The sequence below is a fragment of the Odontesthes bonariensis genome, chromosome 16 (genome assembly GCF_027942865.1).
Source record: "Odontesthes bonariensis isolate fOdoBon6 chromosome 16, fOdoBon6.hap1, whole genome shotgun sequence".
In the NCBI taxonomy this organism is placed as follows: Eukaryota; Metazoa; Chordata; class Actinopteri; order Atheriniformes; family Atherinopsidae; genus Odontesthes; species Odontesthes bonariensis.
In genome coordinates, this window is record NC_134521.1 from 2,706,337 (window position 1) to 2,850,515 (window position 144,179).

At 38.2% G+C, this 144,179-nt stretch overlaps 3 protein-coding genes across 4 annotated transcripts; 2 read left to right on the forward strand and 1 right to left on the reverse strand.

Annotated features, from left to right (window-relative positions):
- The first annotated feature begins 13,893 nt into the window (after positions 1–13,893).
- On the forward strand, positions 13,894–31,363 carry LOC142401683 (rho GTPase-activating protein 24-like). The gene is made up of 9 exons (XM_075487147.1): positions 13,894–14,189; positions 20,477–20,590; positions 21,633–21,840; positions 21,929–22,061; positions 25,959–26,032; positions 26,126–26,247; positions 26,849–27,083; positions 28,595–29,539; positions 30,963–31,363. Exons 1-9 carry the CDS (start codon positions 14,138–14,140, stop codon positions 31,198–31,200), a joined length of 2,121 nt encoding a protein of 706 aa, XP_075343262.1. The 5' UTR covers positions 13,894–14,137; the 3' UTR covers positions 31,201–31,363.
- A 1,556-nt stretch (positions 31,364–32,919) lies between these two features.
- LOC142401870 (putative monooxygenase p33MONOX) lies at positions 32,920–56,770 on the reverse strand. Of its 2 annotated transcripts, none has more exons than XM_075487332.1 (9): positions 56,610–56,770; positions 53,851–53,979; positions 48,574–48,636; positions 44,778–44,953; positions 44,553–44,667; positions 43,421–43,548; positions 39,299–39,399; positions 39,024–39,199; positions 32,920–35,379 (listed from the first exon to the last, which is right to left on the reverse strand). In XM_075487332.1, exons 3-9 carry the CDS (start codon positions 48,596–48,598, stop codon positions 35,174–35,176), a joined length of 927 nt encoding a protein of 308 aa, XP_075343447.1. In that variant the 5' UTR covers positions 48,599–48,636; positions 53,851–53,979; positions 56,610–56,770; the 3' UTR covers positions 32,920–35,173. The 2 variants fall into 2 exon arrangements, with proteins under 2 accessions (XP_075343447.1, XP_075343446.1); XM_075487331.1 differs by having other exon boundaries at positions 32,920–35,382.
- Positions 56,771–59,598: 2,828 nt separating this feature from the next.
- On the forward strand, positions 59,599–101,417 carry pof1b (POF1B actin binding protein). The gene is made up of 13 exons (XM_075487345.1): positions 59,599–60,342; positions 66,219–66,299; positions 79,821–80,089; positions 85,146–85,179; positions 86,611–86,691; positions 88,141–88,233; positions 89,203–89,316; positions 90,814–90,966; positions 91,137–91,256; positions 93,090–93,224; positions 93,900–93,970; positions 95,557–95,671; positions 98,218–101,417. Exons 1-13 carry the CDS (start codon positions 59,662–59,664, stop codon positions 98,224–98,226), a joined length of 1,956 nt encoding a protein of 651 aa, XP_075343460.1. The 5' UTR covers positions 59,599–59,661; the 3' UTR covers positions 98,227–101,417.
- The last annotated feature ends 42,762 nt before the right edge of the window (positions 101,418–144,179 follow it).

The following is a 144,179-nucleotide window of genomic DNA, read 5'->3' on the forward strand; positions in this document are numbered from 1 at the left end:
TTGTGTTTCCCCTCAATTTAAATAAAACTTACATTACATTCACTTCACTCTCATATTGTTTTTATGTTAGGCTTTTCAGAACACAACCATATGTGTCACTTTTGCATAGATGTTTACAGTTAGTTGAAATACTTGAAAATGTCAAGGTGGTGACAACTGCCTCAAAGTCTCTGAAAAGGCCTTAGACTCCAGGGGGTTAAAGTTAAAATCTGTGGATTATTTGAATAGCTCAGTGTTGTATGCAAGATGTTTGTTTATAGATGGCAGTGGCACGGCCACCCTGTACCTTGCACATGTTTAAAATAAAAACATGAATATATTAACCTGTGTATTATTTGAATAGCTTAGTATTGAATGTACAATAACAGAGTAGCTATGTTTATACACGGCACTAGGCCCCGTTAAATAGAAAACACAATTGTATGCCATATAAATAGTAGGGGGGTCCCTGCTCCAACTCTCCATCAGTTTGGGGGTCCCTGGCCTGTAAAACGTTGAAGACCCCTGGTCTATGCTTTAAACTCCCAGGGCTCCGTCCAATCCTGTTTGAGTTGTTTCTGATAGTTTTCGAGGTGAAATTAGCGATTCACAACATGGATGGATTATTACAGAAGAGTATTAGGGCCAGGCATAAGAAAAAATATTTATATTTTGCCTGTCGAGAATAAAGTCAAAATGTCAAAAATAAAGTAATTAGATGATGGACCAGAGGAGTTGACTTTTTTCTGGAAAATTGGACTTTATTCTCAGCATGTCGACTTTAATCTCGACAGGCAAAATATAAATATTTTTTCTTATGCCTGGCCCTAATACTCTTCCGTAGATTATAGACGAGACAACTATGCCGAAGAGGAAAGTAGTCACACCTGACACAACAGAAAGAGGAAAAACGTTCCTGCACGTACTTTAACAAGATGGAAAAAAGTGTGCACGCGACATGTCACCTAACGCAGCTCATAAGTAACGTTAACCTAGCTACTGTCCATTGTTTTCGTCAGGAAAATCAACAGAATTTTGAAAGACATCGGAGAGCACACAACATGTAAGTGCAAACATTTTTTTACTCTCCGTCTTATCAGCTAATATTGTGATATTGGCTGATAATATTTTTGTAAGATACAGCGAATCAAATCAAATCAAATTTATTTATATAGCACATTTAATGTACAAACAATTCAAAGTGCTTTACATAAATGAGCGACTCCCAAAAATATAAAGTTTAGATTTTTTCATGTCGTCGACTGGCAGGTGGTGCTCGCAAAATTTCAAGAGTTTTCGAGCACCTTTTGCAAAGAATCAGAAAGAAAGAAAGAAAGAATAATCCTTACAGATACAATGGCCTAATAATTACACAGCTCTCTCTCAGTCTCTCACCTCACTGTCAAACTATAGCTACTATTTCTCTATCTCTCCCCTTCATTCTTATCTTTTTAATAAATAATGGACTTTTATTTCTCTCAGAACCATGAAGATGCCACCCAAAGAGCAGAGCAGAGCACAGAGCCTTTCACATTAGCACAGGTGAGAAGAAACTCTCTCTCTCACTCTGTCTGTTAAACCGGTGAGACAAAACTACAGTATTATACAGTATTATTCTCCCTCTCTTCCTCTGTAATGAGCTGTTGATTTGTATCCTCCTCAGGAAAACAACGATGACACCAGCCAAGAGCAAAGAGCAGAACCTTTCACCATGGTACAGGTGAGGCAAACTACAGCATTAGCATATGAGCTGAATTACATTTTTGAACATTAAATTTAGTTCCATTCGTCCTCTTTTTTTTCCTCGTGTTGTTGCTCGTGTTTGTTTTTTATGCTAAGTACAGTCAACCGAAAATAAGGCTATGAGTAAAAGCAATTGAAACCTGATAAGATTTAATACAGTTCTGCTTTTTAAAATAATTTTAGAACAGTGTCCCTCGAGAAGCAGACGTCCACTCCCATGGACTAACGGAAGGGCTAATTAAGCTAATTTCAAGATCACTTTCATCTCAAAAGTCCTAAATATCACATTTTATTTCAAGAAATCTTGACAAGCCGATTTTCACTAGTTCCATTGGCAGACTTTTTGCTTATTTCAAGCAAAAACGTCTTTTATTTGTTGTTTTTTTAACTTATTTTTGGAGGGGCATTTTTTCCAGAGTGTCAGGTTCCTCATGCACAACAGTAGAAGCCAGTTTACAGGATTTACATTTTTTTATTCGTATTCCATTAAAGGATCAGCTAAAATATATTCTTGAGAACTAGGGCATGCATGATCTCTGTTTTTCGTGCTGACGACAGTAGTGGGGATTTAATAAAGGACATATGTGGTGGCACTTTACATCAGACCTTAAAATCCAACAGTGAAGGTGATTTCCTGTGATGGTGTACCAGTCTTCCAGTCCTCTAAATTCAGTGTTTTGTTAATGAGATACCCTCTGAGAGTGGAGATAAACATGTACTTTTATGTGCTTTATGGTTTGGATCCAAAAAGCCAGACATGTTGTGCTTCTTCAAACCATTTGTGGAGGAGTGTGTCAGTCTTTCCCAAGCTGGTTTGGAATGGCAGCATCCTAGTGATCAGTCTTTTTTTAAATTTATTTATTTATTTTTATTTATTTATCAAATGCAAGACAAAAAGTGTATACAGGAATACAAGTAATTTTCTTTTTTCTTTACCCAAACAACTTAAGAACTTGTGTACAAATCCACCCTCCCCTCCCCAAGGTCTTTTACATGTTGTAGGATTTCACAGATAAGTAAATAGTTAAATGAAGACAAAAACAACAACAATTAAGAGCGCTAAGGATAATTCAAATGAATAAATAAATAAATAATAAAAAGGTGGTAGAAAAATAAATACTATAATAATAATAACAATACATAATAATAATAATAATAATAATAATAATAATAATAATAATACATAGAAATAACACTAATAATAATAACAAACAAATACAAACGACTAAATGAATGATACAACGTGCTAGTACTGATCTTTACATATACAACGTGAGTATTATTGGCTGCTTACTCCCCCATCACCGGGACAAACCAACTGTCACTGCTGCCATGAGGGGAAGATCTCCGATATAAACCCAGAGTGGGGCTTCATCCCGCTACCTCCTGAGCCGGCAACCTATCTAAATAAGTAAGCAATGGTTTCCAATGTACATAAAACCTGTCAGATGAAAGTGATCAGTCTTTGAGATACATCAAAGTGCCCACATTGTGATGTGTGTGTGTGATACAGTAGCATGGCTATTGCTGCAGAATTTTAAGCAGTTTAATGGTGAATGTGGGCGTGGAGTCTGCCTTCACCCTGGGTTGCAAACAAGGAAAGGAAAAGGGAAAAACAAGGGTTTACACATGTCCTGATGAAGAGCCAAGAGACAGAAATCATAAAACGGCAGTAAAAATAGGACAAATTGCTGAATGAAAATGGAAGACCATATTGGGCAAATTTGCGATTTACCAATGTTTGATCTAATCAACGGGATGGTCCCTGACTACATGCACTGTGTGTTGCTTGGTGTGTGCAGATACATGGCGACTTTATGGATGACTTCTAAGAGCATTTCTGAACCATTGGTGCACAAGCAGCACATTGGAAAAAATGTCCCTCCAAAAATAAGTAAGAAAAACAACAAATAAAAGACGTTTTTGCTTGAAATAAGCAAAGAAATCTGCCAGTGGAACTAGTGAAAATCGGCTTGTCAAGATTTCTTGAAATAAGATGTGATATTTAGGACTTTTGAGATAAAAGAGATCTTGAAATTAGCTTCAAAACTTCTTCAAATGAAAAAAAAGGCTTGTTTCATGTGAAAAATGACTCAAAACAATTTGTTTTCAAGACTTTTTCACTTAACAAGATATTCCAGATGTATTGTATTAAAACAAGTCCCTATATCTGGCTGAAATAGAACTTGTTAGGCAGTTGTGTCTCATATTAAGTGTAATGAGATACTCAATGAGACAAATATACTTGGTAAGATTTAGATTTTTTCCAGTGCAGTCATGGACAGACACCTCTTGTCAATAAAAGCTCCAGGTATCGTTGCTTGAGTTCCAAGATCTCTAACAGAACGCAGATTCTGGAAAGCCCACGAGTGGCAACATTGGCTTTTGTACTGTAGTCTGCCAGTTCTGAAAGGCAACGCTGAAATGTTGGAGGTGTGCAGTCCCTGTGTGGGGAAGAGCACATGACACGTAATGTTCATTCACTTCTGCATTTAAGCAAAAGTGTTGTGCACTGGGGTCCTTTGTGGGCTCACTCAGCCTTTATGTTTGGAGATTTCCATTGGTACCACCTGAAACAAGTCAAAAGTAGTCGAGCTAAAGAGTAGAAAGCAGCGTGTGAAGTTTAAAAAGTTTACTGAGGTGCCTGCCCTTGGTCCACCAAATGTAAGCTGGGTGGTCGAGCTGCTCTCCACTCAGTGAGAGAGGTTCCCACAAACGCTGTGCTGAGTTACTACAGGATAATTGCTGTAAATGGAGAAGTGATTCATGGTCCTACCAACAGCAAAATGAACCAAAGAAACAACTCTGTGGTGCTTTTAAAGGATGGGAGTATTTTTAGAGTCTCACACTTTATTGACACGGGTGACCGTGTTTATATGCCATAGGAAACTATGGAAATTGCACAGTGCAGAAGTTAGCCAGAGGTTCTTATAGTAGAAGAACTCAAGTGAGCTACATGTCAACTGTCCACTTTCCCACCTTTGCAAAATCTTAATATTCCAATGTCATTATGTGTTAAAACCCTGTTTTTTTGTGTTTTTTTTAGTCATCTTGTGCTTTTCCATGAATTTGCATTTTAAGATTATGTTGTTTTTTTATTTGTATGTCTTATTTAGTTTCACTGATAGTTGTCCAGGTCATATAAATTGGATATTCCACATAGGATATTGTGTGTTTAATTACTTATAACTTAATATACAGTTCTTATAAGTTCCCAAATCATATAAGTTTCATATTGTACAACTTTACTAAGGATTTTTATCTGATTTGACTGTCTTATGCATAACTTACAAGTTTCAGATAAAAGAGACAAACATTTTATAAAATGTATCTATATCTTTTTCCATATGGGTAACTATAGCTGCCCACAGCTCCTGGTGTGTGTTCACAAAAAGGTTAAACACACTGGTCAAAGTGTCTTACCTCTCAAACAGCATATTTAGAGCAGACGTGAGATATGTTATAGTCATAAATAATGGGTGTTTATCTACTCTGGCTTGGCACTGCATCTATGAGAAAACAGCAGTCAGGTGTGAGGGTGCTTTGCTTCCAGAGTTGGTAAAGCTCACTTTTCTTTCTAGAAACATGCATTTACTAACCATAACATCAGACGTGCAGGCACTGATACTGCTATCAGGAACACACAGACAAAAAGAAGCTGATCAAGGTTGGAAATATTGATCAATTTTACCATCTGAATATCAGCAGCTCATTCTCAGTCTAAAGTCTATGGTCCAGTCAAAGTAAAGTTAATCCAAACATCACAGAGAGCTCCAATTATCAGGAACAGTGGTCAACCACAGATGGCAGGATACAGTGTAATGCAGTGATACTCACTATTTATTTCACAAGAGCCACATTGGCAGCAAAATCAAGGGAAGAGACACTTTTACCACAACATACTAAGTTTGCAAATATGCATTTCTACATATAAAACATCCCACAAAAAAAAAGAAACAACACAGCCAATACATTTTCAATTAAGACCACATGTACCTTAATGCTGGGATGAGTGGAAGCTGGCGTGCATGTGCTCGACTTTCTTCATGTTGTATTTGTAGTTTGTTGTTGTAATCATAGTGAGACATTCAGGATGAGCATGGTTTTTGTGCTGGTTTTTGCCCTTTTTTAATTAAAAACCGATCCATTGTGCCTGCATCTCGCGCTGGCTAAAGGAGCTAGCATGCTCTGCGGTTTAAGCGGGCTGCGTTGCCAGGTTTAACAGTTCCCCCTTTAGGAAACACCATTAAGCCTTAAATAATAATTAATAAAAATACTTAATACTACAAAAATGCAAACTTAATACAAATACTTAATACTGTGCAGTATTCGCTGTATGTTATTTGAAGAAAACTATTGTTATTGTTACCATATTGTTATAAGCTACTATGCGAGTGCGAGCCGCCAATTAAATTTGAGGAGCCGCTCAATGAGTAGCTCTGGTGTAATGTTATCCCTTCATGCTGTTCTAGTTACAGTTTAGTCTTGTCCCCTGGACTGGTTCTTAAAACCAGTGAAACCTGTGAAAACATCGCTACTTTTTGTTTAAAAAGGGCAATACGGATACCTGGCCGGACACTGTTTTGGTTGCCTCTCTGTTGGCCCTGAAATGGACTGCTGGCTTTGTCCAGTTGGCAAATTGATCGAGCTATTTGATGAGGGTTGCATCATAGCTGGGCATTGAAAAGCACCACTATTATTGCAGAAAGCCTCTTAGTTCTTTATGTAATTACAGCTATGATAACTGTGTCACCTGACATATGACCTGACAACTATGACTTTGTTAAAAAACAAAGTCATGAACTTTTGACCAATCGTACCTGTCACATGTTTACTTTGCCTCATGACCAATATGTACTAGGATAGGCTGTCAACATATGGATTCCTCCAAAGACTACTCTTCCAAAACTTCTTGTTAAATGTATTGAAGGTAAAAGTTTGGATGGCCTTCTTTGTTGACGATGTTTTGTACTTTGGTACAAAAATAGTCATTGAACAACCAAAGGAAAATCTGTCCCGCTTTAACGACAAAGCGTCAGCATCTAAAGGTCAAAGGTCCTTCACTCGAAAACATTCGAATAAACTATCTTTAGCTTTACAACCTGTAACGGAGCTAAAACTAACAACAACACTCAGACTGAATGAAAGCCCGCAGCAGAAGTGTCGAGCAGACACGCAGGCAGCCAGAAACCCCACGGATCCTCACACAGGATATGTTGTGGAACTTTGATTGAGCTGCCAAAGTTCAAAGTTTATGCAGCGACACCAGAGCTCGATGTGGCCAAAACTGCTGCAGTTTATTAGCTCATGTGTCTCAAGTGCGGATAAATTCTTTAAATGAACTAAAGTCACCCCCGCAGCAGCTGCAGGTGATGAACGACCGGTTTTAACCGCCCGTACCGTACGTCCAGTTTCGTGCTGCGTGGCTGTACTTTACAACTTTTATGTAACACAGGATGTATTTTGAACATCACGTTTAAATTTTATCGCCAGTCTTGTTTACTAGACTTGTTTAAGGTCAAAAGGTTATGAAGGAATGATGGTGAACAATGTAAACAATTATAATATCAAAGACCAGGATGGCAATTTTTAAGAAAAAAAAATGTACTGACGATCTTGTGGAAGATCTTGCCATTGTCAATGATCATTTTTTAAGTCTTTATTTTTTAGACTAATCTTTAAATGGATTAAATTAGTGTTTTATCATCTCTGAACAATTCTTCTGAAAGAAAAAAAATGAAATTGGCCACTTTGTTAATTGGACAAATATGGAAAAGTGAAATATCCTATTCCTGTATTTAGAATACTTCATTAAGTATTCGGCAACCATGGATGTCTCATATCTTCTTGAGAGTAACTCTTCAAGTTTTCTCCTCATCCTCATTACAGAAATATTCAGGACTGTGGCTGGAGTGTTGCAATCAGCTGCTCTCTGGTTTCCACACTAACACGCTAACAACTGGCCAAATAGCTGTTTCTTATTTCAGTTTACCTTTTTCAAGGCGCCTTTTAGCAAACTCCCAACTGGCTGCTCTAGTATAAAGAAACAAGAGGCGGTGTGGTGTGTTGATGGTCGTTCTTGTGTGAATTCTGGGCCACTTTCCATCATTAAAATAGTTTCGTTGACTTTGTGTTTTTGAGTCATATAAATGGACATTTTTCATGCATTTTTCAGGTCTCCCTCTTCCATCACAGTCATATCTGTAAGCTTACACAGGAAGATTTTTCCTCTTTATTATGTCCAAAATGTTCAGGCACAGGTGGAATGCAGCCAGACTGAAGAAACATCTCAAGAACAGTAAATGCACCTGAACTTAGTTGTGCATTTTTACAATAAAATATTTAAATACTTAGCTAAATTAAACAAATGATCTTACTTTTATACAATTAATTATTCCAGCTCTGTAATTAAAGAAAACATTTTTTTGCAAATGATTGAAAATCCCCTTTAAGATGGGTCTCATCTTAAAGTATAGCAAAACATAAACATGATAAATCATCCGGAAACTTTCTGTCTGCACCGTATACCAGGGAGACAGTTGATTGAAAAAGCAGGAAAATTGCCTTTAAATTTCAGCTTTCATTCCCAATCGTCTCACCTCTGCATGAATTCATGAGGACTGAAAACCAAACTGTAACCAAAATACTTGCAATGTATCTATTGTTCTTATTTCTTTCTTTTTTGTTTAAAATTTAAATCGTGCTTTTTATTTCTACTGTTTTAATGTCTCTGCAAAGCACTTTGAATCGCCCTGTAGTTGAATTGTGCCGTACAGATAAACCTGCCTGGAACAGCTGGTTAAACAACAGGTGTCCACGACAATCTATAACTCTGTAAATTAGATGTTTGAAATCGATTTGACACACAGACATGAAAGGTGACAAATGACGTTTTCCCTGTGGCTTTGACGCAGCCACTGCAGGCTTGTGTTTCTTTCATAAACGTAAAGAATAAAAATACCCCCATCTTTAACAACTCGCATAACTTGAATTCTTGAACTTGAACATGACTCCATGGTGAGTACAAGTGGTCCTCTCCTTTGAAACAGTCATTATGTCTTTATATGTGATCTATCATTGTATTCAATACATCCAGCATTGTTGAGATGAATTAATTTAAACCTCACATATGAATAAAACATATGTAGTTTCAGGGAAGTTCATATCATATTAGGCTGCCTTGAATGGACATTCTTAGTTTGCAAAAAAAAATTATCTTTTGAATAAAGAATTGTAAAACATGGCCTTGAAAAAAGATTTATTTTTAGCCACTCTCTTTTTTAAAAATTCCTAAATTTCACCAAACAGGAGGGTTAACTGATCATGTTTTAAGAGTTTCATCTTCAAATTCAGAATTTTTCCAAATGTGGCCTCTCTATCTGAAGCTGAATAAACCAGGTGGACAGTTTGAATGACTTAAATTGTACATGTCGTGTTTTATCACTTGGGGGTGCTGCTGTTGGACTTTTGAGGTTTTCTCTGGAACGTTCAAACGGCGGGGATCATTTTTCCCAGACGGCCGGGTTAGAAATACTTCCACAAATTTGATTCGCCTCAAACATGCGATGCCATCGAGGAGACGAACAGGTGACAGATTTAATTTAGTGGAGAGCAGTGAGCACATGCACGCCTTCATGCAGCACTTTGAGCATGCTGTCTATTCGTATCAACAGATGTGAAAGCTCTCAGCGAAGATTAGATTTCAGTCAATCAAAGGCACAAACCTGCAGATGTTAAGTGGAGCTTTGATATATATTTTGGGGTGAATGGCAACAAAAACCTTTGGGCTGTTTGGGAGAGACAGGGATGCAAATGGTTTGGCATTGCTGTAAAATCTTTAAATGAGGAGGTGGAGATGGATTGTTGGCCCAAGTGTTGGACTTGAATTCTTCTTGCTTACTACAAGCTGTCAACACTTCTTTCTTGTGAATGTAACCATAATGTTTTCTCATTACAAGTTAAGTTTGCCATTAAGTTCAATTAAGTTTGTCATGTTTATTGCAGGTCCTTTTTTTAGCCGCCTGGATTTTCTTTTGCTAAGGCCATCTTAGTGCAAGTCCAAGAAGTTTATAGAAGCTCCAAGAAGATTCTACAATATAATAATAACTATACAATGAAAACAATAAATGGCCCTCAAGGATTCTTTTCTTGTGATTGTTTTATAGTTTCTTTGGTATGTCTGTGTAATTGGTGTTTATAGCAGAAAGAGCTGATGGTGGTCAGTCATGTGGTCAACATGCCACATCAAGCTTATTAAAAAAGTTTTTGGTGAAATTTAGGAATTTTCTTTCTTATAATTTCTTATAATATATAATAATAATTTTCCTAAATCTGTTCTTTCAATTTTTTTTAAAAAGAGAATGGTTTTAGACACTAAAAATAAAAACAATTTCAAGGCCATGTTTTACAATTTTGTAAACAAAAGATAATTTTTTTTGCAAACTAAGAATGTCCATTCAGGGCAGCCTAATATGAAATGAACTTCCCTGAAATTACACATGTTTTATTCATATGTGAGGTTTAATAAACTGTAGCCTGACACTCTCCAAAGCACAGAACATGCATCTTGTTGCTGTTTTCCTATTCCTATAACTCATATTTCAACTCAGTGCTTATGGTGTAAATCTGAGAAAATGTTGTTGTCGTAAGAATGATTAGTCAGAGAATTTGAGAGGTTTATCTCGTTTCAAGGCTCATAGCTGAAATTCTGTAAATGTGAGCTCTTTAGTAGTTACATTGGCTGAAAGAGGACACATTATTCCTACATTTTAAGGTATAATTTGCTTCTCTAAGTTAAACTGTATGAAAGTTAGATGAATTTTGCTCATTCATAAGAATCAAGAAGGAGCAAAGATGTTCATGTTTTTGAAACTGTCATATTTCAAAATTGGCTGAAGATTTGAAAAAGCTGAAACAATTGGATAATGGCTGAATGTCTTGTGACCCATTTAAAGTTTGAATGACGTCTCTAGCTGAAAGCATGCAGAAGTAGTTAGGTTGGAAAGAGGGAGATAAGTTGGAAGAGCTGAAAGAAGTTTCCATTCATTTGAATGACGGGAAAATTTGAATAAAAGTTAAATATCTTAAAAAGTGTAAAAGTTAAAAACACCAAAAATGATAGCAGGAATCTGCTGAAAGAGCTGAACGTTTTCATACCAAAACTGTAGAAAGAGCTGAAAGTATGCAGGAGTAGTTAGGTGCCGAAAACTGGCGGAATAATAATAATAAAGAGAAACAGGAATGCTTTAAATCATTCTCACTATTAAAGGAAGGACAGACGTATCAAGCAGTATATTATCGTGCCATGTATAACTCCTAATGAGCACATTTGTCCTTGTTTCACCCAGTGTCCATGAAGCTAGGCCATCAAGACATTTAAAAATCTTTTTAAAAGATTTAAAAAGATTTTCAAAGCTTGTTAGCATAATGACAGAAGAGGTGTCAGAGCTGATGAACCCCAAACTGTTTCACAATATGAGATAGAATGATTGTGTGCTTGTATAACTGAGCAGCATTTCAAGGCAAACATGCTCATATCAGACAGAAACAGTTTTAATGAGTTTTTTTAATGGTTTTGGACACTTTCTAATACAAGCCTATTTACTTTTGTAATGCTCTTTGTAAAATAAACAGAAATAAATGTAGTTATTTATTGCCTAATGCCTAAATCTCGTGAAATTTGCAAGACACCTAAACAAAACACATGAGAAAAAAAATATGGACTGTAAAGTTAAACTTGGATTTGGAATTCCACCGACGTTGCAACCACCACCCTTCCTGCTTCCAAATACACACTAGTACTCTGGTTCATAAGGCTGGTGCAAGATAAGATGTGTACTAGTGCAGAAGAATATACATGAAAAGGCTCTTGAGCAGAGGTGTGAGCAGAATGGCATGTGTGGCGGGGCAGTTAGCTCATCTGGGGGGGCAGAAAACAATACCTGAAAAAAAATCGGTGGTTTATTTGATTGAATAGGGACAATGCACATTAATTTTATTCTTTTAAATTTCTGTGTTTTTATTTTTTGTACAGCACTTTGGTCAACTGAGGTTGTTGTAAAGTGCTTTATAAATAAAATTGGATTGGATAATGAACATAAGTATTAAAAACAAATGTAAATATGCCCGATTATAGCTACAAAGCTAGTTTTCATCCGTAGTCCCCAGGCAGGCACATACAGAAGAAAGAAAATACATAAGAAAGAAAATATAATATACAATAGAAGCGTCACAGGGAACTTTTAGAGTCTAATGGTCACATGACTGGTTTACTTTCAGCCACAGTTCGAGCTCTAAAACTGATCGGGGCTTACATACTTAAAATTAATACAATTTTCAACATTTAAAAGATTGTACTTGTTTAAAACATTACATACGTGTAAAGAATTGGGTTTTCGGACAAAAACTTTTAAGAGATTTTTTGTACAGTGATTCAATTAATTTCAGAGTGCTTGCTGTGGTGAGAGACCAACCTGTGATGCAGTTTTCAATGTGAGATAAAACCATCGAATGGAGAAACATTCTGGCAGCTGCAGTGATATGATATATGTTTAACCTCTTAGCCAAAACACGGGTACTATTTGATGGCTCATATTGATTACCAACAAGTCTTTTGTAATACCCTGTACACCGTATGTGTTCTTTGGGCCAACGAGGCTTATTGAATTGGACTGTATTGAAGCAAAGAGGTTTCTCATACTTTAATTGAGTTCAAAAGTTGACCGGTCCAACCGGCCTCTCTCTCGCTTTTATGTCCACTTGAATAATGGTGACAGTGAGTGTGTGTGTGCGTGAGAAAGGCTGTGCATTAGGAAAATTGGTTCTCTGCGACGCAGAGCTGTTTTACCAAAGTAATCACAGCTGATGGGGAGAGAGGGAGAGGGATGATCTGGCTCAAATTCTGCTGCTCCTGAAGTATGGCCCACTGCAGCACACACACGGAGACAGCCGGGTTATTGATGAGGTAAATGGGGAGGGGGACATCTGGGGGTGCACACACTGCTGGGAAATGAAATGAAATGAGATGAGAGAGAGAGAGAGGGGATAGTGGGAAGGAGACAGAAGCACAAGCCAGGCGTGGACAAAGAGAGGGACACCGGGACAGAGAAGCAGGAGAGCATGACGAGGGACAGGCATGGTGAAGAACCGGACTTTCAAACCAGTAGACTGTGTTCTGGAAATGCTGCAGTGACGTCCAAGTTGTAGAGCTAATAAAGCAGAGGACATATGGACGAAGACAAGGGAGGAGGGAGGATGCAGGAGGGAAGAGTTTGTGTCCATAAGGAGGATGGAGTAGTCTGAGTCCATAAACGGGAGGAGGAGACCAGACGAGAAGTTAAAACATTCCTTCAGGATGGCTTTACGTTTCATCGGCTGGTGTGAGAGAACATAAAGTTCAAGGAAAAAAAATACAGAAGCGAGATACTCCAAAGATATGAAGTGAAGTTAGACGTCTCACTCCTGCTGCTCTTTGGACTGGAGACAGTTTTTGGAAACCTGCAACCTCCACATGGCTGTCCAAAGGATGAAGACTGGGTCTCTGGGTTCGGGGGTTTAAAATCCGTTGTGATAAAGATTGACTTTGATGTTTTAAAATCCTGTCGAGAGAAGCTCGAAGCAACCTTGAAGCAGGAAATTTTGCTCGCTTGCTGAGCAGAATTTCTCGTAATTTCTCTCACCATCTGTAAGGACTTTTGTTCAGAAACAGGTGGGATATGCACTGCTGTAAAGAGGTGTCTCATAAAGAGGATGCTAAAAAAAAATCATTTTCAAAGGAGATTTCAAAATCAAAAATATGCTGATAAAACTTTGAAGGGCGTTGTATCTTTGCAGAGTTGTGCAACAACCTGCAACTTTTGTCCACGTTTGACTAAAGACTGAAAAAGATTTTTTTCTCTCCTGGATACTGTTCCCTATGAATGAGTCCTGGTATCGCCTCAGAATTTCTCATCCAGAGCACTTTACGGTGAAATCCTTTTTCCTTCTTTTGACTTTGTAACTTTCATTTAAAGTTAAAAGTTTACCCCTACAACTAAAAGATTTACAAGATTTATATCAAAGAAGAGCTTCTTTTTAATGACTCTAACCCTTACATACCCACCAGAAAATCATCCACCGGATTTCTTCTGTTCATTCCGGTTTAATTTTCCAACTGGAATTCTGATTGAGAAAAAGTTCTCACTGTAAACCTCCTCATAAACTTTGACATTCATTCATTTTTTTTAATTTCAATCTTTTTAAACATTGCTAATTTTTTTAAGACCACATTGGGAATCTCTAGCAGAACCTTTCTTTGGTTTTTATTATTCTGCGAGAACATATTTGCGAACCCATCCACCCAGAGGCTCTCCATCCATCCATCCCTTATGGTGAAACACCCACTCAGCAAGCCCAACCAGACCAGGAGCACTGCAGCATGGGACTCAGCTGCTTCAAGTCCTGGAAACATGACAGTGCAGGCCGCAAAGGTAAGACACAAACACTCATGAACAAGCTATTTGCATATTACTTCCTAATTCTTCTAGAACTCTTGATTTGTGTGCTTCTGTGTGCTCACTGGAAAAAAAATCAAAGTCTTACCAAGTATATTTGTCTCATTTCTAGTCAAAATATCTCATTACACTTAATATAAGACACAACTGCCTAACAAGTACTATTTCAGCCAGATATAGGGACTTGTTTGAAGACAATACATCTGGAATATCTTGTTAAATGAAAAAGTCTTGAAAACAAATTGTTTTGAGTCATATTTCACATGAAACAAGCTTTTTTTTTTACATTTGAAGAGGTTTTTAAGCTAATTTCAAGATCACTAAAGGTCCTAAATATCACATCTTATATCAAGAAATCTTGATAAGCAAATTTTTAGTTCCACTGGCAGATTTTTTTGCTTATTTCAAGCAAAAACATCTTTTATTTGCTGTTTTTTTACTTATTTTTGGAGGGGCATTTTTTCCAGTGCTGTTCTTGAGTGACCTCTTTTACAGGCTGAATCTGAGTGTTCTTGCTTCTCTTTGAAGTGACAGTGTGTGTGTGTGTGTGTGTGTGTGCTTGCATACGTGTCTTCTTGTGTTTAATATGACATTGAGGAGGACAGAAAGCAGAGCATCATGGGAAATGAGGAGAAAGAGGCTGACGTGAACAGGTGGAGACTTTATGTATGGTGTACATATGTGTCTGTTAGGTGATAAATGTTGTTTAATATTTATTGGACAATGTATTCTATTGTGCTATCATTTATTTCTCTAGATTAAATTTCGTTAAGCACCATTTAGGTTTAACATTCGAGAGTGAACCTAGCGGTAAAATATTACATAACACATCAGAACATTTACGTTTACTTAACAAGCTGAGTTAATGTGAATAATGATTTATTTTCTTTTTAAACATGACCATACTCTTCTTCTAAACAAAAATAGTAAGTTGAGAAGGAGTATATAAGTAAATTATATGCCAAAGTCCGATCAAACGCTGTGGGTTTATCAATGTTTAGGGAAAATTTAGGGCATCTGTAGGAAAAGTAGTAAAATGTTTTCTGTGGCTGGAGAAAAAACAGAATGGGAACTTTAGTAGCCCCCATAGTGGGTGTGACTCTACAAACACATCCAATATGTCGAAATGAACTTTTAGTTCGTTTGCATCTTGGCAGAGGCCGACTTGTCAACAGGTAAAACAGGCAACTGCTTGGAGCCCCGAGCCACTAGGGGGCCCCCGAGAGCTGAGGTGCATTCAATCAAAGATTATCTAGTTACTTTATAAACTGTCTCAAACAGTGGCGAACGTTCCTGATGAACATGTTTTCTTTGAACAGTTAAATTTAAATGATTCAGTCAAAGATTGTCTAGTTAACATGCCATTCTATAATTCCATAATCGCATTGTTGACTTCGTCAAACTCACGTCGAGTTCCACTGTAGGCTATGTTCGCGGAGAACTAGCCCCTCAGAGTGTTTGCAATTGTTGGCAACGTTCGCCGGAAATTCAAGGCTAGTGGAAAATAAAAACCATACTTATGAAATCGATATCATGAACAGCTTTACTTGTCACAAAGAATCTTTAAATGAACATAATAATTATTGTATGGCCAGCTACACCCGGTAGCTAAATAGCAACAGGCGAATATCAAGTGCCAACGTAGACAACGTAGTCTTTTTTTAGTTATTTATTTATTCTTTACATGTATATTTTAAAAATAACAATGTTTTTCATGTTTGGAATAAAAAGAGGTTTTATTTCATACATTTTTCGTTGGTGTCAGATGTTTTGGTGACGAACACTGGTCGGTGGGGCCCCCTAAGATATTTTGCTTGGGGCCCCCACAGACTCTAGAATCGCCACTGCATCTTGGGACTCTCGTTCTTTTAAATGAAGTTCAGGTTTATGGTTCAAATCCAGATCCAGTAACGGAGCCAGCATATCTCATTGTTAGCATTTTTCATTTGTACAACTTGTTTGAGCATCAATCGACTCCCAGGGGGCTGGTTGTCAGGTTGAATTTGTGGGTGCTTTTACCAACTTAATTGAATTTTAAATCCAAAATCTATTTTGTATGATGAAACCACCTGTTATTTATCTATTCAACTCAATTCAATACATTTTTTATCAAGTATTTTTTGTTACACAATACAAAAAGACAATTACGGAGCCCCTAAAGGGATATGGAGGGATTTTTTTTTTGCGAGATCTCGCAAAAGTTTTTTTCCCACGTCAGTGAACCGGAAGTAAAACAGACAGATGTCTCTCACTTATGTTTACGTGCAAGAACGGATTTGATGTCTTTATATGTTAGGCCAATACTAAAATAGAAATCAATAAACTTCTCCCACGGATGATGGGTAGGCTGCTCCATCGCTGTGTCTGTTTTACTTCCGGTTCACTGACGTGGGAAAAAAACTTTTGCGAGATTTCGCAAAAAAATAAATAAATCCCTCCATGTCCCTTTAGGGGCTCCGTAGACAATCACCAGTTTTCAGGATTACACTTTTTATTTTTATTTTTTTACCACAAACCAACTGTCAGTTGGACCAACAGTTTTCTTGTTTTCTCAGTTTTCTTTTACATAATAAAGGTTAATTATTGCTATTATATAAATGTGAAGTAATTACTTCTGAATTAATTATATTGAAAGGGAAAAAAACAGTGAACTTTTTTCTGCTGTTTAAATGTTTTTATAATTCACGGGTCAAAAATGACCCATAAGACAATCTTTGTACCCTAGTGGTGAACAGCCCACATGGAGACATAAACAAAAATAAAGTGTGACTTTTTCTAATGATGAGGGTTAAATACTAATCGTGCTAAGGAAGGATGATGAGGATTGTATTTCTGATTATGGACACTTTGAAGGGCATTAATCTACTTGTATCTTATTCACTCGTGAAAAATAAATATTAAAACCTTTATTTATATTTTCATACATTGTTAAATCAAAAGCTGGGTCTTAATTCAGTCTCTTAATTCAGGATGAGCTGTTCAAATTCTTCATATTCACTTTTCCAACCATCTTTCCCTAACTCCATGACAGAAAAAGAGCTCAGGAAAAGATTATATGACATAATTTATTTCTCCCTCAGTATTTTTACACCATATTTTCCATAGTTTTTTTGCCAGATACTTGTAATGTTTTACTAAAGTTCTGCCTTGCTTTCAGCATCAGTTTTTTTTTTGTCAAGCTAATTATGTGTTTTTTCGGAATTTATGATTTATGTTTTTCTATGTTTTTATTTTGCCTTATCTGCCTTTCTCCTGCATGCAAGCCTGTATTTGGGTCCTCTTCACCTGGCCACTGTGTGGCAGAAGGATCAGATCCAGGAGACAAATACATCACACGGTTTGGATTGTTGTAGCTGGGTTGCTCGCAGCCCTGAATCGGATGAAGCTGGTTGTGATGGATGGATTGTTGGGAGGCTTCTAAGACAGCACTCTACTATATTGAAAAAGACTTATCGGTTCTCAAGCCTTTAGCTGGAAAGTCTTCAGCTGGGAGTCTGTTAAGGGCCAGATGTAACTAAATGCAATGTAAAATAAATGTAACTACTCCTTAATGTTAAATAACTCTTAATTTATGACTTATTCAAGTTACAAATATTACATATATATTTGCATAGATGTAAAAAAAATAGGTTTGCTTGTTGCTCTGTTATTATATGATATATCCTTTTCATTTGTCAGGTTATGAAACCCACATCAACTCCATCAATCAACGATCAAACTATCCAAGTGAATAAAGAAAAATAACATCAGACACAAGTTATGACATTTACTTTGTTAAAAACTTGAAATATAAAACAAAGCTAGCTTTTACTGCCGCGTTGTTTTCTGTTTGTGGCTTTCGCCAACACACACCAACACGTACCGTTTTTTCTCCTTTAAGCACAAACACGTATTCGCCCTCCAATCTTTCTTGAAACAGAAAAACTGATGCAGATGCCCTTCCATCTGCATCAGTTTTTCTCTTCCTGAACATTTTGGGATCATTATTTGTATTTCTCAATTCCACTTGTTGGGAAAATCGCATCGATTTGGTAACATTGCAGTCCAGTGGCGGGATGCCATAGCATAATCGGCATGCATTGTGGGAAATGTAGTTTTTGGTCACTGCATCAGACCTTTTAAGCTCTCGCGGGCCACATAAAATGACGTGGCGGGCCACATTTGGCCCGCGGGCCTTGAGTTTGACACATATGAGACTTAGAAGAAAGACTTTGAGTTTCTGGGGACCTGTTGTCAGTTTTTGACAGGAAGCCTTGGCTAGTGGATGAGGCAGAGGAGGAGCACTGCTTTGCACAAGAATCACAAGACCATTATGATCTCATGAAATCTTGCAGTGTGGTTTCATCCTCTCTAGACCTTCCTTTAATCAGCAACCTGTTCATATGTGGCATGACATGAGGCATGTTATCAGACATGTCTGATACGAATGTACAGCACTGAGCCCCGATAATAAGACATCCGTAGATGTTGAAACCGAATAAAAAGCCATTTTATGTTGTACAGGGGCGTAATTTGGGGCCCCAGGAACAACCACTACCATGGACCCCAGTGTTTCTCAACCTTTTTAAGTCAAGGCACCCTGAAACGTAGGCCTGCTTAAGATTACATTAGCTACAATAGGCTCACCTTCTCCCAAGTTGACCCCACTTGCAGCTGCTGCGGCAGGGGCATCATCACATTCTGTGACATTTTCTGAAACTGAGTGGGATTCATTTTACAAATTAGCTTTGCTAACATTTGGACAAATATTTGAACCAACATCGACCCTATGTTAGGCTTTTGGGACACTTGTATAGGCTAATAGTTATTATGAAAATAAATACATTTAAGACAAATATGGCTTCTATATCACAATTATGTGGTAGCCAACAAAATGAGAGATTGTTTTTTAATTATTTGACTTCGGCTGCTATCACAGTGGTATGCAACGGAATGGGATAATCAGTTACTGTAGGCTGTAATTTTGACATTTGGGCTCACCTTTCCTGGGAAAGAAATCAGTCAGCAGTTGCTTTCCTTCATTTTGTCTCTCTTGCCTTTCTTTTCTTTTCTGAAAGCCTGATTTTTTATTTTTTTTTGGATGACATCTTTCATGTGCTGGCTGCTGCATTTAATGCCTAATAATGAAGTGAGTGAAATTTATTGCGCATGTAATCAAACCAATGCGCACTGATAATGGGGGTGTCTGATATAGATTATAGCCTGTTTGCAGGCTGTGATATACATTTCAACAGATGTATTTCCAGAGAACATTGGATTTGCATAAATTACCAACATATATTGACATTATCCATTTTTAAAAAACGTAAGAAGAAGAAAATTTCCCTTAGGGCCCCCCCTGTAGGCTGGACCCTGTGAATCAGTCTGACTTTTCCCCCCCTGTTCGACGCCGCTGGTGTTGTAGAGCTATGGTGTGGTGAGCCTGTAATTTTGGTGGTACTGAATAAAACCCCACTGTCATAAGAACTGTTAAAATTACATTTCTTCATCTAAAAAGCGGGAAAGAGACTGAAGGAAACTGCAGCTTCATTCTGTAATAACACGGAGAAGTTTTACACCGAAACTCTGCCGACAACAGGATGGATCTCTTGCTGCGAACAGTGACTTGTTAATCAGTATAAAGTGTATGATAGTTTGTCATTTTACATATTATCTTGTTGGAGAACGTTTTCTAGTCAAAGAAAAACTATATTTGGTAGGCTACAAATAGAGTAGAGTGAGATGATAAGTGGTAAGTATAGCTTCTGCCACTATTGCAATGACAGTGTCTTCAGGGAACAAGGTACTGGAGGATGATACTTGATGTTATAAATTAGACATGTAGTCTTTTACATTTACATTACATTATATTTGTAATGTCAAGGTGTCCAAAATTTAAAAAAAAAACTGTTTCCCTGGAGTTTTGTAGGTATCCTTCGTCAGGAATCCATAGTCACCACACAATAAATCAGAAATAAGTATTCCTTTATACTTCCCCGCTGTCTTTAGAAGTGCAATACAGCACTAAACTGGCAGAGCGATCATTTTGTGGTGTGGCAAAGTAAAAAAAAAAGTCATATGGTCAGGATGGATGAGTTTGATTTGCTGATTCGCATTGGTAATATTTGATTTTCAGGTCTTTGAGTCATGTTCTTTTGATATTCTCAGCCAATCCCAGTTAAGAGGACTTCATTTATAGCAACGATCATCAATGACAGAAGTGTTTGCATTGTTATTTGACCTGAGCAAGTTGCCTAAAAACTTCCATGATTGTACATCTGTAGGTAACAGAGATGTGCTGGCAAGTCCAGGCTCCTACTTCTTCCTATCCAACAGCGCTGGTCAGGGTGATGAGTGGTTGAAGAGTCTCAACAAGGGAGTCTGGATCCCTTTCACAGGTACAATCACAATTTATTTTTCTACATACATTGGATTTTTTTCACTGATGTAATGGATTCCCAATACCACTTACACTCTTTAACATCCAAATACAGTACCTAACCCTACCCCTGACCCAAACCGTGTTCTAACTGCTTAATGTTCACCTCTTTCTTTGTTTAAAGAAAAAGAGTGGTTTATACTTTTTGCTGTAACCTTGTAGCAGCCAAGCATATGAATAATCATTGAAAAAAATCATTTTGGCTCTTCTTGCATCTTTTTGGGTGGGAATAAACCAATATATTTGGAATTGGGCTATTTCTGATCATTTTAGGCAATGTTGCATATTTGCATCTGTGGGCTTTCCTGATTAATTTTGTTCACAAAACCAAGTCATTCTCTGCAGATCGTTTGGCAAAAAAGGTAAAGTGAAAGTTCACCAGTAAATGCTGCTACCACAATAAAATGTATATAATAAACCTTTATTGAACATTCTTAATACAAAGTGCGGAACGCAACCATCATAAACTTTCCATTCAACAACAAATCAAACAGATTTCACAGATCTTTGTTGTGAAAAAGTGAAGCACATATAAAATGCAAAAAATGTAATGTAAATAAAAAATGTGCACATGAAGCTAATAAAAAAATGCAAAAAAATAATCATAATAATTCAATTTGGAGACCTGACCTCCCATTACTGCTGTGAAAGGTGGACAAAGCAGACCACACCAAACGAGACCAGAACCAACTAGAACAGACCACCGCAAAGCAGAGTGTAATTCACTGAGCCGAGAAAATGATGCTGTGACAAATATAATGTAAAAAAATATTACACATGAATGTAAATAATGTATGTAAATTTAAAAAAGTCAAATAATGTAATGTAAATAAGAATATAATGTAAATAAATAATGTAAATAAATAAAAAGCTTCTTGCATATCTGCAACTGTGGGTGCTACAAGGTTAAAATATAGTATAGTATAAAATGGGTAAATTCTATTCCCAGTACATTGGTGGAAAGAGTTAATACTTATCTTCGAAATCTTCCCTTCTTGTAGGGGTTTTTGGTCAGCGTCTGGAGGAAACGGTGTTATATGAGCGGCGTTACGGAATGCGTTTGGTTCCTTTGGTAGTGGAGCAGTGTGTGGCCTTCATCCGGGAACGTGGCCTGTGTGAAGTGGGCTTGTTTCGCCAGCCCGGACAAACCAGTTTGGTCAAAGAGCTGCAGGAGGCGTTTGATTCAGGGGAGAGACCAACCTTTGACAGGTACAATCCTTCTTTTTTTTCTACTGTACAGTTTTCTCATCACAATTTCTCACAGAGAAATGGTTCGCTGTGTACTTTTTGATTGTAGTAGTACTGACGTTCACACAGTAGCATCACTACTGAAGCTCTACCTCAGACAGCTGCCTGAGCCTCTGGTCCCTTACAGCAGCTACCAGCACTTCCTGCTCTGCGGACAGAAGCTGTCCAATGACCGCACATTGGTGAGTGCAGCTCTATTCATTAACCAAATAACCCAATTAATATGTTAAAAAGCCACTTAATCTCTCCTGGAAATCTTGTCTTTACTCGCCTCCTGTGGCGTACAACCCCGGGCAAAAGATGATGGAATCACCGGCCTCGGAGGATGTTCATTCAGTTGTTTCATTTTGTAGAAAAAAAGCAGATCACAGACATATATTTGTCTCATTTCTAGTCAAAATATCTCATTACACTTGATATAAGACACAACTGCCTAACAAGTACCATTTCAGCCAGATATAGGAACTTGTTTGAAGACAATACATCTGGAATATCTTGTTAAATGAAAAAGTCTTGAAAACAAATTGTTTTGAGTCATATTTCATATAAAACAAGCTTTTTTAAGCTAATTTCAAGATCACTTTTATCTCAAAAGTCCTAAATATCACATTTTATTTCAAGAAATCTGGACAAGCCGATTTTCACTAGTTCCATTGGCAGATTTTTTTGCTTATTTCAAGCAAAAACGTCTTTTATTTGTTGTTTTTTTACTTATTTTTGGAGGGGCATTTTTTCCAGTGTATTTGTTGAGTTTTACCGCAGCATTTCAAGATGATAAAGTTGTGTTCAAAAGAATTCTACAACCCCTGGCAAAAATGATGGAATCACCGGCCTCGGAGGATGTTCATTCAGTCGTTTAATTAGGTAGAAAAAAAAAAAGCAGATCACAGACATGACACAAAACTAAAGTCATTTCAAACGGCAACTTTCTGGCTTTAAGAAACGCTAAAAGAAATCAAGAAAAAAAAATTGTGGCAGTCCGTAACGGTTACTTTTTTTAGACCAAGCAGAGGGAAAAAAATATGGAATCACCCTTTAAACACCCTGTAGACATCAAAGCGTCAAGACAGAAAACTTAAAGCAATATGTCTCAAGAACCAAAAATGCACAACAAAACAAATGAGGAACGAATGGGAGGAAACTGGAGTCAGCGTCTGTGAGCGAACTGTAAGAAAGCGCCTAAAGGAAATGGGATTTACATACAGAAAAGCTAAACTAAAGCCATCATTAACACCAAAACAGGAAAAAACAGGTTCCAACGGGCTGAGGAAAAGCAATGGTGGACTGTGGATGACTGGATGAAAGTCATATTCAGTGATGAATCTCCAATCTGCATTGGGCAAAGTGAGGATGCTGGAACTTTAGTGTGGTGCCGTTCCCATGAGATTCATAAAGATGGCTGCCTGAAGAGAACGTGCACATTTCCACAGTCATCGATGATATGGGGCTGCATGTCAGGTAAAGGCCCGGGGGAGATGGCTGTCATTACACTTAATGGACTTAATGAGTGACAAACAGTACTCTTCATCAATCTGGCTCCAACTTTCTCTGATTGCTGTTGCCAGATCAGCTTTGCAGGTTGGAGCCTCGTCATGGACCATTTTCTTCAACTTCCACCAAAGATTTAGCCTGGCTGACGCGTCCACATCTGGATGAGATGGTGGTCTGGGAACTAGGTGTGCATTTTCTCGTATTTGAGGCGTGGTTTACGAATGCCTAGAGCCGTTTATTGGGCGCTACGAATGTCTATCAAATGGCGTCTGGTTCTTCCCATGCTGCTTTGCGCGCGATTCATAGCCAATTGTATCACTTATACCAGATGACGTATGTAGAGCGACAGAAATTTGACGAGGAAGAAGGCAATGAAATCTTTCAACGCCAAACGTTGCTCTTTTTTAAAAGTAAACTTCCGTTCTAAGCTACTTAAAACACTTTCTAAGGCTGCATCGAACGGTAACGTTGTGTCCGCTGCCATGTTGGATTAACACTCTACAAGCTTCGGTGTCGCGCATAGACGTCGTCATCGTCTTGCTGCCCCCCACAGTCCACCATTGCTTTTCCTTAGCCCGTTGGAACCTGTTTTTTCCTGTTTTGGTGTTAATGATGGCTTTAGTTTAGCTTTTCTGTATGTAAATCCCATTTCCTTTAGGCGCTTTCTTACAGTTCGCTCACAGACGCTGACTCCAGTTTCCTCCCATTCGTTCCTCATTTGTTTTGTTGTGCATTTTTGGTTCTTGAGACATATTGCTTTAAGTTTTCTGTCTTGACGCTTTGATGTCTACAGGGTGTTTAAAGGGTGATTCCATATTTTTTTCCCTCTGCTTGGTCTAAAAAAGTAACCGTTACTGACTGCCACAATTTTTTTTCTTGATTTCTTTTAGCGTTTAGTGCAAATTTTTATTGAGTTTTTGTTTTCCATACAGGCGAAAAAACCACAATTCCACATTTTTCACAATATCCTTCCCGTATTCAACAAACTATTGTGCCCACATTCCGTATCTGTATTGAAGCATTATAACCTTTCTTTCCTTTATGTACTTCAAACCTGCCCGAACACTTTCAATACCTGGCATTTGCTGTTTGTTCTTCCAACCTGTCTCCTAATTTTCCCATCTTCTCATTTAAATTTACCTGCAAATTAACTATATACAATCTGTAGCTATATAAGAGTTCCTCCTATCCCCAGGGTTTTATTCAACAACAAAATCTGACCTCAAAAATGAAACAAAGTCCAACCAATTTTTCCAGTATTTCTTAAATTTGCCAGATTCTAATCTGATGGAGAATGTCAACCTTTCCATCATATAAATATTGTGCATTATGTCAACCCGATCTTCCCTTTTAGGCTCCTCTGCCTTCATCCATTTCCTAGTAATGGCTTTTTCGCTAGCCACCGTCATGATCCCAAACATATATTTATCAGCTGATCTTGACAACCTTTCCGTCCCTCTTCCCATGTAAAGAGCATCATATGTGAATAGCATGCTCGTCCCCAAAACTATATCCATCCCGTTCTTTACCTCCTGCCAGTATGGTTCGATATGTGAGCGGTCCCAAAACACATGGAAGTGAGCAGCTTCTCCGCATCCCCTCCAACATCCTGTTTCTTGGTATTTTCTTTGTGTTGGTAATAAAATATCTTACAATATTCTTCCAGCCAAACTCTCTCCACGTGAGGGAACAAGTTATTTTCCAATTCAATTCAATTCAATTGAATTTTTATTTATATAGCGCCAAATACAACAAATGTCATCTCAAGGCACTTAGATAATAAACTCCAATTCAAGCCAATTGGAGTTCAATTAATTGTAATCATAATTATTCATAAAATAATCCACTGTTGCCTACATATTTCCTCCCATTTCTCCTCTGAAAGCCTCCAACTTGCCTCTTCTTCCCATTTCCCTTTTATATACGCGGTATTATTCCCCTTCAAATTTTCCAATCTTGTGTATAATTTAGATATTAATTATTTCCCCACATTTGATTAATTTGCTAAAATAAACATCTTGATTATCCCCGATTCCAACTCATCTATTTTTATCTTTTTTTTTATTCCTCTGTATAATTCCTCTGTTGCAAGTTTCTGAAAAAATCCTTATTATTCAGTCCGTAATTGCTCTTTATATCCTCAAAACTTCGTATAGTATTTTTCTTTACTAACTTCCAAAATATCTTCGGACCCTTTTCCCAGTTACTAAAATATTTGTCCATTACATTAGGCTTAAAATCTGAATCAAATACAATCCGCCTTGCTTCAGATTCCTGAAGTATAACATTGTTCCCTGAAAGCATTCAACTTCATTTTTTTCCAGTAATTGCTAAATTTGCCAGATTATAATCTGATGGAAAATGTCAACCTTTCCATCTTATAAATATTGTTCTTTTAGTGTTTCTTAAAGCCAGAAAGTTTCCATTTGAAATGACTTTAGTTTTGTGTCATGTCTGTGACACATGAAACAACTGAATGAACATCCTCCGAGGCCGGTGATTCCATCATTTTTTACCCGGGGTTGCACATGTAACACCAACAAACTTACCACCTTCCTCACACTGTTTCCCATATCTTCCTTTCTCAGGGTCTGGGGGAGCTTAGGAACCTTCTTCATGAGTTACCAGTTGCAAACTTCAACCTGCTCAACTTTATCTGCCAGTAAGATCTCCGTAGACTTTTTGAAGAATGAACTGGGTTCTTTATCAATCCTTTTTTTGATTAGCAGATATGTGTGTGTGGGTATGTGTTCAGGTTTCTGAATGAGGTCCAGAGTTACTCCAACAGCAACAAGATGAGCGTCCACAACTTGGCTACCGTGTTTGGGCCAAATATTCTTCGAGCCAAAGCAGAGGACCCGCAAAGCATCGTGGGAGGTAGAAAAGCAAACGGGCATATTAATGTTTTCTTTCAAAATTAACCCTTTAACGCCTATTGTCGCATATATGCTACAAACCGTTTCAACCAGCTGAGATAGCATCTTTATTCCCCCAATGCCGATTAGTTCATATTCACTACGGACCTAGGAACCTTTATATAAATAAATATGTAAAAACAAAAGGGTGAATAAAAAACGTTGTTTTTTCACTGTTATATTACTGTGTTGTTGTTATCTTATTATTGACCATTATGCCTGTTGTCACAAATTTGCAACATACCAAAATTTAATTTTATTTTTAAGTGAAATTAATAATCTCAGCATTATTTACCATCTACTAAAAGGCTAAAACACACACAAAACATTTTATATACAGCTATATAAATTCAGGCGTTTAAGTGGTTAAAATCATCTGAAAAATGCTAACGGAGCACCTGTGATGCCGCATATAGGCAAAGGGCTGTTTAGGAATCCTAATACTTAGGATTTAATCAATCTAAAAACCTAACATATGTTATCGGAATATTTTGAAACTACTTAAGTATAAAGTGTAACATTAAGTGTTGGTAAAGCTGTTCATCACAGTTTCTGTTTTGTAGGTGCAGCACTGGTCCAAGTGCTGATGTTAGAGCTGATTAGAGAACATGAGTCTCTTTTTGCCAAAGTCCCGTCTGCCATCTTTGCCCGTCCGCTGGGAGGTTTGCATGCATCACTGAGTGCTCTGAAGCAGCCTCATCTCCAGCCATCTCCCTGTCTGCGCCAGCTATCTCTGCCAATCATTGCAGACTGCTCCGGTGAGCCAGGACAGCCAGCTACACATGAGGACAACCCCAGGTAAAACACGCCTGCCACACCTTCAATCGGCTCCCACAAACATCTCTTATGTCCTTTACAAATCAAATCAAATTTATTTGTAGCACATTTCATGTACAAAACAATTCAAAGTGCTTTACATAAAATAAAAGCATTGCAGCAGGGAGTGGAAGAAGCATTAAAAATACATAAAAGAATATAAAGAGAAACAAATAAAATAATTTAAATTACTTTAAAAACAAGCAACAGTCCAGATAAATTAAAAGATAGCGTGCAGATTTCATGCATAGACACATGAGAACAGAAATGTCTTTAACCTGGATTTAAAAATGTCTCCATTTGGTGAAAGTTTAATCTCCACTGGCAGTTTGTTCCACTTGTTAGCAGCATAACAGCTAAATGCTGCTTCTCCATGTTTAGTCTGGACTCTGGACTGGACCAGCTGACCTGAGTCCTTGGATCTAAGAGCTCTGCTGGCTTTATATTCTCTGATCTCACGACAAAAAAATTCTGGATTCCTCCAAACCCTGACACTTGTTTTAGGGATGACAAATATGAAGGTGCGATATATGCAACCTTAGAAAACCACAAGAGTGGCATAAAATTTGTCAAAAAAAACTGAAGCCAAATTCAGTCTTGTGGAGCCCTTCAGCAAATCCACTGTGAGAAAACCAGAGCAATGACCATTCTGGTGTCATGCCTGTCTCTGACCTTATCCATCTCTATATGTTATATACAATGTGTCACAGTACAGACAGTACAATCACCTTCTCATGATGTTGTTTACGTTGCTCACCATTAGGGTTGCAAAGGGGCGGAAAGTTTCCGGTAAATTTCCATGGGAAGTTAAGCTTGGGAATTTTGGATATATTCCATATTGGAAACTTTCCATGGGAATAATGGGAACTAATGGGAATTTAGGAGAACTAACTGGGAATATATTATATCCAAGCATAAATATAAACAGAAGTCATAAGAAAACATCCATACAAAATGTTTTCAACAGATATTTCGACAGATTTATTTGTAAGTACACTGAAAAAAACAACTCATAAGATTTACTTAAAAAACCCTCTGTAAGTATTTGCACTCAAATGATTAATAAGTAATATTTAATGCTGCAATATTAAGTAACACTCACTTGCCAGAATCAAGTAAACTTTGCTTACTATAAAACATAACAGTTTTGAAGATATTAAGTTGGTAAGGAGACTTTCACACTATAACCGTGCTGAACATTTTGCAAACCATAATTAGTTGTCAACATGATCTGTGTTTATTTCTGTTAGAGAGTTATCAGAATGGATGTTGATGCCTACCCGAGCCTCTTTGGAGACAGAGAAGACATGTTGTCTATGTCCAGTACGACACATTAATATGTCTTCCCACACTATTGTTTTTATGAAAAACATCATTAGATTCTACTAAAATCTAATTAGAATAAACAGTATAAATGAATGAATAAGTCAATGAACTATCAATGAAAACTGACAGCCTTTAAAATCTAACCTTCCTCACTGTGTTTTCTTCAGCTGCATCTTCTCTGTCGCTGCCAGATCAGACTTGTCGTACAGCCAGAAGAGACATCTTGGCCATCGCTACACCTCCTCCCACCCAGAAAACTGCCTCTACCCCCTGCCCTCCTCCAGTCAGTCTGTTCAGCACCGCTCTGACAGACTCAATGCAGATTATTACGAGCATCATGCAGCCCATGGACCATCTCCCACAGATGCTGAGGCCTCCACCGCCCGGCTGCAGCTACACAACCAACAGCCAGATGGCTCAAAGCCAATGATGCTTATGGGTTGGGCAAAAGCTTGGCCAGGCCCAGAGGAGGCAGCTTCTAGTTTCTGGAGCTCCGATGGTGCGGTTGAAAGTAATGTTGTACCAGGAACAGCCAGTGGGGGCAGCAGTGAGACTCAGGAGGATAGCCCCCCTTCTGCTTATGACAACCTTGACAAAGCATCTCTGTGCCAGACAATGGAGAATGCCGCTGGAAGACATTTTGAAAGCAACCCCCAAGAAGGCCTCATTGGGTCCTCTGAAGTAAAGGTGGTGCAAGAGGAGGTGGGGCAGACAAGACGCTCCTTGTCTTCGTGGTCGTCCTGCTGGGTTCTACCATTGGATGAGAGCAATAAGGATGTTGCAGACATATCAAGTCCTGATATGTTACCAAAGAGACCTAAAAGGTTATCTTCAAGTCAGAAAGCAGGAGAGGAAAACGGTGTCCGTCGTGGGGGACGAAATAAAAACATTGATGAGGACAGTTTGAACCATCCAAATTCCCCAACCTCGTGTTCTGCACTCAGTGACAGCTCTCTAAGCACAGGCAGTTCAGAAGTCTTCCTCCCCTCTGGTCCACCGGACCTCCAGGAGCAAGAACTTCAAATAGAGCTCGGCGACACTCGCTCACTGATGGCCAAGCTGCGGCAGCAAATGGCCCAACAGAAGGCCGAGTACCAGACCAGGATACAGAGGTGAGACGCAGGCACATGGAGAAACAAGGCGTTCTTTATCATTCATTACTCTTGTATATGTATTATTCATCTATATACATTTGTAAATTTATATAAATCATATAAATTTAATCTATATAAAAGTTGATAATTATGTTTCAGTTCAATTGGCATCAGTCAACTTGCTGTTTTAGAGGTGATACATAGCTTGTGTAGTGAAGTGAAATTTATTTATATAGCACATTTCAGCAACAAGGCGATCAAAAGTGCTTTACAACACAAAAACATACAGAACATCAATCAGGTCATTTTAGCTAAAGGTAAGATTGGTATAACTATAACAAAGCAAAAGTAAAGTTAGCTAATAGTAGGATTGGTATAACTATAACAAAGCAAAAGTAAATTTAGCTAACAGTAAGATTGGTATAACTATAACAGAGCAAAAGTAAATTTAGCTAGTAGTAGGATTGGTATAACTATAACAGAGCAAAAGTAAATTTAGCTAACAGTAAGATTGGTATAACTATAACAGAGCAAAAGTAAATTTAGCTAGTAGTAGGATTGGTATAGCTATAACAGAGCAAAAGTAAATTTAGCTAACAGTAAGATTGGTATAGCTATAACAGAGCAAAAGTAAATTTAGCTAACAGTAAGATTGGTATAACTATAACAGAGCAAAAGTAAATTTAGCTAATAGTAAGATTGGTATAGCTATAACAGAGCAAAAGTAAATTTAGCTAATAGTAAGATTGGTATAGCTATAACAGAGCAAAAGTAAATTTAGCTAATAGTAGGATTGATATAACTATAACAGAGCATAAGTAAATTTAGCTAACAGTAGGATTGGTATAACTATAACAGAGCAAAAGTAAATTTAGCTAATAGTATGATTGATATAACTATAACGGAGCAAAAATCCGATGTTTTTGTATCAAGTGACGCTGAAGTTTCGAAGGTTTTGAACTCTCATTTGAGAGGGTCTCCAGACAGAGGACGCATTTCGGGCAATCGTGGCCATTTTTCTGTACGGCTGTAAAGCCAAACTTAATGTATGCTGCCTCGTACTTTCTGATTTTAGTCGGCCAGTTCTTTCAGTCTCTTCCAAGTCAAAAATCCGTCCATTTTGGCTAAGCTAGCTACACGCTAGCTTGAGGAGCAGAGCAGCTTCAGAACAGGCGCAAACCGCCAGGTCTACGATGTTTTGACTGGCAGCCAATCAGAAAGACAAGGATGGCAAATAACATTTCGATATGATATATTATTATAAATTGTATTTTACAATACTGATTAAAAAAATGTGATTCTATTTTTTAAAAAAATGTGACAATTTTTTAATTTTTTAAATTTTTTTCTTATCTTCACTCCAATTTTCTGAGGCCCCCCTAGCGCCCCTTGGCGGCCCCCACTTTGAAAACCACTGTCATATGGTATGTGTGTGCTGCAGGCTCGAGCGCTGTAATGACCTCCTCGAGCGGCAGGTTGCAGTTCTACGTCTCAGTCTGGAGCAGCAGAGGCGGAGCGAGAGCGTTGCTGAGATCAAGATTCGTAACATGGAGAGAGCCAAAGCTGACGCTGACCGCCGAAACACCTCCCTGCAGAGAGAGATGGAGTCGTTCTTCCAAATGTACGGAGAGATCAGAAGAAGAGAAGACCAAGCAGAAAAAAGTAGAGGCAGTATCTGAGGATGGACAGAATGATTGAGAATACTTTTTGGAAAATAAATTGCTCAGAGGAAGATTAGGCAGGAAGGAAAGCAGAGAGCTTGAGTTTGGAAATGTAGTACCACCTGAACCAAAAGACAGTCAGAACAATGCAGATGTTTATTTTAAATCAACTCGCCTCAGCTTGAGTTGAAACTGGTTTTTTTTAGAAAGTGGTCAGAAAGTCAGAATTGTGCCTTTAAGGCGAGACACGGCGGGCAAAAACAGTGATTATTCATGCAGTGGTACATTTTTAGATTTTGGGCCAGTCTACTCCTTCAATATGTGTTATTTCAAAACATGAATTAAAATGTTTATTTCATCACATTTCGTTTAATCGCAGCAGTACGTTTCGCCCAAATTTACCAAAATGAATTCCCCCTATTTAAATCTTTAAATGCCGTTTTCTCAAAATCATTTTTTTGTATTTTTCCAGTATCAATATCTCAGCCTATGGAGCACCTACTAACACCAAACTTTCCAGTTATACACTTAGCAGTATTCTGAAGATATTTATAGAAGGATTTGTTGATAAATCATTCCTGGCCTGATTTATGTGACATTATAATAAAAAAATATGGCGAAAATTGATGTTTTTTAGGCTATGGACAGTATATTTTGATTTCCTAGGAAATGAAAGCAGATATCCTGAAATCCCTCTGTAATTTACTTTTCATTTTGTGTGTAAACAAAATGAAAAAAGAATTTTGCACCTGGCTTTATCATATGTTCAGATCTATCTTCCGGAAATATATGCAAATGTGCGCATATTTAATGAGATAATGCCTCATTTGCATAATAAAACATACAAATTTCTAAAACTTGTAATACATTTCTTTTTCATACTTGTATAAGTAATCAACTGAGGAAGTTTCATGGTGATATCTATTATTTTAAAATATTACCCTATTCACCTGGAGTGTCTCGCCTTAACTGGAAAATGAATGATAACATCTTTGCTGCCTCTCTTCTGTCTGATATAACTTTCTTGACTTTAAGTTTCAAGCTTGATTCTGATAAAAACATGTTTCCTGTTGTTGTGTAAGGAACAAGAACAAGCCTTTTTTTTTTAACAGGCTTGGTTTTCCACAAAAGATCTAATATTCTCTATTTGTACTTTGTAATGAGAATGGGAAAATACCTTTCTGTTTGGATAGTTCCTGTTTTTTGAGGATCCCTGACTTGGCGGTAAACTTAATGCAGCCTAAAACTTTCAAAGGGAGTCGTGTGTATGAAACATTTATCAGTCAGATCAAATGAGTTTTTAATTTGTATGCAATATGATTTTCTATACAGAAAACTAAACTTTTCTTTTTAAAAATAAATAAATAAGACCACGTGGACTGAATATAAGACTTAATAACTTGTTTTTCTAGGAATTAGTTAGACTTGTTGAGCAGAAATGAGATTGAAACTACTGTGAAATAAGTGTTTGAGCTCAAAAAAACATCCCAAAGACTGAAAGAAACCCGTTCTCTCTGCATGATCAACGTTTTTGAAATGTAATGACAATAAGTAAAAGACTAAATGCACCCAATTTATCATTAATTGCCAGTTAATAAATCTGCATAAAAATGAGACATGCTTTGAAGTATCTGGAAAAAGAAAACGACTCTCCTCTATGTGGAAATGAACAGTTCAAACTCCAACTAGTGTGCTAGTTTTAATAAATCACAACTTATGAATAACCGACTCCTGTTTTTCTGACCACAATGAAACGTTTATTCTCAAAGTGAGCTGACAAAGGAAAACTAAACTGTACAGACGATAAATCAAAGAAAATATCTTTCAACAAAAAAAACAGTTTCATGCTTTCATTAGGCAAAACTTTAAAGGGAGCAAGTGTCACACTAAACACAAACTCTAAACAACAACATTTAACATCTCATTTCTACAGTTGGTGACAACAGAGTGCAATTTCAGAAAAACAGAAACAAATATCTGTTGTTACTTCAAATCTAAGACCAGCAACACGATGGTTCCACTTCATGAGCTGCATTTTATTTCAGAGGAAATATGCTCATTAATCTATAAATCTTGCAGTAACTGTGAGTATAACAGCGGTCATAATCCATGAACTAGCACTGTAGAGATATTTCACATATATGGAGCAAAAGGTAGAAATCGAAAGGAACCTCCAAAAAGCTAAAATCCTGTGTTTCTGCAAACTACCCTTCATTTCAGTCGATGCACACACAGCTGCCATTAAGCCCCCCCAACTGTAGAAATAGAATAAAAGAAAGTTTTTGAAAGATTTTGACTTATTTTCTTTTTTTGGTCAGTATCAGTGTTCAGAAAACCAGAAACACTGTAGCAGGACAGAGTATGTACGGTATATTAGCTACATGTAGCTCATTTTATGCATATGCACACACATACAGTGGATGGAAATGTTTTTCAAACCTATCTATCTATCTATATATACACATATATGAGGACTGTTTCAGTGAGCAGGAGCCTGCCAGTTTTCCTGAGACAACATCGTTACCATATATTTGGAATATTTTTATCTGTCGGTTCGGTTAATAACAAACTACAGTTATGGAATGGTTTGGACTAATTCTTCCCACCCTGCTTAGTGAAACGCCCCTTTAAGAAAACAAGTGGTGAGTGTTAGCACCCCTGTGGGAGATCAGGACTTTAAACGGAGTCTCAGAAGAACTTTCCTGATGTCAGAGCTGTAAAAGCTGGATCGTATGACCGCGCAGGAGACTGTGATACTGCTGATAAAGTGCAATCATATGGGGTCGTATTAAACATGTATATTTCAAAGTTGTTGATACCAAAGAGCACCCTTACATTTCTAAATCAAAGACTTGTGACCTGATTCCTGCCACATCTGTCGATGCCATTTCAGTGTAACAGTTTACAAGCCAGCACGTATGGAACTGTGTACGGAAGAGTATTAGTGCCAGGCATAAGAAAAAACAATAATAATTTGCCTGTCGAGATTAAAGTCGAAATGTCGAGATTAAAGTAATTAGATGATGGACCAGAGGAGTTGACTTTCTCGAAAATTCGACTTTATTCTCGACAGGCAAAATATAAATATATTTTCTTATGCCTGGCCCTAATACTCTTCCGTAATTGTGTATATTCTTATATCCAAATTTGATTGGATGTTAGATAAATCGATGATTAACTGAGGTGATTTCAGTTGAAGGTCCCATTAAAATGGAAAGCTGATGAAAATAAGCAGCTCACCTTCGCCGGTATTTCCTGACAAACCTGGGCAGTTAAAACAGTTTATCACATCAATTTCTGTGATTCTGGTCGATGAAGCAGTGAGTTTTGGGAACAACACCCTGGCATCGAGACAACAAACTCCAGCCGGGTCACTGACAAACAGTCAGATGACGACAGAGGCTGTAAACAAGACGACCCAGATTGGATCATCCGCTTTATAAGAATGCAAAATGAAAGGTTGGTGCAAAAATCCCTCAGGACGCAGCAGATGCTTTATTATGGAGCTATCTGAGAAGTCTGGATGAAACATTTGTCTCAAACCAATCTGCAACCAGAGTCTGTCAGTAAACAGCCACGACTGTCAACTCATCTCACAAATAGAGCCGGCCCGTAGCTGCCAGCGAGACTCTCCTCCATCACAACTTTAGCGCTTTGACCACAAACTGATCACCTGATGCTCGGCAGGGTGGATTATATCTCATGACTGTGATCTTTGTTATGGTGGATGTTGTTGACTGCACGTTAATATACAACATTTACAGGTAATCTTCCCTCCCAAATACATTTTTCTAACTTAAAAAGATGTTTTTTTTCACCTTTTTTTGCTCGACATTATTCGTATTACTGATTATTTTATTATTACTGACACGAGACTATCACTCCCACACGAGCAGACTTTAGGGGCAAAGGGACAGCTGTTTTTGGGGAGGTAGAGTGCAGTGATTCATGGTTACAACACTTGGGGGGGGGGGGGTGTGTGGTTTCATTCTTAGAAGCCGGAGGGAGTCAGGACGTTCATATCTCTGTGTTTGAGCTTGTGTGGCCGCGCTCCCTGCCTCCGACCCTCCATCGTAGGAATCTCCATTTTGGGCGGGGAAACCTTCTGAGGGTGGTCAGCGAGTCGCGTGGCCTGCGACTTCATCACCTCCATGGGGGTCGGCTTCTGGGATCCACGGTACGCCTGCACTGCAAAGCCTGCTGGGAAGATGGAAGGAGAAAAATAAAAAAACAATCTTGTAACTTTATACCACATTTACACTGCAAAAAGCCAGCTTTCAAAACCAAGAAAACAAAAAAGTACAAAAATTAGGTGTATTTTGCTTTAAAAAAAGCAAAATTATCTGCTAATGGAACAAGAAAATGTGGCTTGTCAAGATTTTTCAAAACAAGTAAAAATATTTAATCTCAATTAACCCACAAATACCTTAGAATTACTGTATTTTAACTAATAACAAGTATATTTTTCTTGATTCTAATTAAATACACATGGCCTATTTTCTCAATATATTGAAAAATATTCTTGAATTCAGTAAATGCTAGAGCCATTATCTTGACATAGTGGTATGCACTAAGGCCTTATATTTCTTGAAACCAGCTTGGAAACTGTTGATATTCTAGCTTCAAGCATGTACTTACTCAAAACAGGTCATAACATCTCAGTAACAAGCTGTAATATCTTATTTAGATAATTAAGGACAGAAACACTTAAAACAAGTGAAGCAGTCTAACATAAAAACTGCTTACTGAGAAGAACTATCTTATCGGACAAAAAATAAGCGTATATCCCTTTGATCTAAGATGTTTCTTTTTACTTAGATCTCACTTTTTGCAGTGTATGAATACATTAGGGGTGGGACGATGTGCTTTGGTCACGATTCGATTGTATCACGGTCAGTGGCGGCTCCAAACATTTTTTTTTAGGTAGTGCAATTTCCCCCCGTTATGTCCATAAGTACCATAAAAGTGCATAGAACTGAGGTATATTTGTCTAGATGTAGACATTTTTAAATCCAGGTTAAAGACATTTCTGTTCTCATGTGTCTATGCATGAAATATCTTTTAACTTATCTGGACTGTTGCTTGTTTTTAAATTCATTTAAATGATTTTATTTGTTTCTCTTTATATTCTTTTATGTATTTTTAATGCTTCTTACACTCCCTGCTGCAATGCTTTTATTTTGTGTGAAGCACTTTGAATTGTTTCTACATGAAATGTGCTATATAAATAAATTTGATTTGGGTAGCAAGACCATTTCCCTAACTTGTTTGTGCCTATAAATTCAGATATCAGATATACATTTTAGGCAATATCTCTTTTTGTCCACCAGATGGCAACACTGAACCAGTTAAAAGTGTCAAACTAGGGAAGTTACATTGTGAAACCTTCAAAGCAAAACATTTGCCAATCAGTTAATATTACACCTTAACCATTATTTATTTATTTATTTTCCTCATATTGTTCCAGGATTCTATGAAATAAGTAAACACATAAGCTCTTAATGATGAGATTCATTCAATTTTCATTCTAAAGAATGTAATTAAAATGACAGCATATAAATCCAAGTCAAATCTTTATTGAAGTTTTGGAAAATATGACTTAGAAAAGCGTAACCAGTTGTCAAACATGGTTAAGTGCAGCTTACTAATGTGAGATTTCTCTCTTTTTTAAATATTATACTGCATCTGCCTTTAAATGAAGAGCAATTTTGTTATTTAAACATAGCAACCTCAGCTATAAAAACTGATATCTATTTATGCATTTATTTTCCCCCCACCGTATTATAAATGATACAAAGCAGTTATTTAATTTGTTAAATGCTTATAGAACGACTTATTTCCACTCAATGTCACACAAACTTACCTACCTAAAGTCATCCTGGAACATAGGTTTTAAAAGTCTCCGAATCAGAGTGAACTATTCCATGTGTAAAAAAAAATAAATCGAAATGTCGCTTCACTAAAGCGATCATTGACGGAAACGGAAACTTATCTGAAGCAAACACCAATGAGTGAACAGACTGACGGGGGCTGTCAGTGTTTACCATCAGTCTGAAGGTCCTTCATTCATCCTTTAACCCAAATCCTGAATGTGAGTGTTAACGTAGGCCAGAGATCCTCCCTGCGCGGCTCCTCAAGCTCTAATTGGCGGCTCGCACTCGCATAGTAGCTTATAACAATAAATCTTTTCAAATAACATACAGCGAATACTGCACAGTATTAAGTATTTGTATTAATTGCACTTCTGAATTTCACTTTATATTTCACTTTCGTCTCACTTCACTGGTCACTTTATATTTTTTAAATTTTTATATTTTATATTTTTAAACAGTTTTTTAAATTCTTAGATTGTTTTTAAAGTGTTTATTATTGTATAAACATTTTTATTGCTTTATTATGTCTGCTACTGGATGCATGAATTTCCTTCGGGATCAATAAAGTATCTATCAATCTATTAAGTTTGCATTTTTGTAGTATTAAGTATTTTTATTAAGTATTAATTAAGGCTTAATGGTGTTTCCTAAAGGGGGAACTGTTAAACCTGGCAACGCAGCCCGCTTAAACCACAGTGCACGCTAGCTCCTTTAGCCAGCGCGAGATGCAGGCACCATGGATCGGTTTTTAATTAAAAAAGGGCAAAAACCAGCACAGAAACCATGCTCATCCTGAATGTCTCACTATGATTACAACAACAAACTACAAATACAACATGAAGAAAGTCGAGCACATGCACGCCAGCTTCCCTCATCCCAGTATTAAGGTACATGTGGTCTGAATTGAAAATGTATTGGCCGTGTTGTTTCTTTTTTTTTTGTGGGATGTTTTATATGTAGAAATGCATATTTGCAAACTTAGTATGTTGTGGTAAAAGTGGCTCTTCCCTTGATTTTGCTGCCAATGTGGCTCTTGTGAAATAAAAAGTGAGTATCAGTGATGTTGGGCATTACCTAAATCAGCCACTGAAGGGGGCATATGCTTTGTTCAAGGTTTCAATACAGTGCTTTGTGTTTTATGTCAATTTGAATGTTGTTTGCTGAATAAAATCTGATGTTGTGGGATTTCTTTAAGGCGAGACACTACAGGTGAACAGGGTAATACTTTAAAATAACAGATATCACCATGAAACTTCCTCAGTTGATTACTTATACGAGTATGAAAAGAAAATGTATTACAAGTTTTAGAAATGTGTATGTTTAATTATGCAAATGAGGCATTATCTCATTAGATATGCGCACATTTGCATATATTTCCAGAAGCTAGATCTGAACATATGATAAAGCCAGGTGCAAAATTCTTTTTTCATTTTGTTTACACACAAAATGAAAAGAAAATTACAGAGGGATTTCAGGATATCTGCTTTCATTTCATAGGAAATCAAAATATACTGCCCATAGCCTAAAAAACAGCAATTTTCGCCATATTTTTTTATTATAATGTCGCATAAATCAGGCCACGAATGATTTATCAACAAATTCTTCTGTAAATATCTTCAGAATACTGCTAAGTGTATAACTGGAAAGTTTGGTGTTAGTAGGTGCACCATAGGCTGAGATATTGATACTGGAAAAATACAAAAAACTGATTTTGAGAAAACAGCATTTAAAGATTTAAATAGGGGAATTCATTTTGGAAAATTTGGGCGAAATGCACTTAAACAAAATGTGATGAAATTTAAATTTAAATTTATGTTTTTAAATAACACATATTGAAGGAGTAGACTGGCCTAAAATCTAAAAATTGACCACTGCATGAATGATCCCTGTTTTTGCCCGCCGTGTCTCGCCTTAAATGGTTCTTTCATGAACAGTTTTATTATTTTCCACCGAGGAAAAGCCGTTCACCTGCAGGTGTGCCGTCTGATCCGAGGTCAGAGATCGAACTCTGAACGAGGGGCCGAGGGCCAAACGCACTCCATCGCTCAACAGCGCCCCCTGCAGCCGGGTCTCCTCCTCCCATGTCCACGCTGCTGTTAGAGGAGCTCATACTGACCTCTGAGCTCGTGCTGCCAAACCAGCCCCTGCACAAACACACACAAGCCAACGGGACCAGGTTAGAGTTTAAGTGTTTAAGCCCGTAATTAGGTTAAGATAACCCAGTTCAAAGGAGATGTGTGTACCTGCGTGGTTGTTTAGGTGAGCTGTGAGGCGTGTTGGATGGAGTAGACTGAGCGGAGGCGCTCTTCTCTTCTCTGGTCTCCATGCTCTGAATCTGCAACTTCTGAACAACAACAACAAAAAGATTTACAGCTTTTTACAGCGGTCATAAATCAGAGCAACGCACGAATGATAATTCAATTCAGACGACACTCCGGATAAAAGATGAAGAAAAAAAAAGAGAATTCTCTTTACATTAGTAAACAAAACACACAAAGTTATCTTTTGATCTGCTAAATTTAAAAAAAACAGATCATCCATCAGTCATTTAGATACACGGTTGCTTAGAAACATTATAGGTGCATAACCAGGCTGCTTGCTCTTTCTCCAAATTAAAATTCCAGACTTTTTTAAAACTGATTCTTTTTTCCCCCCAAGACCTTAAAGGGATAATCCGGAGTAAAATGCACTTTAGATCAATTTACGGGATGTTGGGAGTACATACGTTGAGTTGACATCAAAATCATGTCATTCGGATGTGTTTTGAGAATTTCGATTTGACCGTTTTCAGCCAAAAGTCGTTAGCCTGGAAGTCAGAGGGGCATATGATGTCACCGCTACAAAACGCTATTTTTATACCTTTTCTACAGCTCCAAACAACATAACACTTACGTGGTAGTGAGTAGAGGGTCCCTAAAGCCAAACCGAAGTGTCCCGAGGTCTTCATGTGGTCGGATAGAGAGTCCAGAATGAATTTAATCAAGCCAGTACCTTTCCGGAAATGTGTCTGCTGCAGCTGCCGCTACAGACCGTGGTGAAGTTGGTTTGATATTGGTTTGAAAAAAAAAAAAAAAAAAAAAAATCACCTTATTTCCTTATTGTGAATATCTGTCGAATATCCAATATCAAACCAACTTCACCACGGTCTGTAGCGGCAGCTGCAGCAGCAACATTTCCGGAAAGGTACTGGCTTGATTAAATTCATTCTGGACTCTCTATCCGACCACATGAAGACCTCGGGACACTTCGGTTTGGCTTTAGGGACCCTCTACTCACTACCACGTAAGTGTTATGTTGTTTGGAGCTGTAGAAGAGGTGTAAAAATAAAGTTTTGTAGAATGCCCTCATCACTTCCAGGCTAACGACTTTTGGCTAAAAACGGTCAAATCGAAATTCTCAAAACACATCCGAATGACATGATTTTGATGTCAACTCAACGTATGTACTCCCAACATCCCGTAAATTGATCTAAAGTGCATTTTACGCCGGATTATCCCTTTAACTGTATGTACTTGTAACTTGTGTGCCTGCTTCATTGGTTGAGATTGTACCAACTGTGTTTATTAGAAATGTTAATTTTTATAGGCTAGTATTCAATGAACAAATGTATTATTCACAGTAAATGATGCTTTTACTGATGAAAACGTTTCAAAACATGAAAATCACAAGTACATGAATTTCACATCAAACTATCTATAAAAAAAAATGAATGAATGAATGGATGAATGTATGTAGAATTCAGTCTCTTCACTCACATCTCATCCCATTAGGCTAATACAGTACGTGACCAGTTAGTAACATTATAGTTTTATAGCCTACCTTCCTATTTCTCATTTCACAATGCCTTTCAGCATACTGTAAAATTCTACCATACATTTATTTTCCATGCTTTATTAAGACTTTCACACAAAATTCAAGACTTTTCAAGGTCTGGAAAACAGTGCTTCAAAATTCCATACTTATTAAGACTTTCAAGACTTGCGCAAAGCACCCTGATAGCATAAGAGTAAAATTACATGTGGTTTTAAACTTTTGCTTTCTGTTACATGTCTGCATACGTTTATAGTTTTACAGTCAAACTGATAGCAATCTGTACAAATAGTGGCATTCACTGGATATTAGCAAACAGTAAATCTGTCTGCTGTTGCTATAGGTCAGACGACCCTTTCCCTCACATATTGAAGCACTTCTCTCTCTCTCTGTACACCAAATAGATAAAAAAAAACACAGCAGTAATAGTTTAAGTTGCTCCTCGGGAGCGTGTTGTTATCGTCATCATTAAATCGTCCCTTCACTGAGATACACACATCTCCCAGCAACAGTGTTGTTTTCGTCAACGATGACGAAATCATTTCGTTGACGCCACTTTTTTTCATGACGATAACGAGACGGTGACGAGATAAACATAGCTCTCTGACGAAAACATGACGAGACGTGTGTGAGTTTTCGTTGACGAGTGTTAATGTTAGTGGGTGATCTGTCAGATGTTTAAAATGCATGACATTTCCGATTATTGTGTGTGTCAATTAAAACCTAAAAAGTATCTGCTGCGGCACCTTAAGGCTCGCCACAGGGATATTTTTTCGAAGGTAAGTTACAAATGCTGTTAACATAATCGATCAATTTCATAGTAAGCTAATACATTAGTACGTTTTCCACATACTCCTGGCGCAAATGGGCTGCTAACTTCAGGCTAAAGTTAGCTTTTGTTACGCTAACGTCAATTCATTATGTGTGTTACTTTAGCAGCATGTTTAGCAGCATGTTTACATTCAGTGACGGTGTGGTTATCTCTTTATGTGTACGTAACTTGATATGTTAAACAGGTCGAGTTACTGTTATACGTAGAGTCTGCTAGCTTTAGCCTAAAAGCCACAAGTGACGTTGTGCAGCCCTAACCAGGACCTGTGCGTTTAGTGCGCTTACAGTAAAGTTGGGACACACGCACAGTACAGAATGAAAAATCAGAAAGCTTTAGTACAGGGTCAGTTAATAAGCTATGTATTTTTGTTCTGCTTGTTTGATAGTTAAGACCATACTATTTTCTTAACACGGTAGACTATACTTATTTTTTTGACTAAAACTAGACTAAAACCCTTTTGAGTTTTCGTCGACTAAAACTATCACATATAGAAGTGACTAAAATGTGACTAAAACTAATAAGCATTTTAGTCCAAAAGACTAAGACTAAATCTAAGATGGTTGTCAAAAACAACACTGCCCAGCGAGCATTCATGGAAAATAATATTTCATTGGAGGATGGGAGCTTCTCTGGAGGAAATAAACTGAATGAAACCGGCTGAAGCTGAAGGATGAGCAGCAGGGTGAATGATTACAAAAATTCAGATGAAGAGCTGTCTGGGTTATTGTTTTTCAACTGACAATCTGACATCAAGGTTGAACTGAAGCGCCAGTTTCGGTCTGTTTTAGATGAGTTTGGTATAGTCAGTCTCAGTACCAGAGGGGCGTAATCTAATATCTCTGTGCTCTGGAAGGAAAGACGGAAGGAAGGAAGGAAGGAAGGAAGGAAGGAAGGAAGGAAGGAAGGAAGGAAGGATGGATGGTATGAATGAATACTTGCATACATACATACAAAGTTTGTATGTACACAACTGTGTTCAAAACCGCATACTTCTCCTACTACTCCTACTACTCATACTAACTTTAACTTATTTTAAGTTCCCGGATGCATACTAGATTCTCCTAAATGTTGGGTATGCATCATGAGGTTACTACTCATACTCAAACTACCCAAGATGCAACGTAACGTCGCTGATCGTCATTTCTTGTCAAAACGGCATTTTCAAGCTAGCTACAACGAGGGTAGGTTCACTTCCTGTTTTCAAAACAAAAGCACCAATTGTATGGTAATGGCTTTCCCTATGATAAAAGGCAAAAGTGTAACATTTCATTGCTCCTAATTCACAAATTTCAGGGCAAAATCGAGTTATCATCCGTATCATCTCAGCGGATAGATGCTCATTGATTCATCAATGTCTGAGGTGGAACGTTGTTCACAAACCGTAACTATTCATGCAGTAAAACTTAAAATGAACAGCTTTTGTGAACTATTGTGGACCTAAAACCGGAAAGGAAATAGGAAATACTCGACTAATCCCCACTACATCCCAACCAGACACTTTCAGGCGGAAGTTTCTCCCCCAGAACACTTTCTGCCCTCTGGTTCTCAGAATCAAAATGAAGGAGGGGCCAAGAAAGGACCCTCTAAAAGATCCTGGTTACTGACAGTTTCTGTGGTGGAATACAGCTCAAGTTGCTTTTGCAAAGGGCTGCTTTCTGTCTTGATATCCATAAATAGATACATCAGTCCAAGGTGTGCGTATATGGTGAGGTACGTGTCTGACCTGAAGGGATTCAGGCATGCGATGGTGGTGTCTCGTCTCCTCGGCAGTAAGGCCCTTGTGGGGGGTGTAGCTAGCATCAGTGAGTCCTGCCCTCTGCTCGAACTTGTACATATTTTCTTGAGTTTGCTCTGAGAAAGAAAAAAAAAATGAAAAGTCAAGATATATTAAAAAAAAAAAAAAATTTAAAATCTCAAAATAAAGAACACTTCTTTGTCAAACAGAAATTTATTCAATTTAATTAGGACTTGATGGCTGCTTTTTGATTTTGCTCTGTTCTACAAATTATTTTCCTTTTTAACCTTGTAGCACCCACAGTTGCAGATATGCAACTGCCAATAAACCAAAAATATTGGTTTATTCCCACCCATTTTTACATAAAATGTAACGTAAAAAAATATTACACATGAATGTAAATAATAGTAAGTAAGTAAGTAACTTTATTCTTGTCCCAGCTTGGGCAATTGTTTTGCAGCAGTAGTACACACGCATACACTCACATACTTCCACAAGACATTATAAAACTTGTAAAAGATAAAAAATAATAAAAATAATAATAATAATATTGAATAAATACATTTTTTGGGGTGGGGGGGTGTAAGATTTAAAGATAAAAATGCTATGGAGAAGTGAGATACACTGTATTAAAAACTAGACCTACCTAGAATAATGTATATAAATTAAAAAAAAATGTAAATAAAAATATAATGTAAGTAAATAAAAAGTTTGTTGCATATCTGCAACTGTGGGTGCTACAAGGTTAAATCTTCTTTTGAATTTTTGAATCGATCAAATTCACAACTTTAGTATTGTGGAAAATATATAGAATAGAATAGTACTTTATTTATCCCCCAGTGGGGGAAATTCAAATGAATCAAGCAGCTCAAATTTTACAATAACAATAAATTAATAAATAAATAAATAAGAGACAAACATGTCAGCAGTCCCTGTTAAAAAGCCCCATGGCTGTGGGGACAAAGGACCTCCTGAACCTCTCAGTCATCTTTCCTGCCAGGATGCTGTGGAGGGGATGTTTATTGTTCTCCAAAACATAGAAGTTACGAATATAGAAGTTTCTTAATATGATATATAGAAGTTCAGATAAAGATAATTAAGATTAAATGATGCAACATACTAGTGATGAGAGAATTCATGATGATGGAAGACGCCTTGGCTTTCACTACAGCTGGTGTTTTGAAGTGGACGCTCTCCTGCATCGCAGACTGCTTGGCTGCACCACTCTCGTCCTCCTGGTGGAAGATAAAAGAAAACATACCAACATTAGCTTTTGCTCTTCCACTCGATGACAAACCAGGCGTGAATATGAGTGATGCCACAATAAAAGGCGATGAGCACCCACCTCAGCCAAGTGCGAGAACCTCCTCTCCGGTATGATGGGTCGCCTCCACAGGTTGTTAATGCTGATGTCGTGGGGCGGCGTGGACATGGGAGCCTCCAGGTTATCGTCATAGCTGAGGGCTCGGCGAGTCATTCCAATGGGAAGCTTCATCCCACCCATCCCTGAACCCTCTATGGCTGCAGACACAAACAAACAATGGAAACTAAGCCATGGCTTTTCTCAAGGGCAAAATAAATAAGAGAATCAATTCTCATTGATTGACTGAAAAAACACATCAGTGTGCTAAAATTTGTACAAGTACACAGTGCTGAAATGAGATCATTAACACAATATTTGGGCATTTATAAAACCAGCAACTATCCATAACTACATTTAAATAAATACAAGTTACAAATAAAATATACAATATACAAAAACTGTTCTTTGACATCTCTAGTTTATCCATCTAATGACTGTACTCGAACTGCACAGCCAAGTCAGGCAGATAAGAGAAACTTTTCGCCCGTTTTAAAATTCAGAAAAACGTCAATGAGATTCAGTTTTTGTTAAAAATCAGGTTAGTAAGAACTTTAAAGGTTTTAAGGTGGCAACTGTGACACTTAACTCATTGGCTGCCAGCCATTTTCAGTGCAGAGAGACCCATACTGCCAAGTGTTTCACAGTATTTTGACTGATTTTCCAAGACCCACAGAAAAGTGTGTCTTATGACTATGTACACACCGAAATTACCAAAAGAAAGAGTAGACTCTCTTCTTTCATCAGGAAAAAAAAGTTTGTTTCTACCATTTTCAGTCCTTTAGTAATAGACAGTAGAACATAGGTTGGTTTCACCAAAAACAGCTGTTTGACCAAAAAAAAAAATGGAGAAAACAAGCTTTTTGTGCAAAGAAACCTGTCAAGCAGAACAGTGACTTTGATGCTAACATTTTTTGCTTTAGTGACACCTCAAACATCTGAAAAGTGGTTTCCTTCCATAAAACAGCAAAAACAACACTGAGAAGGTATTTTGATAGCATAGCATTGTCTGAGTCATCAGAACTGTCTGGTGGTGCGCTCCGCTGAGGTGAAATACGCGCACGCCGACGACTCTCTCCGCTCGGCCCGGGTATCTCGTCGGTGGATAGTAGTGGTACACTACTTCTGCTGCAGAGAAGGCTCTGTTCGAGCGTTAGCTGCCTAAATTTTTTGTTTTGTCTCGCCGGCGACATTTTCTCCTTCTCCGATCATGGCAATTATAGTTTACAAACATTTTGATTAGTCTCATTGGCTTCAAAGCCGCTTCAGTCTTCTTCTACAATCTATGTGATCTTTAAAGATCTCCCATCCAAAGTGGCACTGCTGCCACCTAATTTTGCCAGTATATTCTCTGTTTAGTGTTTACAAGCCTAAGATTTAGTGACAAACTCCGCTAGATTGTCCCCCAGCCCGCTCCGTTAAAAAACGCAATTGACGTCTATAGACGTCTTTGGCAGTCAATGAGTTAAGTTGAACTATTAAAAACTGTTTTAGTAACCTTATGCAAAGGTACGCTACTTCAATCGTGTTGCCGAAGAGTTTGCATTGTTTTTTTAACGCTACAACGTAAACTCGATGCTCATCATCTAAATGATATGCATACTACATACTCATGGATCAGACAGTATGCAGAGCGTTTACCCACAATGCATTTCGCTCCTGCCCGAGCCGAAATCAGCCGGCCTGAAGCTGATTTCTCTTAAGCTCTAAACTTTAGCAACATTTGAAATATTTTCAGGAGAGAAAGTAGTCGTTTAGATCCCCAACGTGTTGAAAACCTGACAAAATACCGGCTGTTTACAATTTTGTTCCCACGAATTCGGAGCTACTAAAGCTAGCCGCAGTGAGCTAACGCACTTCCTGTTATTTTCACAAAATAAGATACCCATATTTTACAAAAATAAAGTATGACTTTTTCTAATGATGGGGTCCCTTTAGGAAAAGTCATAAAAGGAAATTTTATTTGTTTCTCTTTATATTCTTTTATGTATTTTAATGCTTCTTCCACTCCCTGCTGCAATGCTTTTATTTTATGTAAAGCACTTTGAATTGTTTGTACATGAAATGTGCTATAAAGAATAGAATAGAAAAATACTTTATTTATCCCCCAATGGGGGAAATTCAAATTCGTCAAGTAGCTCAACATTTTTCTTTTTTTTATTATATAATATATGTAATTTATATTGATATTATCTTATATAAATAAATTTGATGCTGACTTTTTTGTTTCTATAATTGAAAGCTATGTGATGGCATACAAAAACATTTTTGCCACCTTTTTTTCCAATAGGAAATTCAACTGCATGCTTCTTGTAAGACACTTACTATTAACCTAGCTAAGCCGTTAGAATGCATGAAACAGGAGCTGAAAACGATCCAATTCCAGGACCTGACCTATCAATCATCATCTGGCTTTCAGTTAGGGTTGGAAAATAATTAATTTTCTCAGGTCTTTACTGGGACATTGGTACAAAACTATGCTCTCCTAAAACTTCTCATGACTAAACATGAGAACACTCCAGCAAGTTACCAACCCTGCGAGCATGATTAGAATGAGGAGGGCAAGTAAATTACTGAATTAACCCTCCTGTTGTCCTGCGGGTCAAAAGTGAGCCACTACCATGTTTATCTGTAGAAAAAAATACCTTAAACTATCTTTTTCCAACTTGAAATGTTATGACTTTTCCTAAAGGGACCCCATCATTAGAAAAAGTCACACTTTATATTTGTTAATGTTTCCATGTGGGCTGTACACCACTAGGGTGCAAAGATTGTCTTATGGCTCATTTTTGACCCGTGAATTATAAAAACATTTAAACAGCAGAAAAAAGTTCACTGTTTTTTTCCCTTTCAATATAATTAATTCAGAAGTAATTACTTCACATTTATATAATAGCAATAATAAACCTTTATTATGTAAAAGAAAACTGAGAAAACAAGAAAACTGTTGGTCCAACTGACAGTTGGTTTGTGGTAAAAAAAAAAAAAAAAAAAAGTGTAATCCTGAAAACTGGTGATTGTCTTTTTGTATTGTGTAACAAAAAATACATGATAAAAAATGTATTGAATTGAGTTGAATAGATAAATAACAGGTGGTTTCATCATACAAAATAGATTTTTGATTTAAGATTCAATTAAGTTGCATTATTTTGGGGCTTTGGTAGGGCGGCTCATTTTTGACCCATAGGACAAGGAGAGTAAACACAAGGGCTGTGTTCGAAACCGCCTACTTCTCCTACTATTCCTACTAGTCATACTTTTTTAAGTTACCGGATGCATACTAGATTCGCCGAAATGTTGGGTATTCATCATGAGGTTACTACTCATACTCAAACTACCCAGGATGCAACGTAACGTGATGTCGCCCATCGCCATTTGAACGGTCAAATTCCGTTAACGGGACGAGAGCAGACAAAACGGTATAACAGGAAGTGCGTTGCTCACTGCGGCTAGCTTTAGTAGCGCCGAATTCGTGGGAAAAAACTTGTAAACAGCCGGTATTTTGTTAGGTTTTCAACACGTTGGGGATCTAAACGACTACTTTCTCACCTGAAAATGTTTCAAATGTTGATAAAGTTTACAGAGTTTAGAGCTTAAGAGAAATCAGCTTCAGGCCGGCTGATTTCGACTCGGTCAGGAGAGAAATGCATTGTGGGTAAACGCTCTGCATACTGTCTGATCGATGAGTATGCAGTATGTAAGTATGTAGTATGTAGTATGTAGTAGGCGGTTTCGAACACAGCCTATGTTAAGACCGCACAAGGGTTAAAGAAATACTCACCCGGTAAGTCACCAGAACCAGACATGACTGCAGTAAGACACTGAAAATCAGTAAGGGCACGACCTGAAGAAAGAGAGTGCAAGGCTTCTTCATTGTTACATCTACATACAGAAGTAAGTAAAATCAGCACAGTGAACAACTTTCATCTTCATTCTCCAGCTTTCAGCTTCATAATTCTCTCAACAACAACATATTTTGCACTGAAGAACTAAGTCAATTGCTCATCGTGCAATTTTGAAAAGAAAACAAACAAAAAAACCCACTATATTGCCAAAAGTATTCTCCCACCCATCCAGATAATTAAATTCAGGTTTTCCAATCACTTCCATGGCCACAGGTGTATAAATTCAAGCACCTGCACATGCAGACTGCTTCTAAAGGAATGAGTATCTCTCAGAAGCTCAGTGAATTCCAGCGTGGTACCAAGTTAGGATACCACCTGTGGAACAAGTCCAGTCGTGAAATTTCCTCGCTACTAAATATTCCTCAGTCAACTGTCAGCGGTGTTATAAGGCAAGTTCATCTGTACAGCACAATTCAACTACAGGGCGATTCAAAGTGCTTTGCAGAGACATTAAAACAGTAGAAATAAAAAGCATGATTTAAATTTTAAACAAAAAAGAAAGAAATAAGAACAATAGATAAAATCAGTAGTTAAAATGTGATTAAGTTTGGAGTTTTATTCAAACGCAGCTGAAAATAGGTGTGTCTTCAGCCTGGACTTAAACACACTGAGTGTTTCAGCTGATCTGAGGCTTTCTGGGAGTTTGTTCCAGACATGTGGAGCATAGAAGCTGAATGCAGCTCCTCCATGTCTGGTTCTGACTCTGGGAACTGATAGAAGACCGGATCCAGATGACCTGAGGGGTCTGGAAGGTTCATCCTGGGTCAGGAGGTCACTGATGCATTCTGGTCCTGGACCATTCAGAGCTTTATAGAGCAGCATCAGAACTTTAAGGTCCATCCTCTGATGGACAGGCAGCCGGTGTAAAGACCTCAGAGCTGGACTGATGTGGTCCACTTCTTTGGTCTCAGTGAGGACTCCAGCAGCAGAGTTCTGACTGAGCTGCAGTTTTTAGGTCGACCTGTAAAGATGCTGTTACAGTAATCAAGCCTACTGAAGATGAATGTATGGACTAGTTTTTCCAGGTCCTGCTGACACATCAGATCCTTTAACCTTGATATATTCTTAAGGTGATAGTAGGCTGACTTTGTTACTGCCTTAAAGTGATGGTTCGGAGTAGATTCACCCTGGGGTCATTTGAACCGTGACATCCAGCCAAGTAGCCCACCCGAAGTTTTTTCGATCTTGGCCGAACATCAGCCGAGTTACTGAGTTATCCCGATTAGCTTAGTACAAGCGCTAACGGACCCTGGCAGTATCTCCAAAATTACCACACTAAAATCACGTCATGACACCAAACTTCTACAGTAGTACAAATATATACAGTGAACCCTCGCTATAACGCGGTTCATCTTTCACGGTCTCGCTGCTTCACGGATTTGCATGGTGCATTGTGTTCTGCATTCTGATTGGCTAAACAGTCTCTCCGCTTCTACTTTACCTGTGTGTCAATAACGTTGCGGTTTAAAATATACACGTACATTACAGATCTCAAACATAATCGATGGTGGCATGTCTGTATATATAAATCTTTTTGCCCAGAAGAAAAAAAGAGCGACAACAACTACCGATAACTAAGTTCTTCTCTCGAAAAAACACACCTGCACCGCAGGCTTTAGAAGAAAAAAACGCTACAGAGCGGAGTCAGGATGCAGCGGCTCAGTCAGAAGAGCAGTGAAATACACGTGAGCCACTATTTGTCCTACTGTACTTTGTATTTTTATATTTTCTCCCGTTCTAATCCAATGACTCGGGTCGCGGTGGGGCGGTGCTGATCTCCGCAATTTGAAGCCTTCAGTTCGTATTGATGATTAAAATGATTATTTTACAGTACAGTAGTTATTTGTTAAAAAAAAAAAAAAAAAAAAAAAAAAAAACATTTATACAGTACTTTTATTTGTTAAACAAATGCTTGGGCCTGTAAAACGGTTTTGTTCTTTGGTTTCAATGCATTATTTCATTGTATAATAATTGTAAAAAAAAAAAAAAAAAAAAAGGTTTCTACTTCACGGATTTCGCCTATCACGGGTTCTTTTTGGAACGTAACCCCCGCGAAAAACGAGGGTTCACTGTACAACAAAGCAAGGCTGCTCAATTTCTCCATTGATAAAATAAATTCACAACATAAAAATTCATGTAGAATATAGCATATACTTTGTTGTCTACAGTAGTAGATCAACCCTCATCTTACTTTGAAGGTACAGACCATATTTGTACTACTGTAGAAGTTTGGTGTCATGGCATGTGATTTTAGTGTGGTAATTTTGGAGATGCTGCCAGGTTCCGTTAGCGCTTGTACTAAGCTATTCGGTAGGGGTGGGCGATATGGAAAAAATGTTGTCTCACGATTTTTTTGCATAAAATCACGATTTCGATTTTTTATCACGATCTTCCATCCAAAAAAAAAAAAAAAAAAGACCAATTACAGTAGAGTTAAGTTGACATGCTGAACCACAGAAGAGCTAAGGAGTAAAAGAAAGAATTTGGCAATCAACACATTGTAATTCAACTGCAAGCCAATTCAAGATGAAAAATAATGATCTAATTGATGACATCTGACACAGTGAGAGTGAAGCAACCGGAACTAGAAAAACGAACCACTGATGACGACTTGACTCCACCTGTTAGAAAGCCCATGTTGTTTGGTTATTTTCAGTTAAATACATTAATTACCTCCGCCAAGGAGGTTATGTGATCGCCCGAGTCTGTTGGTTTGTCTGTCTGGATGTTCGTCTGTTCGTGCTGCAATCTTGCGACCTGCCACAAGGTGGCGCGACCTGGCGGAGGTCTGCACTCTCTGAGTGCATTTCTAGTTTATATTGTGTTTTACGGTGAGTTTTCATACGTCCAACGTTCGTGAACGCACCATAGACGTTCCGATGTTCCTGAATGTACCGCACCTGTGCGTGAGACGATGGCGCTGTAAAGTTTCGTTTCTCCTCCCGATGCAGCAGTGAACAGCTTGTAATTTTCCCTTTGCTGTTTTCACCTAACATTAGCCTGTACACCCTGGGTTTATTGTGTGTAAATGCCAAATAAATCCACCACAAACTGGACATCTGTATCCGTGTCTTTTAACGGGGACACACACCATACACCAGCATTAAAAAAAAATAAAAATAAAAAATCATTGCGCTGATTGGCAAAGGCGATCTATTCGGTTTCTCTAATTTGGTAGATCGCCTGCGATTCTCCACTCTTCCTCGCCAGTCACGATTTTATATCGTCAGATCGCGCACCCCTACTATTCGGGATAACTCAGTAACTCAGCTGATGTTCGGCCAAGATCGGAAAAACTTCGGGTGGGCTACTTGGCTGGATGTCACGGTTCAAATGACCCCAGGGTGAATCTACTCCGAACCATCCCTTTAATGTGTTTTTTGAAATTTAGGTCTGAATCCATCACTACACCCAGATTTCTGGCCTGGTTGGTAGTTTCTAGGTGTAGAGATTGAAGTTCTGTGGTGACCTGTAATGGTTTCTCTTTGGCTCCAAAGACAATTACCTCAGTTTTATAACAAAGTAAAAGTGATTGGGAACAACAGCAACTCAGCCAAGAAGTGGTAGGCCGTGTAAAATGATGATCAATGATGATGCGGATGATCAAGCTCAAGAACAGTGCGTAGAGAGCTTCATGGAACGGGTTTCCATGGCAACTGCATCCAAACCACACATCACCAAGTGCAATGCAAAGCGTCAGATTCAGAGGTGTAAAGCACGCCACGGACAAATCACGCTTCTCCATCTGCTAATCTGATGGATGAGTCTGGTTTAGGCGGTTGCCAGGGGAACGGTACTTGTCTGACTGCATTGTGCCAAAGTGTAAAGTTTGGTGGAGGGGGGATCATGGTGTGGGGTTGTTTTCCAGGAGCTGGGCTTGTCTCCTCAGTTACAGTAAAAGGAACTCTGAATGCTTAAGCATACCAAGACATTTTGGACAATTTCATTGCTCCAAACTTTGTGGAAACGGTTTGGGGAAACGGTTTGGGGAAACAGTTTGGGGAAACAGTTTGGGGAAACAGTTTGGGGAAACAGTTTGGGGAAACAGTTTGGGGAAACAGTTTGGGGATGGCCCAATGGACCCTATGGATGAAGAATGGGATGTCACCTACTGTAAGTTCATATGCGTGTAAAGACAGACGAGCGAATATTTTTGGCAATATAGTGTTATATACGTGCCTCTAAATACATAATTATGTACAAAAGATGAGCCCGGACTGAGATTAAAGGAGAATTCCGGCCATTTTACAAACATATCCCATCTGTTGGAGACCCAGGAAAGTTGGCCAAAGGGAAAAACGCGAGAAATGTTCATGCCCGCTGCGCAAAGTTGTCCAATTGCGCTGATTTCCATGAAAGCGGGCTCTATCGGGCAAGCGTTTAACCTTTCCTGAGGCTCTTAACGTGTATCAAAATACTTTTGACCGAATTGGCCAACATCAGAATCTGACGAACTATCCATCTCGAAATTGCTTCCAATAAAATCCCGAGGGTTCTTATCTCCCGCAGCTGAATAATGGGCGAAGGTGCGCTCCGTCCAGCAGTCATGTGACACGTCATGACATCACGGCGAATATGGGTGTTGAAACGAGTCAGCTGTTCGATAGGAAACAATAACAAACATGGCAATGTGTAGTTCGGTTCCCGAGGGTCGTTTTTGGTGGACAAAAAGACAATTTTGGAATACTCATATATATATATATATATATATATACACTATACTATATATATATATATATATACTATACTATAGTGTATGACTTCGGCGATTAATTTGTGCGCACGCCTGTGGAACACGGAAGCTGAGAGAGGTAGGTGTGCTGTTTTTGAAATCTCAAAATGTATAATGTCTGTGCTAGCTAATGGTATGGTTAGCCCCTGGGTTGAATTGTATTGCTACTGACACCACGGCCAATTCGGTCAAAAGTATTTTGATACACGTTAAGAGCCTCAGGAAAGGTTAAAAGCTTGCCCGATAGAGCCCGCTTTCATGGAAATCAGCGCAATTGGAAAACTTTGCGCAACAGGCATGAAAATTTCTTGCGTTTTTCCCTTTGGCAAACTTCCCTGGGTCTCCAACAGATGGGATATGTTTGTAAAATGGCCGGAATTCTCCTTTAAAGCAGTGAGATGGAGGATAAACAGACACCTACCTTCTTACTTCGTTGCTCTGATTTGGACTGATGAAGCTGATGTGGTGGCAAGGGTTACTTCGGCCTGTCTGAGGTACACAAAAGCCTCTGGCAAGTCATTGTGGGAGAGCAGAGAGGCCACAGGAGCAACTAAGGAGACAGTAGGCACAACCTTCATCACATTAACGTTAAAGAGGACAGGTTTTTCTTCTATAGTTTCTTATTTCTTTGTACAGAGTCTAAATGTGTGGCATAAACAGATGGATTGGTTCAGATTCTGCTGTTATGTGGGTACCAGAAAGCCGTTGTAAGGAGAAGGCTACCAGACGCAAGAAAACTGAGGAACCCTTTGCATCAAAAAGAGCTGAATGAGATTATTCAGATACCATCTATCATTTCTTTACCCTTTATTTAGCCAGAAAGATACCCAATGAGATAAAATAATAAAATATCCTGCACCAGGGAGTTCTGATCCGATTAGTATGCCACCTTGGTACTTTCATTTGGAGGTTTTCTAGGCATGCACATCTCTGACGAGATTTTTGGGGAGACTGAGAATTTGATGGAGGGATAATGTATTTCATATCAGTTACATATCTCGACACAGTTCCTGCTAATCTGCTACAGGACTAAACAGAAAATTACAGTTTTTGCCTACCGGGGCGACACGTTCTAATCAAAGACCAGTGTGGATGGCTTCAGTTTTCAATTAAATATTCCATTATAGATTTCAAAAGCCTGCTGATGGTTTACAAATCCCAGAACGGTTTAGGCCCAGAACACATCTGTGATCTGTTCAGAGAATATAAAGCCAGCAGAGCTCTTAGATCCAAGGACTCAGGTCAGCTGGTCCAGTCCAGAGTCCAGACTAAACATGGAGAAGCAGCATTTAGCTGTTATGCTGCAAACAAGTGGAACAAACTGCCAGTGGAGATTAAACTTTCACCAAATGGAGACATTTTTAAATCCAGGTTAGAAACATTTCTGTTCTCATGTGTCTATGCATGAAATCTGCACGATATCTTTTAATTTATCTGGACTGTTGCTGGTTTTTAAATTCATTTAAATTCTTTTATTTGTTTCTCTTTATATTCTTTTATGTATTTTAATGCTTCTTCCACTCCCTGCTGCAATGCTTTTATTTTATATAAAGCACTTTGAATTGTTTTGTACATGAAATGTGCTATATAAATAAATTTGATTTGATTAAACACTACTTGCTTTAATATGCTTTTTGTAGTGTGTTTATTGGACTGGTAGGATTAAATGCTTAAAAGGTGTATTGTACATTATGTTATCTCAAGTCATTTTGACATACATCCCTACAATGCTGTGATGCTTCTATTGTATATTATATTTTCTTTCTTATGTATTTTCTTTCATGTGTATTTGCCTGCCTAGGGACTATGGATGAAAACTGGCTTTGTAGCTATAATCCGGCATATTTACATTTGTTTTTATACTGATGTTCATTAATGTGCATTGTCCCTATTCAAATAAATAAATAAAAAAATCCTGGATGAAGGTATGCAGTCATGGTGAGAACGCAACATTGAAAGAAGAGAAAGAGAAAAGAAGATATAGAGTGCAGGAGGGACAAACAAGCCTGTGCTGTAACTAAATTGTTGTAATCAGTGCTGGACTGAAAGATTAAACTGTAGCCTATGACTTAACTGCTGCTGCGTCACCGACAGTGAGCAGGGTTTCACTTTAACCTCGTAGCACCCACAGTTGCAAATATGCAACTGCCAATAAACCAAAAATATTGGTTTATTCCCACCCATTTTTACATAAAAAGTAATGTAAAAAAATACTACACATGAATGTAAATAATGTATGTAAATTTAAAAAACAAAAAAAAATCAAATAATGTAAATGTAAATAAAAATATAATGTAAATAAATAAAAAAGCTTGTTGCATATCTGCAACTGTGGGTGCTACAAGGTTAAAAAAAAACAATAATAAAAAAAAATGCTTTGTTTAGTAGGGGACTGCATCCAGCAGCTGGTTCAACAAATATTTTTTAAGCTTGAAATCTCAAGACCCTTCCATAAGCCTATGGAGCCCTGAGATATATATTTGATTTTGCCTAATTAGTGACATATGTAATGCCCCCATTGTCTGTCATTATTATTATTTTTATTATTATTATTATTGTTTATTTATTTATTTTTCTCAATTTTCTCATCACTGTATGGAGACTTTAATTCTTACTAGCATTACTACTATCATTATTACTGTTTTTCCCTTTATTTATTTAATTTATTGCATTGTTCATTTATTTAACTTTGCTATCTATGCTTATATGTGTTTGTTTTTTTCCTTTACAGCAGTATATGGGTGTTATGGGTGGGTGGGTTCTGTTTGTTAAAAACACAACAAATCCAATTCAAATTATTGTATTTAAATGAATCTTACTTTGTGCTTTCTTGAATGAAATATATACTTAAAAAAAAAATATATATATATATATATATATATATATATTTTGAAGCTTAATTGAAAGATAGTCTACGACTTCACAAAATCTCGTCGTATCAATGATGCCAGGATTTGAGAAAAGGCCAACAAACAACCCCCCCTCCCCTACCCAACAAAAAAACAGGAGATAACCTACACATTACACTTAAAAATCAGCAAATATCAATGTAACTGCACATCAGCAGCAGCTTTGCCCCCATGACGGTCGTGTAAAATTAATTGAGGGGCTCGGAGCGTTTACAGTTTATCTGAGTTTATCGGAGGCTAAAAACCAACAAATAAAATGTAGTTTTCTCACCGGAGGTAATGGCAGCCTCAACTGGATGATAGGGCTATCGTTTACCCGAAAATGTCGACTCGTAGTATCGGGTAACCACAATACAGTAGCGATGCAGCCATTGTTGTGTTAAAGAAAATAGCAAAGCTTCCTCGATGGAGTCGATGGGTAGATCTCGCAAAACATCGCGAGAATGGATGAGTACGTCTGTCTCTCTTGACACGACGCTGAAGTTGGCTTCCAATTCCGGGCTTCCAATTCGCCAATAGCTTGGTTTCAGTCACGTGGTCGTAAGGGGGGCGCGGTTTTCAGATGGTTGTCAGGAAGTAAATATGGCGACTACGTCTATGGAGGAAACCGTTCCTTTTTTTTTCTTCTTTTTTTTTTTAAAATTCAAACATGTCACATATACAAAACAATGACATACTCAGAAAAAAAAAGTTTTAACTTTACATATTCACACCTCCACTTATAGAAAAAAAATTGAAGGATCTTAAATGCCCAAGATATAAAAAAAAGGGGGATAATAAATAAAAATAATAAAAATAAATAAATAAAAAATAAATTGTACACAAACATAAATACAAACTGCACATACATACACATCTAGACAAGCATACATGTCTAAAAATGTGCTGGTATAGATTGCACCTTGTACCTGGTGTAAATTGTATTTGAGGTTTAAAAAAAAAAAAATTGTATTCTATTCACAGACTTTCAGAATCACGTTCTCACGTTGGGGCAGTTTTGTTTTCCGTTGAAGCTGGGGTTAAGATGAGAAATATGGCTTCCTGCACAAAATGTGAAAAAGGCTCACAGCAAACCAGACTTGGACCACAGAAATGTGGACTTAATGATCTTCTTTGTGCCAACTTGTGCCCCAAAGACCTTGGAGAGCTATGCCAAGATTTCCAGCTGGAAGAGCTCACCCTGTCCCAGGCCCAGTCTGTAGAGAGGGCAACTCGAAGTCAGAGTGCAAGCGTCATTTGGTTTAGGCAGAGAGCTGGACGGATAACTGCCTCTAAGCTAAAACAAGTGCTTAAGACCGATCCCCAGCAACCATCAAGGAGTTTGATCCAGGCCATATGCTACCCAGGAGAATTACACTTCACCACAGCTGCTACATGGTATTTAGGGTTTGAGTTAGGGTAAGGCAGAGGTAAGATTTGGGGTTTGATAGGGGTGTGCAAAATAATCGTCATGACGATGCATCGCGATTCTAATTTTCGCGATCTACTGCATCGATTCTTGACGCCAAGTATCGTTTTTTTTTTTGTTGGGGCTTTTTGTGCCTTTAATTATAGGACACATGCAATTGATGCATTTCGCTGCAAGGGATGTTTGGAATATTTTTTTTATAGTTTTATAAAGCCTATGCACTTTTATTTGTCTGTACTGATCATCCCTATTTTGTTATTTCGCGAAATTGTTGTTTGATTAGAGATTTTCTTTATATTTAATATTTTTTATACATTATTGCGATCCCACTTCACAAAATATGGGGGTTTTGAATATCTTATCTGAATGCACAATAACAAGGTACATTTACACATGGAATAGAGAATAGAATAGAAAAATACTTTATTTATCCCCTGGGGGAAATTCAAATTCGTCAAGTAGCTCAACATTTTTTTAAAATATGTACAATGATTGTATTAACAACAATAAAACAACAATAATACTACTACTACTACTACCTAATAAGAATAAATGACTAAATGAAAAAAAAACAAATAAATAAAAATCAATCAATCAAATTGAGAAGAACTCAGGCATGGCACTGTAGGTGGTTTGTATGATGAATCTATTGCACAATAATTTTTTCACTGTTTATATTGTCAAATGTTTTGGTTTAATGTACAAAATTTTATTGAAAGGAAAACTGGACATTCAGTACATTTGCATGAAAAGGACATTTTTGTAAATTCTCTTTTAAATGTGTGTGTGTGAGAGAGAGAAGTTTGATAATAATGTGTGACAGGAGTGAGTACTCAGTTTGTAAAAATAAATTCGATTACATTTGAGGAAATACAAGTAATATTTACATATATACTGATAGAAAGATGGCAGTGAGTGTGTGTGTGTGTGTGAGAGAGAAAGACAGTACATTTTCATGATCGCTGTCATAGGCCTGCATGGTGATTCAATGAGGTAGGAATAAATGTCTGGCTACGCCACCTCTGGCCACTCAGTGGAGCCGTTTACCCATTTCTCTACTGGAACAAATCCTTGGAACTCACTGACTGGAAGAAGATCTGGCTCTTACCCAACCGACACCTGTTAACTAATAAAGTCAGAGAAGTTTCATTTAAGTTCATTCACAGATTTTATCCATCCAATGATCATATTGTTAAAAGATTAAAAAAAGACATTGATGTGAAATGTACTTTCTGTTCTATACAGACTGAAACTGTTTCCCATTTATTTTGGCACTTCCCTATTGTCCAAAGACTGTGGAGTGATATCTGTAACTTCATCCGTTTTTCTTCTTCCCCTGGATAAACAGTTTGGTTATGTATATAATTGTTAATAAAGTTAAAAAAACAACAACAAACAACAACAACAACTTGTTTTATTTTTAGGTAAATTTCATATCCACAAGAGGAAATGGACTGGCAGCAAACCAAATTTTACACTTTTTTTTAAAGAACTCTATCAAGTTTGCTAGTTTGCTTGACTAATGGATTGTATATTTAATTACTTTGAAGGAAACATAAATAAATATATACATTATAAACCATCGACATCAATGGTTTAGAAATGCCTAAGGCTTTAAAAACAAACTTTATTTTGGAAAAAGTTTTATTTAAATACTGTTTTTGGTCTACAGTGATGCATTTTTTATGCATGATGTTTCTATACGTTTCTTTGTACATTTATACTTATATATATATATATATATATATATATAATTTTTTTCTTCTTCCCCTTCCTTTACAGTTGTTAATAAAGTTTAAAAAAAAAAAAAAAAACTTGCATGCCCCTGTTGGAGCAGGTTTGAACTGTACAACAGTGTATCCTGAGCCCTCCCACCTTTCTGTGCACACACTGTTTAGTTTCTTTTTCTTTTTTTATGTGTGCAACTTCTCCAACCGGACTTTCCTCTCCGATCTGTCTACATACAAGAGAAGGAAGTCAGCCCGGGGTGGATCACCTTTCCGCTGGAAAACTCACGGGAGAGCCGACACACCGAACTGCGCAGTTCTGCCAACTTTCTGCGGCTGCTGCTGTCGTCTTTTCTCTCCGTTTCAAAGTTGGTTTGAGCTTCTTTGCTCTGTTCCACCGTTTATTCGAGATGTCTTACCAGACGAACCACACGACAACGACCTACAGAAGGGTGAACCTGGCGTCTCCGGAGCCGTCGACCACAGAGGTGTCTCCCCTGTCTTCCGTGACTCAGGTGTCCGCTCTGCCGTACGCGGTGAACGGCTCCTACGACTCGGTGCGGTACCTGGTGCCGGCGCAGCAGGCCGTGCAGCAGTCGTCCTTCGTCATGATGCAGCAGCAGCAGCCCATGATGCAGCAGCAGCAGCCCATGATGCTGCAGCAGCAGCCCATGATAGTGCAGCAGCAGCCCATGATGGTGCAGCAGCAGCCCATGATGCTCCAGCTGCAGCAGCAGCAGCAGCCCATGATGCTGCAGCTGCAGCAGCATCAGCCCATGGTGCAGCAGATGGTGTCCCCGGTGTACCTGCAGACCCTGCCCCGCCTGAGCGTCAGCAGCCAGGAGATGGAGGAGCACAACACGGTGGAGGTGAGGCCAATGGCTCAGCTGTCAGAACAAAAGTTTCTGGAGACAAAATGAAAAGTTACTGATTTACCCTAAAATAGAGCATGATAGAGATTAACCCTTTAATGCAGATAATTTGATCTGTGATGCCCTTTGAACTTTTAACTGGACTTCCCACAAAGAGCATTAAACATCTGTAGCTCATCCAGAACGCTGCTGCTGGAGTTTTAACCCGGACTAAGAGATCTGAACCAGTTTTAAAATCTTTACTCTGGCTTCCAGTCAGTCACAGAATAGATTTTAAAAGCCTGCTGATGGTTTACAATCTGTGATCTGTTCAGAGAATATAAAGCCAGCAGAGCTCTTAGATCCAAGGACTCAGGTCAGCTGGTCCAGTCCAGAGTCCAGACTAAACATGGAGAAGCAGCATTTAGCTGTTATGCTGCAAACAAGTGGAACAAACTGCCAGTGGAGATTAAACTTTCACCACATGTAGACATTTTTAAATCCAGGTTAAAAACATTTCTGTTCTCATGTGTCTATGCATGAAATCTGCACGCTATCTTTGAACTTATCTGGACTGTTGCTGGTTTTTAAATTCATTTAAATGATTTTATTTGTTTCTCTTTATATTCTTTTATGTATTTTTAATGCTTCTTCCACTCCCTGCTGCAATGCTTTTATTTTATGTAAAGCACTTTGAATTGTTTTTACATGAAATGTGCTATACAAATAAATTAGATTTGATCTTATTGTCTGCATGTTCTCAAAATCAACGTAGTGCCGAAACAAGCTGGTTCTGTTGGACTGTGTGGGATTCTGAGAGATTGTTCTCTCTCCTCAGTAGACATAACAACAAATAGATAGATAGATAGATAGATAGATAGATAGATAGATAGATAGATAGATAGATACTTTATTCATCCAGATTTGGGTAATTATTGTGTTGCAACATCGTACAGAAAAACAAGCAAATAGAATAGAAAAAAACAGAGAGTAAACATCAGCTATAAACAAATCTACAGTATGAAGAGTATGGTAAATAATAGTAATAATAATAAACATCAGTAAACTAAATAAATAAAAACAGATTTGTACATTTAACAATAAAGGTAAAAATAAATAAATAAATTTAACTGAGCAGACTGAACCAATGAGAAATATAGGGTATATGGATGATACACAACTGGATATGATAATCTGTTGAGATCTGAGGATGCTGCAGTCTGTTTATTAGATCTGTATGGATGATTTTGCTGTCTAAGAAATAGTTCATAAATCAGTTTCTGGTCCAAGCTGGCTTTTAAACATCTTAGTTAATTAGTTTGCCAGTCAGAGCTGTCACAGTAGTAAAAATGTGGTAAAAATGTGTGAAGTATGGACATGTTTCCCATGTGACAGCAGCTTCTTATTTCTTACACTGGGCTTCGGATTTTCGCAGCCTTCAGACGAGCAGGCGGCTGTGATGGATAGAAGGCGGTGCTGATGTTGATGTGCTGCAAGTGGAGAAATTCTTTGACATAGATGCGGATTGTCTCCTTTTTTTGTGAAATTAAATTATGTATGAAAAAAAGGTCTGCATTTTAGGGAGGTGGTGATATAATTTGCCTTCTGGATGAAAATTATGGAACGTTCTAGAACTACTTAAAAAAAGAAAAAGAAAAGAAAAACGTGGTAGAGCTACGAAAATGCAAAGTTCACTGGAGTTTTCTTTGCAGACAACACGTGTAATTCACATTTTAATATCTAATCTTCTATCTGCTTATTAAATTCTTACAAATGTTGACAAACAGAATGAAGGCGGCCTGCAAAATGAACAATGAAATCCTGAAATAAATTATTTAATTAACGTAAAACTGCATAGATAATTTGATGGGTTTTTTTTTTATTTTTTTTAAGATGTCAGTCTGATAACATAGCTTGAGATTAGGTATTATAAATAAAATTCTAGAAAAAAAAGTCATATTTCTTTGTGCTTCTGCAGCTCCTTTAAAATGGAGATTGTCTGATGACATTAATCATAGATAGAGGGAACTCTTGCCAGTTCAGCCTGTTGCCAGTTGGTTAATAACTCAGTAGACTGTCTCTTATGTGGTGTTATTTCTGTGAACTCCACGTGATCAACACATGATAATTTATTTTTGTCAGACCATAGTTTAAGTTTATTTATTTCTGCTGAAGATTCTCACCGGAACTAAAAATATTTGTGTCGTCTGCAAACAAAACAAACTTCAGTTCCTGCGAAACTCTACACATCATTGATGTATAATAGGAATGATTTTGGGCCTAATATTGACCCCTGTGGTACCCCGCAATATTCCTGAAATCAGATTTATAGTCACCTATCTGCACAAACTGTTTCTTAGATAACTTCTATGACTTAGATAGCTCGACAGCCAGCTCCACCCAACCCCCCCTGACACCACACCAGTTGGTTAATAACTCAGTAGACTGTCTCTTATTTAGTGTTATTTCTGTGAACTCCACGTGATCAACACAAACTGAGCTGCAGGTCTCAGAATTCTGTGCTGTTCCACAGATCTGGTTTATCTTCATTTTTCTTGATTGCTTTGTTTTACATGTCACATTGACACCAGTGTGGTCCTGAACTTTTGCTTTTTGACCATTTCCTGCTGTGATAAATGCACTGTGCGCTTAACAGTTGACGCAAAGCTTCTACTGTAAGCTGTGAAACGTATGAACGACATCTGCTTCCCACTTTTTTCCCCTCTGCCTCTTTCATGCTTTCTACTTCCTGATTTTATTTAATATTTTAGGTCTTGAATGCAGCAGATGGTTTATGTTTTTTTTTTTTTAAGTATATTTTTTATTCAAGAAAGCACAAAGTAAGATTCATTTAAATACAATTTCTTGAATTGGATTTGTTGTCTTTTTAACAAACAGAACCCACCCACCCATAACACCCATATACTGCTGTAAAGGAAAAAAAAACAAACACATATAAGCATAGATAGCAAAGTTAAATAAATGAACAATGCAATAAATTAAATAAATAAATAAAGGGAAAACAGTAATAATGATAGTAGTAATGCTAGTAAGAATGAAAGTGTCCATACAGTGATGAGAACATTGAGAAAAATGAACAAATAAACAATAATAATAATAATAGTAAAAATAATAATAATGACAGACAATGGGGGCATTACATATTCAAGTACATGCCAATAATTAGGCAAAATCAAATATATATCTCAGGGCTCCATAGGCTTATGGAAGGGTCTTCAGATTTTTAAAGTACTCAATTAGAGGGTCCCACATCTTGTGAAATGATGTGGATGGTTTATGTTTAATTTTGCCATTGGCTTGTCATCCAAATAATCTACCAATTCAGGTTATTTTTTTAGTTTGAGTCACTACATTCAGAGCTGAACTCTCGTAACATATTTGATAGAGTAGGTGAGCCACACCTTGTCTGACTGAGTTGAGCCGGCACACCCATATATTTGTAAAAACAGATATGGCTTCACCTGACTGGATCATGACTACATGGATTATTATACTTTCTGTTTTTTTCTTTGTCCTCCCTGACACATGTAGGCCCTGTTACTAATGGACATTATTCAGTCATGCTATGTGGGTCTTATGTCTGTAGTCTAGTCTTAACTACCAAAAAAAACGTGATTATCAGAAACCGTGCTCCAACATAGGCTGCAGGATATAGTGTAAAGCCATCCCTTTGTATTTTAAAGTTAATTGTAAGGCTAGTCTCTTTGTAGATAGTGTTAGTTAAGAGGTTCTCTCGCATCTTACTGAGGGTAAACATCTATTATTAGATAGATTAATAATGTTAGTCAGATTCAGGAATCCTTTGAATGAACAAATTAAATGTTTTCAGGTCAGTTAATACATATCCTGTCTCACCTCATTTGACTTTAATTTGACTGTTCCTGGCTTACATTCAATGTTTCATTTGGCTGAAGCCTTCAGAGTAGGGACGGGAATTGATAAGATTTTTACGATTCCAATACCATTTTCGATTCTGCCTAACGATTTGGTTCTTTGTCGGTTCCCTTATCGATTCTCATTTGGAGAAAATGGACAACAAACCGGTCGATTAGCATCAACTTTGTTTAGTTTAGAAGTAACACGAGTTATGACCTTACAAACCCAACAACGGTGAGGTCCACATTGGTCTATCATGGCCTGGGTAATTTAACTCTTCCTGCTCTGGTGAAAGGAGAAGCTGGAGGTAGAGGTGAACTGGGGGTAGTACCACCAGCCTCTGGCTCTGAGCCAGTCAGGCTCTGTCTCTCATGATTTCATCTAAATGTAATGCCTGAGAAGGCATTCATTTAACCTTAACTGTTACTAACAGCAGCTTTTACAATGAGGCAAATGGTGCTAACATGATAGGCAGTGTTTGTTAGTTAGTTAGTGACCTGCAGTGTTAGCCGAGGACATGCTAACATTGCTAACGTTGCTAACGTTGCTGGGTTCAGATTCACCAAAGTTAGTCCAGAGCAGATCGAAAACGCGACATTCATTCATAGTTATTGTATGTTGGTAGTATTTCCTCCCTTTGGTGAAATATTCACTTTGCAAGTTGCCCTGTTGTCGTCTTTTTTAGGGATGTGTAACCAAACTTTCGAGCGTTTGTACCGCTTGGGCGCCATGTTTACTGTTGACTGCTGGCTGCGCTGGACTCGCCACGCAACGTTGCGTGGTGACGTCATTCGCGCCCACTGGAATCGATAAGGGAATCGTTTGCAAAATCGCCAAACGATTCCAAGGAATTGAAACACTGGGAACCGGTTCTCAACAAGAACCGGTTTTCGATTCCCATCCCTACATATATTGTAAAAAAGAAAAAGAATTTTGCTCACTTATGGAGACCTTATATGGACTTTCTGGAAACTCACAACCTTGACTTGTGATTAACTGTACAAGTTCTGCAATTTTTGCACTGCTGTGACCCCATTGGAATGTAATTTTGTTTTTATTAATTATTATTTATCTACATTTTCTACATCACAGCAGTTTTAAAATCTTTACTCTGGCTTACAGTCTGTCACAGAATAGATTGTAAAAGCCTGCTGATGGTTTACAAATCCTAGAACGGTTTAGGCCCAGAATCCATCTGAGAGGTGTTTACTTCCTCCAGACACTGACACAGTACGTCTGCTGGGCTGCAGTCGCCATGGTGACAGAGACACATAAAGTTGTGTATCGTCTGCATAAACTGTTATAATTGATGTTAAAGTTCTGTAATATCTGACCCAAAGGGAGCATATACAAGTTAAACAGAAGAGGTCCAAGAATTGACCCCTGGGGGACTCCACAAGTCAAGGCCACTCGCTCAGATTCATAGATGGATGGATGGTTTAGGCCCAAAACACATCTGTGATATGTTCAGAGAATATAAAGCCAGCAGAGCTCTTAGATCCAAGGACTCAGGTCAGCTGGTCCAGTCCAGAGTCCAGACTAAACATGGAGAAGCAGCATTTAGCTGTTATGCTGCCAACAAGTGGAACAAACTGCCAGTGGAGATTAAACTTTCACCAAATGGAGACATTTTTAAATCCAGGTTAAAAACATTTCTGTTCTCATGTGTCTAAGCATGAAATCTGCACGATATCTTTTAATTTATCTGGACTGTTATTCATTTAAATGATTGTATTTGTTTCTCTTTATATTCTTTTATGTATTTTTAATGCTTCTTCCACTCCCTGCTGCAATGTTTTTATTTTATGTAAAGCACTTTGAGTTGTTTGTACATGAAATGTGCTATATAAATAAATATGATTTGATTTGATATATAAAAGAAACCCGATTTTTGTTTTTTTCCTGAAATGAAGGAGACAGATGATGCCATGCATTCTGTACCAGTTGTCCCTGATTCTGATTCTTTTCTTTCCATTTTTTGTTCATGGCTTTTGCAGAATATCAGCATGCAGACATCTTCAGTGTTCAGCCAGTCATCTAGTCCCATGAAGAGCCCTGTACCAAGCGTCGAGGAGGAGGCAAGAAAAAACACACACACACACACACACACACACACACACACACACACACACACACACGCACACACACACACACACACACACACACACACACACACACATAGTAAATCATAAAAGTATCATCAAAGCAGTATCATAAAAGACACATCCCACCCCAGAAATGACCTGTTTGACCTGCTACCATCTGGACGATGTTACAGGTCTATCCAAGAGCCATCACTTTACTGAACAATAAAAATAAATGGATACTACATTTTTACAGTTCATTCATCACCACACGCAATAATGACAACTGTGCAATACACTTCATGTGCAATATATACCATGCAATATGTGTAATTCTGGAAAATGTGCAATATTTTATTAGTTTAAATAACTCTGTTCCATTCACAACCATATATTATTTTATATTTCATACTGTGCCTTCATTTTATTTAATTGTATTTAAATACATTTAAATTTATTTTAAACATAGTTTTGTTTTAATTTCTGAGTGTTTTCTAAGCACCTTTGGAGTTGCAACCAAATTTCAATGTAATGTAAATTATAATGACAATAAAGGCGATTCTAAGTCTAGTACAAACGATACAGCAAATTCAAACGCCACTGAGGTTAGAAAAGTAGAGAAACTGAAAGAGATGTTTTTAAACCAAGCAGTTTAACCATTAGATTTACTCAAGAATGAATCAGAATGTTATTGTTGCAGCATTAAGTCAGTAAGCCCCACAGGAAAAATCAACACACAAAAACATTGGGTTACCGTAAATAAATTCTGATTTATAAACCGACCAAACTCAATGTAATCTGGGCTTACAACTAAATTTTGCAGGTGAAAAAAAAGAGGTGAACTTTCAACCCTAGTGCAAAGGTTTGGCAGAGACACACCCATTTGTTGGCAGCCTCAACATGAGAACACATTGCTGTGTGAAGTGCAACTTTAAGGTTGGGCCGGGGGCGATTCACTGCACCCAGACAGCATCTACGAGCAGCTACTCCCTGCTTCCACTCTCACATTGTTACAACAGAATCCCACGTTCTGGGACTGTTCAGAATCAGGATCTTAAACTGTGGCAATGCAGACAAAGTGTGCGGGATGAGTGTTAAACCGAGGTGTGTCGAGCCACCTCCCAGAGGCCTTTGCTGTAGGTGGGGAGGGACATTCCTTTGATCTGAACCTGCAGCGTCATGCATTTAGCTGTTGTCATAACAGGCAGGTTGTCTGATTTACAGCTCACCTGGGCCATTCTACCTAGCACAGCCTGACAAAGTCCACACTGCATTCAACTCAACTCAAACTTCATTTATAGAGCACATTTAAAAAAAGGTGCATTAAAAGGCAAAAGTGTTTAACATCCAAATTATATACTTTTATTCTGAAATTAAACCCCTCCCCTCTTGACAAAATCAAATGTGAATGGGAGGCCGAACTGGAAGTTCAGTTTCAGGACGAATGGTGGGATAAAGCCAAACTACAAGTGAATTATTCTACATCACGTGCCCGTCTTAACCTAATACAGTTTAAGGTGGTACATAGGATGCACTTAACACCTTAACGCCTGAATTTATATAGCTGTATATATAAAAATGTTTTGTGTGTGTTTTAGCCTTTAAGTAGATGGTAAATAATGCTGAGATTATTAATTTCACTTTTGCACAAAAAATAAATAGAAATTTTGGTATGTTGCTTATTTGCGACAACAGGCATAATGGTCAATGATAAGATAACAACAACACAGTAATATAACAGTGAAAAAACAATGTTTTTTTAATTCACCTTTTTTTTTTTTTTACATATTTATTTATATAAAGGTTCCTGGGTCCGTAGTGAATATGGACTAACCGGCATTGGGGGAATAAAGATGCTATCTCAGCTGGTTGGTTGAGTCAAACGGTTTGTAGCATATATGCAACAATAGGCCTAAATGGGTTAAGCAAAGCCAAATTGGCAAAATATTTTCCTGGTACTAGTGAGGCCTGTAATAGATGTACCTTTGTTCCATCATATCTTGTCCACACTTTTTGGACCTGTTCAAAGCTGACAGGTTTTTGGAAGAATTTTTTTTAAAAATCATGTCTGAAGTATTAGAGACTGATATAAAACCTTGTCCACTTATTGCTATTTTTGGGGTGCCTCTGAACTACCCTACGTTCAGCGCACAAAGATTTAATGTACTATCATTCGCCTCTTTAATTGCCCGTAGACGAATCCTCCTACATTAGAAGTCACCAATTGCTCCAGGACTGCATACCTGGATATGTGAGGATACCTGAGGATGGGATATTATTCTTAAAACTGGAAAAAATCCAATTTTCTTAAAGAGGATCAGTTGAGAATTTTTTCACTACATGGCGGCCTTTCCTCTTTTATTTTGACAAAGTATTATATAGACTATAAAATGCTTATATTGGGTTTGCTTGGGTAAAACTATAAGTACAGACCAATGGGGGAGGGGAGGATAGATGGGGTTTCTTTTATTTTGTTCTTGTTTTGTGTGTTGAATGAAAAAGAAATGGATATTGTAATTCCTTCTCCTGTGACACTGATTTTGGGTCTACTGATAATGTCCTAATAAAGAAATTATTAAAAGAAAAAAATAAAGGTAAAAGTGACTCAGATAATGCCACCGTTCCAAGCAGTTAAAATCAATAGATACTAAAACACAGTGCAATAAAATAGAATAAAACAAGTTAAAATAAAATACATTAAAATAAATAGAATAAAGATGTAAAACAAATCAAGGTTATCAGCCAAGAGTCTACTTAAATATGATTAAAAGCCACGCAGAAAAAGTGTGTCTTTTAAGATTTTACAGTTTATAATCAGATAAATCTGGTTGTCTGGGAGACAGCCACACCCATACATATTTTCTATAGGAAGAACAAAGGAGTTTTTCAGGGTCTATGTAGGAGCTATTTGTTATTTTGTAATATTTGGCTCACTTATTATTTAGTTATCTTTTGGGGGTTTAGTTTGGGGAATACACCTTTTTTGGTTGTTTATGATATTTAGTATTGTTTGAGTTATTTTGGGTATTTAATTATGCTTTTATTTTGAAAGCACAGGTTAGCTGGGGGAGTTTATTTAGATGAACAGGCACCTGGGAGGGCTAATAGTTTTTTACCAGGGCAAGAGAGGCGGCAAAGGCCCATTGTTCTTTGTTTGTCTGCTTGTGTTTGGAGAAATAAACCTAAAGAAAGCAAATTGTTTTGCCAGGACAATGGACTCAATTTACCTGCGTAAATTCACTCCCTAGGTGTCTCAGTGGCCATTTGATTTAATTTAGTTTTGATTATTGACACAAGAGGACGAAAAGCCACTACAGTCTAGTTTGGGATAAGTTTTTGTTATTTGATTTGTAGTTTTTGATACCACTTTGAGGACCAATGTTGCTTTATATATGTATTTTGTGTATTTTTTTTGCTATTTTTGACTTAGAATGCGGAGGTCGCTCAACTCTGGTGTTTTTTTCATAAAAACAGCTGCTTGTGTGTTTGTGTTGGAATGCTTAAATGTGTCTGCGTAGGAGGGAAACATGTTTAAAATATCTTTGTATCATTTCTTTGTTCGGTGAAAGCTGGAGTTGTTAATGTCAGGGAGGGTGTGCTTTTAGACATGTTCCAGATCCAACAAGCTGTCACACTTTGACAAAAGTCTTATCGTATATTTGTTTTTCAAATCTTTGACAGCTGTAAGAAAAAGAAAAAGATTTCTAAACCAACATGATGTCTGATTAACAATGAGGATGAGTGACAGCTCTACCAGAAGCAAACAGAGATCAGGTTGAATGCATCATTTTCTTCGTGGGAAACATTAAATACTATGAAGGGGCGCCGTATTTGTCTCAACTCGACAGATAAACATAACACATCAATGGTAAAACAAAAAGTTGGCAAACAGGTTTTTTATCACCTGCAGTTATGTTACCACCAGGCACTCTCACATACAGGGGAGGCCTTGTTGAACTCACTTCTAACTTACATTTTTTACATTACAACTCGTTGAACAAAGTGATCTGTGACAGGACAGCACATACAGCCAGCCAACCTCTGCTGGAATTTAGATCAGTGCAGTTACTGTATAGGCTGAAATCTGCAGGTTACCACAGGCTGGAGACACACCTGTGTATGTTAGGGCATTTATGACCTGACAGAAAAGATTTAGGTGCTATAATGTTGGGGCAGGTAAATGAGAAATCTTTGCTGCTATGGCACACGATGACGTAAGGATATGCAGTTAATTTAATTTTGTCCAATTACAAGATAATGACGACAAAACCTTTATAATGCTGCTGTTTTGTTGTACTACTATGTCTCAGCTAACAATTAAAACCGAATGTATGAACCTATTTTTACTAAATGTAACTACTCCTTAATGTTAAATAACTCTGAATTTATCACTTATTCAAGTTACAAATATTACATATATATTTGCATAGATGTAAAAAAAAATAGGTTTGCTTGTTGCTCTGTTATTATATCATAAATCATTTTAATTTGTCAGGTTATGAAACCCACATCAACTCCATCAATCAACGATCAAACTATCCGAGTGAATAAAGAAAAATAACCTCAGACACAAGTTATGACATTTACTTTGTTAAAAACTTGAAATATCAAACAAAGCTAGCTTTTACTGTTGGCTTTCGCCAACACATACCAAGACGTACCGTTTTTTCTCCTTGAAGCACAAACACGTATTCGCCTTCCGATCTTTCTTGAAACAGAAAAACTGATGCAGATGCCCTTCCATCTGCATCAGTTTTTCTCTTCCTGGACATTTTGGGATCATTATTTGTATTTCTCAATTCCACTTGTTGGGAAAATCGCATCGATTTGGAAACATTTCAGTCCAGTGGCGGGATGCCATAACATAATCGGCATGCATTGTGGGAAATGTAGTTTTTGGTCACTGCACATATTTGACTCTCGCGGGCCACATAAAATGACGTGGGCCCGCGGGCCTTGAGTTTGACACATACAGTATGAGATAGATGGACCAGTGGCTGGATCAATAGTGGATACAGAGCTCCACTTCGAATCAGATGCCAGCGAGGGGGAAGTGGGGTACTGGGGTACTGGGGTCCGGGCTGGTATTATTAAAGATGATAAAGGAATGAGATAAAGGAATCGACAGACTCCATGAATGGAATGCTTATGACTGTTATTGAAAAAAAAGGTTGGCTGTATAGGTCACTGTTTTTTTTTTTTTTTTTTTAACTATTTGTAACTATTAAGGTTTGAGGTTTATTAACATTTAACATAAGAAAATTAAACCATGAATAAAAAAATACAACTTGACTAATAATTGTACACACAGCGTACTTGTGTGCCAAAGTGATTAGTTGTCATTAGTGGGATTCCGGGATGATCTGATTATGACACTCAGTGGGGTCACATGGCACTGAAAGGATCGGATTATTGGCTAAATTACAATAAGACTGAGTTATTAAGTTCATGTAGACACCTTAATCTGACTAAGAATTGGATCGGATCGGATTACTCGCGATCGGATTAAGCGCCACCCAGGCCTTTGTGCCTCTGATTCGATTCATTCACCGCCATATATCCAAGGAGAATCAAATAAGGAGCATAACCCAACTATAGCTAAAACCGAATTAATCTCATCATGTTGACCCACTGAGTCTGAGAGCTGAGAGTCACAGCAGAGTTTGTTGTTAATTGTTTTTAGTTTCTGCTCAGCTGCTTCCTAAGAAACCTTTCCCACCTCCGCATGGTATGTGAAGTATTCAGGCTTAACTTTTGGACGGCGAGGGAGGGTGTCACTATGTAGTCAGGCCTCATGTTTCAGAATCTTATAATGAGGACATTTTGTCTTTTGAGCCAAGATGCAAAATCTACAGAAAAGGTATCAATCAGCTTCCATCAAAAAGTTCTGCATAAAATGATTATTCTTGGCTTTTGCATTTAAATTCCCCTCATTTAACTATTGGAGATGATATGTAGCTTTTAGAATTCAGCGATTTAGTCATTACAACACAGATTTAAAGGATAAGACCGGTTTTTTGACATTGGGCCCTTGATTTCACATTTTAACATGATGTTCTACTCACCCCTGCTTGTTGTTGGTAATTTGGAGCTGTTCCGAAGATATTCGCGAGGCGTCTGGCTGCTCTCTTGAGATATTCGGCCATGAAACGGTTTCCTATGGGCAAGCTCATACAGGCACAAACTATGCTGTTTATAATTTATTAATTACTGTACACTAGCACTGATAACGTGGAGGTGCGTCGCTTACTTAAAAAAATCCGGGTTACTGTAATTTTGAATTTTTGTCGTAAAATGGGTGTTACTGACGTCCTCATCGTGCTACTACCACAGACAGCCCACAGACAAACACACACAGACTTTACGACAAAAATTCAAAATGACAGTAACCCGGATTTTTTTAAGTAAGCGACGCACCTCCACGTTATCAATGCTAGTGTAGAGTAATTAATAAATTATAAACAGCATAGTTTGTGCCTGTATAAGCTTGCCCATAGGAAACCGTTTCATGGCCGAATATCTCAAGAGAGCAGCCAGACGCCTCTCGAATATCTTCGGAAAAGCTCCAAATGACCAACAACAAGCAGGGGTGAGTAGAACATCATGTTATAATGTGAAATCAAGGGCCCACTGTCAAAAAAACGCTCTTGTACTTTAAAGCCTCCCAATCCACTTTTAATGGTGTCAAACAAAATTCCCAGCTCATAATGTAGGGTTTGTTTCAGCTTGGACCATGTCACTGCTGTGAATTCTCTTTGTTACAACATAACGAGTGAAAAGACAACATGGCCCCTTTCTGCAGACCATGGAATTGGGCTCATATAGATTCTCTTTTTTTTGTAAACACACTCTGCTTGTTGAGCTCAGTTACTTGTTTTCATTCACACTCAAGAGCTGAAACACAAGTGCATCTTATTGCATCACATCTTATCTGTCCCCTCTCTGGCATGCAAATTAGAAGCTGTCTTAATCTCACTTACACATGTGAACAAATTGCACACTTTTTTTTGCAGTATGAACAATATGACAAGGGATCAGTTATCTTAGCTTTTTAGATTCATTAGACTTAACCAACCTCAGAGAGTAATTTGGTGGGTCACACTTTTGACCCACAAGACAACAGGAAGGTTAAAAAAAAGAAATTTCTGAATATGTGATCTTGATGATCGGAACTGGGTTTAAATTTTGAGTTTTGGTTAATCCATAAAGGACTTTAATCTTATAACCGTGTATACAGAAACGATGTCACCTGATTTGTGATTCATTTCACTATAAGATCAGCTCTGTTTTTCTCTCACCCGGTAAATTAACGTCATTTTGAAGTCACATGCAGTTGTGTGTTGGAAAGGCTTAATTTAAGTGTTCTTCATGTAGAAGAACACTGTTTACAGAACACAGTCTCAGCTGAATGTATTGCTTGGTTTTGCGGAATAAAACTGCCACATGTCCAAACTGTTGGTGAGCAACAAAACTACTTTCATTCACTATGTCTTCACTATGTGTTTGCATGAATGTCAGTTAGAGGCTTGAATCGATACTTGCCGGCACACCTCTGTGATTCCCGGAAAGCTCACGAATGTGACAGGTGGGAAAACAGTCCAACTCGTTAAAAAGGCTCACGTCAGTACATTTTCCCTTTGAACAGTTTTAAAGGAAGAAGTTTGATACCTATCATAGTGTTTTTATCTGACATTTTAGATTTGACAACAATTTTTCTGCACTTGTGGGATGTTGGATGGAATCAGGAGAGCTTTCTGAGTTTGTCTATGAGTAAACAGTCATTGTTTCCTTGTAGTTGTCTCCAAACATTTGAAAGTATAGCTTTACACTGGAAAAAATGCCCCTCCAAAAATAGGTAAAAAAACAACAAATAAAAGACGTTTTTGCTTGAAATAAGCAAAAAAATCTGCCAATGGAACTAGTGAAAATCAAGATTTTTTTAAATAAGATGTGATATTTGGGACTTTTGAGATAAAAGTGATCTTGAAATTAGCTTAAAAACCTCTTCAAATGAAAAAAAAAGCTCGTTTCATGTGAAATATGACTCAAAACAATTTGTTTTCAAGACTTTTTCACTTAAAAAGATATTCAAGATGTATTGTATTAAAACAAGTCCCTATATCTGGCTGAAATAGAACTTGTTAGGCAGTTGTGTCTTATATTAAGTGTAATGAGATACTCAATGAGACAAATATACTTGGTAAGATTTAGATTTTTTCCAGTGTAGAATACTTCATACTCTTGAAACTGGACCATTTAGAAAATGGAAGCCTAATTCTAAATGCTTAAAAATACTTCTGTAAAAAATGGGGTTCAGATACAAATGACTGAAAATTGTCTATGTTCTCTGACAGCGTTAGTCTCGCACTAAAATTCCTCTCCCAGAGGGAAATGTTGTGCACAGAGACGCACACAAAGAGGCTGTGTGGTAAGGTGACTCCTCTCTGTGCAATAACAACCTCTTGTGTTACTTAGTCACAGAGTCCTGAGAACTGTGCTCACACACTGACCTACACCAGCGTTCACACACACACATGCACCAGATGGCTGAAGTGCTCCAGGATGGTGTTTATAGATTGATTTCTTCTGGTCTTTGGTGGAAGCTGCTTTTATAGCCTGTAAAGAGTTTTTTTTTTTTTTAGCTTTTTGTTCGTTTGTAAAAATGAATCTCAGGAAAACGTAAAACTGTGCACTCAAGGTATTTTTCTTGAAGATGAAGATGCAACGCTCGTAGGTAAAAGCATGAATATGCTGCATCGGGTCTGAATGCATTAAAAACGTACAGTGTTGTGATATTTGTATAGTAAAATATGATTGTCTCAGGTAGGGATGGGAATGGAAAACCGGTTCTTGTTGAGAACCGGTTCCCAGTGTTTCAATTCCTTGGAATTGTTTGGCAATTTTGCAAACGATTCCCTTATCGATTCCAGTGGGCGTGAATGACGTCACCATGCAACGTTGCGTGGCGAGTCCAGCGCAGCCAGCAGCCAACAGTAAACATGGCGCCCAAGCGGTACAAACGCTCGAAAGTTTGGTTACACATCCCTAAAAAAGACGACAACAGGTCAACTTGCAAAGTGAATATTTCACCAAAGGGAGGAAATACTACCAACATGCAATAACTATGAATGAATGATTAACGTTGGTGAATCTGAACCCAGCAACGTTAGCAATGTTAGCAATGTTAGCATGTCCTCGGCTAACACTGCAGGTAACTAACTAACAAACACTGCCTATCATGTTAGCACCATTTGCCTTATTGTAAAAGCTGCTGTTAGTAACGGTTAAGGTTAAATGAATGCCTTCTCAGGCATTACATTTAGATGAAATCATGAGAGGCAGAGCCTGACTGGCTCAGAGCCAGAGGCTGGTGGTACTACCCCCAGTTCACCTCTACCTCCAGCTTCTTCTTTCACCAGAGCAGGAAGAGTTAAATTACCCAGGCCAGGATAGACCAATGTGGACCTCACCGTTGTTGGGTTTGTGAGGCCATGACTCGTGTTACTTCTAAACTAAACAAAGTTGATGCTAATCGACCGGTTTGTTGTCCTTTTTCTCCAAATGAGAATCGATAAGGGAACCGACAAAGAACCGAATCGTTAAGCAGAATCGAAAATGGAATTGGAATCGTAAAAATCTTATCAATTCCCATCCCTAGTCTTGGTGCACCTTTTTTTTTCTATACTTCATTTGTTTTCCTCACAGTGGGATTACTTGGCACTTTTAAAGCAAACGAGCCGTAACAATCCATAATGTTCTTACTTCCAATAACTTTTATCCATAAAAACAAGTAAGAGCTACGTGGCCAGTTAGCTGGAAAGTTACATTTACCAGCAAATCTCCCTGCATTGAAAATAAAAAAAAAACATCAGGAAAAAGATGCCTGTGGAAGCATTCTTATTATAAATTAAGTTAGTCATCATATTCTGAATTAGTAACAAAAAATAGCAGAGATTTAGCCAATATCCTCTTTATATGCGCAATAAGCAATGTAATCATTCATTCATTAATCTTACATTAGAAGATATCTACCCACCATCTGTGATAAAGTGCACAGTGGCTGTTTTTAATTGCTTTGCAGCTGGAAACATGTGGTTTCTAATATTTCTCATGTTTCCAAAACATTTTAGTTAAACTTTGTAGAGGCCAGAGTGATTAAATATGCCGGCTTTCAATGCAGAGGATGCAGGTTTGAGTTCTTGCTCAGTCATCTTGTACTGCTTCCACATAACTTCCACATCTTCATGCATCTAAGATCAGAATATTTCCTCCATCTCTTGTCTGAATGGAAGTAATCTTCTGAGGAAGTTTCATGATATCACTGATATTTCTCTGGTTACCTTTTGCGGAGACACACTAAACTATTCTTCAAATGTTTCTAAGAGTTGAATAAAAATGACTTGTTAGGATGGAAATAATCTCCTTTTGCTTATTAAACTTAATTCCTGTTTTATCAGTAAAGCTTTAACTTGTGCCATGCACAACCCCATAGAACTCAAGTGGAACACAGTCTTTTTTTGTTTTTGTTTGGAGTTACAAAGAAACCTGACACAGCTGCACTGAAACCCTGAAACAGTATAGATTCAAAATGACAACAAAGCAGGAATCAAACTTGACTCTATTCTTTCTGTACACTCACTGTTTTGTACGTCTGTCAGCTTCAAATAGACAAACATGCACCCTGCAGACTAGGGCTGAGCAATTTTAATCGATACTGCGGTACATTACACAATATTTTACAATAATTTGACAATAATTTTTCTGCACTTGTGGGATGTTGGATGGAATCAGGAGAGCTTTCCTTGTAGTTGTCTCCAAACATTTGAAAGTATAGCTGTACACTGGAAAAAATGCCCCTCTAAAAATAGGTAAAAAAACAACAAATACGAAACGTTTTTGCTTGAAATCAGCAAAAAAATCTCAAAACTGATCTTGAAATTAGCTTAAAAACCTCTTCAAATGGAAAAAAAAGCTTGTTTCATGTGAAATGTGACTCAAAACAATTTGTTTTAAAGACTTTTTCACTTAACAAGATATTCCAGATGTATTGCATTAAAACAAGTCCCTATATCTGGCTGAAATGGCACTTGTTAGGCAGTTGTGTCTTATATTAAGTGTAATGAGATACTCAATGAGACAAATATACTTGGTAAGATTTAGATTTTTTCCAGTGTAGGGTTTTACTCCTGGCTGGGGCCTTTCTGTGTGGAGTTTGCATGTTCTCCCGTTCCCAGCTAAACACAGTTCAGCCTCAACGCTGAATAGCTTTTGTATCATTTAAACTGGTGAAATCAGCCAAGAATAACTTTGGTTTGGGTAATTTGTTTTTGATAAACAGTCGGACATTCATCTTTGCTATCTTCAGTTTCTTTGTCATTCAGTATTTGGTCCTGTGGGACAAACTGTAACCAACCTAAGTTGTCTTAATGTCTTAATTGTCTCAATTTGCATTGTTAGAACACAAGAAAATTGAAAATATGGCAGCATATTTAGCATTTCCATCAGTTTAAGGTTGATTCTTGTCATTCCGTGTAGAATATATTTGTTGTGCACAACCTGCACAAGTCTTAAATATGGAAGAACTACGTTAACAAACTAAGATTTGGTTGCAAGATAATGAAAACTAGTGGAGAATTTAAATACTGAACATAACATGCATGGAGCAAAGAAATGATCAACTTGATAAGTGTAAAATATTTTACGTAGACTATTCAGTAATAAATACAAAAAGTGTCAATTTCAACCCAGTGAGAACTGAGCAATGAAAGAAGCTGACAGTGGTGATGACATTTAGTTCAGAATCATGTGACGTAAACTGCACAATGGGAGTTACCACAAAATTTGCACTTCTGACTTTTATTTTTGATGCTTTGAAAACTTCTTGAAGCTGGGATAATTGTTCAAACCAGCATGACACCGTCAGTAAGACCGACATCTATCAGTAGTTCTGGTGACAAGCTGCTCACCCTGAAGTTGTTTTGTCCCCAGACTGGTTCGTACCTGTCTCTCATTGCTACTCTCCCATTATCTCGGAGAATGACTGGTATGTTAGTGTAATCACACCCCTCTGCACACACCCACCTCCATGTTCTCAGGCATCCCATCTGCATGCTGCTCGTCCTGTGGTCACACTTTTTAACCCTTTGTGCGGTCTTAACATTGTGTTTACTCCCCTTGTCCTTTGGGTCTAGCCTGATTAACATAGACTTTCAAATCTCTTCGAGATTCTTGTCTGACCAAGACCATAACGAATACGATTCGAAATGGCCTGGTCAACCCGCCTCCCTCGGGTTGCTACTGGTTGTGGCCAGAAAAGGCTGTGCCTAAGCTTAAGCCAATCACACCACTCTTTCCTCTGACGTATGATTTAGCTACCAGCGGGGCTAACTGGTAGATTAAACTCTTACCAAAGCCAGTAGGGAGCAAGGCGAAAACGTCTTTCCTGTCCAGAAATGATTCAAGGGCTGTTCTTTGCTCGATTTTTAACGAGAATCTCCCGTCGAACACTTTCATTACAGCATCTACAGCAGTGTCAAAAGCTTGACGCTGCTCCATGTTGATATTGAATGAAGCGCTTCCGTGTATAATCCATGGGTTGAGTGGCAGTTCAACCACGTCACTACCTTGAACACGCCTCTACCCTGGGCCGTTGGCGCTGCTCAAAGTTGATTGCTTCCCGACAAAGTGGGTGGAGTTCCCATTTTTTCGGGAACTCGAATCCACCTGAATGAGCAGTTTGCCTGAGTAAGTGCAGCAGAGCCGAAGGTGTTGCGTCACTGCGAGGGCGGAGCCTGGGTAGTCCCGCCCTACCAAAGCCCGGAAATAAAGCAACTTAATTGAATTTTAAATCCAAAATCTATTTTGCATGATGAAACCACCTGTTATTTATCTATTCAACTCAATTCAATACATTTTTTATCATGAATTTTTTGTTACACAATACAAAAAGACAATCACCAGTTTTCAGGGTTACACTTTTTTTTTTTTTTTATTACCACAAACCAACTGTCAGTGTGACTCATTGTGTATGAGATATCTACTTTAATTGACTGTTAACCATTTGCTTTTGGCAGCATGAAATCCCACACAAAGATCTGATAGTTTGTTGGCAGTTTTAATCAGACACACACCACAGGTCTGTTCTGCATTAGTGGGCTGTTGAGGCAACAACTGACAAAAATTTGAGACAACATCCAGATAAGTGGGACTCTAGAAGAAAGTAAACTAAAATGTCATTTCGAATATCTAAAATCCACTTTTTGTCATTGTAGGGTGAGATGAGGGAGGTAGAAGGGGTAAAACACAAGTTAGTGTGTGTGTGTGTGTCAGAGTACATACACAACCTGAGCCTATTTTTGACTTCTGCTGGGACTAAAATGAACAAAAAATATAATCTTTCAGGCATTTAAACCACCTTACTACACAGATTTCTCTCCTCTTCTGCGAAATTTCCTTGAATAGTTTTTTGTTTCATGAACAAACAGTTTTTAAAATTTCTTTTTTGGATTTTTCCAGGAAGAAGTGGAGGAAGAGGAAGAGGAAGAGGAAGAGGAGGTTGAAAGAGTGGAGGTTGAAGAGGTGGAAATAGTCAACATCATACAGCAAAAGCAATCACCAGTGATGGAGAAGGTCTCCAGGATGGAGGTGAGGACCGAGCTAAGGGAAGCACCAGAGCCGACTAAGCTGGACACGCGTTACTTCGGCGAGCTGCTGGCCGACGTCTACAGGAAAAACTGTGACATCCACTCCTGCATCTCCGACCACGTGTCCAGGGTCCGCGGACAGTAAGTGCATGTTCAATTTTCTAAGAAACAGAACTATTTGTGTAATATTTTTCCTATTATTTTAATAGCATGGCATGAGTTAACTGAACTCTGCTGTAAGAGGTCACCTTTTCTTCATTTCTTTAATTTCTACATTACAAAAAGGGACTGTTTCTTGGTCCAGAATAGGACTGGATTGGATCCTTTTTTGTTAATGTCAAGGGGCAATTTTGGTCACAAGGCAGTCAACGCAAATCACACTCAGTCACATAAAATACTAAAAAAAAGAAGGAAATCAAAGATTCCAAACATAATACTTTCTAAATCACAAATATGTTCTATAAATGTTCTACATATACAAATAGAATCTGCTAGTTCTCAGTAGGAATCATTCCCTTCCTCAAGTTTATCATTAACTCATAATGCTGCAAAAAAAAAAGTTTTTTAATCAAATTGACATTAAAATAATTTTTGTATTCAAAGTCATATCTGAATCTAAGGTTAAAATGTTGATAGAATATTTAACAGTTGCATATCTAACCATGTTTTGACTCAGGCTCACTAAATAATGTAGCACGTATCTGCCAAGAAACAGCTTGTTCATCACAGCTACAAAGTTCCCATTTCAGGTTAATTACATTAAGTAACATTAACAGGGCAGTTTTATGGTCTTTGCATATAAAGAAGTAGACTCGGAGAATACAGCACTGGATGTCATGATAGAGTTAGATGATAGGTTTGGCGGCTTGGATTAGTTTAATCTGTGGCTTGTTCAGACAGGTAAGAAGTGAGTTTCGATTGGTTTCACTCCCTTATAAGTCATTGATTTCCCAACACTGATGTTCTTAGGGAAAGTCTCGTCCTGCAGACTTAGCAGGCGCTGTCATGGAGGTCCACTGGTCAGTTATATGGGGGAGATTTAATGCTCTGTTTAATGATAATGTGGTTTAAAAAAGAAAAACAACAACACAAAAAGTTTTCGAGCCTTTAGAAACGCAAAGATAGACGTGGAAAGGATTTCACATTTGTTTTTGTAGGAGCTCAACTTCATTTTAAGGTCCTTTAACCCTTTGTGCGGTCTTAACATTGTGTTTACTCCCCTTTGTCCTACCAAAGCCCCAAAATAAAGCAACTTAATTGAATTTTAAATCCAAAATCTATTTTTTATGATGAAACCACCTGTTATTTATCTATTCAACTCAATTCAATACATATTTTATCATGTATTTTTTGTTATACAATACAAAAAGACAATCACCAGTTTTCAGGATTACACTTTTTTTTTTTTTTACCACAAACCAACTGTCAGTTGGACCAACAGTTTACTTGTTTTCTCAGTTTTCTTTTACAAAATAAAGGTTTATTATTGCTATTATATAAATGTGAAGTAATTACTTCTGAATTAATTATATTGAAAGGGAAAAAAACACAGTGAACTTTTTTCTGCTGTTTAAATGTTTTTATAATTCACGGGTCAAAAATGACCCATAAGACAATCTTTGTACCCTAGTGGTGTACAGCCCACATGGAAACATAAACAAAAATAAAGTCTGACTTTTTCTAATGATGGGGTCCCTTTAGGAAAAGTCATAACATTTCAAGTTGGAAAAAGATAGTTTAAGGTATTTTTTCTACAGCTAAACATGGTAGTGGCTCACTTTTGACCTGCAAGACAACAGGAGGGTTAAAAACAGGATCGCTTCATATATTATATTCATAATAAAAATACTTTAAAACTCTGGAGCACAGTTCTTTGGTTTTGGTTGCCATGATTTTTGAGGTATTACCTGAAAATGAGGCAAGTAGTGACAAGAAAAACTGGGTGAGACAATGGGTGTTGACTTAAGCTGTGAGTTAGAAGATCTCAGCTAGCCAATGAGAGTGAGAAGTTTAGGAGGGGAAGGTTGTGGTCTAACAAGTTCCCACCTAGCTGATTCATGTGCTGTCATTTTACTGTAAAATGCGTGTGAGAGAGAGAAACCTTAAGATCACAATTCTTTCACAAATGTTCACCTCACTGACATGAGACTGTGACATACTCACAAGTGATAAGACTCACTGTCTTGGCAAGGCAATGTGGTTAAAAAAAATCTGTAAATGACATACAGTGTGTGCAAAGGACAAGACAAAAAACAACTTCAGATTTAGATTAAATATTGTAAAGGCAAGTATTATGTCACACGTTTCATTATTTGAACAAAAAAACAATATATTTGTAATGCTAACTTCCATTAGACGCCTGTAAATGTGGGGCTGTGTGCCACAGACTGAAAAACTCCTGAGAAGAAAACCACAGCCTTTTTAAAAAGTGTTTTTATGTTAATTAGACATAAGCTGTGTTCGAAATTGCATACTACATACTACACACTTGCATACGGCATACTCATCGATCAGCGTTTACCCACAATGCATTTCGCTCCTGCCCGAGCCGAAATCAGCCAGCCTGAAGCTGATTTCGCTTAAACTTTATAAACTTTAGCAACATTTGAAACATTTTCAGGTGAGAAAGTAGTCGTTTAGATCCCCAACGTGTTGAAAACCTGACAAAATACCGGCTGTTTACAATTTTGTTCCCACGAATTCGGCGCTACTAAAGCTAGCCGCAGTGAGTAACACACTTCCGGTTATTTTCACAAAATAAAATACCCGTTGCCTTTTATCATAGGGAAAGCCATTACCATACAATTGGTGCTTTTGTTTTGAAAACAGGAAGTGAACCTACCCTCGTTGTAGCTAGCTTGAAACTGCCGTTTTGACAGGAAATGACGATCGGCGACGTCACGTTACGTTGCATCTTGGGTAGTTTGAGTATGAGTAGTAACCTCATGATGCATACCCAACATTTCAGAGAATCTAGTATGCATCCGGGAACTTAAAAAAAGTTAAAGTTAGTATGAGTAGTAGGGGAAGTATGCAGTTTTGAACACAGCCATAGACTTAGACTCAACTTTATTGATCCCTTTGGGACGACTCGCTCCGGGAAATTCAGTCTCCAGCAGCTTATACGATACAATAGGAAAGAGTCGGCACACAGAGGGTAAAAATAAATAAAGAAAAAATACAAAAATACAAAAATTAGATAACAAAATATACACTCTTAGAAAATATAGTAGTAAACCGTGGATAATTGACCAGGTATTTAGTGGAACTAAATTTAATTAAGTTATTGCACTGTGGTAGATAAATTATTGCACATAACCATTTTGATAAGTATGCTCAGTGTTGACCTAGTGACCCACTGTGCCTGTGCAGTTATATGGGAAACAATTATTTAATCAAGGATTAATTTATCTGCAGTATCTTTAGATACTGTAGCTAAAACAATACGTCTCCACTTTTGAAAAAAAATTTCTTGTGAAGCCTAAATATTTGTATCCAAATAAGTCCCTTTGTGAAAGAGGAACATGTTTTTGTCTGCACATTGTAATGATAACATTTAGAGAAGACATAGACATCCACGCTCAACACTTTCTGTCAGTGAGAGTCTGTTAAGTCTCCTTAATCTCAAACTGTGAGAAAAAGGCTAAGTTGTCTTACCCCTCTGGAGTGTGAGGCCTTTCAGAGACTTTGAGGCAGTTGTCACCACCTTGACATTTTAAAGTATTTTCAACTAACTGTAAACATCTCTGCAAAAGTGATACATATGGTTGTATTCTGAAAAGCCTAACATAAAAATAATATGAGAGTAAAGTGAATGTAATACAAACAAGTTTTATTTGAATTGAGGTTAAACACAACTGTACAAAAAACAGGTTTTAGAGGTCTTCAAACAGTGCAAGAAAACACACAATAAATATATCTAGCCAAGACTTTTGAAGGTTGAACCTTGTAAACAAAAGTGTTGGCTGCATAAAAGTAAAAAGTGCAGTCAGAAATGTTTTGTTGTTTCCACACAAACTGTAAAAAAGTCATTGTAACTCAAGGCAGTGTCACTGTTAGTTGAATACTAATTCAGGGCCGGCCCAAGCCTTTATGGGGCCTTAAGCAGAATTTCATTTGGGCCCCCCCTACCATCACCTCAGCTCCAGATGCCTCATTATTCCACAGGCTCCACTGTTATGTGTGTAACGGACCCACAATCATTAGCATTATTTGTAATCATCTTACACTATACAGGTGTCAGCAAACTCATAAATATGGTTTAATTAACTTCTACATAAAGAGTGATGTATAAGTATGGCTCATTAATTTAACTATTTGAAAGTAACATCAGCAGGCTGGAGACTGCATTTATAGTAAACACGTTAAATAGTTTAATTTCTTTCAGATGTGCAATGGTGTGCAAAATGTTCAAAATACAAATATAAAATAGAATCAAATGACATTCACATTATCTTACAGAAAAATAAAGTTGAAATCAAAATTAAATTCAAAATTGCTCTCGGGGCCCCCTGGTGGCGTGGGGGCCCTAAGCGACCGCATAGTTGGCATATGCCTTGGGCCGGCTCTGTACTAATTAGATGGGTGTGTAACACCCCTGACTGCCCCCACCCCCCTGTCACTCTCCATGTGATAATTGTCTGTCTGGCTTTGTTTATGCTGGCTGAACTTAACATGTGAATAGCGATAGGTGTGGCCTAGGAGGCTGCTGCAGTCAGAGAGTACAGAAAATCCAAAGATTTCTTTTCACTCTCTTTAACAAGGGCCAGCTATATAATTTATATATATAGATATATATATATATATATCTATCTATATATATATATAGATAGATATATATATATATATATATATATATATATATATATATATATATATGTATATATGAAAAGTAGAAGTTTCCAGGTTTTTAATGGTGTCACTTATATGTTTGAATGACAAAAACTCACAGAGTTACAGATGTGTTTTTGGAGAAGTGTCAAAAATCCTGCCGGCGGGTTCTCTAGACTCCAGAGTGTTAAGATAAACACTTTCCTTTCATCTCTGCGTTTACACACAATACGCACACCACAATTTGGTCCCCATGCCTACAGGGATTGCCCACACAAACACACACACACACACACACACCCTTCTCAGGTCACTCCAGTCATGCTACCTCCCTCATTGTTTGTCTTTTCCTCTCGCTGTGTTACAGGAAACACCTACTGGATCCCAGCAATGACTACAAGGTGAGAAACAAATGTACACATGTAAGAAACATGCTTAAACTGAACTCAACAGACACGTGATCTGCGGACAAAATAAAACAACGCCTTAAAATGAAACAGATTTCAGATACAACCCCAGTTCCAAAAAAGTTTGTACACTGTGTTAATCCACAGTTCACAATAAAACATGAAGAACATTTCAAATGAGAAAATCTTTACTATTTCATTAAAAAAATAAAAATAAATCTGGATATAAAGCTCGCCTTAATGCTTAAGAATATATTTAAAAATGTATTTGTTTATAGATAGATAGATAGATAGATAAATACTTTATTCATCCCAATTTGGGAAATTGTTTTGTTGCAGCACCATACAGTAAAAGATATGAAAACAATTAAAGTAAAAGCAAGCAAATAAAATTAAATTAAATTAAATTAAATTAAATTAAATTAAATTAAATTAAATTAAATTAAATTAAATTAAAATAAATTAAATTAAATTAAATTAAATTAAATTAAATTAAAAATAGTGAATAAACATAAACATTCGCTATATACAAAATACTACAATTACATATCAACGCCGAACCTGACCGGGGAAACAAAGAAAGGGCAAGAGTGAAAAGAAGAGAAATAAGACAAAGTTGTAAAAGATAGAAAACAACAAAAGCAAATGTACAAGCAAAAGCAAAAGCAGATAGCCAGATGCTACATCTGTAGAGATACTTAACAGAAAACATCTGTGGGGGAAAAAATCTGTGGGCAGAGAACCATTAGCAACAACAATACCAGCAGCAAGTATATGAAAACATAACTGTGGACACTGATGTTTAAACCACATGACCACACAGTAACTGTATAGTGAGCAAATGAGTGAGTGTGTGAGCATCCAAAATATATGGCATAGGTTTTAGATTAATTGTGTTTAATAATAGGTGCAGAGGGCTGCCGCCGTGCCCACCTCCAGAAGGAGGCAGAAAGGGACCCTAAGCCTTGGGAAACCAGCTGACCCCACAGATCGTGGAACCCAGGCAGCCCACCACAGGGACAGCCACATTCCCTGTGGTGAAGACTTCTATTTTAGTTAATACACAGATAATTTTTTTCATATAATATATGAAAGCATATACAGGTTCTAGAGCAACATATACTCCTGTCCAAACAGTTTTTTTTTCAGGGAAGGCCTTGCTTATTTTAGCAAGACAATGCTAAGCCACATTCTGCATCTATTATTTAGTTTTTTATGCTTTATTATGAATAAAATATTGGTTTGTGGAATTAGCAGTTGTTAATGTTCCCTTTTTTTTTTACATTTTACAAAGTGTCCCATCTGTTTTTGGAATAGGGGCTGTTTGTTTATTGTTAAGAAAACACATTGGGAATAGATGTTAAAATAATATATATTTTTTTACCCTTAATTTGTCACTTGTTTTATATTTGTGTGCGTGTTCAGGTGGAGAAAGAGGAGGTGGAGGCTTTGATTCCCAAAGGAGCCACTGAACTGACCAAACAACAAATACGCTATCTACTGCAGGTGAGATACAAAACACAATGGATCACACCACATTTACCTAGCCACCGGAATATTATTTTTTGAATCCATCCATTTATTTTCTACTGTTTTGGGCAGCACTTGTAGTTTGTGGTCAATCTCTTGGTTCACTTTAAGACCCAGATAAGTTTCCCTACTTAAGGCGAGACACGGCGGGCAAAAACAGGGATTTTTCATGCAGTGGTCAATTTTTAGATTTTGGGCCAGTCAATGTGTCATTTCAAAACATAAATTAAAATGTTTATTTCATCATATTTTGTTTAATCGCGGCGATACGTTTCGCCCGGATTTACCAAAATGAATTCCCCTATTTAAATCTTTAAATGCTGTTTTCTCAAAATCAGTTTTTTGTATTTCTCCAGTATCAATATCTCAGCCTATGGAGCACCTACTAACACCAAACTTTCCAGTTATACACTTAGCAGTATTCTGTAGATATTTACGGAAGGATTTGTTGATAAATCATTCCTGGCCTGATTTATGTGACATTATAATAAAAACATATGGCGAAAATTGATGTTTTTTAGGCTATGGACAGTATATTTTGATTTCCTAGGAAATGAAAGCAGATATCCTGAAATCCCTCTGTAATTTTCGTTTTATTTTGTGTGTAAACAAAATGAAAAAAGAATTTTGCACCTGGCTTTATCACATGTTCAGATCTATCTTCTGGAAATATATGCAAATGTGCGCATATTTAATGAGATAATGCCTAATTTGCATAATTAAACATACACATTTCTAAAACTTGTAATAGATTTTCTTTCATACTTGTATACGTAATCAACTGAGGAAGTTTCATGGTGATATCTATTATTTTAAAATATTACCCTATTCACCTGTAGTGTCTTGCCTTTAAGGTAAATACTCATACTAATCTGAAATGGACAAATAATCAAATCCTTATTTGAAGCAGAAGAGGTGTCAGTACTGATGTGCAGAACTTCAAACGGTGTAGTTCTCAAAGTTTTCACCACTCTTCCCTGGCTTATTACATATTATGAATGCATTATTAATATTTGGATCTAAACAAATATAACATTTTAAAGCTTTTATAATATCTCTGTGAATAATTGTAACTTCTGTAAATGCAGAGTACTAGTTTTACAGGATGGCAGAGGTGTAATTATGTCTAATAATGAACAGTATCCATTTATTACACAAACCTGAACAAACCTTTTACAGTTTGTTAAAGCATTTTTTTGGACACTCGTAATTTTGTGTGTTTATACCTCATGATCTATTATTATCTCTGATTATAAATCTGTTGGTGACTCATACAGAAATTCAGCAAAAAAAAGCTAAATTCTGTTTATTTCAAACTGAAACATATAGATATTCTTCTATGGGTGTATGTGGCTGCATGTCAGAGCAGGGCAGGGGACCCTGTGTGTTGTTAATTCGCCTGTCTGTGTGTGTTTTGTGTGTCAGACTCGTCTCACTGCGGATAAGAGCATGAGGCTGCTGCTGTCCACCTTCAGCAGTCTGAGGGAGGAGCTGCTGCAGATGACTGACGACCTGCGGGTAAGGACTGTCACCACCCGCCAACACAAACAGAGCCGTGTGGCTAACGCACGGTGACAGAGTTTAGATGCCTCGCAAGATCTGAACATTGTAGTCTGCTGGTTGAGAGGTTTCACTTTTATTTATCACAACAAAATGTTATCTCTAGGCAAAACTAACTGAACCATGTTTCCTTTGTTGTTTTATCAAAGCTAAATAGATACAACAAATAAGTATGTGTGGGAGCATCAGGACACCCATGTTCCATAAAAAAAAAAAAAAATAGACATTTCTTGCAGCATGAATGAGAACAGTATGTCCTCATAGCTGTCATCAAATCAAATTTATTTATATAGCACATTTCATGTACAAACAATTCAAAGTGCTTTACATAAAATAAAAGCATCGCAGCAGGGAGTGGAAGAAGCATTAAAATACATAAAAGAATATAAAGAGAAACAAATAAAATCATTTAAATGAATTTAAAAACAAGCAACAGTCCACATTAGTTAAAAGATAGCGTGCAGATTTCATGCATAGACACATGAGAACAGAAATGTTTTTAACCTGGATGTCATGCACAATATATGAGCTTTTCTACAGGTGTGTGAGTTACTTTAACGCGTTCAGGCCTCAGGCCAGATAATCACAGCTTTTTAAAGAGGCGTCAAAGAGGTGCGCTGGCGTCACTTTTACTATTTTGAATTCCTGAACACAAATGATTAGCATTTCAAACGCACACAACAGCACAGATAGTAACGTGTGTGCTGTTTCTTTATCCAACAAAAGCAGATAAACATACACACAAGAGCAAATAACTTCCTAACCCTGCAACACAATGGCTTTAAAAAGAGTTTCACAACTAATCCAAAGACAAAGATAAAAACGTGACAGAGATTTTAGGAGGCTACATTAGTAACAACATTATGTGTGTGTGTGTGTGTGTGTGTGTGTGCGTGTGTGTGTGTGTGTGTGTGTCTGTGTTCACAGCGTCTGGAGGGTGAGAAGGAGACTCTGGAGAGAGATCTGAGTTTCAAAGCAGACCAGGCTAAACAGTACGACTGCCTCCTGGAGGCCGTCAGGGAAAACAACAGACAGCTCCAGGTACTAAGTGTGAGAGTGTGTGTGCACATTTTTGTGTAAATTATTTAAATTGACCATGATGCCTTGCAGCCACAGTCAGCTCCAGTGTCTGCTGCACGTTCAGTTGAACAAAATGAACCTAAATGGACACATCTGTTTTACATGTATATGATAAAATTATACATGTGTGTTGCCTCTCCCAACACGGATGTGTATGACATGTAAGTTTTGGAGTAGTTTACATACTTTTGGTTTATCATCTCCACTAAATTTATGGTAACACTGTACACAACAGCATCTGACAACAAGTTAAATATAAACTACAATAAGAAAACAGTATCTACAACCTAAGGATGGGAATTGATACGATTTTTACGATTCCAATTCCATTTTCGATTCTGCTTAACGATTCGGTTCTTTGTCGGTTCCCTTATCGATTCTCATTTGGAGAAAAAGGACAACAAACCGGTCGATTAGCATCAACTTTGTTTAGTTTAGAAGTAACACGAGTCATGACCTCACAAACCCAACAACGGTGAGGTCCACATCGGTCTATCCTGGCCTGGGTAATTGAACTCTTCCTGCTCTGGTGAAAGGAGAAGCTGGAGGTAGAGGTGAACTGGGGGTAGTACCACCAGCCTCTGGCTCTGAGCCAGTCAGGCTCTGTCTCTCATGATTTCATCTAAATGTAATGCCTGAGAAGGCATTCATTTAACCTTAACCGTTACTAACAGCAGGTTTTACAATGAGGCAAATGGCGCTAACATGATAGGCAGTGTTTGTTAGTTAGTTACCTGCAGTGTTAGCCGAGGACATGCTAACGTTGCTAACGTTGCTGGGTTCAGATTCACCAACGTTAGTCGGGAGCAGATCGAAAACGCGACATTCATTCATAGTTATTGCATGTTGGTAGTATTTCCTCCCTTTGGTGAAATATTCACTTTGCAAGTTGCCCTGTTGTCGTCTTTTTTAGGGATGTGTAACCAAACTTTCGAGCGTTTGTACCGCTTGGGCGCCATGTTTACTGTTGGCTGCTGGCTGCGCTGGACTCACCACGCAACGTTGCGTGGTGACGTCATTCGCGCCCACTGGAATCGATAAGGGAATCGTTTGCAAAATCGCCAAACGATTCCAAGGAATTGAAACACTGGGAACCAGTTCTCAACAAGAACCGGTTCTCGATTCCCATCCCTACTACAACCACTGATTCCCTCACTTTCTTCTTCTTCATCGCTCTCTGGACAGTAGTCTTTGTCTGCTTGCCTTTTATGTCAGGTGGCTTGCTTCTTTATCATGGTGTGATTAATCCAAACTTTCAAAATTAAGTAATCACAAGTTTGTTTCGTGACGATTTCATTCATTTTTTGTTCTTAAAATCAGATTATTACTTTGTGTATTATCATTTTTAAATGGCCATGATGAAAGTTGCCATAACTCATCATAAATGTCATTAGTTAAGAGAACAGCTGTGTGTGTGTGTGTGTGTGTGTGTGTGTGTGTGTGTGTGTGGGGGGGCAGTTGTCTCTGAAGGAATCCACCACCACTCAGCGTTCCCTGGAGAGTCAGCTGATGAGTGGCCGAAACACCGACTCGAAGCGCGAGTTCAAGGTCAAGGAGTTGGAGGGAAGGATGAGAGCGATGGAAAAGGAGAACGAGATGCTTCGACAGAAGGTACATAAAGTCTCATCTTCCAAAAATATAGCCTTGTGGAAATAGCGGTCTGACAATTGCTGGAAGACCAATTAATAACAAGAATTTTATCTTCATAAAACACATCAACCAAACTGGGTTAGGGAAATGTTGTACTGAATCGACTTGTTGTTTGTCCGTCTGTCCTTTAGCTGTCTGGCCAAAGCAGCAGCGCCACCCTGCAGATAAAAACGGAGGAGTTGTCACGGCAGTACAATGAGCAGCTCAATTCCATGAAACAAGAAAAAGACCAGGAGATACAGAGGCTGAGGGTAAGACTCACCAACAGAGCCGGCATGTAAAGACAGAGGGATAAAATGGCATAAAGCATAAACGGGTCACTGGGTCTTTGAAAAGACATTTCTATCCCTGCATAGTACACTATATTGCCAATAGTATTCGCTCATCTGCCTTTACACACATTGAACTTAAGTAAAATCCCATTCTTAATCCAGAGGGTTTAATATGACATCAACACACCCGTCACAGTTATAACAGCTTCAACTTTTCTGGTCAAGCTTTCCACAAGGTTTAGGAGTGTTTACGGGACTTTTTGACCATTCTTCCAGAAGCACATTTCAGGTCAGACGCTGACGAGAAGGCCTGTCTCTGCTCTAATTCATCCCAAAGGTGTTCTATCAGGTTGAGGTCAGAACTCTGTGCAGGCCAGTCAGGTTCTTCCACACCAAACTGGCTCATCCATGTCTTTATGGACCTTGCTTTGTGCACTGGTGCGCAGTCATGTTCGAACAGCAAGGGACCATCCCCAAACTGTTTCCACAAAGTTGGGAGTAAAGCCCAATTTATGGTTGGTGACGCAAGCCCTTGCGCGGTTGCAAGCCCCCCGTTGCGTGCTTGCGTGTGTCACCTCAATTTTCTAAACTTCACGCAAGACGCGAGCGCAAGCCACTGTGTACATCACATCCGGCGGCGTGTTTTATCCCCTAATAAAAGACCGCTGTTTTCAAACGCCAAGGTAGAAAGCGAAGAAGAAGAAGAAGAAGCATGAATCCACTCGAAGAGAGACTTGCCGAAGAGGTCCGCAGGTACGAACATCTTTACAACCCGTCCTTGGCGGAATACAAGGACGTTCAGATGAGTGCCAATTCGTGGGCCGAGATCTCCGGCAACCTCGACATGCCGGTCCCGGGCTGTTTGAAGCTGTGGCGGAAAATCCGGGACAAGTATGTTCGACAGAATTGAGAGACAGATTAACGCAAGCGCAAGGGCAGTTAAAAGAGGTATAACTCAAGAAGCCTCAAGAAAAATCTCTTGGTATGCTGAAGCATTCAGAGTTCCTTTCACTGGAACTAAGGGGCCAAGCCCAGCTCCTGAAAAACAACCCCCCACCATAATCCCCCCTCCACCAAACTTTACACTTGGCACACCCAGACTCCTCCATCAGATTTCCAGATGGAGAAGCGTGATTCGTCACTCCAGAGAAGGCGTCTCCACTGCTCTGGAGTCCAGTGGCGGCGTTCTTTACACCTCTGCATCCGACACTTTGCATTTCACTTGGGCCACATGAACTTTGGAGGTCTGTAGCGATCGACTCTGCAGAAAGTTGGCGACCTCTGCGCACTATGCGCCTCAGCATCCGCCGACCCGCTCTGTCCTTTTCCTTTTACGTGGCTGAGTTGCTGTCGTTCCCAATCGCTTCCACTTTGCTATAACACCGCTGACAGTTGACTGTGGAATATTTAGTAGCGAGAAAATGTCACGTCTGGACTTGTTGCACAGGCGGCATCCTATCACGTTACCACGCTAGAATAGTGACTCATTCTTTCACAAATGTTTGTAGAAGCAGTCTGCATGCGTACAATAGGTGCTTGACTTTATACACCTGTGGCCATGGAAGTGATTGGAACATGTAGATCGTCATCATTCTGTTCACCCCTTTAACTTTTGTGTAGAGTTACAAAAAGAATCTCTAAAAAGGGATTCTGCCCACAACACCGGTCAGTTAGATTTATATTCAATCTGAATCTGCTTAAAAAAAAAGAAAGCTTCTTGAGGAACATGTTGTTAATCTGTAACTGACATAGTTTAATGTTTCTCTTTTTGCTTGTTTGTTTGTCCTTCTTCTTTTGCTGAACTGCCTTCAGTCCCAGATAACTACAATCCAGACGGAGGTCAGCACCACAAAGTCGTCGTCCTCAGAGAAGAGTCTCCAGCTGAAGATCTCTGAGCTGCTCACTATGTTGGAGCAACGGCAGACCACCATCACCCGACAGGAGGAGGTCTGCAGCATCTATATCATCTTAATGCACTGTAGTGTTTAAACACAAAGAATCATCTGTCCTTAGAGTGTCATCTTTAGTTTGATCTTTTCGGCTCAAAAAGGACACATGTTCAGACAGAATTTAGAATTGCTCAGAATTCAATCCTTTATTGTTTTTAACCAAATTATAGCCTGGAACTAAGCAGTGTTGAGAAAAAAAAAACCTTTGCAAGATTTTTCTTAAATTGTAAATGCATCCTGAAAACAGTGACGTATTTAAAATCAACATTGAGCTCCAAAGAAACATCTTGTGTTTATTTTCAGCATGAACTTTTTCCCAACAAAATCTGACTCGGTTATTTATCTAGCACCATGCACAATCTGCATTATGCTGTACTCTGAGAAATGTTTGCGACCTCAGGGTGCTGCCGTCACATACCTGTGAGTTTCTCATCTAAACGTTGCATGTTTAGAGTGAATTCGCAAAGAAGTATTTTTTTAAGGATACAAAAAGTGTAAAATTGTTGACGTGAAAAGAGGAGGCTTTTTACTGCAAAGTACTTAATAGAAACATTAGAAAGAAGAGGCCAATATTCTTAAATGCCAAAAAGTGAAAAGCATAAGATGAGACAAACAATAATCTTGCCTAAATGTAATGTTATTTACCTGAACTTTGAGCTCATGTTGTCCTCAGGAGATCAGAAGGATGATACAGGAGAGGAACGACACCTCCAAAAACGTCACCAAGACCATCATCACAAAGAGGTACCGCTCCATGTCTGACTGTCATGCATCACTACAGAGATATAGATGCTGAAACCAGGAGTGTTCATCATGACCTGTTAAGTTCTCAGCTTTGAAAGTTGCCGGTAACTCTCGGAGTTAGAGGACAAAGTTGGTAGTGCCTCTTTCAATCTCTGCTAATTAGTCAGACTGGCTGTGTCCTTCAGGCTGCAAAGGTTGGGTGAGGGTGAAAACAGCTAACGAGATTCCTCATTATTAGACGCTTTACCCTTGTACTGCATTTTTGATAGGCAGATTTATACACTGCCTGTTTTACATGGTACTTTCAACAGCACTGATACTCACAATTTTTTTCACCAGAGCCACATTGGCAGCAAAATCAAGGTTAGAGCCACTTTTACCACAACATACTAAAGTCCCCTTTTGCAAATATGCATTTCTACATATAAAACATCCCACAGAAAAAGAAACAACACAACACTTTCTTCATGTTGTATTTGTAGTTTGTTGTTGTAATCATAGTGAGACATTCAGGATGAGCAGGTTTTTGTGCTGGTTTTTGCCCTCCAATACAGCGTCAGTTCGTCTTGGTAATCACATATAAAAGTCCTGCGCAGTGGTCAGAGGGACTTTAAGCCGTTCTTCTTGCAGGATAGTGGCCAGGTCACTACGTGATGCTGGTGGAGGAAAACGTTTCCTGACTCGCTTCTCCAAAACACCCCAAAGTGGCTCAATAATATTTAGATCTGGTGACTGTGCAGGCCGTGGGAGATGTTCAACTTCACTTTCATGTTCATCAAACCAATCTTTCACCAGTCTGGCTGTGTGTATCGGTGCATTGTCATCCTGATACACGGCACCGCCTTCAGGATACAATGTTTGAACCATCGGATGCACACAGTCCTCCAGAATGGTTCGGTAGTCCTTGGCAGTGACGCGCCCATCTAGCACAAGTATTGGGCCGAGGGAACGCCATGATATGGCAGCCCAAACCATCACTGATCCCCCCCCCGTGCTTCACTCTGGGCATGCAACAGTCTGGGTGGTATTCTGACGTTACCATGGATACCGTGGCTCTTGATACATCACAAAGACTTGCTGTCTTGGTCACAGATGCGCCAGCAAGACGTGCACCAACAATTTGTCCTCTTTTGAACTCTGGTATGTCACCCATAATGTTGTGTGCATTGCAGTATTTTGAGCTAAACTGTGCTCTTACCCTGCTAACTGAACCTTCACACTCTGCTCTTACCTGCTAACTGAACCTTCACACTCTGCTCTCACCCTGCTAACTGAACCTTCACACTATGCTCTCACCCTGCTAACTGAACCTTCACACTCTGCTCTTACCCTGCTAACTGAACCTTCACACTCTGCTCTTACTGGTGCAATGTGCAATTAATGAAGATTGGCCACCAGGCTGGTCCAATTCAGCCGTGAAACCTCCCACAGTAAAATGACTGCACAACAAATTTCCCCCAGGGGACAATAAAGATGAAGTTGAAGTGGAAGTAAAGCAAATATAAATGGATATCATGAATAACTTACAATTGTTTCACAAAAAGACCAAAATGTAACACTCAACACGTGTCTTTGTGTGTTTGCAGGTACAGGAACCAATACCCCATCCTGGGTCTGCTCAGTGACGACTACCAGGCCACCTCGCCCGTCAAAGAAGCTAAAACCATCGTCATCGAGAGAACAGGAGAAATAATCAAACAGGTATAAACAGGAGAGGAGATGGAGAATTTGAAGGTGATGACCAAATAAAAAATAATAATAAAATTGTTCAACATATGGCAGAGTAAGAAACCAGCAGAAACCAGGATTTAGTTTGGGGCTCTTCAATATTCTGCAGATATTCTGCACTGAAGTTGTATGTGAGAAGTTTGCATTTCTAAGTCATTAAGCTCATTCATATGACACTTAAAAAGAAACTAATTACGACAAATTAAAACACTACTTTTAAAAAGCACGTAAACATGTTTAGCTAACAAAAAACGTCTGTAATCGAGTTTCTCAACAGTACGAACTAACAGACCTAGCTAATTTAGTATGTAGCATTTAATCCTGCGTGGATACACTCAATTAGACTCAATTGGGCCAAGGTGTTCTGTACATGCCCCCAAAACTCCCTCAGCCGAATACCCAATAAAGCTAATCTCATTCACACATTTTTGGCTAAACACATCAGATATTGTGCCTGAAAAATGAAGATGTGAGGTGGTTGTATGGTGAAAGGTATCTTACCGTACAGTGACATGAAAATCTATCTTGTAGGAATGGTTTGTATTATTATAGATTTATTTCTTTTAGATCCACATTCAAATGGATTTCATGACAGAAATGAGAGGAAATTGTGAAGTTAAACTCCAGACTGTCCCCCGTTTATATCAAGAACATTTTTCTTTTCATCAAGAGCAGCCACAAAAAAGAATAGTTTATATTCATTTGCAGGTGATTCTGCTGGACAGTATAGATACACATAAATAGCTTCTCTAGAGAAACTAATGGACATGCAAATAAGACCTTTCCATAAAATTTTTTAGGCAACTTTCTTTAAACAATCTGTGTAAGGGAAGGATTACATTTGTATGTCCGCACTTTATAATAAATGGGTTACTTGTCTTCCATCTGTCCACCCATCCGTCCATTTTCTATTCCTGCTTAACAGTTCATGGTATTCAGGGCAAGCCTATCCCAGCTGTTATAAAAGGCGGGGTACACCTTGGACAAGACGCCCATCACAAACGTGACTTTTTTAAAATATCAACTGAAAATATAATAATAAAATAAGAATAATATAATAAGAATATAATAAGAAATAATATAATATAATATAATAAGAAAATAATATATAATAAATTAATCAACAACTCTTGTTCCATAAAAAATCTTTAAATACAGTAAATCTAAATGTAAAAATAATTGTATCATCAGTGTAAATTTCCTAGATTGATGATCACAGCTTTCTGACTGGCCTTTGGTGCCACCTTGTGGTAACAATCCACTCCTGCACACCATTTAATTTTCCCTGTCATAATTCTTCAGAAGCTATTTCAACACACATGGTACCTTCTCCACATCCTTGAGTCAAATCTATAAGTTGTCTCTGTTATGAGTATAATACTTTAAGATCTAAAGTGACACAGCAGATGTGATTTGGATCTTGTTTTTGCCAAAATGAATGAAAATAGTTTGCATCTCCTTGTCAGAAGTGTTCTTGTTTGGTCTAGTTTTTCAGTTGTTGCCGCCATACTGAAACTGTTACAGACTTCATGTACCTTTGAATTTTTTTTTTTTACTACTTGTTTGTACTAAAGTCTTGAAAATGAAATTATTGACGAAATCACATTTAAAATAACACAAAAATACACACAAATGACACCTTTATTCAGAGTTATCAGAGTTAAATCAGTGTGATTCCAAATTTCACTTAGCCAACATCCATTTTGTAATTATAACTTGGAGAATACAAAAGTGCCCGATAAGAAATCTGGATGTGTCGCGTCAGTCTGATTAAAACTAAACTTCGACAAGAATCTCAGTTAATTTTTTTTTAATGTAATCCCAAATTAAAGAAAACCAAACTAGTTTAAATTTATTGAATTTACACTATATTGCATATTAAACTCCAATTTAAATAAAGTTGAGACATTTTACTGTTTCATACAAAATATTAACCCCTTAACGCCTATTGTTGCATATACGCTACAAACCGTTTTCAATCAACCAGCTGAGATAGCATCTTTATTCCCCCAATGCTGGTTAGTCCATATTCACTACGGACCTAAGAACCTTTATATAAATAAATATGTAAAAAACAAAAGGGTGAATAAAAAAACATTGTTTTTTCCCTGTTATATTACTGTGTTGTTGTTATCTTATTATTGAGCATTATGCCTGGTGTTGCAAATTTGCAACATACCCAAATTTCTATTTATTTTTTGTGCAAAAGTGAAATTAATAATCTCAGCATTATTTACCATCTACTTAAAGGCTAAAACACACACAAAACATTTTTTTATATACAGCTATATAAATTCAGGCGTTATGGGGTTAAAGTTTGATAGCAACAACACATCCCTTTAAAATTGGGACTACATTCTGTCCATGGTGAGAAATAGAAACTATGTTTTTCGTCCACACTCATTCTTGTATTTTCTCTCAGAGAAAGCGGTGCAAAGTGGTAACAACTGTGCATGTGTTTTATTCCATAACAGGAAATCATTACAAGCCCTTAAAGACACACTGCTTCTCTCTGACAGGACAAGTGAACGACAAGAAGACCCTGATGCCCTGATGCCACTCCCCCTCCCCCCTGCATGCTCCTCCCCCTCCCCTAGGGTTGGTGGTGGTTATTAATCCAACAGTCTAAAACCAAATTATGTTGAGACTTAACTGCAGCCAGTTAAGTTTATTTTTATTAAATGAAAATATTTTTTTATTTGAACTATTAGAAATAAAGTCATGACAACTGGGATCTGGGTATAAGTTGGGATAATATTATAAAAACCGTCGGTGACCAGTTGAAGGCTACACTGTATGCAGCAGGGATGGGAACTGTTTTTGCTCCGTATGGGATCACATAGCAGGTGATTCTCTGATATAATGCAAAACAATCAACTGTGATACTTACCAATATTTGTTTCTGAAGAGGAAAATCTCCTTAAAATATTGGATCTTTTAACTTCTAACCCTAACCCCTTAAAATAATTTCATTTATTATTATTATAATTCATTATTGTATCATGTTATGGACAACTGCAATAGAACCAAAGCACAAAACAAACATTTGTCAGTATCACAGGAGATTGTGTTGTGCTATGTTGCAGCATTGATTCATTTTAGAGGGTCAGCTCATAAGTTACAGTAAGTCTTTAGCTCCACATTGATGTTGTCTTCCCTTTTATTCCAAAGTGCGATTACCCAAAATGAGGATGAAAATGGCTTCTAATCAAGGGGAAATTTGGTTCCAGGTTATGTGAAACGAGTACAAACATACATACAAACAATCATTAAGAGTAGTGCTACACTCTGCATATAGCGCAAGGAAGTTTCATGCCTACTTGTAGTAATTATTGTACAAACTATATATTATGTATATGTTATAGATTTGAACATATTCTTCATGTTTGCAAGTGAGGTTGGCAAAACAGTAGAAAGACCCTAGTTTAATTCATGCAGTCTACCTCAACATTGAAAATGATGAGCTCTGTAAAGGGAACAGTTAAATTAATATCACTCAAGTTGAACATCATTGAATTAGGAACACAGAATTTAGAGATGGAAGGACACTTAAGTGATAATTCATCCATTTTCTATACCTGCTTCATCCACGATTGGGCGAGAGGCGGACTGGTTGACTGGATTCCAACCAGGAACCCTCTTGCTCTGAGGTGACAGTGCTAACCACCACATCACCCTTACGACCTTTGACTAAAGAATTCAGTTCTCAAATATAAAGAGCTTTTTTGTGCACGGCTGTATAAAAAATCTGTAAAACTGTTCAAATCAATACATCTTATCTTAAACACCAACCAACAATAGGTTAAATCTGTAAGTAAGAGCATTAGGGCCAGGCATAAGAAAAAATAATAATATTTTGCCTGTCGAGAATAAAGTCGACATGTCGAGAATAAAGTAATTACATGATGGACTGAGAGGAGTTGACTTTATTCTCGACAGGCAAAATGTAAATATTTTTTCTTATGCCTGGCCCTAATACTCTTCCGTAAATCTGAAATACTTGTCATGCAGCCCTAACTATATATATTTGTTTAGAATCTATAAACTGGCAACCCATACAGGGTGGACGCTGCTTTTCGCCCAATGGCTGCTGGGATACGCTTCAGCCACCCCGCAAACCCTGAATTTGATTAAGTGGATATAGAAAATGGATGGATGGAAAACTGTCAATTTCTTTTCTTTATTCTTGTTAGTTTATTTTGCTGTTTAACTGAAGGTTCACGAATTCAGAAATCCTGTAAGGAAAGACAAATGCCCCACTGTGGAGCCAAAAAGTCAAACCAAAAGAACAAAGTCTCAGATTCCAATTGTCAGTTATGCTAATTAATCCAAACCTGGTACCGTGAGAGCATGAAATACTTGAAACCACCACTGCCACGCTTGCCCGGGGGATGAGGAAGTGGATGCTTTGCTAAGATTGCCAAATGTATGTAAATATTTCTGTATATTGGCATGATGGGAACAATCAATGAATGTTTCTCCAGTGTGACTGTAAAGCAGCCCAACATTTAAAAAATATTCTAACGGCTACTTTTCTGTGCTGTTGTTTTGTTCTTAGTGGGAGTTGATTTTGTAAAGGAGTCACAGGTGCATGGGTTCACAGGAAGCTTTTATGTGTTTGTATGTGGTTGGTGGATTATGGGTCAGGGCTGTGTGATGTGGCACATCCATGAGAGAAATGTAAGCTTCTACTGATTCCCATGGGTCAGTACAACCTTATATAATATTACAACACCACCCGGTAGTGTTGTGATGTCGTGTTAAGGGGTGAACGCATGGACGTATGGAACTGGGGCGTAATTTCATGGAAATTTATGATGGTGGAAGAACATTTTTAAAGCAAAAATGTTTGGTTTATTATACGATTTTCTCCTATTGAGTCTTTTAATTTAAGTAAGCATGTTGAAGGCTTTATGTCCACTGGTTGGCAGTCTAAATGGTGCTGTACCCCGCTTCAACAGCTGATTTTCACCTGACAGAAAACATAACCATGGAAATTGCTGACTTATTTGTCAGAGCTCAAAAACATCTAGTTGATTTTGCAGCAAAAGTTAGAGTCAGCAAGGCTTTCACTCACTGTTTTCAAACTAGAATGTTTCTCAAACTTATTTCAGGTTTGTCTTTGTAAACTGCTCTCATCCAGATTGTACACATAATGAATTACTATATTGTAACGATATGCATTAATCTGCAATAGCAATTAAACCAAATGTTTAGGGTTGGTTCCACAGGAATACCCAAAGCTTTTTTAAAAAACTGTCAAATAAAACCTTTTTCTCAGCATTAAAAACTCTGGTAACATGAATTGAAAGCAATTTGAGAAGTTAAACTTTCTTCTTTTATTGTCAAATATTGACCTTACCTTTTCTTTTTCAGTAAGTAAGGATGCGTTACATCATATCTTAATAGGCTGAAACTTCACCATCTGTTCAAGAAAAAACTAAATGTCTTGTATTCTATCAAATCAGAATTTTAAATAGGTTTTGGAAATATTTAACGGTGCGATCTTTGATTTGGACAGCAGAGAGAATGTCTAGCTGTTAATCAACACGCATTAAAATGTAGCATGTGTGATAGTATGGGGCTGAGTTTGTGGACGTTGCTGATCTGCAAAGTAAAAACAGGTTCAAGTTGTTTTAGGGATGTTCTGAAATAGTTTTGGAAGTGTATTTGGAGGTTTTTGTGTGTCTGTTTCAGTAAAGCATTAAAAAAAAATGTTCACTCTTGCCATTGCATCAGGATGAGTTTTCGCTGAATTTAATCACTTAAATTCACAAAGAAGCAATTTAATTTTGTGCAACAGATTCAGGTAGCCACTAAAGAGGCGGCTGCTACAGTTTACAGCTCATTTAGCTAGAACAAAGTCTCACACGGGGTTAATTGTGCTGCCAAGGCTTTAACTTACCAAAAGAGGAGCTACTCAGTGGACACAGAGCCACATATCTATCAGAAGCTTGTAAAAGATTTGAACATTATGGGCTTCAAGTGCTTTATTGTGCTTTCTATGTTACCAAACTAATGCTAGGGTAGCAACGTTGCTGGGCCTGCTAGGTGAACAAAATGTCTTCCTGATCATCAACATCACTGTTGGCAAATCTCAATATTAATATATGTTCAAAATGCACCTTAAAGGGAAATTTTTCATAGTCATAAGTAAGAGTAGAAAAATATGCATAATATATTAATTTGTGTAACAATCTGAAACAAATTGTCTTGACAAATACTGTCCAGAATATTCTTCAGCTCATTCTTCTCAAAAAGATAAAAAAAAAAAATGCTGAAAACTCATTGTGAGGGACCAAGCTTAATTAAGAACAAAGGTATTCAAAAAATGAAGAACAATTTCAATTTAATAGTTCCAAAAAATGAATAAATCCAAAAAAGTCAAATATGAATAACAATTAAATCATACAAAAAACAAATTTGGGCCCAACTAAAATGAGGTCAACTAATTTAACACTAACACAACCAAAAACTGACCTCCAAACAAAGAACCAAAGGCTGCCTAAATAGGGACGGAGTAACCCAGATCTGCCACATGAGGGAGCATAATAAAAGGGAAAAGTTACAAAATTACCTACAGCAAAATATAAAACAAATAAAGCAAAACTAACTTTAACTTAGCACAAATAAGTGAATGTTAAAGTGACAAAATTAAGAAACTAAGGCCAAATTGAACAAATTAAGTTCCCCTCCCATCAACAGAGGGGCATATTGACCTGAATGTAATGTGTAACATTCACACTTAAAGAAAATACTTTGTAACTGTCTAACCTTGCTGCAGGTAGAGTTTTCCAGGCGTCTCTGTTGCAAACTACTCAGCGTGATCTGGGGATCTCTTTGAAGCTGTGTGTGTAGTTAGCAAGTGATATTTAAGACTCGACATACTCTGGTGATAACTCAATTCACATCGACGGTAACAGCAGATATCTTGGTCTTTTTGAAAAAACTATATGGCATGGTTTTAAATATTTTATTTATGCAATTTAGCTTGCCATCAACAACATTAGGCAGGCTATCTGGTGTAAAAAAAAAAAAAAGAATGGCCTTGAGAAGACATTTTGATTCAGAAAAGGTCAACTCGAAAACTGCAAGGTGTCCAGGTCCTGTGGCTGCAAAAAAAAAAGGTCAAATCATCCGCCCTCCATCACTGTACTTGACAGTTGGTATGAAGTGTTTGTGCATGCACTGAAAAAAACAACTCATAAGATTTACTTCAAAAAGCCTTTGTAAGTATTTGCACTCAAATTATTTCAGTAATATTTAATGCTGCAATATCAAGTAAATGTTACTTACCATAAAACATAACAGTTTTGAAGATATTAAGTAACATTTACTTAATTACATCTAAGTTTTAAGTTACATTTATTTAAACAAATGAAGTAAAGTCTACTTGTTTTTCATAGGCAGGAACATCATTTTACTCAAAATTTTAAGTAAATGTTATATATCTGTAGTATTTGCTGTTATGAAGTAACTTAGTAGATTTTAACGATACACTTTCAGAGTAAAGTTTATGTAGTATTTCTAGCTTTATGTACATACAACTATTAAACATTTAAATTGTATGAGGAAACCTGAGTAAAACTTACTCTTCCCCCAAAATTCATGTATTACGTTAATAAAATGTTTAATTTTACTTACTTTAGCTTTAGTTCTTACTGAATCTTAAAAATACAAGGTAGAAATGACGACAGTTACTCTAATAGAGTTTACTTCACCAAAAAGTCACTTTTTTCAATGTGTGATTTTTTTTTCCAAACATGGCATGAACAGTTCTGAGCGAGGCGTGCCGTCATGAGGAAATGTTTTCACACAGAGACTCAAATACACACAGGCAAGAGATAGAACTTCAAAATAAAAGCCTCTAAAGAAAAATAAATAAACAATGATTTGGTGGAATTCATAAACCGTGTTCTGCAACACCAGTTACATTCACCCCCTGAATTCGTGTGATTCACTTCAACTCCAGGTAAGTATAGGTAAGCAGTAGAAACAGGTCTCCCTCAACCATCAGCACAAGTACAAACAAGTCAGTTAAAACCTTTCTACAAAAAACATCATGAAAGAAGCGGCAATGGTCGATCAGGCCTCCAACTTACTTAAAACACAAAGGTGCCTAATACACCCCATTAGACATTGATATTGATATAATCTTGTTTCAAGATGACAGCACGTGTGCATGTAGCGGCTCAAGGCTCTTGACTGTTTACAGTTTTATTTGTGTTTTTGTTAGCGTTTGTTTTAACTTTTCAGCGACTTGAAGCCCTAACCCTACAGAAGGGCTGAGCTGCTGAGGTTGGGGGGAAAACGGACTTTATGCTCCCCCAAAGCTGGATTTCATACCACCCGAGCTGCAGCGGACCTCAGGGGCTTTCGCCATCGCCCCACCGTGGCCCAGGAGACGGAGAAGACAACGTAAACGAAATCCAACGCCAGCTCACTCACCGACAAACTGGATGAGATTTGACTCAGGATGGTCTCACGTAGGACGGAGAACTGTGTGGCGATCTTCACCGAGACCTGGCCAGATAACAACATCCTGTGGTGCATTCCCACCGTAGGAACCGTTTGCAGTTCCTAGAACCTTTTCAGGAGAAGGACCGTTTCTTCGCCCATTCGGACATACAGGAACTAGGGACCACGGCTCTCAGTTCCTATACACATTTTAGCTCCTTCGAGGCTGGGTCTTTTCTGGCTTCCATAGGAACACATCTGAAATAGGTGTTTGGTGTTTGGTAGCTCCGCCCCTTGTCAGATTTCCGCTTCTTGTGGTCCCTAATCTGCTCAACGTAAACAATTGAATAACGTCTGTTATGCACTCATAACGACGCCCAACTTGTCGTGATGAGTGCTGCACACATCTAAGATCTGAGAAAAAAGCTCCTCTGCCACAGAATCCCCATAAATGGCACGGCTTGACTCAGATAGGACCCACAAGGATGTCCGTGCTTGAGAAGTCTCACCCTCCAGACTGTCAAGTCTATCTGACCGATCACTGTAACTGACGCAGCCAGTATCTGATGAATTGTCCCAAAATTGACTTTCTAGTCTATCCTGTACAGGGAGGAAACTCACATCTAACAAGAGGGCATCACAGTTTAGACCAGAGGTTCCCACTTGTCTGCCAGTTTCTTTTTGCCTCATTTTCCTTTATTTTCCTTTATTGGTAAGCAGAGCATGGTCCTCGACCCATAGGGAGACCCCCTTACTTTCTTTTGTTGTACTGGCAAGCCTGGTGTTCTTGTTCCTTGGTAGTGGGTTGTTGAGCAATTCTAGGAGCTTCAGATAAGTACAACAAGAGAGTTTTGGAATAGCTGGGGAAGACTGCCACGATTGGGTGTTTTAGAACAAGACTTGAACATAATGTCTACTGGAAGACGTGGGACGTGCACGAACATCAAATACAATGGGGCATAACCAGTGGTCTCATGGACATTTTGGTAAGAACCAGAGCTTTTGTTTGTGGGCTGCAAGTACTCTCTGGTAAGGCATATGGAATGGGTGGTCTTCCATCAGGTGAGCACGGTGTATAAACCCCTTTGCCTCACCACAATCTAACTGACGTCTGGAAAAGATGTCTTCAAACTTTTCGACAAGCTCAATTAGCCCTCTTTTAGAGTCAGGACTGCCATGGCATTAGCCAATTTGAAGATCGCCCAACCCAAGGTTTGGAGTCTTTCTTTCAACGCAACCTCAGAAGCAGCTGATCTGATGACTCGTTCTTGAGTCCCTTTGTCTATTTCACAGGAGCCCTGTTCAATGTTGAAATCTTCCACTGCAAGACGATATGAAACGTCTGCAATCTTTGAGTTGTGTTTCAGGGTCATAGGTTGGTTATCTTCACAGGCACCCACCGATCTCCCCACATTGCCGCGATGACTCGACACACAACCCGCAACCTGACAAAACTTCAGCTTTTATAGAGGTGCTCACGCCAGTCAATGATCAATTGATTAACCCATTTAGGCCGGGAAAGCATTGCCCCATTTCTACCTTTAAAGCCGGGGGCGCTGTTGCGTTATTCTACCTTTAAGGCCGGGAAAGCGTACACGTCTTTTTCAGACGGTAGCGATTGTTTCTTGGCTTTGATGATGCTGATGAACGTGCTGACCCAATTGATGGAGATTTATGGCGAGCACATATGTTTGAAGATGACGATAACGACGAGGATGATTTTGAAGGGTTTGAATGTGAGTGGAAGACCACTCACCACAATTACCACCGTAATCGACGGAGAGATTTTAACCGCACACCAGCGGTGAAAGTCGATTTACCTGCAGATGCCACACCGTTGCAGGCATTTAATCATATTTTTACTGAGGAGATTTGGGCGCATCTCGTTTCCGAGACGAATAGATACAGTGAGCAGGTACTTCAGACTCCAGCTCGAGCAAAGATGGCAAGGTGGTCACACGTAACTGTGCCGGAGATGAAAACGTTTATTGGAATGTGTATGGGCTCCTTGTGCTGCCAGTACGAAGAGATTACTGGCGATAAAATAAATAGATAAATAAATAATTTAAATATAAAATTAAATTTTATTTTATTTTATTTTATTACTGTTTTCTAATTGAAAATAGTGCTGTTCCTGCACTTTACTTTTTACATTTTCTATTTTCGTGAAGGTGTATGTAAATAAACTCAATTTCCAAAGAAAGCCACAGGTGTAAGCTCTCAAATACTTTTTGAATTTTGTTTCTATCTGCTACAGAGGCTGAGAAATCAATCATTTAGTAGGCGTTGACACAATTGCTGAATTTCCAGAAAAACTTCAGGTTTTAGGGGGTCTTTCTGAAATCGCCCATAGGTTTTACAGGCATTCCTTTCCAGGCGTTTTAGGCCTAAATGGGTTAAGTCAATCAATTAATCAAGTAATTTGATCAGCAGCACTTATGGCCCTGTCACACTGTTGCGTATGAGAGAAGCGTATGAGTTGCGTATGAAAATTAATAATATAATTTTCATACGCACGAAAAGTCCTTGAAAATAAAGAATGACTAGCGTATGAGTAGCATATGAACTGCGCATGCCCAGCGTACGTTTCAACGCGCCTATATCAGCAGCCTTTCCACGTTGCTCCATTATTGCAGTAGACGACGCGCTATCAACATCTCTCGAGACATTCATCTCGATCATGCCTCCCAAGAAGCAATCGTCGTTTGCCCGGGCCCTGGGCCGAGGAAAAGGCAAAAAAACACAAGAATCATTCTCACCCAAACCTGCTGAAATGCCTGATGCACCTGCGGCTGATGAGTTACATGCTTCTGAGCGATCAAGATCCCCAACTCCTCCTCCTGACCGCTCCCGTGAATCGCCGGTTGTCTGCCGCCTCCATCTCCGCCTGTCTTGCGGAGATGGAGGCGGCAGACGGGCGGAGGCTATAAATACGCTAGCTGTACGGTACACCTTCATGCCAACATATGGCAATTTATGTCCAGCGTTCTCGACCTATCAGTAACGTACCTATATCGTACCTCTAGCGTATTCAGCGTATGCCTATCGTATGCTTAGCGTATTAACCATACGCACAAAAGTTTTGAGCATGTTCAAAAATTTATTTCTGCCTCAGCGTATGCCAGCGTGCTTGAAACGTATACAACCTATGCCTAACGTTCCCCTGGCGTATGTCAGCGTATACCAGCGTATGAGTGATAACTTTCATACGCAACTCATATGCTTCTCTCATACGCAACAGTGTGACAGGGCCTTTACCATCTTAATTCCTATAAAAGCAATAAGGGTAGACTTAGCTTTTCACACAGTGCTTCTGCACATTGTGCTAAAAAATGACAGTGTAATATTAATGTGTTCTCCACCTCGTGAGGCACAGCCACGTCTGTTCTAACCTGGTATTAACATACATTCTCCCTTGTCTCACCAAAAGGGGACAGCTCAATGTGTATGTATTTACACAAGGTATTGTTCCCTGAGTGATCACTTTTAATTGGATTCCTATTCTCAGCTATGTTTTTTAATAAATATGTAGTCTCCATCACACACAGTCAGCTGTAGTCTGTAGCAAATAGTACTCATATTCTAATAAGTCTAGCAAAAATCCCAGGTTATTGACCTGGACATTATCATAATTTCCACATTATCAAATTTCAGCCTCGCCTTTGTCATGTTGATTGCTGTATTTTGATAAATGTTTCAGTAAGCTTTGTTATTTAATGGAGGAAATTAGATGACATCTGTGATGTTACAGAGCTCTGCTGACTAAAGTCAAAGAAATTTAACCCTTTGTGCGGTCTTAACATTGTGTTTTCTCTCCTTTGTCCTATGGGTCAAAAATGAGCCGCCCTACCAAAGCCCCAAAATAAAGCAACTTAATTGAATTTTAAATCCAAAATCTATTTTGCATGATGAAACCACCTGTTATTGATCTATTCAACTCAATTCAATACATTTTTATCATGTACTTTTTGTTACACAATACAAAAAGACAATCACCAGTTTTCAGGATTACGCTTTTTTTTTTTTTACCACAAACCAACTGTCAGTTGGACCAACAGTTTTCTTGTTTTCTCAGTTTTCTTTTACATAATAAAGGTTTATTATTGCTATTATATAAATGTGAAGTAATTACTTCTGAATTAATTATATTGAAAGGGAAAAAAAACAGTGAACTTTTTTCTGGTGTTTAAATGTTTTTATAATTCACGGGTCAAAAATGACCCATAAGACAATCTTTGTACCCTAGTGGTGTACAGCCCACATGGAAACATAAACAAAAATAAAGTGTGACTTTTTCTAATGATGGGGTCCCTTTAGGAAAAGTCATAACATTTCAAGTTGGAAAAAGATAGTTTAAGTTTTATGGTAGTGGCTCACTTTGGACCCACAAGACAACAGGAGGGTTAAGCTTTTAAAAACCACACAATTTGTCTGTGCAGAATTGTAAAGCAAAGTGTGGACACTCTTAACCACTCCACTAACTGTGTATTGTAATTTGCAACAACAACAACAAAAAGAAGTGGAAACACTGCTGTCTGCATGGAGGTGCAACAGGTGAGTAAATGATAAATCTATTATGGACTCACAGTGCTGTTAGTGTGTGTCCAGCAGAGGGAGCCAGCTCTGCTGGGATTCTGCTTCCTGTCGGTGTCAGCGAGCGGAGCTGATGGAGCTGATGGAGCAGAGACACAGAATGAGGTCATTGCAGCTCTGTAGGGCTTGGCTCTGTTGGCTGATTGTCAACAATTTTTACACTTGTGACTGTTCCCAAAGCTCACATAGTTGCAAAAAAAGCTTGACAGTTTATTTACTAATACAAAATAATAAAAGTAAAGCAAGCCTCTTAAGACTGCTGGCTCATTTTGAGATATCATAAAATTAAAGATGTAACGATGTAATGAATGTAACATGGACTCGGTTTTGAAAGAAAATGTCGAGACACACAATGACTGCAAGATAAAAATGCAACCTATGCAACTGATGGTAGATTTTTATGAGTCTTATAACCTTTTTATTCTTTAGTCATTTATCATTTTACCCTATTACCTTTTCTTAATTTAGACTCAATAATTTTCAAAATGACTACAGCATAGTCTGATAAACACCATTATTACTATAGCTAGTTCTGGGGCAAAGTTCATGACACGACTGAATGTTTCCACTCTCTTCTTTACTAAATCGATTATGCAGCCCCTGTCTATGAAGGCCTCATGAATTAGATATGAAGAAATACACTGAGAAAAAAGTATGTTCTCCAAATCTAGATTCAGTCATGACACGTTTCCTGGTTTCTGTATGATTCTAGAATTTGCTCATGATAGTGATAATAATTAGAACAAGCTTGAGCACACAAAACCTTACTCAGACTGTAAAGTTTTAATACACAGGAACGTAGGAGCACTAATTGCAGGCTAGTAATCAGCTTGTGACTGTACTTTCTATGCTTTTGTGGTGGCAGCACATAAGACAGGAGGCATTGTGTGCTTGTGCCATATATCTTGAATGTGATCCCTTTTGAATCTGGCAGAAACATCGACTTGGTCTCAGACCAAAGAATAAGATTTCGGTGACCGCATCACAAGATCATCTTTGTGAAAGTTAGTTTCTTGGAAAGCCTCGTGTGAAATTTACCACATCTCAAACCAACTTTCACTAGGATTGGAAGAAAACTCCAGGACTTCACTAGCCTGGCTGACGGGTCCACATCTGGATGAGATGGTGGTCTGGGAACTAGGTGTGCATTTTCTCGTATTTGAGGCGTGGTTTACGAATGCCTAGAGCCGTTTATTGGGCGCTACGAATGTCTATCAAATGGCGTACACAATGACATTTGAAATCCATTCAACAGTCAGAGGTCAAGTTTGGTTCAGTCAGTAAACTGCAATTAGACTGACTGGAGTAGCCATACAAATGTGTCATGATCTGTGGGATTTTGTATTTTGAGTATTCTTCTGTTCCGGCTTTCCTTTTTGGTCTTCTTGCTCTTTAGTTGCCTTACTTCTGTTTTACTTTATGGAGTTTCTCCTGTGTTTGTTCTGTTGAGTTTTACTTCCTGTGTCTCTCCTGGTCTTTAGTTGATGATTGCCTCACTTGCTGTTCATTTTATAATTTACTTCTCAGTATATATCCTTTCCTTTGTTTATTGCAAGACCATGGTATGTATGCAGTTTCTTTGCCGCTGAGTTGCATTTCCCTAGTGCTAATATTTGTGCTGGATGGTATGTAAACTGCAGTAATTGTCACTGAAGATATCTCACGAGGTAGATCAAATGGTCTGCAGAGGATTGACAAGGCTTCTGGGTCAGGGGAGCAGCGGTTCCCAATAATTCTGCGATTAGTGCACCAGTTGTTATTCATATACATGCACAATCCCCCACCTCTCTTCTTACCGGAGTCCTTATACCTGTCCTGTCGGTAGCGAGCGTGGTCTGCTAGCTGCACTGCTTTGTTGAGCTGGTGCTGCCAGGTCTCGGAGATAGTTATCACACTGATGTTCTGGACGTAACTGTTAGTAGCGCTGGTCATCTCCAGTTCGTCCAATTTTGCGTGATTGATCTGGCGTTGGTTAGGAAGATGCTAGGGAGTGCAGTCCAGTGTGGTAGCTTCCTTAGCCTGGCTAGCAGGCCCAACCATCATCCTCTCTTTCGCTTCTGCTTCTTCCGCCGTCTCCGCAACTTAAGGGCACCGAATACATTCCAGGGAGAGCCCGGAGGTCTTGCGATGTCCTCAGGTATATTGTGCGTAGGGTTGCCAACCGTCCCTTGAAAAACGTAATCGTCACATATTTAGCACGGTGCTTTTTGTTTCTAAATACAGGACAATTTTGTCTTTCAAGGTTGTCAACCCAAATCGTGGGCGAGACTCATGCATGACAAACAAAAAAAACGTAGCACCAAAACCGAGATCATATATCTACAGTACCAGTGCTCGCCGCTATCTTGCCAATTATATCTGCTAATTAAGGTATTTTACCAACTTCTTCTTGTACAAATTTGAGGCAGACATCTCTTTCCAGAGGTGCAGGCAAGAACTAAAGAGACGTGGTCATGTGACCAATCACACTACTCACTTTACATTCATACAATTTGGAGGAGACAACCTATTCTTTTATCTGAAAACTTGCATTAGCGGCCCAAAGCCAAAACAACACTTTTAGAGCCTCCAGAGGTTAGAAAAAATGACTAGCAGCAATTTTTGCAAATGGGATTAAACAGGTTTTAAGAGATATTATTATAAAGTATATGCAATACATTTGCCTACAGCTTATGTCAAGGAGACCAATATTAATGTGTTTACACTTAGTCAACCACTGACAGAAATGGAAAACAGAAACCTTCAGAGTCATTAAAGTCCAACATCTTGGGGACCCAACCGTCAGTCCATCAAAACCTCTTTAAATAAACTTGGTAGCTCTATAATTACATCAGACTATTATCTCTTTAACTCCAGGAGCAGTTCAATCCAGATCCCCACGGCTACAAAATGTCTACTCCTTCAAAGCAAGTCATTTTGGGCATTTCCTAAAACAACTGATGTTGTTTTTTTTTAGAGAGAGAATGCCCAGCTTTCTCTTCCACACACTGAAATCTTTCTTTCACTCACTTCAGTCATTTACATGTGGATATGTATTGTAACATCCTCCCTCTCTCTCCCCCTTCCAGATTTCACCTCATTCAAGCTCATGTACCAAGTACAAACACACACTCTCATTGAGTCTCACTCTCAGTAAACCCAATATCCTCTGAGGCCTGGGGAGTTTTAAGAGTGTAAAGGCCATGCAGGGGCAGGAAAAGAGAGACTGCATTATCCACATCAAAGTGCCAGAGTTATCAGCCATAATCAATGCTTTCCCATTACGCACTTCAGTCAGCATCTCTCATTCACTTGCTCTAATCAGATCAATACACTTTATTGGCCTGAATGGAAGAATTATACTAATATTGGCAAAAAAAGAGAGGGCAATTTATAAACAAAGTGATAATGCATTGAAATAAAATCTGAACAATTTGATGCTAAATTTCCAGTTTTGAAACTGTTGAAATGTGATACAACCTCAAAATCCTATTTGCATTACAGTTGCAAAGCATAAAATGCATACCATTTAAATAAGATTTTTATTTAGAGGTACAGACAGTATTGGGGATGTGTTCAATTTATCAGCTGGACAATTAGACATTAATAACATCTGAAATATTTGCCTAATATGCATCACTTTTCATCAGACTACCATGTCTGTGTGTATATTAAAATGTTTGTTTTGGTCAGATTAATATAAAGTACATTAATCCATCTTCTGTCATTTCTCCAAGAACAGGTCCTCACCCTTTCTCCTAAGGGTAAGCCCAACCAACTTTCAAGGGAGCTAATTTTAGCCATTTTTTATTTGCATTCTCATTCTTTCAGTCACTATTAGGGATGGGAATTGATAAGATTTTTACGATTCCAATTCCATTTTCGATTCTGCCTAACGATTCGGTTCTTTATCGGTTCCCTTATCGATTCTCATTTGGAGAAAAAGGACAACAAACCGGTCGATTAGCATCAACTTTGTTTAGTTTAGAAGTAACACGAGTCATGACCTTACAAACCCAACAACGGTGAGGTCCACATTGGTCTATCCTGGCCTGGGTAATTTAACTCTTCCTGCTCTGGTGAAAGGAGAAGCTGGAGGTAGAGGTGAACTGGGGGTAGTACCACCAGCCTCTGGCTCTGAGCCAGTCAGGCTCTGTCTCTCATGATTTCATCTAAATGTAATGCCTGAGAAGGCATTCATTTAACCTTAACCGTTACTAACAGCAGCTTTTACAATGAGGCAAATGGTGCTAACATGATAGGCAGTGTTTGTTAGTTAGTTAGTTACCTGCAGTGTTAGCCGAGGACATGCTAACGTTGCTAACGTTGCTGGGTTCGGATTCACCAGCGTTAGTCCGGAGCAGATCAAAAACGCGACATTCATTCATAGTTATTGCATGTTGGTAGTATTTCCTCCCTTTGGTGAAATATTCACTTTGCAAGTTGCCCTGTTGTCGTCTTTTTTAGGGATGTGTAACCAAACTTTCGAGCGTTTGTACCACTTGGGCGCCATGTTTACTGTTGGCTGCTGGCTACACTGGACTCGCCACGCAACGTTGCGTGGTGACGTCATTCGCGCCCACTGGAATCGATAAGGGAATCGTTTGCAAAATCGCCAAATGATTCCAAGGAATTGAAACACTGGGAACTGATTCTCAACAAGAACCGGTTTTCGATTCCCATCCCTACTTGCCACATCATGGTCCAGTAATGAATCACAACTTTCATGATACGGACATTTTGTTTACTCCTGCACCTTTCAAGGTCCTCTGGATGGCCTGTTGTTTCCCATATGATTGTGAGCTGGACAAAGCCAATGCTGCATTAAAAAGAAAACTGAACTACCATTCTTGACAGTAGCTGAAGCAATTGTTCAGTACAAAGTGTAGTCCTCAGACAGGGAGATTGGAGAGGATGCTGAAGCTCTTGCCACATCCAGTCCGTGTTTGAAAGAACCAGGCTCTGCCAGTGGATATGGTGGCCGGAAGGTGAGCTCAACATACAAACTTTGCCAACTACAAAGGGAAGGTCAAGCGGCTCGGATGCCCAGAGGTTGAACTGAATATCCTTTCAAATAAACCTGCAGTCCTGCTTATGGTGTGAAAAAGCCCAGAAAGGCAAAAGTAAACTGCCCAGCTGGTGACTGAAGAAACACTTGAAAAGATAAGAGACAAATAACATTACATTTTTAAATCAAAAAGCCATCATACCATATACATGTATGTGTCTTTTTATTGTCGCCATTCTAAGAGATCCAACCAAGTCTGCCAGAGGGTAGTCATCTGCTAGGTCACTAGGCCCAATCAGATTTTTATTTTATTTTATTTTTAATTTTATTTTTTTACTTGTCTGTATGCTGCAACTGCAAAGTAATTTCCCAGCTGGGATGAATGAAGTACTTCTATTCTATTCTATTCTATTCTAGATCTAGGCTATGCCTTTGTCCAAAGTCAGGAAGTCCACTAATGCCCTTTTTGAAACTTACACCTTTGGTCATCACAGATCGAGTACCAGGAAATTTCTGTTCAACATTCTCAACTATTTCTTTTTTTAAAACATCTACAGGAACTGTTGAGACATTTGTCATCTCAAGATCAGGATTTTCAAAACTAGATGCCCTCATCTGGTAAGAAATCATGAGCTGATGCTAGAAGGCGAGTGAAAGGGGTAAATTTTTCAAGCAGTTTGAATGTCGAATGATGTGCGTAAATAAAACTGTGCTTAGCCTCAAATCGCATCGTCCAGAGACCAACGAGAGCACCAAATTTCCTGATGAGTGCAGGATAATGCTCCAAGAAATTATGTTTTGGTAGAAGCTGCACATTAGGAAAGAGTTCTTGGTATCTTTTGTGGTGCTCTGAAACTTTGCACTCAAGGTAAGTAATGGAGTCTTCTGTGTGAGTTGGAGCAACCAACAGCTCTATAATATCTTTTTAAACCATTAGAATTTGCCATGCCATCTCATGTTCTGGCACCAGATGCCCACTGATAAATTGGAGAAATCTTATCAGTGCCCAATTCCCATGAGCATTCCCCCCACTTGTTTGTGAAAATGTGTGTGGGATCATGTGAAGCCTGTTAGACTTATCTGACCACTTATAGAGAAAACTAAGGATACATTTGTTTATAAGCTCTCGACTGAAATATTTCTTTGATATCAGTGGTGACAAACAATGTGCAAGCTCCACAGGCGCAATGCCCTTAAGGCGAGACACGGCGGGTAAAAACAGTGATTATTCATGCAGTGGTCAATTTTTTAGATTTTGGGCCAGTCTGCTCCTTCAATATGTGTTATTTCAAAACATAAATTAAAATGTTTATTTCATCACATTTTGTTTAATCGCGGCAGTACATTTCGCCCAAATTACCAAAATGAATTCCCCTATTTAAATCTTTAAATGACGTTTTCTCAAAATAATTTTTTTGTATTTTTTCAGTATGAATATCTCAGCCTATGGAGCACCTACTAACACCAAACTTTCCAGTTATACACTTAGCAGTATTCTGAAGATATTTACAGAAGGATTTGTTGATAAATCATTCCTGGCCTGATTTATGTGACATTACAATAAAATAATATGGCTATGGGCAGTATATTTTGATTTCCTAGGAAATGAAAGCAGATATCCTGAAATCCCTCTGTAATTTTCTTTTCATTTTGTGTGTAAACAAAATGAAAAAAGAATTTTGCACCTGGCTTTATCATATGTTCAGATCTATCTTGTGGAAATATATGCAAATGTGCGCATATTTAATGAGATAATGCCTAATTTGCATAATTAAACATACAAATTTCTAAAACTTGTAATACATTTTTTTTTCATACTTGTATAAGTAATCAACTGAGGACGTTTCATGGTGATATCTATTATTTTAAAATATTACCCTATTCACCTGTAGTGTCTCGCCTTAAACACGTCATGCATGATATCTGGGGATAACCTGATCCAAAATGCTGCAGCCAGAGTTCTGATGAGAACTAACAGCAGAGATCATATTTCTCCAGTTTTAGCTTCTCTTCATTGGCTCCCTGTTAAATTCAGAATAGAATTTAAAATTCTTCTCCTCAAACATAAAGCTCTTAATGACCGAGCTCCATCATATCTTAAAGAGCTCATTGTAAGATATTTTCCTAACAGAGCACTTCGTTCCCAAACTGCAGGTTTACTTGAGGTTTCCAGAGTTTCTAAAAGTAGAATGGGAGGCAGAGCCTTCAGTTATCAGGCCCCTCTCTGTGGAATAAGCTGCCAGTAAATGTCCGGGAAGCAGACACCCTCTCTACCTTTAGGACTAGGCTTAAAACTTTCCTTTTTGATAAAGCTTATAGTTAGGGATGGCTCAGGTGAGCCTGAAACATCCCATAGTTAAGCTGCTATAGGCCCAGCCTGCTGGGGGGCCCCTTACATTACATTACATTCCATTACGGTCATTTTGCAGACGCTTTTAACCAAAGCGACTTACAATAAGTGCGTTCAACATCGGTAGGCAAAAGAACTTCAGGTCACAAGAAATCATAAGTGCATTTCCTTCCAAAACCAAACAGCTAAGAGCATAACTAGTGCTAGAGTAAGTGCGATAACCAACCAGCCTCTCACCAACTGCACACCAGTCACAGCGGAGTGGGGATGCAAACCCTGGTTCGGGTAGGGGAAGACATAAAAGAGGTAAGAAAAGCAGGAATGGGATTCAAACCCTGGTTCGGGTAGGGGGTAATGAAAATATAGAGGGTGCCAGTGGTGGAGGAAACAATAAGTGCGTAAGGAACTAGGACGGCGCAGGTGCTGTCCTAAGAGGGCGGATCAGGGTAGTTTTTCTTGAAGAGGTGGGTTTTCAGCCTGCGGCGAAAGATGGGCAGCGACTCAGCTGTCCTGATATCAGTCGGGAGATCGTTCCACCATCGGGGTGCCAGAACAGAGAAAAGCCGTGACCGTGTCGATCGTGCGCAGGGACCCCTGAGTGACGGGGCAGCCAGGCGCCTGGAGGCTGCAGAGCGAAGTGGTCGGGCGGGGGTGTAGGGCTTGACCATAGCCTGGAGGTATGAAGGAGCTGCTCCTTCCACTGCCCTGTAGGCCAGCACCAGAGTCTGAAACTGGATGCTGCAGCTACAGGGAGCCAGTGTAGAGAGCGGAGAAGGGGAGTGGTGTGGGAGAACTTGGGGAGGTTGAACACCAGACGAGCAGCAGCTTTCTGAACCAGCTCCAGAGGTCTGATGGCAGAAGCCGGGGCGCCAGCAAGGAGGGAGTTGCAGTAGTCCAGGCGGGAGATGCCCAGAGCCTGGATGAGCACCTGTGCTGCCTTGTCGGTGAGGAAGGGGCGAATCCTCCGGATGTTGTAGAGGAGGAATCGGCAGGAACGGGTCACTGATGCGATGTTTGGCGAGAACGACAGTTCGTTGTCCAGGGTCACACCCAGATTCCTCGCGGTCCGGGTTGATGTCACCACAGAGTCATCCATGGTGATGGCCAGATCTCAGAATGGGCAGCCCTTCCCCGGGAGAAACACCGGCTCAGTCTGGTCCAGGTTGAGCTTAAGGTGGTGCATCGACATCCACCCCGAGATGTCTGCCAGGCACGCAGCAATGCCTCCACTGGGGTGTCAGAAGGGGGAAAAGACAGAATGAGCTGGGTGTCGTCTGCATAGCAGTGGTAGGAAAAGTTATGGGAGTGGATGACAGAACCAAGAGATGATGTGTAGAGGGAGAAAAGAAGAGGACCCAGGACCGAACCTTGGGGAACCCCGGTGGTGAGCCTACGTAGCTTCGACACAGACACTCTCAGTGTGACCTGGTAGAAGCGATCTGTCAGGTAGGATGAGAACATGGAGAGTGCAGAGCCAGAAACCCCCATTCCCTCCAGGGTAGAGAGAAGGATGTCGTGGTTCACTGTGTCAGATGCTGCAGAAAGGTCCAGGAGAATCAGGACAGAGGAGAGAGAGTTAGCTCGAGCAGTTTGGAGTGACTCAGTTACTGCTAGGAGGGCCGTCTCAGGTGAGTGGCCCACCTTGAACCCGGACTGGTGGGGATCCAAGAGGTTGTTCTGGTGGAGGTAAGAGGACAGTTGTTTGAAGACAGCACGTTCAAGAGTTTTGGACAGAAAGGGAAGAAGGGATACCGGTTTGTAATTCTTGATCTCTGAAGGGTCAAGAGCTGGTTTCTTTAGAAACCTTATGTCCCACCTTTCCTCACTTTACTCTCTTTTTCCCCCCATTTAATTTCTCAAATGATATTATGTTCATTTGGCATTATTGTTGTAATTGACTTGTGTTTCCCTGTCTCAACAGGTATCCTTTGAATGGTTTTATGTCAGACTTAATTGGCAGAAAAAGTGGACTCAGTGACCTGCAGTGTAATTCAGTTGGAAAATAGGTTGTGAGGCCGTGGAAAGGAAAATCTTCTTCTCTTTGTCTTTTAATGTCTCTTCATTCTATCTTCCATCTCCTGATCTATCCATCACTGACTGTCTCTCACACACTGCCCCGTGCACACCCTCTTTTTCTCTTCCCATCGGCTTGTATAAAATTGTGTCTCTTTGCTCTAATTTTTACTTCCATCAGCCTTTCCTCAGTTCTTTCTCTCTTCCTTGATGAGCCATTGAATGAGAGGGTGAGGGAGTGAGTATGGGCGAGTGGGCTGAGCCACTGATGCACTCCTGGTCATTAATAAAAGTTTTATACACAGTCAGGAAATGCATTTGAGCTCCGGTGGCTGGAGCTCCTCTCAGATGCACAGGAAATTGTTCCTTGGCCGACAGCCAATCCTGCTATTTCAGGGGATAGTCCTGACCCAATCAAGCTGAGCCTGGTCAGATAATGGATCAGTGGCTCGCTGCTCTCTAGACCCAAATATCAGCAACAATTAGAGGTTGCTTGTGAGGTGAAGAAACAAAACACGTCATTCATCATCCTTTTGATATGATTTGATTTTAAATCTGTCATACAATGTGAAATTCGACATTAACATGGTTAGATTCAAAAGATAAAGGGGGTCAGTTCCTCTAAATGAGCAACTATTTTTTCCTAAATATGATATTCTTTATGATGACATGGCAAATAAGAATACTTCTACATGTTTGCATGAAAAAAAGGCTTCTAAGCATCGTAAAAGTGATAAAGGTGTGGCATATTTAGTTGTTCTGGGTTGCTGCAGTGACTGTAAGCTGCACAATAATAATATAGTATACCGTTTTTTCAGCCTCAGTTAAATAAAGATGCAAATTTACACCATTATGTCATCTTAGCTGTAAAGCTGAAGATTAACTTGCCTTACACAGCTCTGTTGCATTGAAGGGTGGGTGCCAATGTTTCTGTGATAAATTGAATGATATGGATGATATTGGTTCAATCTGTGAACCAGTTGAGAACGATTGGCTCAGTATTTAAAACAGTGTTTTTAAAATTACTGGTAAAGGAATCAAACAAGTGCCCTGCTGTGATAAAATGTTCATTAAAATAGTTCAACATGGCACATTAATCAGTCAAGTTTACAGAATCTTTTACTAAAAAATTTGGCAGAAGACATAGCACCAGAAACAGACCTCAAGACATGTGCGTTTATATGGACACGTTTCGTTTAAAGAGATTACATGTAATCGGTTTATTAGAATTCGACCGAACTGTATACATGAGCCACAAATAAAGAGATTAAATTTCTTCCGAGTTTACATGTTACAGCAATTTAATCCGATAGGACGATGTTTTAACAAATGTTGCAGTATGTCTGAGCTGTTTCTTTGCTTTGTGTTACATGAAAAAATGAGGTGCTCTGTTTTTTTTTCTTTAAAAAAAAACTGCATAGAAGGCCAAGGGGCAGGACAGCCCCAGTCCGCGCACGCAAGCACACACGCACCACTGACAGGCATACCTGACCATCTCATTCATTGCTGTGAAAATGCCGTCTCTTATGCCAATCGGCCAGAGGTTTATTTGGACATGTTCAATGCCGTTTTACTAAAATGTCAAGCAAAGCGTGGATTATTGTTTTAAATAGTTCGTTTTGACAAAAAGTCTGGGGTTGCTTTAGGGTTGCTGAGTAATTTCTTGGGGTTGCTATAGCAACTGCAAGCAACCCTGTAGCGCCGCCTCTGTGCTACACACATAGAAAAAAGATCTTTGGCTACTTACTAGTAACATTTCTCTCCTCCTCAAATCCAACATCGACACCATGGCTGACGTCCGAAAGGGGTCTGCCTCCCAGTATGTCGTCCATTTCCGTCTGGTACGCGAAATTGGCCGGGCTTGATCCGCTTTTACCATTTTGCCTTTTGGCATTGCAGTAGGCGGCCTTCAGGGCTTCCATCTTGACTTGATTTGGTCAACGGACCGGTCAAACCCTGCCTCTTTCAAGGCTGTGTGGACATCATTAAAGATTTCCGAGTTCCTCATCTTCCTCCCGTCCAGTTTTGACATGATATTTTGCTCTTGCAACGTTTTCAATAAAAACACTGTTTTTTGTTCTTCTTCGCCGTCATTTTAACTTCGATATCTTCCGTTATCTGCCGTTTAACTAAAACTACACAGTCTTCATTAACGTTATCTCGCGCGCCCTTACACTTGCGCAGTGCCATGAAACATGTTCTAATAAACGGTTTATCCAGGTGCGCCTGTATATATGGGGAATTTCCTCCTTCAATCGGATTATATGAACGGTCCAAACCACCTATTGTAATCGGCTTAAATATTTAACCCGTTTATATTTAAGGAGATTATTTGACTGTTTACATGACGCATATTTAATCTCTTTACACGTGTAATCGGTTTAAACGTGCATTTAATCAGATTAAACGTGTCCATATAAACGCACCTATTCCAAAATTTCTTGGAATAATTTAGATTGTTGGTGGTTTCAGGTAAATAAAATTCAGATTTAATCTTAATTAAGGAGGTACACTTGTTGCGGAGCTGACGGAAAATGATCCAATCAGCCTCAAATTTGGTTTTTCGTGCCCTGGCCCAGTCATAATCTCTTTCTTTAAGGAGGTTTCCAATATCAGTGGAAAACCAGGGATTAGTTCACCCTTTTATCCTAAATTAACTTAAGGGAGCATGTTTATTGATAAGCTTTAAGAATTCATCATGAAATTCATCCAGTCATCGGCCTCATCCGGGACGGTGATGAGTCTGCATACAGACGGGAGGTTGAACGGCTGGTCTGCTGGTGTGGTCAGAACAATCTGGAGCTGAACACGCTAAAAACAGTGGAGATGACAGTGGACTTTAGGAGAAGCCCCCCCACTCTGCCACCCATCACCATCACCAACAACGCAGTGTCTGCTGTGGAATCCTTCAGGTTTCTGGGCCCCACAATCTCTCAGGACCTGAAGTGGGAGACCAACACAGTCACTACCATCAAAAAGGCCCAGCAGAGGTTGTACGTCCTGCGGCAGCTCAGGAAGCTCAACCTACCTAAGGTGCTGCTGATCCAGTTTTACACCGCCATTGTTCAGTCTGTTCTCTGTTCATCCATCACCGTTTGGTTCGGATCAACCACCAAACAGGAAAAAAACAGACTGCAACGGACAATAAGGTCTGCAGAGAAGATTATTGGTGTCAGCCTGCCCTCCATCCAGGATCTGTACCTGTCCAGAGTCAGGAAACGGGCAGGTTACATCTCTGCAGACCCATCACACCCTGGACACAAACTGTTTAAACTCCTCCCTTCTGCAAGGCGCTACAGAACTCTGTACGCCAAAACAACAAGACACAGGAACAGTTTCTTCCCTCAGGCTGTCTCTGTGTTAAACAGCTAAAACCGGACTTCAGTGTTTCATCCTTGCACCATGCACCAATTTGCACTTCTGATTTAATCTTGTTCTATGTCTATTTTTTTGGCTATTTTTTTGTAATTGTTGCACTAAAGAGAGTGAGGTGTAACCGGAGTCAAATTCCTCGTGTGTGTCCACATACCTGGCAATAAAAAGCGATTCTGATTCTGATTCTGATTCTGAAAGAATTTCCAGGCCAACGCAACATCATCAAGGAAAGAGATTCGTTTCCACTCAAAATTAGACAGATCGTACAAGAAAGCCTGCTCATGAAAATGTTTAAAATCTCTTTTGAGTAGAATTTGGGGTTTAGTTTTGGGGAGTTTAGCATTTCTGACCACTGCAATGGGCTGGCGATTAACTGGCTGATATTCAGTGAGTCACAGATGGATTTTAGGCTGTCTGAGGCTGATCACCACTAATCAAGGTTCAGATCCCCCACTAAGACAACTCACCAGAGTTTAACCCCGCAAGAAAGTTATTTAAAGAACTTAAAGCCTCACTGCAGGCTGAGGGAGGCCTATAACAGCCCATGACTGTAAGGGGCTGTCTCTGTGGAAATTCAAGTTTCAATGCCAAAAATTCAAACTATTTTCTAATAGATACAGAGGAGAAGAGAGTCACATGAAACTAGTTTTTTACATATATGGCTACACCTCCACCTTTCCTGGGCCAATCACAGCGGAATACATTGCAACTGTTGATAGCAATATCCTGATCTGAGTTTCGGACAACACGAGAATATTAGGTTCAGTGGTTTGTACCCAGATTTGAACTGTATCAGTTTTAGGAAGCAGGCTCTGGACATTTAGGTGTAAGATATCAAGGCCTGATCTGGCTCTGAGTTCATCAGGGATACTAATATTCTTCAGAGAGGGGCTTGGGTTAGACTGAACATTGCCAGATGGTAAAAGGAGAGGAAGGATAAAACATTTTCGTTTTACATTGGAAACTGACTCCATGTCATCAATATTGGAAATTACCAGGTCAATGACATTTTAATTTGACTAAATAGAGAATATCATGTAGTTAAAGTAGGAATTAAACTCTTCATCTATTCATACTTATTATCCTCCTCATCCATTATCTTCTTGCCCTTTGTCCCAATCATAATCATTTTAAGTTAGACAATAGTATGATGACATACCCATCTAAGCTCCTCAGACGGGTTCCTTCCTTTCAGCCTAAATGTGGATATCTTGGGTGGAGGTTTTGCCACAGCAACAATAAGGTATAAAGTCCTACTTCAGGTATCAAACCATGTCTCCAGAAACCACACAAGGAGTAGACCGGGAACTACACGGCAGTACTTCGACAGTCTGCTAACTTTTACTTTATAACTTTAACTAAAAAAAGTAACTCCATCAAACCTGTCATCAGCTCAGTTTGAAGACTGACCTAAGGGCGCATGAAGTCACTGACAGACAGACATTGTGTCAGGTGTTCTTTAAGTTGATTCCCATGGGTATCAGAAGTTTGTTCCTGAAGCAAAATAACATAAAAAATTCATCCTGCAGAAACACACACACACACAGAATGTGTGCAGAGTAGGCTGTCGGCAGAAATGACTTTGACTTTGTCAGCTGTATGCTGTTAACCAGGCCATTTGTCATTGATCCCTGCATGACCCAGAACATCTCTTCACGTCTCTCTCTTCTATCTCTGATCATTTTTTTTTGCAGAATTGGCGTGCATGTTTAGTTAACCAGAGAAAGTAGCAGATTATCTACCCCATCCAACAGCACTTTTAAACTGTCTAAGACAATGCAAAGCTAGCAACAAAAAGTCAGTAGTTGGATGGAAAATAATTTTACACTAATCTTATCGTAGGCCTTGATAAGAATCCTCCACAATTATTTAAAGCTTTGAATGTTGAACAGTGTACTTGTGCGGTTGACTATGCACTGAAAAAAACAACTCATAAGATTTACTTAAAAAACCCTTTGTAAGTATTTGCACTCAAATGATTTAAGTAATATTTAATGCTGCAATATCAAGTAAATGTTACTTACCATAAAACACAACAGTTTTGAAGATATTAAGTAACATTTACTTAATTACATCTAAGTTTTAAGTTATATTTATTTAAACAAATTAAGTAAAGTCTACTTGTTTTTCATAGGAAGGAACATCATTTTACTCAAAATTTTAAGTAAATGTTATATATCTGTAGTATTTGCTGTTATGAAGTAGCTTAGTAGATTTTAATGATACACTTTCAGAGTAAAGTTTATGTAGTATTTCTAGCTTTATGTACATACAACTATTAAACATTTAAATTGTATGAGGAAACCTAAGTAAAACTTACTCTTTCCCCATAATTCATGTATTACGTTAATAAAATGTTTAATTTTACTTAAGAAGCTCTAGTTCTTACTGAATCTTAAAAATACAAGTTACTCTAATAGAGTTTACTTCACCAAAAAGTCACTTTTTTCAGTGTGGTTTCATGACAACTTTACAATACTTTGATAACAGTTAGCCACAGCTTCCAACTTAGCATGTAGGTTGCTGCTCTATAAACTGTAAATGTTTGCACTCCTGTCTTCATCTTTGTACATTTTCAAGTTAAACATGATTACTCAGTAGCTTGATCTTTCTATTGTAACAGTAACTTATAAGCTACTCTTTTTGCATGCCTTTATTTCCCTGTTATTATTAACTCCATACATGTAATTGCTAACAATAAGTTTTACGCTAAAGTAACAGTTTTAAGGTAGAGAAAGTGTATGCCTCTTGAACTGAAACTGGGAGCTGGTTCCACTGGAAAGAGGTCTGATAACTGAAAGCTCTGCCTTTCATTATACTCTGGAAATTTTTAAAGGCAAAGTGAGCCTGCAGTCTGAGAATAAGCTGCTGTCAGACTGCAGGCTCACTTGTGTGGTGCGAGCTTTACGATACGATGAAACTTGGTCATTAAAGGGATAGTTCGCCTCTTTTGACATGAAGCTGTATGACATCCCATATCAGCAACATCATTTCTGAACATCTTCTTACCCCCTGCTGCGTCCTGTGAGCAGAGTTCCAGCCTCGTTTTGGTGTTGATGAAGGTAGTCCGGCTAGTTGGCTGGTGTCCCGAAAAAAAAGTCAGACCTTACATTGCTTGGTGCTATTTTTGCCTCCCTTCATATCAATGCGTTCAGCCACCTAGTGATAGCTGCACCTGTTACGGTGTTTACTGCTCGGATTCTTAGTCTTCATACCTGCTTTGTATGTGTCATATCTGTCCTAGATTGACATGTATAGACCAATACATTTATAGACAGATACTGGGTTTTAGTTATTAGCTTCTGATTTTGTTCAGTGGTATCCCTTAGGTAATGAATATCAATAACTGTTCTTAGACACTTATTAATAATTTGTAATAAAGAATCCAGCTCCCGCTTGATCCCAAACAACCGTTTAACAACTGATAAGAGAAAAACAAGACCAAAAGAGTTCCAACTTTTCATTTGGAGGGTAAATGATTTGCAATTAAAGTCAGGTGGAGATAAAGATTGGAAGGCTGGTTAACTCTACAATGAACTGAGGGCGTGACGAAAAATTCAGTGCAAATATGAAAGGATGCCCCAAGCAAAATGCCAGTGTTTGTGTTTTTCAAATCAAATCAAATTTATTTATATAGCACATTTCATGTACAAACAATTCAAAGTGCTTTACATAAAATAAAAGCATTGCAGCAGGGAGTGGAAGAAGCATTAAAAATACAGACATTTTCAGAGGTTTTGAGTTGGTAGTCACTGCAAACACCCAAAGATAAGCTCTCAAGCTAAGAAAAAGTGTTTTTTTAAAATAATTTTTTCCCTATAATTAATCAAAGCCCAAAACATCTTATGGTGTTTAATTTTCTTACCAATCTGTGGCAGTTAGATATGGTACATTGTGTCAGAAACAGTCCTGGATCAGGTCACATTTGTGTTCATCTGTGGAGAACGAAGCCTACTGCATTTGAAGTGGGACTTTGTTTTTGTCTATGGTGTCTTTTTGATCTTTCAGATCAAATAAAAGAGCAATAATTTGTCTTAACTAACTTTTATATCGTGTTTCTGAATAAGCACTTTTTTTTTCCTTTTAAAAAATAGATGTGATTCTTCATTAAAGGAAAAGGGTGCATCTTCACTCAAGGTAGATTTGGTTTCTTTCAGATAATCTCATTGTCTATGTCTTTCCCCCATCTCAGTGTCTCTCTATCAGCAGTTTGTTTCATCTCAGATACTTTCCTCAACAGGAAACAGAGCTCCCCCTCAACCCCATTAGGGACCAGTGTCCAGTTACATTAATGTGTGTGTGTGTGTGTGTGTGTGTGTGTGTGTGTGTGTGTGTGTGTGTGTGTGTGTGTGTGTGTGTGTGTGTGTGTGTGTGTGTGTGTGTGTGTATGCTGTATGCTTGTACATAGTGTATGTTGTGTTAGGCTGGATCTTGCTGAGTAAGGGTACGAACCAAAAGAAAAAAATCCAAAATAGGGAGACAAAAGTAGATACACCTACGAGAACGAGCATCCTGTCTTACACACACAGAAGCCGAGGTTCATATTCACATGTAGCACATTTAGCATGTTCGCTCAGTGATTTAATCTGTCCTCATTGAACGAATAGATAAAGGGATAAATTAAAATCTCATCCTACCCTTTTTTCTCTATCAGTACAGTCATAGTCGGGGTCAGTAAAAGTGTAACAATCAAAATTAAATCATTGGAAAGATTGTTGGCTATTGACATTCTATAACAGATCTATAATATGAAGGCAGAAGTGGATGTAAGTATCTGTAGCATCCCGGCCCCCAACACAGCCCTGTTGTTTCAGGCAATTGTTGCATACACTAGGTCATGTGCTCCTAAAACCTGATAATATTGCGTGTAAACTCATTACAAAACAAAAGCCAATAATAGTCCAAAAAGTACAATTCATCTGCGGTTGTCCTCATCTAATCAAATGACTGTGTCTCAAGGTAAATCCAATCATTCTGACAGCTACTTAACACTTTAACACTATACACAGTTATTTCTGGTTCAAATATGATTCCTGTATATATTTTACTAAAAGTTTCTAAAATCCTGTATCTCAGTCATAAAAAGAGACGAGACACTTCATGGTTGAGACATTTGAGAAGTTTTATTTGCTCACCAGACATTCTACTGAGCTGAAAGCTCAACAGAGGAGATAAGTGTACGTATATGTCCATAGAACCATTGCTTACAAAAAAAATACGAAAGCTAGTTTAGAGTTTATCAAAAGTCATGTGGGAGACTAAGACCATAAAGACCAGAAGGTTTTGGTCATAACGGAAAGAGCCCAACAACTTTAAGCACTCCAAGAACACCATCCCACAGTGAAGCATGGTAAAGACTAGGGATGGGAATCGAAAACTGGTTCTTGTTGATTGTTTCAATTCCTTGGAATCGTTTGGCGATTTTGCAAACGATTCCCTTATCGATTCCAGTGGCGCGAATGACGTCACCACGCTACGTTGCGTGGTGAGTCCAGTGCAGCCAGCAGCCAACAGTAAACATGGCGCCCAAGCGGTACAAACGCTCGAAAGTTTGGTTACACATCCCTAAAAAAGACAACAACAGGGCAACTTGCAAAGTGAATATTTCACCAAAGGGAGGAAATACTACCAACATGCAATAACTATGAATGAATGATTAACGTTGGTGAATCTGAACCCAGCAACGTTAGCAATGTTAGCAACGTTAGCATGTCCTCGGCTAACACTGCAGGTCACTAACTAACAAACACTGCCTATCATGTTAGCTCCATTTGCCTGATTGTAAAAGCTGCTGTTAGTAACGGTTAAGGTTAAATGAATGCCTTCTCAGGCATTACATTTAGATGAAATCATGAGAGACAGAGCCTGACTGGCTCAGAGCCAGAGGCTGGTGGTACTACCCCCAGTTCACCTCTACCTCCAGCTTCTCCTTTCACCAGAGCAGGAAGAGTTAAATTACCCAGGCCATGATAGACCAATGTGGACCTCACCGTTGTTGGGTTTGTGAGGTCATGACTCGTGTTACTTCTAAACTAAACAAAGTTGATGCTAATCGACCGGTTTGTTGTCCTTTTTCTCCAAATGAGAATCGATAAGGGAACCGACAAAGAACCGAATCGTTAAGCAGAATCGAAAATGGAATTGGAATCGTAAAAATCTTATCAATTACCATCCCTAATAATGACAGTATCTCGCTGTTGGGATTTTTTATCGGCAGGAACTGGGAAACTGGTCAGAATTGAGGGACTGAGGGAATGATGGATAGGGCTAAATACAGGAAAACCTGTTTCTGTCTTCAAGAGATGTGCGACTGGGCCGGAGGTTCAGCTTCCAGCCCAACAATGACTCCTAGCATACTGCCATATTAACAACAGATCTGTTGCATGTTTTAAAGATTGCTGTTCACCAACAGAATCCTTCCAACTTGAAGGAGCGGGAGCAATTTTGCTCTAAAAATTAGGCAAAAATCCCAGTGGCTAAATGTGCGTATAGAGATATACTCTAAGAAGAGTAGGAACAGTAATGCATGCTCCAGATTGATGGTTTAACCCTTTGTGTGGTCTTAACATTGTGTTTGCTCCCCTTGTCCCGCCCTACCAAAGCCCCAAAATAAAGCAACTTAATTGAATTTTAAATCCAAAATCTATTTTGTATGATGAAACCACCTGTTATTTATCTATTCAACTCAATTCAATACATTTTTTATCATGTATTTTTTGTTACACAATACAAAAAGACAATCACCAGTTTTCAGGATTACACTTTTTTTTTTTACCACAAACCAACTGTCAGTTGGACCAACAGTTTTCTTGTTTTCTCAGTTTTCTTTTACATAATAAAGGTTTATTATTGCTATTATATAAATGTGAAGTAATTACTTCTGAATTAATTATATTGAAAGGGAAAAAAACAGTGAACTTTTTTCTGCTGTTTAAATGTTTTTATAATTCACGGGTCAAAAATGACCCATAAGACAATCTTTGTACCCTAGTGGTGTACAGCCCACATGGAGACATAAACAAAAATAAAGTGTGACTTTTTCTAATGATGGGGTCCCTTTAGGAAAAGTCATAACATTTCAAGTTGGAAAAAGATAGTTTAAGGTATTTTTTCTACAGCTAAACATGGTAGTGGCTCACTTTTGACCCGCAAGACAACAGGAGGGTTAATAAAAAAATTTTTTTAATCATTATTCTTGGTTTGCTTCACAAAAATAAAAGTTAAATGAAAAATAAATTAACAAAAAAAAGATATTAAAGATAATGAATGATATTGCACCCCCAACTCAGAGTTCTTGGTTGCCATGTTCACCACAGCTGAACTACATTGAACTAAATCCAGTGATGGAAGAGGGAGGAGTTACAGAGAGGAAGGGAAGAGGATGGCTGACTGGACTGAGTGTGTGTGTAAGAGAGAGAGAACGGGAGAAAAAGTACATGCAGCTCTCAGTCATTCATCTCTCAGAAAGAGAAGAGGAGAGCACAACAGAAGGGAAGCAGAAAGAAAAACCATTTTTATTTCAACAAAAGAGTCTGCAGTCATTCCCTGATTTAAGACTCCTCTCACTCCAGTCTCAGGAGCTTTTCTTTTTCTTTTTTAATCCTCACCACTTTTTACATCCAAAAATACTGAGCTCCTGCGTGCAAATATTTCCACTTTGTTTTTTTTTTAATCCGAGGACTCTTTTTACGCAATGAAAACTGCAGGTGAATAATCCAAAGTCAGATCTGCGCCTGTTTGTTTAACAGGATAACGTCTTAACAACTTGGACAGTGAAAGTGGAGCTCTGCTAATCAGGGAGCTTAAAGGGACTGTTTGACTTCTTTTTGGGAGGTTGAAGGAGGAGGTGACCTTAAGAGGAAGCACTGGTATCAGAGAGCTCCTGGGGGAGCTCTGTAAAGGGGAGAAAGAGAAGGGCGCGTCACAGCGAAAAAGAGCATCCTTCCAGGCTCCACCACCCGCTAACACAAAGCCTTAACACCACAGGATCTAAGTTAGCTCATGAAATAGTTGTACGGGGTCATTACAAAAGTATTATACAGGTTTAACAAAACTAAGTCACTTAAAAACAAAACATTCATTTCTGAGACACGATTATTAGTCAAGGACACAGTAGGGATACTACAGAAGTGACTTACAGGACATCCCAGCACACCGCCGCAGAATGGATCTCCCACCAATTAGAGGTAAGCATAAATTCCTCCTGTCGCCATTCGATCCGCTGATGAACTATCGATGAATTACACGACCTTGGAATGACAACATTCCCATGGGATTTTTTTTGTTTAAATAAGTCGTCGTTCTCTAGGCATTTGTAGCTTTTTGCAAAAACCTTTCGTAAAATAGCATCTTAAGGTAAGATTTCTGTTTCAAGTTGTTTCTTTTTTACTTTAAAATTGTGCAACGGCTGCAGAATTCACAGTTGTCATCGCTCCAAATTTCAATTTCCTCTAAATTGACGTTCAAAGATTAGACAAACATTCACAATTAGCTCATGAATATTCGCTCAAATCCAAAACAGTTTGCATGCATTCAGTCAGTTAATAAACACCCTGCAGGTGGACACAATCACAGTGCTGAACTGCTGTATTAATATTCAAATAATAAAACTGGCTGAATGTCAGCAGACTAATGGTAGCTTACAGTTTGCAGCTTTTTTGTGCATTTCTCCTCCACTCCACAAAGCTACCGCTTCCTCATATTTGTGCATGAATCAATCAACAGAACTGTTTAAAGCTTGACAGGAGAGTACATCCTAAACTTCAAGTTGTAAAAATCTCTTTCTATTTGATGTTTGGCAGGTGTTTCAATAATTAGTCTGGTTGTTTTACTCATCAGTGTAAAAGTTTTAGGTTCTTTTGTGTGTTGGCGCTTAGGAAAAAAACAGTCATTCACCACTCTATGTCCCTCTCTTTATATAGATATGACATACACATGTCCAAGTTTTTGTTTTATTTGTCATGAATTGAAGTTATTTCGACATTGTTTATCTGCACAGTAACTTTTTCAGTACACCGGACAACTTTAAGCTTGCACAATAGTAAAATGTCCGAGACGAGATGGAGCAAACAGTTCTGAAAAGCGATTGTTGGCATCAGTGCGTTTGAACTGTTTGTGGACAACTGGGGACATGTGGGGTCGGGATTGATTGTCCTCAAGGTCGGATGTAGAAATGTCAATATCCAATGTCAATATCCTAATTCACCCACCCCATGGAGGGGTGGGTGAATTAGAAAAACAGCAGGACACACTAATGGGAGGGAGAGAGAGAAAACGAATGGGATGAGCAGAGTGTGAGCGATCGGTGGACAGATTGACTGACGATGGATGGATGAATGGGAGGGGACAGTAGGGAGAGCAGTATGGCACACTGAAAAAAGTGACTTTTTGGTGAAGTAAACCCTATTAGAGTAACTTGTATTTTTAACATTCAGCAAGAACTAGAGCTTCTTAAGTAAAACTAAACATTTTATTAACGTAATACATGAATTATGGGGAAGAGTAAGTTTTACTTAGGTTTCCTCATACAATTTAAATGTTTAATAGTTGTATGTACATAAACCTAGAAATACTACATAAACTTTACTCTGAAAGTGTATCGTTAAAATCTACTGAGTTACTTCATAACAGCAAATACTACAGATATATCAAATTTACTTAAAATTTTGAGTAAAATTATGTTCCTGCCTATGAAAAACAAGTAGATTTTACTTAATTTGTTTAAATAAATATAACTTATAGACGTAATTAAGTAAACGTTACTTAATATCTTCAAAACAAATGTTATATTTTATGGTAAGTAAAATTTACTTGATATTGCAGCATTAAATATTACTTAAATCATTTGAATGCAAATACTTACAAAGGGTTTTTAAGTAAATCTTATGAGTTGTTTTTTTCAGTGCATCTAGATGAACAAATGAGAAAATGCTGTTCATATAAATGAGAGAGGGAGGGGATGGACGGCCCTTGAGTTTTTGAGCGTACAGTAACGGCACTAATGCACTACAAAACCACAAACTTGTGGGGAAAGTTTGAAGATTTTATACTACAGAAGGAAAAAGAAGCAAAAAAAAATGTATTTGTCACAAAAGGAAGTTGTTTTCATTTCTCTAAAATAGAAACTTTTTCTCATAACAAAAGTGGAGATTTGAGGCTGATTCACTGTATAAAAGGTTTGTGACATAATAAAGTTAACATGGCCCTGTAAAACCTTTTCCTCAGCACATTTCTTTAGCTAGTGTTCAAGTCATGTGACTTTCATCTTGTATGTTCTGTAACACTCTGTGAATACGGGTTACAAGCAATTTAACAAGAGGTTAATGTTTTAAGCCTCCTGTGATTGATGTTATTCTGTATAATCTGATCATCACCCAAATTTTTACTATTAAATAGCCAACAGGAACATCAGCAGTGGAAGGGAGAAGGTAAAATCCATAAAGTTTTTCCAAAAATCAGTTGTAGTTTAAGCATAAATCAAATGGTGCACGAAAAAAAAGATGGGAATACTCAGATAGATATTACCCGCAGGAAACAGCAGTCGTTCATTGTAAATCGATAACAACAAAGCGAAAATGGAAACTGAAAAGGTAAATCATGTTTATCTTAAGTTTCAGGGACTTATGTCACTACAACTGTTGTCAAACTGATCTTGCTGAAGTCAACCTTTTAAAATGGCACTTTCCTTACACGTCTGCTTTTTTAAAACAAAGTTCACAACAGGATGCTGTGGTCGCACATTGTAATTGATGCTGAGGGAAATGCTCACAGCACCTGCAGCTCATCAACTGCATTTTCACTTTACTGGATTTCCCTTAACACTGTGTGATGTTCTTAGACACAGGTTCAATTTTATCTCCATAAAAAAAAAAAAAAACATCTCTGCAATTTAATCTTCCTTAAACTTTTACAAAAAGAAAACTTAATTCTGCTTTAAAGCTGAAACATACTAGTGTTTTGTGAATATCTAAATGCGGTAATATCACTTAATCTGATCTATGACCAGCAACTGAATTCTATGGAATCAAACTGTAATCAACTTTAAAACAAACTATTTTTTTTTAGTTATAAGCATGTTGAATGAAATTATCTTATTTTTCAAAGAATATTTTAAAAAAAATCTAAAAATTAAACAGTTTGGAGCAGATAATTAGTTTATCTCAAGTTAAAATACTTTTCTAACAATAACTACAAACTTTCCATAACATTAACAAATTTTGGTAGCCTGACTTTGAACATTTTCTTCCCATGTTAAGACTGCTGTGTGCTCATATTGTACGACAAAATACAACAATCTGATATGCAATTTAATTTTTTTTTTATTTATTTATTTTTTAGCATGTACAACTGAATGTCACAGAGGGCATATACTGCTAAAACCTTTCAAAGGAAACAATAGGTACCAAAAACCATAAGATGACGTTTGCATTTGAACCGTTCAGGTTTAAAAAAATTCCACCCAGTTTGAATGCTGAGTCTGTTAAGCTGTTATCAAGCCAAGTTTCCAAGTTTGGATCGGGAGCGAGCAGCTTTTTGTTTTTGTTGACAACACATCATACATTTATCCATGTTCTTTGACATGACTTTCTCTTGCCTTACATTAAGTAAATGAGCACAGAGTCACAGCGTCTTATCAATTTTACCAAAGAGAGAAGATTCACATTAGGAGCTACACTGTAAACCAGGGATCCCGATTTCGTCTTCTGTCATAGGTACCTAAAACGTACGGCGAGGTTTACGTATTAACCCCTTCAGACCTGCATTTTTTTTGGCTGAGCAAAAATAAATGTTTCAAACTGATTCTGACTCCTCTCCAACATAAAAACAAAGTGCAAAAAACACATTTTTGGTAACTCCTGCTTTTAATAGTATTTTTTTTATGTCCATTCCAATGGACGCCACGACAAAATGGGCGTAAAATGTCATAAAAAGGAAAATAATGCTGAGTTTTTCCACATAGTAACCAATCCGGTATGACCTAAACATCTGGAACTGGATGTTTGCATGGTGTTGAGTCTGTGCACAGTTTTTAACGTGCACATGAACTTGATGGTGGATCACAGAGTGGGCGGGGAACAGCAGTGAGGTCATCACCAGGAAAACCTGCAGCCTGCAAAAAGATACAGAAAAGATGCAATCTGATATATGATCACAATAGATGTGTGACTGTAGATAAGATTACCTGAAAAATCTGTTTTTCCTTCAGTAAACTGTATGAAAATGAAAAACTTACAGGTAAGTTGTTTCTTTACATACTGACACTAAACATGTGAGTGTTAGCTGAACCCGCCCAACTTAATCATATGAATTAATGATATGATATATATTCAAAATAACTTCAAATATTATCTCTTGTAACTGTTACACTTATACTGAGAGCAAATTTATTTGGCCGGCATGAACATAAATTGATATTTTTGATTGAAAATGGACACTTCCTCTTCCCTCTCTGCTCGTCTTCTCTGATGTCCGTCACTCTCTCAGAGCTCAAAGTCATGAAATGATTGTGATTGGATAATCAGGATCCAGTCAGTAACATGCACTGCTGGCATCATTAAATTATTTATAGTATTTATTGGTTTAGAGGCAGAAATATGTCGTGTCCATTCCAATGGACGCAGTGTCTGAAGGGGTTAAAAACAAACTGGTCAGATTTATGTGTAAAAGGAAGTGTTAAGAAAAGCATCGTGCCTTATCATAGACCCCCAAGCAATGTATATTGAATGTTAATGTCTTTTTTCCACCTTACCTGGTTACGAGCCCCATTTCTCATATTCTCATTTCCAACCCATCACAAACACTGTTGATTCTGTCAGTGTTCAGCGCGTGGTGTTCCCCTTTCCTGTCACTCTCAATGCACAGGGACCTGCTCTGCAGCTGCGTATCGCTGGTGTTATTCTGCAGCGGTAAGTGACGCACCACCTGCGCTAACAGCAAACACCAACAGGAAAGCATCATTCTACAGTGCTGACTTAATCAAATAACATGGGTTGTGTAGAGGTTGGAGGGGGAAAAGAAGGATGGACGATTGAGATTTATGTTAGTCCAATTTTGAGAATGCTTTTTTCAGCTTCCTTTTTTTTTTTTTTTTTTTTGACTGCCTTCACTCAGAGGTGTGAGCAGAATGGCATGTGTGTGGGGGGGGGGCAGTTAGCTCATCTGGGGGGGCCGAAAACAATACCTGAAAAAAATTGGTGGAAAACCACTACTACAACTTCAAGCATAATAATAATAATAATAAAAATAATAATAATAATAATAATAATAATAATAGTAATAATTCAATTCGGTGATGAAAATATTGTCACACTAGCATAAATCATGACCGTCAATTTTTATTTTTAATTTTAATTAACATGCTCCACATTCTCCATTTGAGGGTTTAATTTCAAGTAGATACTCGGGGCGAGACATCCAGCCAACTCCAGCTTTTTATTACCTTCATTAAGTCTACATTTCAGATCATTATATACAACAAAAACAGCAAAAAATGTGAAAATCACCTTTTGTTTTCAGCAGCAAGGGGTTAAGGTTACGGAGGGGGGGGGGGGGGGGGGGGGACACGATAACAAAAAAAATAAATAAAGCTATAAACTTTGCAGATATATGCTTTTTTTAAATCACCACCTGCATTTATTCTATCAATACAAGACACAAACAGAGATAATAAATCGTGGCCTTTTTTCTGGCCAGTTTTCTTTCGATGGACAGGGCATTTCTCAGGGGGGCAGGACTTGTTCCTGGGGGGGGCAGTGCTGCCCCCCCCCCAGTAGCCACGCCCCTGCATTCACTCTATTACTGCTCTACTTTCTTATACGTGAAAAGTATTCAGTTTCAGATTGTTCAAAACTGATCAGGCTGACAAGCCGGAGTGAGAACAGGTTTCACTATCTGCAGGATATACATGAATGGCGTACCTTTCCCTGAAATATGTGAAGTCATGTTGGATGTTTTTTGTTTAGATTTTTCTTCATGTTTTACAATGAGCCCGGGCTTTCAGTTCAATCAAATGTTGGCTAAACGGAACAAAGGGTAAGCTAACCTGCTTATGCTTGCCTTCAGATTAGTTAGCAGCTCAGTCTCTGACCATCCCACACTCATTCACTGCCTCTTCCGTCCCTCTTTCCCTCCCTCCTCTGCCTGGACTTGCTAGTCTTCAGTGTCTATTTCAGTCTTTCCGTTGGGGTCAGATTCGGCACATCCGGTATCTCATCCAGTTTATTGTTATTCAATCCTGCTGTGCTCCCAGAGGGCATCCAGAGTAAGGGCCCTGGGTCTTAGTGCCTTACTGGGCACACACTCACACCCACACTTAGTCAAACAATCAGAAAAACTGGATGTGCTTTGGCCAAATGTTTTGACCACATGAATCCGCTGGTTTAAATGTGCTTTAACATGTTTTAGTCCAAATATTCGCATTTTTTTTTTGGTGCCTTTAAGGCAAAAACAGTGATTTTTCATGCAGTGGTCAATTTTTAGATTTTGGGCCAGTCTACTCCTTCAATATGTGTTATTTCAAAACATAAATTAAAATGTTTATTTCATCACATTTTGTTTACTCGCAGCAGTACGTTTCGCCCAAATTTACCAAAATGAATTCCCCCATTTAAATCTTTAAATGCCGTTTTCTCAAAATCATTTTTTTGTATTTTTCCAGTATCAATATCTCAGCCTATGGAGCACCTACTAACACCAAACCTTCCAGTTATACACTTAGCAGTATTCTGAAGATATTTATAGAAGGATTTGTTGATAAATCATTCCTGACCTGATTTATGTGACATTATAATAAAAAAATATGGCGAAAATTGATGTTTTTTAGGCTATGGGCAGTATATTTTGATTTCCTTGGAAATGAACGCAGATATCCTGAAATCCCTCTGTAATTTTCTTTTCATTTTGTGTGTAAACAAAATGAAAAAAGAATTTTGCACCTGGCTTTATCATATGTTCAGATCTATCTTCCGGAAATATATGCAAATGTGCGCATATTTAATGAAATAATGCCTCATTTGCATAATTAAACATACACATTTCTAAAACTTGTAATGCATTTTTTTCATACTTGTATAAGTAATCAACTGAGGAAGTTTCATGGTGATATCTATTATTTTAAAATATTACCCTATTCACCTGTAGTGTCTCGCCTTAAGCAATATTTTAAATCCAACTTGAATAACAGACAAAAAAATTTTCCAACCCCCAGAAATGTTTAGTGTCTACATTTACCACCCAGGAACATCTAATAATTAAAATAACTATGGGCCTCATGCACATAACTGTATAGATCACAACTAAAACTGCAGGAATGCATAAAGGAAGAAATGTACATGAACTGTAGTTTTGCCAGTTTAAGCAGTATGTTTTTCATTGTTCACTCGCGTACATTTGTGTGAACGTATAGTACTTCATAGATATGTGCACCAAAATGTGTAAGAAATGACAATTACCAAAAGAAAAGTAAAAAAGTTGTGCGGCAAAGAAAATGTCTCTTGTTTGATCTTTTCAGTTCTGTACCAACAATTGAAAAAAAAAAAAAAAAGTAGAGGTTATCAACTCTAAATTCAGAGCTAAACATGGTGCAATCTGACTGTAAAGAAATGGTCAAACTACAAATGCTTTAAATGTGTCATCTATTAATATCAGCAACAACAGCAAATTAAGCAATATTCATGGCTTGTCTACAAAACACATAGCCAGTACAAAATTGTTTATATTTTTGTTTTAATATGAATAGGAAAAAAAAAATCACCAATATGACATAAAATATCTAATTTTACTCTCTGGTTACCAAGGATTTGAATGAGTTTGATATTATTCGATTATTTTTTTTTCCGAGATGACATTTGTTGTGATTTGATGCAATATGAATTGAATATAGAATGAACTGAGTTTGACTGACTTTAACAGCTGAACATTCTAGTTTTGTAAAACATAAACTTCTCAAATGGATTTCCTGAATGAAAAACCGCATTCTTCATCAGTCAGGCGCCAGCTTTCTTCTGTGACGGATCAGATTTGCACGATGTTACCTCGTCTTTTTGTCCAAAATGTCAATTTCCACTTGTGCATCTACTTTAGAAGTGATGACTTCCATCTTCTCATATCCTTTACCTGACACCAACCCCATGTTTTATTATGGTTTATCAATGTTTGTGGAATTTTTTTTTCATCAGGCATCTTTACATTTTTAACCCTCCTGTTGTCCAAAGTGAGCCACTACCATGTTTAGCTGTAGAAAAAATACCTTAAACTATCTTTTTCCAACTTGAAATGTTATGACTTTTCCTAAAGGGACCCCATCATTAGAAAAAGTCAGACTTTATTTTTGTTTATGTTTCCATGTGGGCTGTACACCACTAGGGTACAAAGATTGTCTTATGGGTCATTTTTGACCAGTGAATTATAAAAAACATTTAAACACCAGAAAAAAGTTCACTGTGTTTTTCCCTTTCAATATAATTAATTCAGAAGTAATTACTTCACATTTATATAATAGCAATAATAAACCTTTATTATGTAAAAGAAAACTGAGAAAACAAGAAAACTGTTGGTCCAGCTGACAGTTGGTTTGTGGTAAAAAAAAAAAAAAGTGTAATCCTGAAAACTGGTGATTGTCTTTTTGTATTGTGTAACAAAAAATACATGATAAAAAATGTATTGAATTGAGTTGAATAGATAAATAACAGGTGGTTTCATCATACAAAATAGATTTTGGATTTAAAATTCAATTAAGTTGTTTTATTTTGGGGCTTTGGTAGGGCGGGTCACTTTTGACCCGTAGGACAAGGGACTTTTTATTATTATTTTTTTTTCATTTTTTTATTTATTTCTTTTCATTTTTTTTATTTATTTTTTTATTCATTTTTTAATATTTTAAATATTTATTTTTTAATTTCTTTTTAATGATTTTATTGCCTTCTTGTGATTTTATGTAGCTGTGAAGCACTTTGAATTGCCTTGTGTACGAATTGTGCTCTATAAATAAAATTGCTTTGCCTTGGGAGTAAACACAATGTTAAGACCGCACAAAGGTTAATTGGACTTGGACCCACCATTCAGTCAAGTACAACAACTTGTTAAGCTCTGCAACAATCTCTTGTAACTGCAGGCTAATTTGCATATTAATCAGTTCTTCATGATTTTTTGTTTAGAATCACAAATCATGGGCTCTACTTTACAAAAATTTAGCCAAAATTTACAGCATTGGTCTTTAAATCTTAAAAACTTTGAACTCCTAATATACATTAAAAAAAAAAGTTACACAGGGTATTTTTTAAAGAAAAGTTATTGTCATATACTTTACAGAGATTTAATCGAACCATCAGATAAAAAAAATAATAGAATAATAGTAGATAACATCATTTTTTATCACTGGTTGTCTTTCAAAATGTTGGGGCTACAGTTGGGGAAACATTCAGTACATTGTGCTCTGTATTTCAAAATGTTTAGCCATTGCCCTGTTTGGATATGTTATTTTAACATTTAAAGCTCAGGCTCACTACCCTACTGGCAAAATATTAAATTTGTGTTGATCCTCTCAACTGAAAAATAAGATTTCCCAAAATGTATTGCTGTAAATGATTTCTTGCTTATTCTGCAAGAAAGACTTAGAGAGATAGAAAGAGTGGCATAAAACTTCAAATGTGACGGGCTGAAAAAGCTGTAAAAAAAAGAAAGTTAAAGAAGTTAAAGGGCAGGTCAGCGCAGAATGGATGGAAAGGGAGTGTGAGTTTAATGTGAGGGAGGCAGGGAGAGAGGGAGAGATGAGGGCAACCCCTCCTCATTCCTAGGGTCACTGCAGTCAGTTTCAAAATAGCCTGAAAGCATGATGTCATCTGTGAGAGATGCAGCGATGCTTCATCCATTAAAGTCCATCGACCATCAGCAGCTTGAGTCCAGACTCAGCGGAAGTCTGAGTCAGCGGGCAGACGAAAGCTCAGCAAAGAGTGGAAGTCTCTCTCTGCTTTAGACATGTAAAGCAGGGTGATGAAATTCAAGCATAGAAAAACTTACCTTGAACTGTACTAAAAAAGACAGTTTGAAGACTCCCTGAAACTGCAGTGTGTTTAACCCTTGTGCGGTCTTAACATTGTGTTTACTCTCTTTGTCCCGCCCTACCAAAGCCCCAAAACAAAGCAACTTAATTGAATTTTAAATCCAAAATTCAGTTCAATTCAATTCATTTTTATTTATATAGCGCCAAATACAAAAAATGTCATCTCAAGGCACTTCAATTCCAATTCAAGCCAATTGGAATTCAATTAATTGTAATCATAATTATTCATAAAATAATCCAATTCGTTCATATAGAGCCAATTCAAAAGCAATTTCCTAGCTAAGAAAACCAACAGATTGCACTGAATTATTATTATTATTTTTTTTCGGTCCAACTCCCTCTCTATTTTGTATGATGAAACCACCTTTTATTTATCTATTCAACTCAATTCAATACATTTTTTATCATGTATTTTTTGTTACACAATACAAAAAGACAATCACCAGTTTTCAGGATTACACTTTTTTTTTATCTTTTTTACCACAAACCAACTGTCAGTTGGACCAACAGTTTTCTTGTTTTCTCAGTTTTCTTTTACATAATAAAGGTTTATTATTGCTGTTATATAAATGTGAAGTAATTACTTTGATTTACTTGAAATGGGCAGAAGTAAAAGTCGCATGAGCCACAGTAGCTGAATAGAGAAATGCTGCGTTCCAAAGAAAAAGAGGAACATTTCTGATTTTTCAAGAACTTTTGACTTTAACCTGGAACAGTAGCACAAGATAACTAGTTAAAGCTCATTAGAGCTTATGCAAAATCCATCAAAAATGTGTTTACTTGAAGACAAGATATTTTTACTACTCATCTGATGGAGTACGGAACAATCTCAAGTTGTTTGGACTCCCAAGTGCACCAACTGCATATGATTCTGGAAAATAAAAAGAGAGCTCTGCAAGAAGCACTATAATTAAACAAACATTTTGTTTTCTCAGTTAACTGCATTTAGATCTACAGTCCTGCAAAGATTAGTTATCCAAATTGGTCCCCTTGAACATAAAAAAATTCACAATGAATAAATAAAAGATTATCTTTCTTTGCTGCTCTCATCTGTACAGTGCTGACAACAAGACAAACTGAGAGCAGTAAGAAGTGCACGTCAGCTGCAATCAGTCAAAATCTGGCACTGTGCCACCTTTCTGCAGGGTTGAGGAGAGCTTTTTATTTGTACTTTAGAACGTAAGTATTGTAAACGATAAGAATGTTTCCCTCTGTTTCACTGCTGCCTTTGTTCTTCTGGTGGCTACTCTCTTCTACTCATTCGTTATCGAGCTTGCTCGATCAATGTGGTAACTTTCCCAATTGATGGATTAAGGCATGAATGGCTAAGTTTTAGTGTCGTGTTCACAAAAAGTAATAAAATCTACAGTACACCTTAACATAAACAGATTTAAGGACTGTTATTAAGACTGACTGTGAGATAACTGAGACAGAAAGGAGGAAATAAGACACTCCTTGACAAATCAAAGTGTTAAAATCCCAACCCTGAAAGTTTGGATATTCTCAGCATTACTTGATTCAGTGCACCGATTTCAGGTGTTACAGATTTCTCATGTTCTTAATTTAGTCCCCGGTCATTATGGAGGAAATTGTCTTACCTCAACGTGGAGTCAGGGACAGGAAATGTTATAAGTTACAATGCTGTTTGTCTCATAAAGATGACAAAGTAAATATATTTTTAAAAAAAATGACCGTAATGTAGTGTAATGTGGCCTTACTTACGCCCGTGGTACCATGCGTGTTTTGTGAATCGCTATGGCACGGCAGCCCTATGCCGTAAAACTAGCGAAACCTGTTGAATTGAGCTTACTTTGACAATATGACGAACTAGTTAGTGAACAACTCTCCTAAAACAGTCAAACATCAAGCAAGTGCTACACAAGACACAGCAAAAAAGGCGTGCGTGAAGGGGAAAGCAGGAGTGAGGATTTAGACATTCTCATCTGATTGCTCTGGTTTGCAAAGATGCACGTAGCGCTAGCGCTGGAACCATGAATAAATCATTATCCTGATGAAATGCACTGAATTTGCGGATTCATTGTTCTTCAGGAAGCTTGAAGTCGGGGGTTTTGGTCTAAAATGAGTGAGCTAACCATCTCATGGGCATGCAAACACCTCCCACAGCCCAGTTGATGCTATTAGCTGCATAGCTAACGATACAGACACTTGCTTGTGGTAACAAGCTATGTAGCTATACTGCACACACAGGAAAGCAACACAATTATAGAGCGTTAAATGACTTACTTGTCCGAGGTCTGTAGTTGGGCCAAAGAGAGTTGGTACTGATCCAGGGTTCATTTTCAGACGTCCGGCAAGGCCAGCTCGGTATTGGCCCAAGTTCTGGAAACATTCATCGGTGAAATGTTTGGCGCACACACACACACAAATCTCTTCGGTTTCGTCGTCACTTTCCCAGAAAAAATAAAATCTGTCCACTGGCTCTTTAGAGGTTCTGATGCAGGAGCTCTAAACAGATTTTTTACATCCATGTACAGAGCAATGAGCTGGCCAAAGAGCTGTGGGGGGGGGAAAGGCAGTTTGGGCATAGCCATATATGGGCTCTGGGAGGAAACAACCTCCACGTCATAAGCGGCAGCTTTCCCGATCAGGCCATCTGCATGGTCACATTACCAAAGGCGGGGAATAATTTCCAGTGCATGGTTTAGGTCTATCGTCATTTTTAGCCACCGGGGGACCGCAGGCAGGCTAGAGGAACTCATATTAACTCATTGGCTGCCACCATTTTCAGTTCAGAGCCACCCATACTGCCAAGTGTTTTTCAGTATTTTGACTGATTTTCCAAGACCCACAGAAAAGTGTGTCTTATGACTATGTACACACCGAAATTACCAAAAGAAAGAGTAGACTCTCTTCTTTGATCAGGAAAAAAAAGTTTGTTTCTACCATTTTCAGTCTTTTAGTAATAGACAGTAGAACATAGGTTGGTTTCACCAAAAACAGCTGTTTGACCCAAAAAATGGAGAAAACGAGCTCTTTTTTTTGTGTGTGCATAGTGGCACTGCTGCCACCTTGCGGGTAATTTTGCCAGTATATTCTCTGTTTAGTGTTTACAAGGCTAAGATTTAGTGACAAACTCCGCTAGATTGTCCCCCAGCCCGCTCCGTTAAAAACGCAATTGACGTCTATAGACGTCTTTGGCAGTGAACGTTTTTTTTTAAATTGACGTCTATAGACGTCAATGGCACCGAAAGAGTTAATGTTAAACACGTTAAAAAGTGAACATTTCATGCCATGGCTCCTTTAAGAGGTGATTGGGTGGCAACGACAGAGTGTTTTGTTTTGTTTTTGTGTAGAAAAAGTGAAGGAGGAGTGTGTGTTCCAAGTCAGAGGCTCAGTCATTGCTGATACTCCCTCAGCACAGAGATCCATCCTCAGGTTACTGGCGAAGGCCTCTTGAAACAGCAGCTCTGTCACCATTTTGCTCTTAGTTTGGTTTCCTTTCCTTTTATGTAACACATGTGATTATTAGGAACATAATCCCAGTCAAACAAACAGCGTATTTGTGCCACTAACACTCTGTGTGCACCATTTGTCTCTAATGGATTTAATCCCATGTATGGATGTTAAATACACTGTCCCATACGTTTACGTCAATACTCCTTTATTACTCTTCATCTGCTATCTTCAGAAGAAAATCAAAGATTTTTGTCTCACTGTCTGAAATGTGATTATTCTGCAGAGTATCAGTTACAGAATGAGAGAAAGATAAAAAAAAAGAATGGATAACTTTCCTGTCCACTCCTCTTAACTTTAAGCCAAGTAGATCATCTGCTAGATAAAAAACAACAACACTGTGCTGCTACAATAATCCTGTTTTACCCCTAAACCTGAATTTAGCTTCTCCAGAACATCCATCATATTTGTGGGGAATCAATGGTGGGGAAATGTATGTGATCCACACTGATAATTTACTGGCTTTACAATTGCATAGACCATTTTATGACTTTTCCTAAAGGGACCCCATCATTAGAAAAAGTCACACTTTATTTTTGTTTATGTCTCCATGTGAGCTGTACACCACTAGGGTACAAAGATTGTCTTATGGGTCATTTTTGACCCGTGAATTATAAAAACATTAAAAACACCAGTTTTTTTTCCCTTTCAATATAATTAATTCAGAAGTAATTACTTCACATTTATATAATAGCAATAATAAACCTTTATCATGTAAAAGAAAACTGAGAAAACAAGAAAACTGTTGGTCCAACTGACAGTTGGTTTGTGGGAAAAAATAAAAAGTGTAATCCTGAAAACTGGTGATTGTCTTTTTGTATTGTGTAACCAAAAATACATGATAAAATATGTATTGAATTGAGTTGAATAGATCAATAACAGGTGGTTTCATCATACAAAATAGATTTTGGATTTAAAATTCAATTAAGTTTTATTATTTTGGGGCTTTGGTAGGGCGGGGGATTTTTGATCCGTAGGACAAGGAGAGTAAACACAATGTTAAGACCACACAAAGGGTTAAACAAACACACACACAATAAACAAATAAAAAATACTTTAATGATACAAGTTTTAAAATGTTAAGATTTAAAGGTGCGCAGGTGTATCAGACTTTCTGATATCAGTGGTTAAACTTTTACATAATGTCCATGGAAGGATAAGAAAATGCTTGTAT

Bases quoted from the DNA above. Each gene is read 5' to 3' on its own strand.
- LOC142401683 (XM_075487147.1), top strand. From the start codon at position 14,138: ATGGGACTCAGCTGCTTCAAGTCCTGGAAACATGACAGTGCAGGCCGC. The intron at 26,033-26,125 runs GTAAGATCTCCG...GTATGTGTTCAG, and splicing joins CTGCTCAACTTTATCTGCCA to GTTTCTGAATGAGGTCCAGA. The intron at 29,540-30,962 runs GTGAGACGCAGG...TGTGTGCTGCAG, and splicing joins TACCAGACCAGGATACAGAG to GCTCGAGCGCTGTAATGACC.
- pof1b (XM_075487345.1), top strand. From the start codon at position 59,662: ATGTGTGCAACTTCTCCAACCGGACTTTCCTCTCCGATCTGTCTACAT. The intron at 90,967-91,136 runs GTACATAAAGTC...TCTGTCCTTTAG, and splicing joins ACGAGATGCTTCGACAGAAG to CTGTCTGGCCAAAGCAGCAG. The intron at 93,971-95,556 runs GTACCGCTCCAT...GTGTGTTTGCAG, and splicing joins AAGACCATCATCACAAAGAG to GTACAGGAACCAATACCCCA.
- LOC142401870 (XM_075487331.1), bottom strand. From the start codon at position 48,598: ATGTCTGGTTCTGGTGACTTACCGG. The intron at 44,954-48,573 runs GTGAGTATTTCT...TTGTGTCTGCAG, and splicing joins TGGTTCTGGTGACTTACCGG to CCATAGAGGGTTCAGGGATG. The intron at 43,549-44,552 runs GTATGTTGCATC...TTTCTTTCTCAG, and splicing joins CATGAATTCTCTCATCACTA to AGCAAACTCAAGAAAATATG.